Source organism: Oryctolagus cuniculus, chromosome 10, assembly GCF_964237555.1.
Source record: "Oryctolagus cuniculus chromosome 10, mOryCun1.1, whole genome shotgun sequence".
NCBI classification, from domain to species: Eukaryota; Metazoa; Chordata; class Mammalia; order Lagomorpha; family Leporidae; genus Oryctolagus; species Oryctolagus cuniculus.
Genome location: NC_091441.1, coordinates 104731995 through 104865466, shown reverse-complemented (window position 1 = coordinate 104865466; position 133472 = coordinate 104731995). Strand labels below are relative to the sequence as shown.

The following is a 133472-nucleotide window of genomic DNA, read 5'->3' as shown; positions in this document are numbered from 1 at the left end:
ACACTTGGCTTGGGGTGTGAGTCCTTTTTCTCTCCTGTTATTTGCATCCTGTGGTGTCTGGAAGTTGAAAACACCTGTAAGTTGGGAGAAGGAGCAATAAGCTATCTATCCCCTTCCAAAGGACAAGCAAAGCAGAACAGTCACTGTTACTGGACTATGAGCTGTGTTATGCCAGTGCACTGACAGCGTAGCAAGGAGTAGAGGAAGGTGTCTTTTTGTGTTGTCTCTGAATTGTTTGAAGCTCATTATAGAAATTGAACTATTTGATAAATAAAGCACAGGAACAAAGTATATCATTGAGTTCTTAGCAAACACAAAGGAAATTTTCACCTTTGGACTTTCCCACCTCCTCGGTCAGGGTCACCTACCCCACCCCAGCCAAGCATCAACGGCCTCCTTCCAGCAACAGCTTCTCCCCATGTTACCTGTCTCCCCCTCACCTCCCCCTTCCCTCCTCTGTCTCTCTGCAGTCCTCTGCAAGGAAGCCTTGGCTAGCTTGCTATGCCTAGGAGATACTGCTCTTATCTTCCCTAAACTTGCCCACACCTTGTTTCATTCCATCAGTTGAGGGGCCTGCCTCGACTAGCCGTTGTGTTTGATTTATTCATGACGAAGTATTAATGCTTGGGCTATGCCTGAATTTTTTGCACATGTTTCCTCTTGAAACATGTTTTAAGAGTTAAATGCATGACCCATCATTCAGTCTAAGAATTCCATTTCTTGGACTACCTCAAAAAGTTCATAGAAAATGGAATTAAAATGTAAGTTTATTTTGGTGCCAATTTTCTTTTGAAATCTAAGCATACAAGGGATCTTCAAAAACTTCATAGAAAATGTGCATTATAAAAAAGTATTCATGGATTTCTAATTATTTTTACACCTCAATAAACTTGTTTTTTAATTCCATTTTCCTACAAATGCTTTAAAGTACCCTCATATGTTCTAAAGAAATCAAGGGTGGACATTTGATGCGGTAGTTAAGACTCTGCTTGGAACACTCACATCCTATACTGGAATGCCTAATTTTGCATCCTGGTCCTGCTTCCGGTTCCAGTTTTTCCAGCTAATGTGCACCTTTGGAGGTGGCAGTGATGGTTCACATACTTGGGTCTTTGCCACCCACATGGGAGACGGAAGACCCAGACTGAAACTGCAGCTCCTGCCTTCGGTGTGGACCAGCCCCAGCTATGGCAGGCATCTGGGGAGTGAACCAGCAGATGGAGATCAATCTCTGCCTTTGTTCCTCTCTGGCTTTGAAATACAGCCCCAGTGACCTTGCTGGAGAAGCCCTGGGCCCTCCTCCAGTGCCCAGGGCAGCCCACAAACCAGGCTGACTGATCCTTAGCCTCCAGCTGGGATCCACTCTGGTGCAGTCAACTCTGGTGCAGTTTATGTCCAGAGTCCCCCATGGGGATGGGCTGAAGCCAGGCCCAGCAACACCCCATCTTTGCTCCTTTCCCCACCCCATCCCACTTCCCATCACAGCTCGGGCTCTACTTCAAGGGAGCCTGATCTAAGACACAAGGCAAAGTTACACTCATGAAAAGGCTCATTTCTGAGTCACAGAAATTATCAGAGAAAAGGTATGTAGATATTGATAAGAGAGATGGCCTTGAGGGGCCAGACCGGGAATAGCAAACTGTTACTTTTCACCCTCAGCTATTTTTTCCCTCAATCCATTACCATGTGCTTGCATAACAGGATTCAGTTACTATAAATTTTAAAATAAAAAACAAACAGCTGCCTCCACCTCAAGATGAAGTGATAACCCTGCGTTTTAATTGTCAGCTGGATTTCATTTGTGGTCCGTCAGTCCAGAAAATGCAAACGTTGTGTCAAGTCTTGAGCGAAAGCTCTATTCCACATGGCTTTATCTCTTTCTGTAGGGAGATGAAAGGTTTCATGTCACTTTCTGTTGGAAATTTCTGAAAGTAAGCAATTCCCAAATCTGTATAGGGTGAAAAAAGGGGGTGGGGGGTGGGGCTCCAACCCTTGGTTACTAAACAAGAGGACTTCAAGATTGCTTTAGACCATGCGAAGTGGGGAGTGCCTGATGTAGTTTTGAATGAAATGATACAGGACAAGATGAGGAGTCCGAGGGGCAGAGCAGAAACTTGAAGGGCGCTCGCTGGAAAGAACCTGGTTCTGCTCTGAATGGGAGGTCAAGTTCGGTTTGGAACAAAGGCAAGGTCCTCCCTGTGCAGGGATGGGGAAGCCGAGGAAGTCGGAGGCCAGCCTTTGCCATGTGCACTGTCGACCTCACTTTTATGTGAGCAAGAGATGCCAGCTGGCGGAAGCTGGAGAAAGGGTTGGGGCCAGCAGTGACCACTTCATTCGACATCCCTACAGCAGCTGCTGCTGGCTCCTCTGTGCCAGGCACTGTGGGGGTGTTGGGGACACACTGGGGAGCATTGGGGTGACATAAAATATGTAAGTCAAGGACTTTTGATTTCAAGCACCAGAAACAGATTTTGACTAACAGCAACAAGACTGAGTTTATGGGAAGACCGACGAGCCGCAGATTGACAAGGAAGTTGCAGAAAGAGTTTAGACTCAGGAAAGAAGGCAGAGCTGGATGGAGGCGATGAAGACTGGAATTACAGGAACAGTAACAGCTGAAGAGAGCAGTCAGTGCTCGTGGGATGAAAGAGCTTCAGCCATTTCTTTCACCATTGCAATGGACAAGCGTCGCCTGCACACCTGCCCTTGGCCTCGTAGGGGTGTTCACAGCCGGGCTCAGGCTCTCTCTTTGTTTGGCCACAGGGCTCTGTTGGAATTACTGTCTCAACAGTTCCACATATTAGGGTGGACTCCACAAGGAAACTGAGGTTCTCCCAAGAGTGTGAGCAGAAAGGCTTCCTGGAAGAGGTGAGATCCAAGCAGCGATATGAGGTGTCAGTATGAACCAGCCCAGCAGGAGGCAATGAACAGGTGAGGAAGGCCCTGGAGAGCACACTGCCAATGGTCGGAGGCTGTAGAGCCTGGAGCTGTTTTGGAAATGATAAGAACCTTCCTTCCCCACTTGACATAGTACCTTATTTTTAAAGGAGTAATTTGGTGGTTGATGCAATCTCAGGAAATGATGCAACCTCAGGTAATGAAGCCTTGGAATGGGGGAATTGGCATCTCCTTGGGCTGGATACAGAGCTGGAGCTGGAAGTGCCAGGGGGAGGAGCTGCAGAGGCCAGCAGGGCCGCTCTTGAAGGATGCTCTGTGTTAAACAGCTCCAGGGAAGACTGAAAGGAGCCTTCCTGTCCTGAACAGGAAGGCTGCAGACCCAGTGGCAGCACAAGAGTCAGCAGTTGCTGCTGTAATGTGGAAGAGACAAAATGAGGCAGAGTGGACAGTGAGAGAGAGAGACAGAGAGAAAGGGCCTCCTTTGCCGTTGGTTCACCCTCCAATGGCCGCCGCGGCCAGCGCACTGTGGCCGGCGCACCACGCTGATCTGATGGCAGGAGCCAGGTACCTATCCTGGTCTCCCATGGGGTGCAGGGCCCAAGCACCTGGGCCATCCTCCACTGCACTCCTTGGCCACAGCAGAGAGCTGGCCTGGAAGAGGGGCAACCGGGACAGAATCCGGCGCCCCAACAGGGACTAGAACCCGGTGTGTGGGCACCGCAAGGTGGAGGATTAGCCTACTGAGCCGCGGTGCCGGCCAGAATGAGTCTTAAGTATCAAGGCCTAAGGTTCAGGTTCACCTCTGCTGCTTTCTTACTGGCTAGCCCTGGAGTCATCACTTCACTTCCAGAGTCTCACTGGGAACAGTGTCCCCACGTACCTGCTGGACATCAGTGGTTTGACTACTCAGTGTCAAACCCGCACACCTGCCCTTGGCCTCATTGGGGTGTTCACAGCAGGGCTCAGGCTCTTTTAACCCCACCTTGTCCAGTAAGACCCCTGGGTTTTGTTTGATGAACTGCCCTGTCTTCATTTTTCAGGAAGCGAGTTCACTCCAGGACAATAGTGATTGGTTTCCAGGCACACAGTCTAAGGCAGTCCAGTCAGAATGGATCTTGGGAATTTCTCTGCAGGCCCTGAGATTTCCACTTTTTCCCATCGAGTTCAGCCATCCAGCCTTCAACAGGGAGAGAGAGAGACATAACATGGATTTCAAGAATGGAGCCACAGAGCAGGGCTAAGAGACTGAGAGAAAACAAGTCTAATGACTCTGATGGCACTCTTTAGCTCTTGGATCAAGGCAGACCTAAAGCCAGAAAGATAGCCCTGGATTTTTTTCCCTATGCAAGTTGTTGGGACCACCCAACAGAATAACAGAAACAGACAAGCTCTCCGGAAGCCAAGCTCCCAAATCATTGCCTTGACCTCAGGGTCAGCGTTTGGTTGGTGATATCTTCCCGATGAACTTGATTCTTGGTAGCAATGACCCCTCGGTAGGCAGTGCATTCACTGGTAAAGGGGTCCTCAGACACATGCGTGCTGGCCCACTGGGACAGGAGGTGAGGACACGAGGCTGACCCAGCCTGCTGCAGCGAGAGGTGCCAGGGAGAATGCACGAGTGGGCGGTGCTTGGCCCGGTGCTGGGAAAGCCCTCAGGTGTGCGTTGTCATCTCTGTGCCAGCACCGTTCACCCTACAACTACCTCTCAAAGAGGTGTTTCTGCATGGGAGATGTGATGGAAGCTTGCGATACAGCCATAAGGACGTGGGAAAGAGTCCCATCGTGGCCACATCAGGCTACGGAGGCAGCAAGATCTCCTTGTTTGGAGTAATAATAAAGGGCCCAGATCTTGGTGTGTGTGCCGGATGCTTGTGCCAGCCTCTCCCCCAAAGGAGCACTCGTTCCGTTCCCAGGATCACTATCAACTCAGTGATCACAGCACTAAGGACAGAAGCAGCTGGTGCTGAACTGGCAGCAGAGGGTTCACAGAGTCTTGTCCATGCGTGTTGTGTGTGTGTCAGTAGCATGCAGTGTGCAGGCACTGGAGCCAGAGGACTAGGATTGAGCCCGATAGCTATGTACGCAGGGGCAAGTGGCTTAACCACCATGCCTCAGTTTCCCCTATGTGAAGTACAGAAAACAGTAGTGCTGGCTTCCTGAGCTGCTGTGAGGATTAAATGAGGAGCTCTGAGGGTTTAGGACAGGACCTGGCTTGCAGTGAGGGCTGTGGGCTGTTGGAGTGTTACCAACAAGCCTGTTTTTAGCTGACTGGTGAGGCTCTGCCTCGAACCAGGTCTTCTGATTCCCGGATCAGCGACTGACTCAGCCAGGAACGCAGAGGTGATGTTCACACACTCCAGTGTGGTTCATGTGGGCACATCCACACCCTCAGAACACAGAGGCCTGAAGTGGAATCTCTGTGGGGCGCTCCCTCTGAGTCAACAGCGCACCGGGCACAGTGTCACTCATTGTGCTCAGAGCAAGGCCGTGGAGACTTTCCCACACCCCGTGTCTGCAACTGCACCCAGCTAGGGGCACTGAGCCGGTGGATGTGCACTGCATGTTTGTCAGTGCTCAGGTGTTAGTCCCACTTTCTTTGCCCCCTAACTTCTGCCCACTTCAGAGTTCAAGGACAGTAGGCAGCAGGAGATTCCAGGGAACATCTGACTCAATTTTCATGGCAGCAAAACTTGCGTCAGCATCCACTTGGTGTGAGTGTGACGGGTCTTGGGCACGTGACTCCTAGAGGTTGGGGGTCCTTGTGAATACACTTTGGGGTTATATCACAGCCTCAGGACCTGCTGGAGAGGACCTGAGACCCATTCTCTCCGGTTGGAGGCTAATTTATGATCTTTTGGAAAACTGTCTCTCCCAAATTGGCATTACAGGGCAGGAGGACTGAGGTGAAACGTGGTCCCCCTGAAGAGTTCTCCAGTCTGCTTAGCATTAGGGCAGGCTCTAGGCCAAGCTTGGCTGTGGCAGAAGCCTCTTGGCTATGTCCTTCCATTAGCCTTCTAACCAGTCTCTTGCCTTCTGCTATGCCCATTTCTGATCCAGCCCCAGGTGGTCTCAGGGGAGTACTCTGTGAGCTACAATACAGATATGGGTATGTCAATCCCTTGCTTAAAATTCTCCTGTAGTCCCGCACAGTCTAGACCAGCACTGTTCAATTGAATTTCTGGCGATGATGGAAATGTTCTATCTTTGTAGTGTAGGAAGACGGTAGACCTTAGCCACATGAGGCTATTGAATTGAATTTTTCATTGAATTTTAAATTTAAATTTAAATTGCCACATATGGCTACTGGGTACCATATTGGACAGCTCAGGTCTTAGAGAATGAAATCGAAAGGCCAGGCATGACCTCGCTCTCATTATCTGAGTAGCCTTAAGGTTGTATTTTTTTTAAATTTTTGCCAGAATTCATTCATTCTGGGAATTCCAGCCATAACAAATGACTTACAACTCCCTAAACAGGGCGCCCACTTCACACTTCCATGCACTTGCATCTGCTGCTCTCTCTGCCTGGAATGTTCTCATATCTTGCCTAAACTCGCCCACGGGCTGCCGACTAGCCAAACAATCCTCCTTCAAGATGTAACTCCAGTTATCTCTACTATCAAGCTTCACCAACCACCCCTAGCCTACCCTTGCAGAATTAACCACTCCTTCCTTTGGGCATACGAATGCAGTCTGCTTTGAGGCTCCTCCAACCCTTTCAGCGCTGATGAGTTTCCCATCTATCCCCTGCAGGGGTAAAAGCAGACTCCTGAATAGAACTTTCTGTGTCTTCTTCTCTTTTTAGGGCCTCCAGTGCCTGGGATGGGGTTTGGATAATGACTAGAGACAGAAACACATGTCATAGGTTGGGCTGTCTTGCATTCAACATCCTCTCATATTCTACCCCCTTCACCCCTTGAGACATCTCTTTCTGTGTGGCCTTGGGAGTTAGGGAAAACCAAGAATGCAGATCCCCCTCTCACTGCCATCAGCCAGTCATTCCAAAGACTGATGAGCCTTGGAGGAGGCAGTAAGGCCAGAGCAGACAAGAGGTCACCTTGACCACAGCAGCAGCACGCAGACCATGCTGTTCATCACCCAACATGCCAGCACCGCTGATACTGGTTCTTTAGGTTATTGCCAAACATGTGAGGCACTGTTGGTCTTTCAAAAATTCTTTGAGCAAGCCAACTGTCTCCAAGTTCCCTCAGCAGCAGCCATGTAGATAAAACCTGCAGGTGGACAGGGCTCTGCAGCACGGAAGGGTGAATCCCTCTGCAAGGAGACTGCATGGTAGGGGAGGGGAGAGTGGGCAGCACGGAGCTGTCACAGGCACAAAGCTGAGATTGAAGCTGGAGCAGGGGAGCTGCTGGGAAGGACCCACCTGGACTAAAGGGAGGGGTCAGTGGCAGTGCCAGGAGGGCAGAGCACCAGCCCTGCCAGCTGCAGGGACTGGGAGAGCTGGACTGTCCTGTGGGCTGAGGGAGAGGTCATAGGTTACTGGGTGGGGGTTTGGGTAGGGGTTGGGAGGCTGAGAGCCATGGTGGGGCTCTGGGGGTTCTTTGGGGGAGTAGCATTATGGAAGGAAAGAAAGGAAGAAGGGAGGGAGGAAGGGATTCCCTCTTGACCCTCTGTGGGACCACTGTATGATACTAGTCCACACTCGTGTTCATAACAAGTGACCTCTGCAGGCCAAGCACTTGGGGCCTCTGCACCCTTGCTGAGCAGGGGACCCCTGCTGCAGCTTCCTGAACCAAACACTTGATCCTCTGTAGGGGGAACTCCCTGGACTCCTTTATGTGGACAACTCAAATTAAATTCCCCATCCTCCCGTACTACAGACTCAAGGGTTGCAGATTCCTGGTACTTTATTCCACCGCTCAAAAACATAAAATGATAAAATAAAAAAACAACTAATATAAGTATAGTATTTTTTAAAATTATTGTCATTATTTTATCATTGAGAGAGAAATTTCCCAACCAGTGGTTCACTCCCCAAACATCTGCCAAGGCCAGGGCTTACCCAGATCAAAGCTGCAAGCCAGGAACAAAATCCAGGTATTTCACATAGGGTGGCAGGAACTCTACCACTAAGGCCGTCACCTGCTGCCTCCTGGGGTCCGCACTGGCAGGAAGCTGGAGTCAGAACTGCACAGGGTTTTTTGTTGTTGTTGTTTGTTTTGTTTTGTTTTGTTTCTTTTGTTTTTTTTTTTTGTTTGTTTGTTTTGTTTTTGACAGGCAGAGTTAGACAGTGAAAGAGAGAGACTTCCTTCCGTTGGTTCACCCCCCAGATGGCCGCCACAGCCAGCACGCTGCGCCGATCTGAAGCCAGGAGCCAGGTACTTCCTCCTGGTCTCCCATGCTGGTCTCCCATGCATGGCCCAAGCACTTGGGCCATCCTCCACTGCCTTCCTGGACCACAGCAGAGAGCTGGACTGGAACAGGAGCAACTGGGGACAGAACCGGCGCCCCAACTGGGACTAGAACCCAGGGTGCCGGCGCTGCAGATGGAGGATTAGCCTAGTGAGCCATGGCATCGGCCACAGGGTTTCAAACCCAAGCACTCTGCGAGGGAACGTGGGCGTTGTCATTGCTGCCCAGTATTTTCTCACCAGTACGTTGTGTATTATGCCTGAGAATAGACACTTAGAAAAACGGAGCACTAAGTCCATCCAGTGTACAGCCGGGATGGAATTCTAAATCAGAAACAGGACTTTAGTTGAAAAACCAGCCAAATCTGGATAGATTTTGTGATTCAGCTAATGGTATGGTATCAGTGTTAATGTCCTCATTTGACAAATGTTCCATAGTTATGTAAGTTGTAACAATGGGGAAGTCGGGCGAAGGTTATACAGGAACTCTCTGTTATCTTTGCAACTTTTGTGTAAATCTAAAAGTATTCCAAAATAAAAGTTTATGTAATAAAACAGTTTATCCAGTTTCTTCTTTAACATACCGCACAATATACATATAAGGCTGGAGAAATGGTGGTGACTTTCACAGTCTTCATTGCACTCTCTATTTTCTGTAATAACTCATATGCCTTTTCAAATTAGGAAGGAAGTGTTTTTATTAAAAATGATTAAACAAGTCGGTTTTAAAAACATTCAAATGTATATGATAAGTTGTGTTTTTAATTGAAGAGACAACGGCACCATGAAGATCAAATTGTAAAAGATGTAATTATCATAACTCATCGTCTTGTTACTGCGACAGAACCAGATTCTCAGTTTCGCATGCAACTGTTCACATGCAAATGTGATTCCACTCAACTGCAGTCGGAGTGGAGCAGGGCTGTCAAGTTTTAATGCAGGTGCCTGCTTGCATTTCCTTCAGATGCAATTAAAACAGATTGTACCATAATCTCCAAATGACAAGGGCTCAAGATGTGCTGCCAAACTAGAACAAGCAGACAGAGGTTTGCAAGAGGTAGAACCATGCGCTGCTATGAGAGAGGAGGGTATGGCCAGACAGGGGTCTTGGGAGGGTCAAGCTCCCCTTGCTGGTGTGTCCCACCCAGAGTGCATGTATTTGACACCCCAAATGAGGTTCATGTTGAACCTCAGCTGCTTCCTGGGCAGAGTAGTAGCAGCTGCCTGGGAGCTCTCTGGAGCTGCAAACGCAAAGTAGGTGTCTGTGTTCCAGAAGTCCTCCTGGACATGAGTATGGGTGTCTGTGGGAGTCTGGTTTTCAGAAGTCATCCTGGACATGAGTATGGGTGTCTGTGGGAGTCTGAGTTCCAGAAGTCATACTGGACATGAGTTTGGGAAGAAAGTGGGTGGCTCCATACCACTGTGAAGTGAAGCAGAGAATCAAACTAACCTTTCAGAATCGAATAACATGCTTGAGAGGTGAGCATGATCCAGCAATGTTTGGGTTTTTGCAATGCTCTGTCCCTTCCTTTCCCCCACCCTGTAGTCTTATCTTGACCTTAATCATCAGCCTTCTCTGGAGAACTTCTCAACAGTTGTTTCAGCAAACTCAAATTCAGTCCAGTGAAAGCTTTCCCCTTCTACCAACTTGGAAAATGTACCATTTCACACAAAGGAAAGTGATACTGGCTCTGTCAGTCTGAAGGCACTTGCCTGGTCACATCCATGTGGGATGCTTTGTCTGCTTATGCAGAACATAAGAGACCCTGGAGCCGCCCTTTAATTAGAGATTACACCCTTGTCCCAGGGAGAGGGACCAGAACAATCCCTGCAGAGAGTGGGAGGGCATGGCTTACCAGGCAGCCTTGACTCTGGATTCAGGCCTAATCCTGGATCACTGGATGCTCCTTGAACACCTGTGCCTGGGGCCATGGCCTTGCCTTCCCCCCCAGCTTCCACCCCATGTTCTTCTTTTCCTCCCCTTGTGACTGGAACTCTAAACCTCCACGGAAAGCCATGATCAGTCGATGATGGACCCCAAGCCTGACATTAAGGTACCCACAAGCTCTCCTGATGCCCACTTCTATCAGGCCAGTCCCCTGGATGTTTGTTGTGGTTTGGAAAATAATTTTGTTGTCCTCCAAAAGCCTGTGTTAAAGTCTTGGTCCTTAGAGTCTTCTGGTAACGGATTAAGGATGGAACTTAATTGAATTACGGTGACTACAAGTGGGGCTTTGGAAAGTGATTAGATTGGAGTAAGTTATTGGGGTGGGTCCCTGTGATTGAATTGTGATTCCCCCCACCCCACTTCTTGGTTTGCCATGAAATTGTCCCTCTACCATCCTCCAGCCTTACAAGATGTCTGAACCAACGAGATTCCTTGACATTTGGACTGGAAACCTCCAAAACTGTAAGATGAAATCACCCTTTTTCCTTCCTGAGTAGCCTCTCTCAGGTATTTTATTTAAAGTCACAAAAAGCTCACTATCACAGCGTCCCTCAGCATAGCTCCCTCACTTCTGCCTCACACACCTGCTCTTTCTCTTCCACAGACCTTCCCACACCCACAAGTCTCTGCTCATTTCAAAGGTGGGTCTCAAGCCAAGCTTCATAGTAGCTGTGGATCGGCAACATCAGCTGGTTAGAGATGCATGGTCCTAGGCCCACCCCTTACCTGCCGCAGCTGAAGGGCACATGTATGTCCCGACAGAGGCAGAAGAAATGAGATGTTCTTAACATGTAGATCCTGGGCCAGCAGCAGTAGAATCTCCTGGCCAAAAATGCAGGTTCCTGGGTTGTAACCAAAACATACAGGAATTAAAATATCTGGAGGTGAGATCCAGGAATCTGCGTGATTAACAGATAGCCCAAAGTAGAACTTTTTTATTTCATATGCAGATTATGAATTGCATAACTAAACATCATAATTTAATAAATTAATGGAGTATTTCATTAATAAATTTTGCTAGGTTGACTCTAAATTGTTATACATTGCTATATAAATATATGCTATTAGGTGTTATAAATGATCAGTTTTATTTTATGTGTGAAATACGTTGTAAAAAAGCAAGTCATTTCCAAGACGACTGACTTCTCATTTGGCCATGCTACTCTGTAGTTGCCTGATACCAGAGTATCTTTGATTTACACACACACACACACACACACACACACACATCCAGAGAAATCATGATGATTTTGTGTTTGGAGTTTTACATAAATGCTACTTTTTGTCTTTCTGCAATTTGCTTTTTTCACTCAACAATATGTTTTGAAAAACTTTCTGTGATAGAAAGCAGAGGGTCACCTTGGCATTTTTAACTGTAGATGTTTCATGATGGAAATAGATTGTTGAAGCCATTCGTGGACCTGTAGGTTACTTACAGTGTTTTGCTTGCTTGGGTGATGCCGTAGGGAACATGCTTCCATATGCCTCCTTGTGCCAAGCTGTGTGGGTTTCTTTAGGGTAGAGACAGTGAGAAGCTGGAAAGCAGAATTGCCAGTTATGTTGGGATGAGTGCTTTGCATGTTAACAGCTACTACTAAAAAAGCTGCAGCCCCACCACCATTTTACCTTCAAGCTTCATCCCTTTGTTTTGGAGTTGATTGCCGCCAAGTGTGGAACTGAACCTTGTGTTTGGCATCAACACCTCCTAGGACTAGCGCACGTGAGAGTTACCTTTCTAGGCATTCCTTGTGACTTCACTCATTTAGTTCTCATTTCAACAACCCTTGACTACAGATGCCAGACTGAGTCCTGGACCAAGACTGGACAGCAGTGAAATAGGGACCCAAGATTCCAAGTCAGCATCTGCTGCACTCTGCGTGCGCTTCAGAGTTCTCAGAACCAAAGGACCTCATCAGCCTGAGGCTTTGTTTTTTTCTTTTTTTCTTTATTTTATTTTTTGACAGGCAGAGTGGACAGTGAGAGAGAGAGACAGAGAGAAAGGTCTTCCCTTTTGCCGTTGGTTCACCCTCCAATGGCCGCCGTGGCCGGCGTGCTGCGGCCGGCGCAGCGCACTGATGCGATGGCAGGAGCCAGGTGCTTCTCCTGGTCTCCCATGGGGTGCAGGGCCAAAGTACTTGGGCCATCCTCCACTGCACTCCCTGGCCACAGCAGAGAGCTGGCCTGGAAGAGGGGCAACCGGGACAGAATCCGGCGCCCCGACAGGGACTAGAACCTGGTGTGCCGGCGCCGCAAGGCAGAGGATTAGCCTAGTGAGTCGCGGCGCTAGCCTGAGGCTTTCTTAAAGGCAGTTTTGAGCCTCCGTGTACGTAATAAACTCATCTCAGGAAATGACGGGCATAGATAAACCCACAGGATTTGCACTGTGCCCGTCCTATCACATGGTTAAAACGTATATCCGAAGCTTTATCCAGGGGCTAGTGAAAGGTTAGCAGAGGTGGTTGTGGCAGAGGCAGAAATTTCTGGAAAGTCATCATCAGCACTATTGAAGAGAAACACAAGCAAGCTTTCCTTTGTGTTCCGTGGGTGAGGACACGCGGAGGTACATGCATTTCAGACTCCTTTGATGTGGAACAAAAGGATAGGGACCTCGCAGACCTACCCCGAGTGGAGCTTTCTCGTGATTCTTTCGAGTTACCACAATAGAGACTGAATTTCAAAACAGTCCCAGTCCCCAGAGCATCCCAAGTGCAAATGCACTTGCCACCCTTCCTGTTAAAGAAATCTTTCCTTGACACTTTTTACAGAGAGAAAATGTGTGACTTTTCTTGATGAGCCAACAGCCAAAGGTGTCTGGGAGAGGTCTGCCATTTTTCTGGTGGCAAAACACCTCGGACTAAATTCATTAGCAGCTCTTCTGTTTGGGATTCTAAAATATTCTGTGACCTACATAAATTCCTTGTTATGTCCTCTACTGACATAAGAACACCAGTGGTCACACACTGGCACAGAGCAAGGAAGTGGCAATGAATAGCAGAAAGGAGCTTGGAGATGGTCATTTCACCATGGAAGACACCGGATCCACACCGTGCCACTTGCTTCTACTTCTCCTGTGAAATGTTCTTTAGGCCTATAATTTTGTGAACGGTGGATACCACTTTTTAGACATTGAGTCAAATTAGTTCTTCAAGTATATGTCATTTAGTCATGTGTTTCCATATCTTCCTGTTTTCTAGAAAATATTAGAGCAACACCAAGATAGAGTCTGGCTGTGTTTTATGAGTAACTAGCTGTCATAATTAGACTTACATACCCAAAGCTGTGCTGGAGACCCCTGTCTCAAGGGCATCTAGGCTTCTCAGCTTTCTTTCCCAAAAAATACGCAATGCGCAAATTTGTGCTACTCATCCGTGTCAGTGTGCATGGCATCAGTTCATGCATGCAACAAATTTCCATGGAGTTCTTACTCTGCACAAGTGCTAGAGCTACAGTGGTGAACAAAATACATGAGGTTCCTGCTGTCATAGAATTTAAATTCTGGTGGATATGAAAGCATTGTGGGGGCAAAAGGCTCTTTACCAGTCAAGAGTGGTGCACATATCTGCTATGGGGATGTTCTGTTTTCCTTCATCTCCCAAACCAAAGCTCTCCCTTGTGTGTACTCTGCATTGGCTCTTGTTCTGTGGCACCTAGCAGCAAGTGAACTATCACCTTCTTGAGGGCAAGACATAGGTTAGAGTTCATGTCCCCAGGGCTTAGGCCTAAGGGGCCTTTTCTACTGACTTCTCAGAAGGACAGGTATGATGGAGGTTGAATAGAATGATGACGATGTAATGGAACTGATATTTTCCTACCAGAACAGACAAACTAGTGCCTCTGTTGAAGCTACATGAAAAATCGTAATGATTTAAACTGTTTAGGCCTGAGTTTACAGACATTGGTGAAAACACACTTTCATGTTTGAACTTCAGTTGTGTTAGTCTAGCGATTTTCCTTCCTAATTTATAACCAAGTTTAGCAACCCTGAAAGCTAGGTTAGGACAATTGGTTGATTTACTTGGTTTTGTTACTTTTTTGGCTCTTCTATCAGTCCAAGCTCCCATTACCTTGAATAACTGAGTGTTTACTGTCTAGGAAGTATGGGACTTATAAATAGCCCACACCTATTCTCCTTTCTGTAGATTGAGATCTTCTAATTAGCATCAGGGGCAGGCAAGGGGCCCTTGTTGGGAGGGGCCTCAGACTCCTATAGGGATCTGATATTGGTCCTCCTCCGTGAGTGAGGTTCCCCAGTAATACAGAGGAGGAAGGGTCAGAAGAGGAAGGCTTGGCTTTTCAGGCAGTCCTTGTTCCTTTAAATGCGGCCCACCGCCCCAGCTGTCCACTAAAAGAGGCAGAAGGGGCTGGGGGAGGAGGACAAGCCAGGCCTCAGGCCCCAGCAGGTAGCTCCTTAGAAAGAAATCTAAGTGTGAGAGAACAATGGGTGCCTGTGGAACTCATCCTGCTTTTACCAAATCTTTCCATCACTTTTGTGTGGGGAGCAATCCGGACTAGACTGAGTTACTGGAATTAAGACTTATTCTATGCATCTGCTCTCCCACAATATGGCGCTGGGAGAGAAGTAAACAGCTTCCTCACAGCTGCCTCCAGTTCAACCAATAAACTGTAGGACTTGCTCCTGATTGGAGGAGAGCAGCGTACTCGGCGTGTGGGTAGCAGAGTTGGGATTGGCGGAGGAGGACTATAAAGGAGGAGAGAGACGGCATGCACGGGAAACATCTAAGGGGAACATCTAGCTGAAGGAACGCCTGTGCAGCCCCCAAAGAGAGCCGGCCGGCGGTGTGCTGCTCCCCTGCGGAAGTGGGGAATGTGGCCAGGGGGAACTGCCCTTCCACGGAGGTGGAAGGGATAGTAGCCAACCCGGGAAGAACCAGCAGCAAACCCGGGGAGGGCCGAGCAGACGAAAGAACAGCGCAGGGTCCTGTGTCGTTCCTCCACGAAGAGGGGGAGCGACATAATGGTGCCGTGACTCGGATATGAAGCCTAGGCAGGGCTTAGTGTCGTTCCTCCACGAAGAGGGGGAGCGACACTTTTGGGAGACTGTTACATTTCCTCCCCTTTCAACATTGTTTGTTTCTTTGTTTTTAAAGGTTTATTTATTTATTTGAAAGCCAGGGTTGGCAGAGGCAGAGAGAGAAAGGTCTTCCATCTGCTGTTTCACTTCCCATTTGGCTGCAACGGCTGGAGCTGCACCCATTGGAAGCCAGGAGCCAGGAGTTTCTTCCAGGTCTCCCACTCGGGTGCAGGGGGCCAGGAACTTGGGCCATCTTCTACTCCTTTCTCAGGCCAAAGCAGAGAGCTGGATTGGAAGTGGAGCAGCCAGAACTTGAACCGATGCCCATATGGGACACTGGCAGTCCAGGCGATGGCTTTACCATTATGCCACAGCGCCAGCCCCTCAACATTGTTCTTGACAGTTAAACCTTAAGGACAATAGTATTTCTTTAACACCTTCACCAAGTGGGATAGTCAAAATTTAGGGCCTGAATATTGGACTTTTGAGTCTTGAAAGTTACTTCTTCAGCTATTTGGTAAATTCACTGAATACAGTGTTTATCGGATAATTACATTGGATAAGGTACTGGGGTTACACTGGTGAGAGATTAGATTCTCTGCCTTGGAGTGGAGCTCATGAACTGGAAAGAAGTAAGGAGACAATGGTAATGGTGCATAGAAGATGACTTAGATGTGTTACGGGAACAGAAGCTGTGAAGATGACTGGCCAATGGCGAAGAGACATCAGTGGGTGTGGCGTCAAAGGGGCACAGGAGAAGTAAGCCACGAGGGTGGAAAATGGATGTCTGGGTTGGCTTTCCATTGCTGTGTTTTGTCACTTTAGCGAGTATCAGAAAAAAGTCTTTCCTGGTGGGCTGGGTGCAGTAGCTGAGAATGCACTCTGGCCAAGAGCTGGCCCCGAGTGACGAGCAAGGCTCAAAGCAAGTGAAGGTTGCTCGCATCATCACGCATTCCACAGTATATGCCAGCTACTTTGGGGCCAAAAGTCAAGAACAAGTAACGCAGGCCAATACCTGGCTTGGCTTGGTTTGGCTTGGCTTGGCTTGGCTTTTCTTTTCTTTTCTTTTTTGGCTCAGCAAGTCAGAAGTTGAAACAGAAATAAAGCATGGTTAGTAGTTCTGAAAGAGTGAGTGCTAAGATTTCATGTGTTATGGTTGAAAACATCAAGACGCTTGTGTTACCAAATTGCTTGTAATCTCCCCTACCTAAAGCGATTTGAGCGATGTCTTCTACGAGAAAGATCCACAGGAATCACGGCCGAGAAAGCTGCGTTTGTTGTGAGAATTAGGGCTGAGGTGGGGAGCACTGAACGCGGCATGTCTGGCGCAGGTAGAGAAACGATCTTCCCAGAAAGAGGAAGATGTCTGGGATTAGAATGAGATTAGGACCCGGAAGTTACACGTTCTGAGGAATGATTCCGATCCTGACAAGTCACTATCTTAGCTCAGAAACGTTACCCTTTGGGATTTCAAGTGCTACAGGTGTGAAAAAAAATACTGAATTGAGTGGACCAGAGCTGTGGCATAGTGGACTAAGCCTCTGCCTGTGGTGCCAGCATTTCACACGAATGCCAGTTCATGTCCTGGCTGCTCCTCTTCCAATCCAGCTCTCTGCTGATAGCCTAGGAAAGGAGTGGAAAATGGCCCCAAGTGCTTGGGCCCCTACACCCATGTAGGAGACCAGAAGAAGCTCCTGGCTCCTGGCTTTGGATTAACCCAGCTCCACTCATTGCGACCATTTGGGGAGTGAACTGGTGAATGGAAGATTTCTCTCTCTTTCTGCCTCTCTCTCTCTGTAATTCTACCTCTTAAATAAATAGAATCTTCTTTTTTAAAGTAGCAAATTAGGATCTATGTATACATTCCTCAAATATTTATTAAGTACCTACTAGGCAACCAATAATAGAAGGAAGAGAATAATAGGGCTTTTTCTTGGTCTTTGATTTGGATAGAGAGGAGGACTTGCAGTCTGGGAGAAGATGGACAAGTCATTAGAAGTGAATAGGGGCCGGCGCCGCGGCTCACTAGGCTAATCCTCTGCCTGTGGCACTGGCACACCGGGTTCTAGTCCCAGTCGAGGCGCCGGATTCTGTCCTGGTTGCCCCTCTTCCAGGCCAGCTCTCTGCTGTGGCCAGGGAGTGCAGTGGAGGATGGCCCAAGTGCTTGGGCCCTGCACCCCATGGGAGACCAGGAGAAGCACCTGGCTCCTGCCTTCGGATAGGCGCGGTGTGCCGGCCGCAGCGCGCCGGCCGCAGTGGCCATTGGAGGGTGAACCAACGGCAAAGGAGGACCTTTCTCTCTGTCTCTCTCTCTCACTGTCCACTCTGCCTGTCAAAAAAATAAAAAATAAAAAAAAGAAGAAGAAGAAGAAGAAGAAGAAGTGAATAGGAAGAGCCTAATGCCCCACAGGCGATAACCGTCTCGGAGAGTCCCACAGATGGACATGAACATGGGCCGTGTGGGGCAGAAGCACTAGTGCTTCTAAAGTAGCCCTACAACCCTGTGCTCTAACGTGCTGGGACGAGAGTCTGCTTTATATCCTAGTCTGTCATGGTAGTGTTTGTTCTAGCTTTTATGAAAATCACACTACGAAAGGAGGAAGTAGAAGGTAGGGACTTTGACAGGCTTTTAAAAGAATTCTTTCTCCTTTTGTTAGCTACTGGCCTCTAGATCACAGGAAGATAAAATGATCACCTCAAAAAGTCTTTTGAAACAAATATGTCTATCCATGGGTAAAACTGGGAGAAAAAATTATAATGAACCCCTTTACATGTCACCTTATTTTGTTTCCGTCATACTTTGCCACACACAGTTTTTTGTTTGTTTGCTGGAATATAATAAAGCAAACTACAGGCACCATTTTATTTTGCGCATAAATATTTGTGTAGATATCTCTCAGGAAATAATTTTTAAAGGCTAAAACTATAATGCCATGATTGCATAATATAGTATTTAGGACATGTTAAATTTGTCCTTATTAGCTCAAATATTTTATGGATTGTTGTTATTGTTCAAACCAAGATCCAAAAGGAATCTACTCACGGTCATTGAAAGGACCCTGAAGTCTCTTTCACTCTACAAAAACTCCTCCTCCTTCCCCCTTTTCACGCCATCCACATGAGAAAGAGGAGAAACAAGTCCCGTATCCTGTAGACTGTCTCACATTGGCCATTTCCTCCTGGTGTCGTTAACTTGTTCTTCCACTTCCTGAGAACTGGATTCTATTGCTGTTAAGGATGTTGTTTTGGCTGGAAAACCTCCCAGGAGATGCTGGGTGCCTTCTGCAGTGGCGCATCAAGAGGGACATACCTTATTGTACCACTTTGAGCGATGCACTCATTGAGCAGTGGGTTCAGATGCTGTCAATCTGACCCATGTCATCTCTGTCATAAAGCTCCCTGTCATGCTTTTGTTACCGGAGAGTGACAATAACAAACAAGACTGGCTATTTCCTCTCTTCTTTAGCTTTCTGTCTCTTGATGTGACCTCTTCCCTTGTCATATGCTCCTGCCACTGTGGGACCATTTGCCCTACACGGCCTTCATTAGAACTCAGCTGATGCTAATGCTGTGCCCCTGAACCTTCAGAACTGTTAGCTAAATTGGCCTCTTTTCTTTATAAAGTCACCCAGCCTCAGGTATTTCATTACAGTAACAGAAAATGAACTAATACCAATTCCTTACCATCTCTTTGGTTACTCTGAAACACAGTTCATACAGGAAAGTCAGGATAAACATTCAATTCTTTCCCTTCATCCATTTTCAAATAATATTAGTCCTTTGTAGCTGTTGTTTGTGGATGCTCAAATATCCCCTCTTGGCCAACAGAAACTCTTTCAAGTCGGCTTCTGTGCCATTTTGACCCGACCCCAGTGGCCTTTGATGGTTTCCCCTGTGTTTGGGAACAAGAAGTAGCCACACCTTCTTTCTGATGTGTTAGGTAGATTTGCAAAATCACCATTGTGCCCCTACTTCTTGCCTATCCATGCCAAGTAATGGTTCCTATTGGTTGTTATCAGTTAGAAATGCGTTCAGTAATAAGTAAGCATAATGAACAGTTTTCCATTGATTCATAGAATGGAAAGTCGAACAGACAGTGGTTAGCATTTGTTCAGCTTGTGAAGCCCAGAGCCAGCATCGCTGTGATTTCTCCTGGCCTCTCCATGGCTTCAGGACAGCAGCTTCTATTCCAGGCATCCTGCCCACAGTGAGGACAGGGGAGGAGACTGCCAGAGCCAACTGCAGCTGTCCCTTTGCAGGAGAAAAACAAAGCTTTCCCCAAGCTGTCTCCCAGGAACCACAGCTGAATTCCTCCTGGATCTACTGGCCAGGATCAGATCATACAGCCTTGCCCACTTACACAGGAGGATGGTTTTACTGGCCTCTGTGGTCCAGGCAGGCAAGAGAGGGACTGAGAGTGAATATGGAGCTACTGTTTCTGGGAGAGCGATCTGGAGACCTAAATCCACTTTCCTTATCCCGTTTTTAGTATCATTTGTTATTTTCATCTGCCTAACACTCCCTGATTTTGAAGCAGAGTTGGGAAATTAAAGAGGATTTTTTAAAAGATTTATTTATTTATTTATTTGAAAGAATTACAGAGAGAGAGAGAGAGAGAGAAACAGAGATCTTCAATCTGCTGGTTCACTCCCCAAATGACCACAATGGCCAGGGCTGGGCCAGGTTGAAGCCAGGAGCCAGGAACTTCATCTGGATATCCCACATGGGTACAGGGGTCTAAGCACTTGAGCCATCTTCCACTGCTCTCCCAGGTGCATTAGCAGGGAGCTGGATCAGAAGTGGGGCAGCCAGGACTCGAATGGCACCCATATAGGATGCTGGCGCTTCAGGTGATGGCTTAACCGCTATGCCACAGCACCAGCCCCGAAGTTAAAGAGCTGGAAATAAGCAGGGCTTGATTTGCAAGACTTCCTTAAGGAAGTCAGATTTAGCTGTTGTGACATCCAGGCCCTGATGGCTCAGCTCAGCTCTGTTCAGTTATCAGATGCCACCTCCATCCACAGGGTGTGTACTACCAAGCATCTGGTCTCTTCCTAGTTACTAGGGGGCAGGCCAGGCTCACCCCCATCAACATGGACTCCTCATGTGAGCTGTAGTGACATCAAACAATGGCAGAATACTTAGTGGCTGCAATTCCACCCCATTTTTTTTTTTTTTTGACAGGCAGAGTGGATAGTGAGAGAGAGAGAGACAGAGAGAAAGGTCTTCCTTTGCCGTTGGTTCACCCTCCAATGGCCGGTGTGGCCAGCACATTGCAGCTGGCGCACCACGCTGATCCGAAGGCAGGAGCCAGGTGCTTTTCCTGGTCTCCCATGGGGTGCGGGGCCCAAGGACTTGGGCCATCCTCCACTGCACTCCCTGGCCACAGCAGAGAGCTGGACTGGAAGAGGAGCAACCGGGACAGAATCTGGCGCCTCGACCGGGACTAGAACCCGGTGTGCTGGCGCCGCTAGGCGGAGGATTAGCCTATTGAGCTGGGACGCCGGCCCCCACCCAAACTTTTATGCTCTGAGGACAAGGAGCAGTGCTGACATTGAGATACACTCAACTGACGTGAGACCTGAGTGCTTTGGCACTGACTGATGAACAGCTGCTGCCTGGATCCCTCAAGTCCTGCTGTCTTGGTTACCTGAGAAACCCCACCAAGGACATCCTGCAATCCAACCACCGAGTGCTCAGGCCTGGCTAGCTGGTGCTCCAGGACTCTAGGTCAGCCAGCACTAGAGACCCCACCACTCTGTGTCCATCCATTTAGTGGTCATGTGGCTCCAGGTTAAAAACGCTTTTGAATATCTCCCCTGGGAAAGAACGTTCCTCACTGTTCTTACCGGTCATGTCTCTTGACTGGAGGGCAAATGGGTTAATGATAATTAACTCAAGGAACGAATATCATTACTGGTAGTCTTGGTTTTCTTTCTTTCTCTCTCTCTCTCTCTCTCTCTCTCTCTTAAGGATTCATTTATTTTACTTGAAAGGCAGAGTTACAGAGAGGGAGATGCAGAGGCAGAGAGAGAGAGATCTTCACTCTACTAGTTCATTCCCCAAATGGCCGCAGCAGCTGGAGCTGGGCCAGCCTGAAGCCAGGAGCCAGGAGCTTCTTCCAGGTCACCCATGGAAGTGCAGGGGCCCAAGGGCTTGAGCCATCTTTCACCGCTTTCCCAGCCACATTAACAGGGAGCTGGATCAGAAGTGGAGCAGCCAGGACAGGAACCAGCACCTATATGAGATGTTGGTACTGCAGGCGGCTGCTTAACCCGCTACTCCACAGCGCCAGCCCCAGTCTTGGTTTGCTTACGGCTAATTAATAAATTTCTTGTTAGAAAATTTGGATGAGGGTTGGCGTTGTGGCACAGTGGGTTAAACCCCCACCTGTGACACCTGTGTCCTATGAGTGCCAGTTCAGGTTCTGGCTGCTCCACTTCTGATTCAGCTCCCTGGGAAAGCAGTGGAAGATGGCCCAAGTGCTTATACACCTGTGCCCACGTGGGAGACCCAGGGAGAGTTCCAGGCTCCTGGCTTTGGCCTGATCCAGGCCTGGCCACTGTGGTCATTTAGGGACTAAGTCGAGTACGGACGAGTCTTTTCTCTCTGTAACACGGTCTTTCAATTAAATACATAAATCTTTAAATAAGAGAGAGAAAAAAATTTGGGCCATTTTCATGCTGTGTTTTTTCCTTTAATATTCATGCTGCAGGTGAAAGAAGCCACAAAGAGAACACACTCTGAGGGCTGGCACTGTGGCATATTGGGTTAAGCTACCACCTGCAGTGCCAGCATTCCATAAGGGCACCAGTTCGAGTCCCAGCTGCTCCACTTGTGATCCAGCTGCCTGCTAACGGTCTGGAAAAAGGAGCAGGAAATGGCTCAAGTGCTTGGGCCCTGCCACCCATGCGGGAGACCCAGAGAAAGCTCCTGACTGCTGGCTTTGACATGACCCAGCGCCAGCCAATGCAGCCATTTGGGGAGTGAACCAGTAGATGGACGAAGTGTCTCTCTGTCTCCTCTTATCTTTTTTTTTTTCAGGCAGAGTGGACAGTGAGAGAGAGAGAGAGAGAGAGAGAGGTCTTCCTTTTTGCCGTTGGTTCACCCTCCAATGGCCGCCGCGGCCGGTGCGCTGCGGCTGACGCACCCCGCCTATCCGAAGGCAGGAGCCAGGAGCCAGGTGCTTTTCCTGGTCTCCCATGGGGTGCAGGGCCCAAGGACTTGGGCCATCCTCCACTGCACTCCCTGGCCACAGCAGAGAGCTGGCCTGGAAGAGGGGCAACCGGGACAGAATCCGGCGCCCCGACCAGGACTAGAACCCGGTGTGCTGGCGCTGCTAGGTGGAGGATTAGCCTAGTGAGCTGCGGCGCCGGCTCTGTCTCCTCTTATCTTTATCTCTGTAACTCTGACTTTCAAATAAATAAAATAAACCTTAAAAAAAAAAGAGATCACACTCCATAATTCCCTTTTTGTTAAGGTAAAGAACCAGCACTAATTCTATATGAAGTCACATAGCGGTTTCCCTTGGGTGGGGCTGGGAAAGGGTTGTGGTAGAATGATAGAGAGCTTCTTGGGCACTCTCTTGGTTATTTATTTGTCTATTGATCTATTTTCATAATGTGCACACTCAGAGTACTAGTTGCTTAACCCAGTATCCATTCCCTTCTTTTCTAACAGAATTCTTCTTTACCTTGTTGGGGCTGGGGGTGACAAGTGATCAGCTGAAAACCATTTTACAGCCTCCTTTGGAGCTAGAGCTGATCAGACGATGCACCTTTTGCCAGTGAGATGTGAGGAAGAGTTCTTGATGAGACTCTTAGGAAATGTCCATCAAGTGGACTTGCTTTGTGGGTTCTGCCCTTCACCCCCCACCCCCAACACTGGAGGCTACATTGCCATCTGCTTGGCCATCTGAAATGTCTATTCACATGCGTATGTGTAAAAATCTCCCATGCGGCCTGTTCACTCCTTTCCCAAATACTGAACATGTACTAGCAAGTGGGCATGTGCTAATCAGGTATACCGAGTCAGATGTCCCATTGCCAGGCCTATAATTAAAAATGCAGGTTTGAGATGAAGGACAAAGTGAGGTGAACTGTGGGACTTAAACACTGGCTAGTAAGGAGTCTGGGGGCTACTGCTCAGCTCCAGAAAGTGTTCTCAATTCAAATCTCGACTCGCAAGATCTTCCAATTTTTTAAAAGAAGCCAGAAATCTTGCCTTTTTTTGTTTTGTTTTGTTTTTTTGACAGGCAGAGTGGACAGTGAGAGAGAGAGAGAGACAGAAAGAAAGGTCTTCCTTTGCCATTGGTTCACCCTCCAATGGCCGCTGCGGCTGGCGCGCTGCAGCCAGCGCACCGCGCTGATCCGAAGGCAGGAGCCAGGTGCCCCTCCTGGTCTCCCATGGGGTGCAGGGCCCAAGCACTTGGGCCATCCTCCACTGCACTCCCTGGCCACAGCAGAGAGCTGGCCTGGAAGAGGGGCAACCGGGACAGAATCCATCACCCCGACCGGGACTAGAACCTGGTGTGCCGGCGCCACAGGCGGAGGATTAGCCTAGTGAGCCGCAGCACCGGCCAGAAATCTTGCTTTTATTTTCTAAAATGAACTGCCAGGAGGCAAGACTTCTAGTTACAGCAGAGTGAGATCAGAGACAGTGGTATTCATTTCTTACTGCTGCATAACAAACGCCCACAAACTTAGCAGATTAAACAACACACGAATACCAACTCGCAGTGTTTGTGGCTGAAAGTCCCGGGGGTCACAGCTAGGTTCTCTGCTTAGGGTCTCCTAAGATCTAATCACAGTGTCAATCAGAACGGCCCTTATATGGAGGCTGTGAGAAAGCACCTGTTTCCAAGCTCTTTCCAGATGTTGGAAGAATTCGATTCCTTTCAGCTATAGAACCAATATCCTGTTTCCTGGTTGCGGGCTGGGGGGGCCACACAGCTTCTAGGGGCTTCAGTCTGGTCCTTCCTATGTGGCAACTCCAGCATCCAAGGTAGCACCTGCACACTGAATTCTTCTCATGCTTTGAGTCTCTGCTTTTTAAAGGGTTCTGTGATTAGGTTAGATACACTAGAGAATTTCCCTTTTGCTAGAAAAGGAGTAGCATCTCATCACACATAAAGAGGTTTTACCCTCACTCAAAGGGAAAGGGATTATACAAAGGAAAGAGTTATCAGAGATCATTCTTAGAATTCTGCCTGTTCAAGTTGTGAAAAACAATGATTTCAGAGCACTAGAAATAGACCAAATTCAAATGAACAACAACCAGAGAGACAGAGAGAGAAACATTGATCAAAAACTTTTTTTTTTTTTTTTTGGACAGGCAGAGTTAGACAGTGAGAGAGAGAAAGGTCTTCCTTCCGTTGGTTCACCCCCCAAATGGCTGCCACGGCCGGCGCTGTGCCAATCTGAAACCAGGAGCCAGGTGCTTCTTCATGGTCTCCCATGTGGGTACAGGGCCCAAGCACCTGGGCCATCCTCCACTGCCTTCCCAGGCCACAACAGAGAGCTGGACTGGAAGAGGAGCAACCGGGACAGAACCGGCGCCCTGACCGGGACTAGAACCCGGGGTGCCGGCTGCTCAGGCGGAGGATTAACCTAGTGAGCCATGGTGCCGGCCTCAAAAACTTCTAAAACTTCAGGTCACAGCAGTGGAATTATGCAGGACATTCCCTACTGTGATGATGGCTTAGTTGGAAAAGTAGTGTTTACAGGATATAACTGGCCATGAAAACCAGTAGTGTTGCTTTGAAAGTGAGCTAACGCGATTTGGAGCGGAGGGTAAAAAGTCCATGGCCCGTGGCATTGTCAGTAGAAGTAGTAACCGAAGCAGGAAGCAAAGGGAGAACTAGAAAGCTCGGCTCATCTGAAGCTGTAGTATTTGTTGAGGCATGAAATAGATGAGCCACCGCTTTCAACGTTAGATCCCATTTTGAGTGCCCATACCAAAACCATCTACTCAACTTCTGATCCAGCTCCCTGCTAACGCATCTGGGAAAAGCAGCGAATGATGACCCAAGTTCCTGGGTGCCTGCCACCCCGGCTCCTGGCTTTGCCTTGGCCCAGCCCCAGCCACTGGGAGCCATCTGGGGATGAAAGATCTCTCTTGCTATCTCTCCCTGCCTGTCACTGTGCCTTTCAAGTCAATAAATAATAAATCTTTGAAAAGAAATAGACCAGTAGAAATGTAAAGGGAAGAGCGTAGAGACAGAAGAGAGTCATAGAGGAAACTGATGAGCTTTGTATGCATTCCTGACTGGCTGGGCAGGTAGACACACATGCTGAAGGCTTGCTGGAAAGTGAAAGCTGATATGTAGACTGCAGAAGTACATTGCTTTTCAGTTCATGCACAGATCTGTCGGCAGAGAATGAAAACCTTACAGATTTGAACACAATGTCTGCCCAACCATTGGCTTTGAAAATCTACAGGTACAGGAGCAAACATGAGGAAGCCAGGCTCAAAATTAAAATTAAGGACAAAACAACCGAGCAGAGACAGCTGCTGCATATCCTGGGGAGGCAGATTCTGCAGACTCAATTCTGGCAAGTTGCTAACAAAAGCCAAGGGAAATCCTTCAAAGGGAGAAAAAACCCAGAATCCTGTGTTGCTGTATTATTTTTAAATGTCCAGTTTCCAACAAAAATGTACAAAATGTAGAAAGAAGTAGAAAAGTGTGACTCAAGATTGAGGGAAAAAGAAGTTACTAGAAAGTGACTCTGAGTGTGCTCAGATGTTGGATTCAGCAGAAAGAACTTCGAAGCAGCTGTTATAAATATGTTCAAAGAATTAAAGGAAGGGCTGGCGCTGTGGCGTAGCGGGTAAAGCTGCCGCCTGCAGTGCCGGCATCCCATATGGGTGCTGATTCGAGTCCCAACTGCTACACTTCCGATCCAGCTCTCTGCTATGGCCTGGGAAAGCAGTAGAAGATGGCCCAAGTCCTTGGGCCCCTGCACCTGCATGGGAGACCCAGAAGAAGCTCCTGGCTTCAGATCAGCCCGGCTCCAGCCATTGCGACCATCTGGGGAATGAACTAGTGGATGGAAGACACCTCTCTCTCTCTCTCTCTCTCTCTCTCTCTCTCTCTCTCTGCCTCTCCTTCTCCCTGTGTAACTCTGACTTTCAAACAAAATGAATAAATCTTTAAAAAAAAAAAAAAAAAGAATTGGGCCGGCGCCGTGGCTCACTAGGCTAATCCTCCGCCTGCAGTGCCAGCACCCCAGGTTCTAGTCCCGGTCGGGGCGCTGGATTCTGTTCCGGTTGCTCCTCTTCCAGTCCAGCTCTCTGCTGTGGCCAGGGAGTGCAGTGGAGGATGGCCCAAGTGCTTGGGCCCTGCACCCGCATGGGAGACCAGGAGAAGCACCTGGCTCCTGCCATCGGATCAGCGCGGTGCACTGGCCGTAGCGGCCGCTTGAGGGGTGAACCACTCCCCAAATGCCCTCAACAGCCCCTGGGGCTGAAGCTGGGAACCAGAAACTTAATACATACAGGTCTCCCGTGGGAGTGGCAGGGACCCAACCAGTTGAGCCATCAACATCGCCTCCTAGGGTCTGCATTAGCTGGAAGTTGAAGGCGCTGGAGCTAGGGACCAAAGCCAGATACTCTGCTATGGGACATGGGCTTCTTAGCTGGTGTCTTAGCTGCTAGGCTAAACACTCATCCTAAATGGAAACATTTTCAAAGATCAAAATAGAAATTATAGAATTAGAAATGAATTAAAATTTGCAGTTTGCAATAACCAAAATGAAAAGTGTATTCTTTGGTGTTGAGAGAAGATTTGAAATAGCAGAAGAAATAATCAGTGAATATGATAACGAATAAAAATGATCGAATTTTATAAAAAAGAAAAATAGAGTTTCAGAGACTTGTGAGTCAACATAGAGAGTACCACCATGTTCAAATGTTGAAAGACCAAACCCTCAGTCTTCAAAGCTATCACAAGCAATGGTGAAATAAAAATATTCCAAGATAAAGACAGACTGTTGCTAGCACATATGCCTTAAAGAAATATTTAAGGAAGTCTTTCTGGCTTAAAGGCAATAACATCAGATAAAAACTTGAATCTGTAGAGATAAAGAAAACAACAGAAATATTAATATGTGGGTAAATATAAACAATTATATAAATACAGATTTTTATTATTTTTTAAAAAGTGTATAAAAATTTTATTATTTACAAAATTGTCTTTATTTGCAGGTGATATGATCCTATATCTGCAAAAGCCTGATGAATCTAAAAAAAAAAAACTAGAACCGGGACTGGTGTTGTGGCCCAGTGGGTTAAGCCAACACTCATGAAGCTGGCATCCCATATGAGCACTGGTTCATGTCTCAATTGCTCCACTTCTAATCCAGCTCTGTGCTGATGCACCTGGGAAAGCAGTGGAGATGGCCTAAGTACTTAGGATCCCTTCCACCCTCTCTCTCTCTCTCTCTGTCACTCTGCCTTTCAAACAAATAAAATAAATATTAGACACACACACACACACACACAAACTAGAACTAAGAAATGAGTTAAGCAATGTCACATGATACAAAAATCAACATGTAAAAACTCATTTGTATTTCTATATACTTACAATACACTTACAATGAGTATTCCAAAATGAAATGAAGAAAACAATGTGATTTTCAATAGCAATATAGGCCGGCGCCGCGGCTCACTAGGCTAATCCTCCGCCTAGCGGCGCCGGCACACCGGGTTCTAGTCCCAGTCGGGGCGCCGGATTCTGTCCCGGTTGCCCCTCTTCCAGGCCAGCTCTCTGCTGTGGCCAGGGAGTGCAGTGGAGGATGGCCCAGGTGCTTGGGCCCTGCACCCCATGGGAGACCAGGAAAAGCACCTGGCTCCTGGCTCCTGCCATCGGATCAGCGCGGTGCGCTGGCCGCAGCGCGCCGGCTGCGGCGGCCATTGGAGGGTGAACCAACGGCAAAGGAAGACCTTTATCTCTGTCTCTCTCTTTCACTGTCCACTCTGCCTGTCAAAAAATAAATAAATAAATAAATAAATAAAATAGCAATACAAAGATATTTAGGAAGCAATGTAAGAAAAGATGTATAAAATTTGAAAACAATAAAACATTGCTGATAGCAGTTTTGAAAGATCTAAATAAATGGGAAGATATGCCACATTCATGAATTAAAAGACCCATTGTTCACTTTGCAATTCTCCCCAAATCAGTGTATATGTGCAATACAACTTTGATAAAACTGATCCTAAAGTTTCCTTTGGAAATTAAATGTACCTAGAGTAGTTAAACTATTTTGAAAAAGAACGTGTTTGGATGACTTACTCTACTCATTTTTAAAAAATCACTGGACATTACAATACATGTGTATTTACATATATGTGTATACATATTTATGCTTTGCATGGAAGCCCATAAATATCTAGAGTTTTTGATGTGTCAATTGAAAGGAAAGTAAAACTTAGTATAAAACAATTGTGCCAAGACTATATAATAATGGTGCGTGGATATTCATATAGATCAATGGCAATGAACAGAAAGTCCAGAAAATCCTTACAACATAGTAAATTGATCTTCCTTCCTTCTTTCCTTCCTTCCTTCCCTCCCTCCTTCCTCCCTCCCTCCCTCCCTCCTTCCCCCTCCCTCCCTCCCTCCTTCTCCCGCCCTCCCTCCCTCCCTCCCTTTCTTTCTTTCTTTTCTTTCTTTCAGATACAGACAGAGGGAGAGACAGAGAGAAGGGTCTTCCATCCACTGGTTCACCCCCAAATGGCCCCAATGGCCAGAGCTGAGCCGAACAAAGGAGCCAGGAGCCTCCTCCGATGGGATGCAGGGACCCAAAGACTTGTGCCATCCTCTACTGCTTTCCCAGACTATAGCAGAGAGCAGGATCAGAAGAAGAACAGCTGGGACTAGAACCGGCACCCATATGGGATGCCAGCACTGCAGGCAATTAACCCACTGTGCTGGCCCCTAAATTGATTTTCAACATAGTGCCAAGACAATTCTGTTGGGAAAATGATTTTGGAATAAGTAGATATCCAAATACAAAAATTAAACTAAAAAATAAACAAATCATAAACTCTTATATCATGTATGAAAATGAATTAAATTGGATCCTAAATATATAAGAAATTCTTGTAACTAAGTCAGACAAACAACCCGAGTAAAAATGGGCAAAATGAACAGACATTATGTGCATTGGTTAAGATGCTGTTTGGGAAACAGGCATCCCATGTCAGTGTGTCTGGGTTCAAGTGCCACCTCCACTTTAAATTCCAGTTTCCCCTAATGCTCATGGCGCGAGGCAGAAGTGATGTCTCAAGTATTTGTGTCCCTGCCACCCAGTGGGAAACCAGATTGAGTTCCAGGCTCCCAGCTTTGACTCGGTCCAGCCCTGATTGCTACAGACATTTAGGGAGTAAACCAGCAGATGGAAGATCTCTGTCTATGTCTCTTTCTCTGTTTCCCTGTCTTTCAAAGAAATAAAAATAAATAGAAATAAGTTTTGTAAAGCCTCAATTCTGCCCCCAACTTGTTTAGAAAATAATAGAAATTGGTAAAAGGTTTGAACAGAGATTTAATCATGAATGACATGCAAAGATTATCAACATCCTTATACATTTGGAAATGCAAATTAAAATACCGAGATATCACTACACATTTAATGGAATGGTGAAAAGCTAAATGCCAAGTGTTGGCACGGATGTGGAGAAACTAAAATCCTCATACATTGCTCATGGAAATGCAGATTGGTTTAGTCACTTCAGAAACAACTTGTCAGTTCCTCAAAATGTGACAGTTAAATTATTTAATTCCTCAGCAATTTTACCCAGAAATTTACCCAAGAGAAATGAAACTGTGTCCCCACTAAGAGTTTTTGTAAATATTTATAACTGCATTATTCAAACAGTAAAAATTGGGAAATAAGTGAAATACTTATCACTTGGTGAATGGATAAAGGAAATCTAATACACCTTTTATCGATGTGATGAAATAGTATCCAGCAATAAAAAGGCCTGCCACTGGTGCCACTGATACATGCCACAGCGCGTCACATGGTAAGGGGGAGGAGCCAGACACAGAAGACGACATGTTGCAGAATTCCATTTTCGTGACATTTTTGGAGAAGGAACATCTGTAGAGGTGAAAAGCAGATCAGAGTAGCTGCACGCTCGAGGCTGTAGTGCACATGAGAGAGCTTTTGGGTGCTGATGGCAAAATTGCAGAAGTAGCTTGGCAGGTAGTTGCACAACTACACATTTAATAGAAATAGTTGAATTGTTCACGCATTATTTATGAGTAAATTTGTGGTATGAAAATCATGTGTCAGTAAAAAACGTTAAACAAAAACATTACATTTAATATATTCTTAAATATATTCTCTAGTAATTCAAACTCATAAAACAAACAGACCTTTATGGGGCAGGCATCATGGTTAGCAGGTCAGCCTGCTGCTAGGCAAGTGCTTTTGGGCACCTGCAAGCCTCTGCCACTTTGTCCGCTGTGTCTGGAAGCGCCACGTCACCTGTGACACATCTGTGTCCCATGCTGGAGTGGAGTGCCTGAGATGCAGTCCTTCCTCCGCTTCCCATCCAGCTTCCTGCTAATGCACCAGAGAGGCAGTAGGTGATGGCCCGAGTATGTGGGTTCCTGCCATCCACTCCAGGAACCCAGATGGAGTTCCTGGACCCTGGTTTGGCCTGGCCCCAGCCCTGGCCATTGTGGGCGCTTGGGGAGTGAGCCAGAGGGTGGAAGATTCTCTCTCTGCCCACTCCACCCCTTCTCTATCTCTCTCCCTCTCCTGTCACTCTGTCTTTCAAATAAATACATAAATAATTTTTTTAAACTTCAAAAAGTAAGGAATGTATATGGTAAAAAAAAAAAAAGTCTGAGTGAAAGCTCTTGGACTGGCTGTTTGTGATCTCAGTGCTACATGGCATGAAAAGAAATTTGAAGAAAATAAAATCCTTCTTCCAGGATTTTAAGAACCATAGGGAGGAAAATGAAACAAGAAGCAGTTAAAACCTGTAAGCTGTAAGTGGGATACACAGGGAGGAATGGGGTTCTGGCTGTGATGGGAGCCGGTCTGTGAGGAGCTGAGAAGTTGCATTGCAGGGCTGGCTCACTAGGCTAATCCTCCGCCTAGCGGCGCCGGCGCACCAGGTTCTATTCCCGGTCGGGGCGCCAGATTCTGTCCCGTTTGCCCCTCTTTCAGTCCAGCTCTCTGCTGTGGCCCGTGAGTGCAGTGGAGGATGGCCCAAGTGCTTGGGCCCTGCACCCGCATGGGAGACCAGGAGAAGCCCCTGGCTCTGAAGAGTTAAAATTGTATATGTACAGGTGTCAAAAGTTAAGCTTAAGCTTACAGGTTTAAACCTTCCTAGTGCAGCTGTAAAAATAAAACAGTGAAGTAGCACCTTGACAGTAGGGACTCCATTTTGGAGCACTTGAGACTGCATTCTGGGAAAGCAACCCCCCCACCGTGAGACTCTGGTCCGAAACTATGATCTCAAATAGCCGGACAATAGCAGTGCACTACATCACCCTTGGCAACACACAAAAACCCCCTAGCATGATTGCTCAAGCTTAAAAGTAGAAAGGTTGCACCTGGGTTACCTGGGCTAACAATGAAGATGTGATTTGTCTATGTCTTAAGATCATAATTGCTGATTGTAAGACTTTAGCAACCGCTTAACAACCGTGTATTCTCTTCCCCTTCCCGGTTTTGCGGTTTTTGCCTTTATAAACCCTAACCTTTGGTTATTCGGGGCTGCTCTGCTCATGATGATCAGACAGCCCCAGCATGCTGGATAATCAATAAAGCTTCCCCTTGCTGTTTGCATAAGAGATGTCTCTTGGTGACGTTTTTCGGGCGGTCAACTCTAACAGCTCCTGGCTTCGGATCAGCGCGGTGTGCCAGCCGCAGTGGCCATTGGGGGCTGAACCAACGGAAAAGGAAGATCTTTCTCTCTGTCTCTCTCTCTCTCACTGTCCACTCTTTAAAAAAAAGTATATCTGGGGTGGAGGGTGAGGGAGAGAACAAGGTCCCATCCACTGATTCATTCCCCAGATGTCTGCAATGGCTAGGAGAAGCCAGAAGACTGGAGTTCAGTCTTGTCTTCCATGTTGGGTGTAGGGACTCCAGCTACTTCAGTGGGATGCACATGTAGCAAGAAGGTGGGATCAGGAGTGTAGCAGGGCATTGAACCCAGACATTCCGATATGGGATGTGGGTATCTAAATAGGCATCTTAACTGCAGGCCAAACGCCTGCCCCAGTAGTGGCATTTCCAGTTGTTCTTTGCAACTATCAGGATTAAATACACACACACACACACACACACACACACGGCCTTAGCTGACAGCTGAGGTAGAAGAGTTGGAGATGTTAGCTGATGCCGAGGTGGTGGTGAGGGAGTGTTTATGAGGAACCCTTTAGGTCATTCCAGTGAATGAAGTCAGGATTTGGAAACACTCAAGTATCAATGCACCAAATGACTAATTACATATGTAAAAGAAAATACCATTAAATGTCACAACTCACAATTGAACTGTACATGAACACTCGGTAAGCATCTTGAATGTTTTCAAAATTATGAAAACTAGCAATATCTAGAGAACAAAAACCTGATACCCTTGCTGCTCTGGAGGTCGGGGTCTCTAGATGATAATGGCAATCCTTCCCAGAATCTATGTGGTAGTCACATCTTGACTATCACATCATTCATAGCACCTGCCCTGGCTTCCTTCCAATAAACAACTTCTTTCTTCAATTGGTGACACGATGTTATTTCTGAGAGCTGAGTCCCAGAGACCGTAAGGCAAGCCTGTATGTTACATCTTGTCATTTTGTACAGTGCTGTATATCTAATTAAAGCTTCTTACAGGTCCATAAAAAGACTTAATGTGGAAAAAAAAAAAAAAAAGCAGAGTGTGTCGGAAAAAGTGCCGGGGCAGACTGGAGAAGGGGTCCTTCATTAAAATAAACACATTTGCTTAAATTCAAAGTTAAGTCACAGTTCATTAAATTATACTTGATGATTTTTAAATATTGCCCAAGCATAATCAGATCACCTTATGTATTTATGGTGCACAATCGAAAATGGGTCACATTCTTCCCAGCCATACTCCTGCGTCCCAAGAAATAATTGCAGATGAGTAAATGATTTACCACATGGCTAGGACTGCATCCCCCTTTTCGGAAGAGAATTAGAGTTGAGCTTATTTTTAAATCAGTTTCTTATTTTCCCCCTCCCCTTTCACTTACTATTTTGCTTTTTCTGATGTCTCCGTTTCCCTTTGAGAGTTTATTCAAAACTTGAGTTGCATGGCAGCAATACAAATACTGTTTTTCAAAGGCTTGTAGATTATGGTTACTGCTCTGTGGTTCCTGTTATGTCTGGGGGCTACAGACCAGGTGGTGGTGTCTTCAACCCCTGGGATTCCCTGGGGAACCATTAGAGTGGGATTTTCCCCCTTTGGTTGGCTGCTCCTATCCTGAATAGGGATACCTCCCTCAAGCAAAAATGCATCGTCTTCCTGCTTTCCAACAACTCAGAAATGAGTCCCACAAACCCAAGGTAGGCACTGTTTTCCTGGGGGACTTTTATGGATGGTAGAATTTCCTATGGTCTTTCTGAGTCACAGTGGTGCCAGAGGTGGGACTTGGAGGAGGCTGTCCCTGGTGCCTCTCCCATCACCCCACAGTGCTATGGCATTAGGATAACTGGGAGTCCGCCTTGCAAAGAAAACCTCGTGTCCATTCTAAGAGTCACATGGATACGCGTTGGCTCCCCAATCATTGTGAGATGGATAAGATACCCTAAGAGTCTGCAGGATAGGGCTGGTGCTGTGGCACAGCAGTTTAAAACCCTGACCTGCAGCGCCAGCCTCTCACATGGACGCGGGTTTGAGTCCCAGCTGCTCCACTTCTGATCCAGCTCTCCGATAATACACCTGGAAAAGCGACTGAGGATGGCCCAAGTGCTTGGGCTCTTGCACTGATGTGGGAGACCTTGAAGAAGCTCCTAGCTTCAGATCTCCCGTTGCGGCTATTTGGAGAGTGAACCAGTGGATGGGAGACCTCTACGTCTCTGTGTAATTCTTTGAAACACATAAAATAAATCTCAAAAAAAAAAAAAAAAAAAAAAAAAAAAAAAAGGAGTCTGAAGGAAGAGGTTTTCTGCGTTTGCAGGTCAACAGAGGGAGCCATCTGGGGTTCTGCTCTCCATGCCCTCAGTTCAAGCAAATTCACTCCTTCTTTGCTCTGTCCTTTCTTGGGGCAAGGTGGGCAGGAGGGGGGAACAGAAAGGGAAAAAGGGGGTTGGAGACAGCTTCCCGGTATCTGGTTTATTGGCCTGCTGCAGATCCAGGAGAGCTGGTCTGGCTGCACATCAAGCCTCCAAGGTGACAGCCAGGAGTTCTCCCCTAACCCTTCCCAACCCTCACTAACCCACCCCCACTCGCATCCTGGAGCATCCGGGGTCCGGCTAACACCTGGTGCGCTTTGAATCTCTGACTTCAGGGGCTTTGACGCTTCCCACGCTGTTTCCAGCGCTGGCTGGCCAGTGTCTCCCGCTTCTCTTTAATTAGCAACAGCAAATTGGGCCCAGAAAAAGACACTAGAGAGAGAGAAGTATTGTGTGTATGTGGCCTCACACGCGGATGTACCTGCTTCCCTTGCTTAAACCTGGCGGGGGACAGTGACGGTGGTGAGCTTTAAAAGGTCCAGCACCTGCGATTCCTCACCGCACCCCCTCCCGCCCCGCCCCGTCCCTAAGGCCGCCGGATCTGCAGAGACAACTATCGCTGCCCTTCCCGGCCATTGTCCCGCGGCCCCGGGGCTTCCTCCTCCACCGTCCCCCATCCTCCTCGGGCGCCTCGCCCGCTTCCTTCCGCCAGCCACAACGCACACTCGGTGGGGTCAGGACGCCGCCAGGACGCCCTCCAGCCGCCCGCAGGTGCGCCCCGCCCCGCCCCTCGCGGCCCCGCCCCCCAAAGCCCCGCCCCGGCGTCGCGTCACGGTTGACGCGCGGCCCCGCGCAGGCGCAGCTCAGGCCCACCCTCCTACCCGAGGCCGGCCGCCCGCTCGGTATTATGATTAACGCTGGGTGCGGGGTTTCGGCGGCCGGGAGGGAGTTGTCGGCGCCGCGGCCGCTGCGGACGGACGCCCGCCTGCCTGCTGAGGTAGGGGCGAGCGCAGAGCGCGGCAGGGCGCGCGGCCGTGGGTGGGGGTGCGGGCCGGCCTCCGGCGCCTCTGGAGCCTCCGCCGTTGCCCGGGCCGGGGCGCCCGCCGCGGGCGGAAAGTAAGTTGCGCGCTCCGCAGCGCGCGGCCGGCGAGGACGCGGGGCCCGAGTGCGGCGCCGCGGCCTGGCGGGCGATGGCACCCGGGCGGTGGCACCCAGGCGGGAGCCGTCACTGCGGCGGCGGCGGGGCGCGGGCGCCCGGAGGCCCTGCCCTTGCGGCCGCGGCGGGATTGCGGCACCTCGGGAGGCGCCCGCATCCCCGCGCCCCGCCCCGGAGCGGGCCGAGTGCGGCGCCCGCGGGGCCCCGCGCCCGGGCCGGGCTCCCGGGGGCTCAGGTCTCGGGAGTGGGACGTCTGTGCTGGGCTGCGTTTGTTTGCGCTTTGCGGGCGAATCCAGGGGAAATGTGACCGCAGCAGGGGGTTGTACAATGGAGCGGGGGCTGCTGTTGTCCGCGGAGAAGGGGCAGCGGGAGGAGCGGTGCCATCTCGAGGGAGAGCTGGGAAGCCTGCCTTCTTTGCCGTGGCCATCGCCTGTTGAGTTCTCTCTGCACCGGTCGGCAGAGCCCTGCCTGCCTTTTGCTTGGACTTGGGGTCCGGGGAAGTGGCATCCGTTTTATCCTGGGCTGTCCCTCCCAGGAGAGTCAGGTACGGTCCAGAGGCTTCCTGGGCAGTGGGGACCAGGTCCAGGCTTTACGGGGTGGGGGGGAATCTGGCGGTGGACTTCCCGAATCGGTAGACGGGTGGAGGATTTGGGGACCTTGGAGCCTGTCAGGGTGCTTTGCCCTCTCCCCTTTAATGAGCGCGTTCTCCAAGTCTTAGGAGCCGACCTGCTTGTGTTGGAAATTTCATCAGGGTTAAGGTGAAGCCGGCCTGCCAGTGGCCTTGGACCTGCAAGCGTCGGGCACCCTGTTGAATCTCCTCCACATTCCTCTGGGGCTGAAAAGCCGCGTTTGGGATCCACACAGCGGTTGGGTCGCCTTGTCCCACATCAGGCTCTGACTTATCAGAATGTGTATCAGTGTACTTTCCAGCCTGGCTTGTCAAGGCTTATGTAATCAACTTGTTAATTTATAATCTTGTTACATTGCTTTCCAGATTTATAAAATCATTCCCTTAAGGAAATCTGTCTTCAACGTCTGCTTAAATATTTCTCTTGGAATTGGATTCCTGAACTGGAATGTACTGTACAAGTGGTGATTAAAGCACACTAATTAGACACGTTTCTTTCTTTTTTTTTTTTTAAAGAGCACCAAATAACATTTTGATCCGACTTTCTGTGTAATTGTCCCCGTGAGGAAAACAGGTGACATTCCCATGTTACAGAGAAATTCCATGACATTCCCAAGGTCACTTATTGAGGGGTGTAGAAATCAAGTGCGTGCAGCTAACTTTTCTTGATACTCGCATCTTCATGACTTTCCAGGCAGGAAACTTTGAATGCTACCTTTCAGTTTTTAAAATCTGCATAATTAGTTTTTGTTGCCTCATATTTGTGCGCAAAATTACTGTAGCTCTACTCTTTGGTGATTCTGAGTAAAAAATTTTTTTTCTGTTATTGCAGTAAAATCCATAGTTTAAAGCATAGGAGAACTCAGACGTTGTAGTAATTTCTGTTTTCCTAGATCAGAAATGCAGATTGGGCTTTTGTGGTTCAGATTTAATCACACATCCTAAACGGAAGGCTTTTAGTGGCCTTTATTAGAATGGAAGCACATCGGTGTTGTTTGTCCTGGTCCCAGGAAGCACTAAACCGGCCTGCGGGCCTCCTAAGGATCTTGAAATCATTTGGTCTGCCCCGCCAAGGCAGCCCCAGGCAGGACTTGAGATTCGATAACTGTATAGCAGGCTCATTTTTAAGTTGATAATTTTGTATGGCTGGCAAATGGTGTTGTAAATACCCAGATGGCCCTTGGCAGAAACATGTTCCCCACCCCTGCTCTCAGCCTTCACTGTGGGCGCTTCCTCCCTATAGAAAGTGAAACTAAATAGAAAAAAGTTGCTGGGTTTTGGAGATACTGAGCAGCCACAGTTCTAAGCATGAGCATAAATAAGGCCTGCTTCTTCTTGGTGGCAGCTTGTCTGAGCCTAAGAGCTTGTTGTACTGCCCAGGGAGTAAAGGGTACAGACGAGCCTTCCACGTGGCCAGAACTTCAGGAATTAAAAACACAGATGAGGAACTCTTACAAAGTCTTAATTTAACTCTATCCCAACTGGTTCCTGGGAGTTACTGTGTACTCAAAGATTTCATCTGAGATACTTTTGTAAGAAAACTGTTGGCCAGCGCCGCGGCTCACTAGGCTAATCCTCCGCCTGCGGCGCCGGCACTCCAGGTTCTAGTCCCAGTTGCTCCTCTTCCAGTCTAGCTCTCTGTTGTGACTTGGGAAGGCAGTGGAGGATGGCCCAAGTGCTTGGGCCCTGCACCTGCTTGGGAGACCAGGAGGAAGTGCCTGGCTTCTGGCTTTGGATCGGCGCTGTGCGCCGGCCATGGCAGCCATTTGGGGGGTGAACCAACAGAAGGAAGACCTTTCTCTCTGTGTCCCTCTGTCTAACTGCCTGTCAAAAAAACAAACAAACAAAAAAAACAACAAAACAAAAACCGAAAACTGTTACTCAGGGTACAGACACTTGCCAGTGTCTGTGTATGAGCAGGTAAATTAACATGGAAAAGTTGAGTTGATTCTAGCAGCTTGGAAGATAAAGTTAGCCTTTCATGAAACCTTTGTATTTCTGTTTTTGGGCCCTAGGGTAGAGGGTAGCAGTAGACAAGTGAATACGAAGCAGGTGCCGTATTTTGGAGCTAAAAGGCTGTTGGGAAACAGCAAGGTAAACCAGAATAATTGGAGCCGATGGCTGCCGTGGTGAGGCTCAGAGAAAGCCCTGCAGAAGCCCGAGAAGGGCCGGTGGACAGTCTGACTTGGGAGTGATGAGTGAAGTGGTCTTGAAGGACAGGGAGAGAGGGAGGACAGAGGACAAGATCAAGTGTCTGGAGAAGAACCTGGACCCAGGTGGGTGGGCGGGAGCTGAGGAGGGAGACAGGATACAGCTGCAGCTGTTCTTTCTTTAAAGTATTTGAAAAGGTGGGGAGGGGTGGGGCAGGACGGAGGGAGGGTCGGTGATGGAAGAGGAAGGTGTTGGGTATTTTGTTGTGATCTGGGCAGAGCTGGTGTAAAAACCCCCTCAGGCTTAATGGCCCCTGAGCCAGCACTGGCAGTGTGTGTACCTCTTCCGGATGGTGTGGAGCGGTGTTACACTGGTGAGGGTTGTTCCCTCCTCTGCTTTGCTGCACCTGTGCTCTGGGTTGAGCCCTTCTATCCCATGGGACGCACATTTCTTGCCAGGAAGATTCCTGCTGTGCTCTCCCTGGACGTTTTTTTATTTCTCTGCTGTCACTTCCAGAGACCCCCGAGAGCCTGCCTTGGCACTCCCAGCATTCGGCCTCTACTGAGGCAGGCTCTTCCATGACAGATCAGATCTTTTCCCCTTTCTTTGCTTGGACTGGGTCCCCCCATCTTCTGGTGTGTGGCTACTCAGCAGTTATTTAAAAATCAGAGGCGTAAGGTGTCCATGGGCCGTGATCTTTGAAGTTCAGGAGTGTCTCCAGACTCAAAGCAAGATTGGGTCTGAAAGTGCATCTCAGTGCACACGCCCCCCCCCCCCCCCCATCATATTTGCCTGGACTGTTTAATGTAGGTTGTGAAATCAGTGCACGAGAAACTCTGATTACCCAATGTAACTGTTCAGATCACAGCCACAGGGTCCCGAGATTCTCCGTTGTTGACATGAGGTTACCGTTCTCCAACCCAGAGGACTCAGCTCCTTGAAGGCAGAAAATGCTGCTCTGATCTGTACATCCCCAGACCGGAGTGATGCCTGATACACAGTCTGTACCCAAGAAGATCCTTACAGACGCCTAATAGTCGTTGTTGATTTTTGTCAGCCTCTTAGTAGGACCATACCTGCTTTCATGTCGCTAGGTTGGACTGAAATTGTTCAGTCATACAGTTTTAGGCCAAGAAGCGAATCTTCCACACTGTGCTAGCGCATCATAGATGCTCAGGAGACGCTGGTTCCTGTGCTGTCCTGCAGTCTAAGGACACTGCCAGCTTCCGCTGTCCACCATAGTGGTTCTAGATGTCCCTCTGAGCTTCGCCAGCTGTGCATTGAGTTCTCGGATTCTCCTGAGTCGTGTCTCCATGGCTCCTCGCGGTGGCTGCCCTGGTTTGTAGGTCTTTAATCATTTACCTGGAGACATTATCAGCAGTCTGCTTACCTGTCTCCCAGCTCTGGTCTTGCCTTTGCCGTCTGGTCTGATCTCTGCTGCCAGAGTGATGTGTTAAACTGTCATCTCTGATTGCTGCTCTCCTGCCCAGTGTTCTTTTTGGGCTTCTTACACTGGCCTGCATTTGTTCATTTAATAAGATAGGTATGCTTTGAGTAGGTACTGTGCTGTGCAAGCCCTGGGATACAGCGCTAAAGTAAGCAGTTAGTGGCCTTCAGTGAACTGAACTAATCATTTAGTCTGTTGGGGCACACACTGTTTGCCACATGATCACGCAGGTAATTATGACTCTATGGTTGTGAAGAGCCGTGGTGGCCAAGGACGTGGTGCTGTGAGTGGGAGCTGGTTTGTGTGGGGAGTTGAGGAGGGAAAGTGGGGATTCTGGAGGGTGACTTTAAGCAGGGCTCTGAAGCATGGGTAAGGGCCGACCTCACTGGAGAAATACAGACTGATTATTTGCGTGGGCAACACAACCCTTTGGGTATGTGGCCCTTCCTGCCCGTCTGACCTTGTCTCCTGTGCTCTATGCATTGTATTGTCCTAGTCACACTAGACTGTCTCAGGTCTCTTTCCTGGAAAGCCTCTTCCCACTATTGCCAATTTCAGCTCTTAGCTCAAACACAGAGTAGTTTCTCTGGGATGCCTTCTATGAACTCCCCAAGGCAGATTTGGGAGAAAGAACACCTCTTTTTGCATGTCTGTTCCTGTAACAGATTGTAAACCGCTGGAGTCAGGAGCCTCCTGGTATATCCCAGTGGTGTTTAGGAGCCAGTTTGTTGGGCGGGTTAGGCTGCTGATAACAAAATAAGATTAGGAACTGTATACATGACCCCTTCAAATACTGGGCTCTCAGGGGAGGGAGGCCAGTTCTGAAAAGTTAAGGGGAAAGAATTCTTGCGTGATTTTGATCCCACTCACAGCTTGTTAACCTATATTACCCCATTTAGCTTTCACAATAACTGTCCAGAGTGGTAATTATCCTTGTTTTACAGATAAAGGCATGCCTGTTCATAGAAGTTGAGTAACTTGTGGGGCTCTACATCGTGGCACTCTTTCCACTGAACTGCCATGTTGCTTTGCATATTTGCTGGATAAAGGAATTTTGATCTTTCCTAAAGTGTACCCCCGTGCTGAAGATAAGGAGAAAAGTTGACCATGTGGTACTTGGACATGTGGAGACTCAGGGCTACTGTCCTAGCTTCTCTGATGTTCCTTCTCCCCAGTATGTACACACATACTTCTTGGGTCATTATTTTTCTTTTATTCTGTGTTACATAACTAGGGGAAATATCTGAATAATATTTTGAACTTGCTTTAATATTCAACTCTGGGTTATAAGAAACATTTATTTTTAAAGATTTATTTATTTATTTGAAAGTCAGAGTTATGCAGCGAGAGAAGGAGAGGCAGAGAGAGAGAGAGGCTTCCATCCATTGGTTCACTCCCTGGATGGCTACTATGAACCGAGCTGTGCCAATCCAAAGTCAGGAGCCAGGAGCTTCCTCGGGGTCTCCCACGCAGGTGCAGGGGCCCAGGGACTTCTGCTTTCCCAGGCCATAGCAGAGAGCTGGATGGAAAGTGGAGCAGCCAGGACTTGAACTGGCACCCATATGGGATGCCAGCGCTGCAGGCAGCGGCTTTACCTGCTAAGCCAAAGTGCTGGCCCCAAGAAACATTTTAGGTATTTAATGGAAGTTTTACAGTGTCTAAACAAAATTCTTAGTAACAAATACTCATGGATGTATTATGAAGCTAGAGTATACTATATTCATGGATCTCTTTAAAATAGTCATACTCATGTACAGCCTTTTTATTTACCAGTGGACAAAAGTACTTTTTAAGGTACAGTTCAGTTTCTGTTTTACCTCATATTGTGCAAGTTTCTCTTCATTGTTGTACAGCATTATGAATGGTGCAAAAGAACTGTGGAATGAGAATATTCAGTCTACAGTTTCACGGCTCAATTTTGTCCTTTGCTCTCCTGTCTTACAAGTATTAACTAATCCTCTTATAAAGGAAAATGCTTTTGCAGAAACAAATGGAAAGAATATAAATTGTAAAGTATATTTCAGTTTGGGAAAAATCAAAGTTTTTTAAGCAGAAAATAAAACCTACGCATATTTTACCTGAATTTCTTCCTTGGTTTTGGCTGGGAAGGAATCTTGCCACTTGAAGCTGTGTGCCAGCAATTGTGCCAAGTTATTTTCAAGGTGCTCTTCTGTGTTTAGAGGACCAGTAATTACCTCAGTCTGTCTGAATGGTTATTTGCCTGTAACTTCCTTTCTCAACTTACAAAGCAGTTTCTAAACATTTCACCAAATATTAAAATTATTTGTCATTGTTTATTAGATAAGTGTTTGGTGCCAGGAAATTTGATTGCTGGCAGGTAACTTGTGGGGCATGTCAGAACTGGAGAAGGATCCCAACACCTAGATGTGTCTCAGTGCTTCTGCTTCTCTGGGAATTAGGAAGGCACAGGTCAAAGGGAGGCATTGTGTTGCTGCAGGGGAAAAAAATGTAAGGCTCAGACCGTGAGCCTAGGACCAGCGTGGAGTGAGTTTGCAGTCTCTGGCTGTGCTTTCTCATTTGAAAAGTGGGTATGATACTTGCATTTTGTCACTGGTTGTGAGGAACTGAGTGGTTTAACAAATAAAAAGCCCAGCAGCTATATAGATTTCCAGTCATGAAATTCTGTTTCCTCTTTTTGAGATCTGCATTCAGACAAAGCTGGAATTCTAATGGGGAATTGAGATAATAAAAGATTTTTTTTTTTAATTTAAAATGCGAAGTGAAAGAAAAGTAAGCTGTAGTTTTGCTGTAAAACTAATTTCTATATATACCTATGTAGGTTAGTAGTAGGTCTTTGGGAAGGTAGTATGTGTAATGAGAGGGCGCTAATGAGTCAAAACAAAAATCAGTGTTTTGTCAAACTTTGAAATGAGTGTTGAACTTTTAAGATTCTCTAGTGAACCTTATTTTTATGTTGCTTTCATGTAACACGCAAAGAATTTTTCTTATATCAGCTCTTTGAGAAGAAGCTTTCTCTGTGTGTTCTTAACTCTTTAATGACATTTTAAACTTTAGTATAATTCAGAGATAGATAACGTGGCGAGTTATTAATGCGGCGAACTTTCCATTGGTTGTGAAAGGGCGAATGTTCGGCACAGCTGGTCAAATGGAGAGCCATCAAGAAGTCTTCAGAAATTAGCCTTCTCGATGACCTTTCTAAACCTGCTTGTCTTCTACTCAGAATCATAGCTTCACCCAGATGGGCGCTCTCCTCTCCTAAGTCTGCCAGCTGGGTGCTGTCTCTGCTGCCGCTGTTTCCCCTGCTTTGGGAATGGGGTGCGCCTCTGCTCCCCGTGGAAGTAAGCCCTGGGTCGTGGGCCGCCCCCGACCTTGATGAGCCTGTTCTTCCCGAGGCTGACTTGTGTAATCATCTTGTTATTTGTACATCCCATTTTCTAAGGTTCTAAAGGACAGGGATGGTGGTGTATCCTGAACAGTTAGGGCTCAGCTTATTTGCTAATGCAGGTGCCTTGGTGCTCCCCTTTGCAGCCTGAAGGAACTGCACCCCTGTCCCTCAGAGGAGCTCAGTCTCTCTCACAACAAGTCTTGTTTATTGCAATTATGTAAGCAAGCATTCGATAGTATATTTTCAGGGAAACTGACTTTCTGTTTCATAGACCTTCTAGTAAAAAGTAGATTGAGTAATTATTTCCAGAAAGTAAAAATAGTTAATAACCCTCACCTTTCCTGGATTAAAAAAAAACAATATTCACTGTTAAACATTTAATAGAAGAGAAACATTAAAAGAAGAAAATTCTGTAATTTTACTAACTTAACATTCTGAGTTTTTGAAATATAGAGAATCCACACACATTACATGCTTTTTAAAAAATTGGGATGATGGGGCCGATGCTGTGATGTGCAACGCCTGCGCCTGCGATGCCGGCATCCCATATGAACACTGGTTTGTGTCCAGGCTACTCCTCTTTGATCTAGATCTCTGCTAATGGTCTGGGAAAGCAGAGGAAGATGACACAAGTACTTGAGCCCCTGCACTTGTGTGGGAAACCTGGAAGAAACTCCTGGCTCCTAGCTTTGGCCTGGTTGTTGTGGCCACTTGCAGAGTGAACCAGTGGGTCGAAGACCAACCTCTCTGTCTCTCCCTCTCTGTGTCTGTAACTCTGCCTTTAAAATAAATAAATAAAATCTTAAAAAGTCCTCACAGTTAGTGTTGGGCTTATGAAAAAAAAATTGGGATCATATGCTTTGAAATTTGGAATATGATTTATTTTTTTTTACTTAACATTATGTTGTCAGAATTTCCCACACAGCTTCAAAATACAGCAGCATAGTGTTCATGTTGGATATTTTATGATATATTTAAACATTTTCATATTATATAGGCCTTTAGGTTATTTCTGAGTTTTTGGGCATAAGTAAGTGTGGGATATAAATGGCGACATCTTTATTAAGACATAAATCTAATACAGGTTGTATATTCTTTATCTGAAATACTTGGGACTAGAAATGGTTTGGATTTTTTTTTTTTTTTGAGTTTGGAATATTTGCATGTACATATGAGATATCTTGGGGAAAAAAAACCCAAGACTAAACACAGAATTCATTTATGTTTCAAATAAAGTTTATACACATAGCCTGAAGATATTTTATATAGAATATTTTTAATTTATGCATAAAGCAGAGTGTAATATTCTACTTATGCTATCATGGCACTCAAAAAGTATTGGCTTTGGAGCATTTCAGATTTTCAGATTAGGGATGCTCAACCTGTAGTAAGAGATTTAAGTCAAGGATATTAATTATTTGAGCACAGTTGATACACCTACCGCCAAATTGCTTTTCAAAAAGTTAACTTGCTGTCCCATCAGTGTCAGAATCACTAAATGCTTCTCTTTTGTTAGTTGCTTCTGCCTTGGTTTACTGATTTTTTTTTTCCTGGTCTTGTGTGAGTGTGTGTTTTTTAATCATTTTTTAAAATTGCCATTTTTATCATAATATAAGGAAAAAAAGATGAGAGCAAATTAATTGTGTTTTGATAGTGGAAATAAAAGCTTTGGAGGAGTTGAGATTTAGATTTAAGTTTTCCATAGCTTTTGTTTTCCTGGCAACAGTGAGTAATAGTGGGTTGGCTTTATTTTGGAGTGATTTCTGCACACCAGTTTTGTTTAAATCATTATTTATTGTGTGAACACTTTTTGCCAGGACCACCATACTGATTTTTAAGTCTCACCCACAGGTAGAAATGATGATTTGCCTAGCGTTTTTCATCACTTTAACAAGAGGCAAATTCTGTTTAGGAATTTGAACTTAGCGCTTGCATTGCTAGTCCAAGTTTTGTGACTTGCACTGCTAACCCCTTTCTGTCTATTAATACTCAGTAGTGCTCTATGTTGGTTAATGGTTTGCCTGACTCCTGAATATATCCAAATTCCTTGATATAACCTGGACTTCAGCTTGTTCTATTGAGATGAATTAAAGATGACTTAAGCCGCCCCTTGCAGGATTGATCTGCATTGGCAACCTGGTCATTGCCCTGAGACTGGAGCAGGCTCCTCAGCATGACCCTCCTAGTCTATTAAAATTAAAATGACTTGGAAGAAAACTCGGAACATACTTTAGCAGGCAGTTGCCTTCCCCTGGGAAAATGCTTTCCCAAAGACTTGGAGGCACAGTTTGGTCAGTGATCTACTAACAAATAATGTGCTTAACTTTTTACTTTGTAGTTCCCATCTTGGTTCCATCCAGTGACTGCACCCTGGCTACATGGTCGTCACAACTGATCCAGTGAGAAATTCTATAACTTAGGACCTGTTGGCTTATTGGTGGTTCTTCATCTTGAAGTTGTAGCGTGTATTGGTAACTCTCACGAGGAGTAGACTGTTGTTTATTTTAGATCAAGAGAACAGCAGTGGTGACTGCATGGTAGGGTTGTGTTGATTTTGCTTGACCTGGGGGATATTGGTAATCCTGGAGGATTTAGCTTCTTGTCTTCCTTTCGGCCTGTGCCCTTTTTGTTATATATTTCTTTAAATTTTAGCGGTGAGATCAGGTTGGTAATACCCACTGAGAGAGCGTTAGTTTCCTTACTTAAGTTGGTTTTTCAATAGATAATCTGTACAATTCAGTCCGATATTTCCCATGACTAAGGCTTGCAGTTTTCATTTTTTGGTATTTGTAAAAGATACTGGAGAATTTCCATGTAAGAAGCTTAAATGCAGTGTGAAAGTAGCTTTGCAAAATTAAACTCTTAATTGTAGTAGAGAGTGTCGGCATAGGTGTTTTTACAGTGTTTAACATGTTTCTGAGGTTCTTGTGTCTTGAAATATTGGTGGACTGATTTTGGGGGAAGTTTATAATATTCCAAGCAAATTGTAAAGAGGCTATAGAATTAGCCTAGATTGTGCCTGGCCCCCTTTTTTCCAGCTCTGCTTTTTTCATGCCCTATGTTGGTCCCTGGCATCCAGGCAGAGCCACCTGTGCTCACCACCCTGTTGTGTCCTTTTGTCCGGATCTCTCCTGGGGAAAGCATAAGGGTAGGAGACATTTGTACCGTGCGGCAGTGGTGATGAAGTGAACACCAAGCTGAGAAAGAGTGTTAGCAGAGTGACGGGGTGAGTTCCAAATCCACAGTAGGTTGAATAGAGGCTGGCTCTACGACTGTTGTCAGCAGCTTGCAGACCTGTGTGGGGCCACCCACACTTCCTTCCTCTTCTCCAGCCACACCCACATGCTTCAGTTGCTTCTCTCTCTTTAGCTGGGAGAACATCAGTATATTCTTGCAACACACTCCAGGGCTTGTTTCTCAAACATAAATTTCCATTTTGTAAACATCCTTGGCCAGCTGGTCTGTTTCGCGTAGGTCCAGCCTGGGTCTGTGCACAGGCGACTGGGCTGAGTAAGAAGGCTGCCTTAGGGTGGCCGGGTTTAGTGGTGTTTGCCGTGTAAAGTGTCATTTTCACCATGTGGTCATTAAAAATATGGATTTAAAAGAACTAATTTCATGGGAAATGTTCATCATATAAAGTACAGGAAAATAGTTACCAGACTTCACATTCACCAGCTTAGCTTTGTAAGGAAGCCAAAGTACAAAGAGTTTTACTCAGATCTCGTCAGCCAGCCTAGGTGAGGTAACAGGTGATTTTACTTTGTTGTGCTTTTCAGCATTTTCTAAATTTTCTAGAATGAACTTGAATTTGTCCAACTTGTTTTTTGGAGAGCAACATTTTGAAAATAGTAATAAACCTCTCTCCCTGCTGATGTCTGCACTCCCACCCTTGCCCTGTGTATGGTCCCATTTTATTAAAAATATTGTGTCTTGGGGCCGGCACTGTGGCGCAGCTGGGTAATGCCTTGGCCTGAAGCGCTGGCATCCCATGTGGGTGCCGGTTCGAGACCTGGCTGCCCCACTTCCGATCCAGCTCTCTGCTATGGCCTGGGGAAACAGTAGAAGATGACCCAAGTCCTTGGGCCCCTTCACCCTCATGGAAGACCCAGAAGAAGCTCCTGGCTTCGGATTGGCGCAGCTCCAGCCATTTTGGCCAATTGGGGAGTGAACCATTGGATGGAAGGCTTTCTCTCTCTCTGCCTCTATCTCTGTGTAACTCTGACTTTCAAATACAATAAATAAATCTTTTAAAAAAGTAAAAAAATAAAAATATTGTGTCTGGACATATATTATACATAGAAAGGAATTTGAGGGGCTGTTTTCCAAAATTGTTAGCAGACAGTTGGTTAGAGTCAGGCAGTAGATGCATTTTTAAAAATCTTCCTCTTTTTTGGCCATTTTTGCAAGTTTGTATGATTGACTTGTTTTGTTTTATTTATTTATTTATTTATTTATTTATGTATTTATTTATTTTGACAGGCAGAGTGGACAGTGAGAGAGAAAGAGACAGAGAGAAAGGTCTTCCTGCAATGGCCGCTGCGGCCGGCGCATTGCACTGATCCGATGGCAGGAGCCAGGTACTTATCCTGGTCTCCCATGGGGTGCAGGGCCCAAGCACTTGGGCCATCCTCCACTGCACTCCCTGGCCACAGCAGAGAGCTGGCCTGGAAGAGGGGCAACCGGGACAGAATCCGGCGCCCCAACCAGGACTAGAACCCGGTGTGCCGGCGCCGCAAGGCGGAGGATTAGCCTAGTGAGCCGCGGCGCCGGCCATTGTATGATTGACTTGTAATTTCTTTTTCCCCTAAACAGATACTCCTTTCATAGTTTTAAAACATGTTTATTTACTATTTTGAAAGGCAGTGTAAGAGAGAAAGGGAGAGAAAGAGAAACTCTCTACTCGGTAGTTCACTCTCCAAATGCCCGCAGAAGTCAGCTTGAGCCAGGCTGAAAACGGGATCCCAGAACTGTATCTGGGTCCCAGCACTTGAGCCAGCATCACTTGCTGCCTCCCAGGATGCACTAGCAGGAAGCTGGATAGGAAGCAGAATATCCAGGACTTGAACCCGCCCTCTGATATGGGATGGGAGAGTTTAGGTGGTGCCTAACCTGTTGTACCACAATGCCCACCCCTCCTTTCATAATTGAAACACAGATGCAAAAACAAGGGACAGTGATACGTCACGTGAAAAAAGGAGGATGCAGGGTTGAAATTCATGCATTGAAAGAGCCTACTTCTGTGCAACAAGTAGGGAAGAAGCTGTATATGGTTCGTTAGTTGACTACCAGAATGTTAATAGTGCTGACTTTCAATGCTAGGATTACGGGTGTGAGGCAGAGAGATCTGTCCATTGGTTCACTCCCTGGATGGCCACGACAGCCTGGGCTGGACCAGCTGAAACCAGGAACCCAGAACTCCATCCAGGTCTCCCACATGGGTGTCAGGAGCTTAGGTACTTGGCCATCGTCTGCTGCTTTCTCAGGCGCATTAGCAGAGTGCTAGATCCGAAGTCAAGCAGCTGGGTCTCAAACCGGTACTACGTGGAATGCCGACGTAAGTGGCAGCTTAACCGGCTGCACCATGACACTGGCCAGCGGGTACCTTTTTAATTCTATTCCCCTATTTTGTGCTTTCCAAATTTTCTCTGAGAATATATTACTTTAATGGGGAAAAGAAGGTAAGGGAACATTTAGTCCTTTTTGAAATGGTACATTTGATAGAAAATTATCTTAATATTTTTAAAGCAGATACTTAGATTTTGAGATACTTGAGACTTTGCTGTACCACTAGGGACATTATTTCTTTCATCTCGCAATCTTAACGGCACTCAATTTCAATTTAATAAGTTTTAGTTTTTTTATGAAAACAAAATTTTTTTGAAAAAAAAATTAACGAAAGCAAACAAACCTTCCTTTGCTTGAAATAGTGAGCAGCTAAGAGTTTCTACTTGGGCGGTGGGTGTGCAGCCGTGGTGGTGGCAGCTACTGTTACTGAGTGCTTACTCTGTGCCAGGCCCTGTTTTAAACTCTGCCTATCTTATTAACTCATTTAATTCTTGCACAGCCTGTGAAGTTGTGTCTTATTTAATAACATCTTCCAAAGAGGAAACTGACCACGCGGAGAGGTGAGGTCATTTGCTGAGGTCCTGTGGCTAGTGCTAGGTGAGCTGGGACTCAGCTCCAGCCCCTGGCTTTCCCAAGCAGTGCTGCACCACTGCCTTGCCGCGGAGACTGTGGTTGCGGTAGGGGCTGTTGGAAAGAGAGAGGCAGGGAGGATGATGGGAGGAACTGTCCTGTCGCACTTGGAGCGCTGGAGGGTCAGGCAGTAGACATCCTGGGGCTTGCCTGTCCCTGTCTGGACCTGAGCCGTGGCTTGGCTGGCTGCTTAGTGCTGCAGTCCTGCCTGTCGTTACCCCCACGTTCCCAGCAGTGTGTGTATCTAGGGGTCACCCTCCTTTCCTCCTCCTTGCAGCTCCTGTGTGCTCTGTGCTCCTTCTCACGTGAGTGCCTGTGAGCTTGGGGGCTTCGTGATCACTGGGACGCTGCTCGCCTTTAGTGTGTAACGGAAGTCGTCCTGGCCCCAGTGGGTGTTCGGACTTTCCATGGTTGCGGTTTCTCATTGTCGTGGAAGGGCTCGGAAGGCTATCTCAGCAGTGCTCTGCTCACATTTTGTTCTTAGTGATAGCTTCTTCACTCTCAAATGGCAAGCCCGCAGTGTGAAGGTACTTTGTGTGTTCTGTGTGCGGGCATCATCAGTGGTGCTTCCTAGAGGCGAGCGTCTTGCAGAGGCTGCCGTCTGTCGTGGTGTTAGTAGGTGTTTCATGAGCCAGTGGGGACTCTGAAGCCAGCCTGGTCTGGGTTAGAGCCAGAGACTGCCGCTTAGCAGCCGGGCCAGGCCTGGTGGGCCTCACTTGCAGCCTGCCTGTGAGGATTCAGTGAAACGTGGTGAGCCTCTCACTCAGGAGGCAGTTAGGAAATGGCACACGTACTCGTATAAGTTTTTCCTTTAGTGGAATTACCTTTCTGACCCAACTACCTGGAAGAATATCTGTACCCATTCACTCTGAAAGTCTGTTCACTAAAGGTTGCTTAAAGGAGTTGGAATTCACAGAGGGCCGGGAGACTTGGTCACTAAAGGCGGGCTTTGCCGTTTTTATACTTTGGTCTAGAACCTGGCCTTAGGGCTTATATTTTGACTTGAAGAAAAGTTAAATAGAACAAAACTGAGATCTTTCTCTATTTTCTTTTAGGAGTAAGAAGCAATTAACAAAGCACAGTGATAACAATGTTCAGTATGCAGTTTGCAGGGTATGTCTGGGGCATGTGGTGCAGATTCCCCTTTATTTCCCGTAAGCCACGTCTTGACATTCGGCATCAATGTTCAGAATGACTTTCAGCCACAAACAGCTCCTCAGAGATCAAAACACGATTTAATAATTTTGTACTAAAATTGCCCTTTGGTAGAATTAGATAGTAGGCTGTTACTTAAAAGCGAAGGTGTTTTTCTTCCCAACCTTTAGTTAATGGTAATGTCCTTTTCTTTATGTATATGAGTGGTAGTTACATGGGCTCTGAGGAAGGGATGCCTGCACCAAAAAGTCTTTGACAGTGAGAGTGATTGTCTCACTAGAAGGTACACTGTCATTGTGAAGGCACTGTTAGGTTCTTTCCATGAGCTCACCAGCGAATTAAAAGTTATTTCATTTTGCCCTTTTTCTGGTGTAGATCTGAGAAAAGAAGCATCAAGGTGTTAAGTGATTGTCTCTGGGTGTCTGAGACCCTGAAAAAAGGCTTTTAAAACATTTATTTGAAATAAAATGGTTTTAATGAAAACCTCAGATTGATTTTTCAAATTTTGTTTGTATACCACTTTCTAGGAACACAAGTAAACTAGAGTGATAGGTGTAGATGAATAAAAATTTTCTAAGTTAGGGTAGCCTGAAGGAATCTGTTTTGGAAGCTTGTGCAGTAGAAAAATAGACACCTTTAGGTAGGATTTTAGGAGTAATTACAGCCCTTAGAATTAATTGCAGTTAGAGATTTAAAGATCTTCCTGTCCCCTGGAGTTAGCCTAAGTTTTTGTTTTCAAAAATTTATGTTTTTTGGGGGGAGCTGCTATCCAAACAAAGGGAGTTCTTTCTATTTGGATTTCCCTGTTAATTAAAATCATTAAATTATTATCATTAAAATTACTAGCCTAGATGACGGGGAAAAAGCACAGTATGGAAGAAATTGGCTTTTTTCCCCTCCAACACCTTTATGGCCTACAGGTTTAATCTTGATAGGAACAGGATTAATTTAGTTTTGAAATGAGTTTGCAGAATCAGCATAGTGTAGGGTTGAGAAGCACAGCCTTGGTGTCAGACTGCCTGGGTTTGACTCCCAGGTCTTTTACATATTGGACCTGTATCATAGGCCATGGTACGGAGGCTTTCTGTGCCTCAAAGTAGGGCTTATCATTGCGGTCTCTGAGGACAGTTGTGAGGTGACATGAGGATGAGGCAAAGCATTCGGTGTGTGACTGGCGTGTGATGTTCACCAGGGAACAGCAGTGCTATTATCAATCATGGCTAACATATAAAAAGCATGTCTGTAAACTTGCTGACATTGACTTGTTGAGTCTGTAATACATCCAGTTTTTGATAGACTGCTAGTTAATGTGATTCAGGTAATTTCTGAGGTGAGAATGACTTCTTGCTTCTTTTTACTCTAAAGATATTGCTGTCATCCTAAATATAGCATTGATTGGAGTGGTCGAATGTTTTATAAACAGTGTGGGCTTCAAAACCTGAATTAGGTTTGGATCTTCAGCTTTTGCACATGATGTAAGTCACGTGTACCTGAGAACAGAATCTGTTTCCTTGGCTATGAAAATGAGACTCAGGCTGCCTTTTCAGGATTGTTGATTCGATGATGCAATCCAGTTTGGTTCGTTTTGTGCAAGTACCTGTTAAAGCTTAGTTTCTCCCTGTTCTGAAGATGAAATATAAAGGAATGCAGTGTTTATGCTTTCTGAAGAAAAAAACTACCTTGTTGTATTTAAAATTTAGTTCCTTGGTGTATTTTCACCAATAGAGGTTAAATACTGTTAGTCCTGGTCTTAGTAATGTGTAGCTGAGACTATGCACCTGCTGCCGGCAGCTCCAGGAGAGGGTTTCCTGGAGCAGGTGGATGTGCACTGCTAGGGTCGCCTTGGGGCTGCCATGGTCCTCATTGGCTTTCTTGGTCCAGTTCTATCAAATTCTAGTTGGAAAAAATGAAAGTGGCAGTTAAGCCTCTGAGATTTATATCTTAATTTGTATCATTTGATGCATTTATTTGTTTCTCTGAGTCAGGATCCACCTACATTAACCTGTGTCTGTTTGTAATTTACATTATGTAAAGGCTGAGAGTTCTGGATACCATATGAATTTTGATCTTTAAAATCAAATGTTCTTTAAGATTTAAGTGGTCCATAAGAATGCCTGCTCGCTGTGGCTCACTAGGCTAATCCTCCGCCTTGCGGCACTGGCACACCAGGTTCTAGTCCCGGTCAGGGCGCCAGATTCTGTCCCGGTTGCCCCTCTTCCAGGCCAGCTCTCTGCTGTGGCCAGGGAGTGCAGTGGAGGATGGCCCAAGTGCTTGGGCCCTGCACCCCATGGGAGACCAGGAGAAGCACCTGGCTCCTGCCATCGGATCAGCGTGGTGTGCCGGCCGCAGTGTGCCGGCCGCGGCGGCCATTGGAGGGTGAACCAACGGCAAAGGAAGACCTTTCTCTCTGTCTCTCTCTCTCACTGTCCACTCTGCCTGTCAAAAAATAAAGAAATAAATAAAAAAGAATGCCTGCTTATTTATCCTTGACATGTAAGCAGGTTGTGGTGGGTTATATAGAGTTGGAAAATGATAATAAAGTACGAAGAGTGAGTTATAGTCAGTATATATTTATTAAGCACCGGCTAGGTGCCAGGCATGTTCCTGGCACTAGTGATACCAAATGAAACAGTTGTCTCATAAACCTTTTAGATGAAAGTTGGCATTCCAAAATGTAAGGAAACAGTTTTGAAGACCTGCTTGCTAGTTGTAAACCCTGTTGTAGTTGCTGGGAGAAGAACAAAATAGAATGGTGGAGTAGAATGCTGTCAGGAACCTGCCATCCTGGAAACAGGTGGTGTGCTTAGATCTCTGAGACTACACGGTGTGCAGGTGTCACCAGGCACTTTGGAGATACAGAGAAGGTAGTTCTAGCTGGGAGGGTTAGAGAAGTCTTGCTAAAGGGTAGTTTTCTTTTCTTTTACTCCACTTGAAATATTGCAAATCTGGCGACAGCAGGTAAAAAATTATTGAGTTTTGTCCAGATGTTCACTCTTTGTGTTTTCTCTTTCTCGTCTACTGTTGCCTTTTTTTTCAAGACATTACTTGAAATTACTTTTGGAAAATACTTGTCTTTAAACATAGCTCATCAAATGCCAGTTTTTTTACTACTGACATCACCAAGGAGTTGCTTCCATAAAATTATTAATTTTTTCAGTTTGTAAAATTTAGTATGGTAGTTAAATTCTCAGTGTAAAATGTAAACTGTAAATATAGCAATTCATTCTTGCAAATTACCTTGACTCATTTTATGGCTCAGTTTATTTACCTCAAGCTTTTATTGAAATGTGAAAAGACAAAGTATGTTATAGAAGGAAAAGTTACAGAAATTGACTTTTCTTTCTTCTCTTATTTTGTAGATGTCCTTGATGAGATTGAAAATGAATTCCATATTTTCATCTGGTATTCTTATATGAGAAGATCTGTTTCAGACACCCTAAATATTTTGCCTTCTGTTGACCAGCATGGCAGGATTCAAGCGAGGATATGATGGAAAGATTGCTGGATTATATGATCTGGATAAAACCTTGGGTCGAGGTCATTTTGCAGTGGTTAAACTTGCCAGGCATGTGTTTACAGGTGAAAAGGTGGCAGTAAAAGTTATTGACAAGACAAAGCTGGACACACTAGCCACTGGCCATCTTTTCCAGGAAGTGAGATGCATGAAATTGGTGCAACATCCTAACATCGTACGCCTTTATGAAGTTATTGACACTCAGACCAAACTGTATCTTATTCTAGAACTTGGGGATGGAGGAGATATGTTTGATTACATAATGAAACACGAGGAAGGTCTTAATGAAGACTTGGCCAAGAAGTACTTTGCTCAGATAGTTCATGCTATATCTTATTGTCATAAACTCCATGTGGTTCATAGAGACTTAAAACCAGAGAATGTAGTCTTCTTTGAAAAACAAGGTCTTGTAAAGTTGACAGACTTTGGTTTCAGCAACAAATTTCAACCAGGGAAGAAGCTCACGACAAGCTGTGGATCTCTTGCATATTCTGCTCCAGAAATTCTGCTTGGGGATGAGTATGATGCACCTGCAGTAGGTAGGTAATCTTCTCTCCACTATTTGCCCACTTGAATTCTACCAGCTATTGTTTTTGTTGGTTAAATTGACTGTTGACCTAAAAAATGACTTCTAAGACAATTTTGATTATGTATATCTTAACGCGTGGAATTTCATGAATGCCCTGTATACCTAAAGCTAAGAGTTGGTTTATTTCAAACTTTAAATGGCAAATTTCTAAAGTAGATTTGTCAGCACAAAGGAAAATGAGTGATGCTGTTTAAGGTCCCCTGTCATCTGCTCCTTGTCATTTTTTTCTGAAGATCTGAGGACTTTTCATGTTTTGGGTATTTCTGGGAACCTAGAACTATCATCTCCTTCCTGTGAATATCCTTTAGCAGTCATTGGAAACCTGTATTAGAGAAGTACTATGAATATTACAGTGCAGCACAAGGATTTGGGTATTGGAATCATTTATTAACTGTGAATTTGAATAGATACTTGACTTCTCTTTGTTCCAGTTCTGCATTCCTAAAATGTAATGAAATCTGATACAGATACAGCATTCTCATATTATCTTGTTTACTTTTCACAGTGACCTGTGTGGAGGTGGTTGTCCATTTCATTGTTTAGAATGGACCTGGCATACATAGTACCTGCAACATGTTGTGTTCTGGAGTAGTTGTAGCCCTTGGTGTTCCCAGATGCCCTGCCCTGTCACTCCCAGAGCTGTGTTCCCTCTCATTTGTCAAGAGTAATCTACTTGTGGGAGAAGTGTTTACTGCTTTCCCCCTTGGGATTAGATATTTCTGGAAGATGGTGAAGGAATTTACTTTAAGGTTTTAAGGATTTATTGATCTGAAGGTACAGTCAACTTCATTTGTAAGTTTCATCTTGGAAAAATACATCCCGGTACTACATGCACATGATGTCAGACTTCATAGATAAAAGTTTTTTTATTTGCATTCTGATCATTTGAATACAAGTTAGAGAAGATTAGTGACAGAGGCTCCGTCAGCTTTGAAGAATGGTGGTGTGTGATGCTCAGTGCTCTGTGCTAAGGCACTGAGTTTAGACTGTTGTTTCTGGAAAAGAAAGGTTGCTGAATGGTTTCTTTGTACTTAGATAACTAGGCTTCACCAAAGACTTTGATTAGGATATTTGAGCCAGAGATTTTTGACTGGTGGGGTCACTCTAATCAGAAAATGAAACCAGGAATTTGCAAAAAACACTAATGTCTCCGCCTCATTAGTACAGGGAAAGGCAAGGTAAAATCACTCTAAGAGACTGTTTCATATTTTCACATTGGGAAAAACTGAAGTCAGGCAAAACGACCACAGAGCCTCAGGAGCTTATAACACCATGTAGAAGAAAATATGACCATCTGCTAAAGAAAGATGCACACTTCTTAGGACCAAGCTGTTCTTTTACTCCTGTTCAAGGGATTTTTAAAGAATGTTTTTAACAACATTGTTGAATGTACATCAATAGGGCATGTTCTATACATTGATGAAAAATGAAACATGCTTGTCAGCATGACTAGGTTTAGCAAGGACAATGTTTAAAGGGAAAAAAAGTAAATTGGGGAAGAATAACTGTACTATTATAGCATTGCTAGAAAAAAAATTAGAAATAGATGAAGGGATGCACGCACATGTAGGAAACGAGGAGAGCAAGATAGATTGCTTCGGAGGGACGGGCATGTCCGCAGGCTTTCAGCTGAACTGGTGGTGGTCTTCACTTTCTAGGTTGGGTGGTGGGGACACAAATGTTCGTTGTAATCGTTTTTTCTCCTTCTGAAGTATTGCATAATAAAACTTAAAAAATTACAATAAAGCAGAAGAAAATTGGGAGGATGTTCACCAATCTGATAAATGGTTACTTTATGTTGGAAATAAGATTGGGTGGAATTCATGGATAAACTTTTCAATTTTGATATTTATATTTATCTTGATTCATTTTGTATAATTATGTGCTTGAAATATAGAATTGCTTGTAAGAAATGGACACGTTTCTGTTGATATACAATGAGTTTATCATACAGAAATAATTAGTGATTTTTTTCCATAGTTTTTTTTTTTAAGAAAATGATGAATACTAAAATTAAAAATCTGTCATTGCATTAATTGCCAGATGCTGCTAAATAAAAAAATGTAGGTTCAGTTTTATAAGCAAATGTTAATACGGATTCTCAGCATTGGGAGTTTAGGAATTATTCTACTACTCTTCAGAGAGTCAGAGTTTGATTTTGCTTATCAACTGCTATGTTGGTTTTTTTTTTACATTTATATTTTTCTAGGATCTTTGAGGTTATTTATTTTTATTCTTTCTCAGTGTCTAGAATCAAACTCTTTTTTTTAAAGATTTATTTATTTATTTTATTGAGAGGCAGAGTCAGAGACAGAGAGAGAGAGAGAGACAGACAGAGAGAGATCTTCATCCATTGGTCACTCCTTAAATAACCACAATGGCTGGAGCTGTCCCGATCTGAAACCAGGAGCCAGGAGCTTCTTCTGAGTCTTCCATGTGGGTAGAGGGGCCCAAGCACTTGGGCCATCTTCTACTTCTATCTCAAGCTATCAGCAGGGAGCTAGATTAGAAGTGGAGCAGCTGGACTTGAACCGGCGCAGGCTTAACCTGCCACAGCACCAGTCCCCAAAATCAAAATCTTATTTCTTTACTGTCTGGATTTCTAACAAATGCATTTGCTGGCTCCCACCATCTCTGATGGTATCCTGAGGACTTCATTTATTGCTGAAGTTTATCTTTATTGTTTGATTCCTTATGTAACCCAAAATTACTTAGGAAGTTTTTTGTTAAATTCAAAATGGATAGATTTACTTATCCTTTAACTGGTTTTTAATTTCTAATTTTAATACATAGAAGTTAATAAATACATTCAATCAATTTCTGCATTGGGAAGTATTTGTAGATTTCCTTTGTAGTCTAACACATAATTTTTACTATGTTGATTATTCCCTGTGTAAATAAGATATTTTTATTCTTGCATACAGAGATTTATGCATAATCAAAATTGTTCATTGTACAGTTTATTCCCCTGTATATTTGTTTTTAACCTAATCTGTCATTTTCTTAGAGAATTATACTAGTCTGTAATTTGTGAATTTTGTAGTTCACTTAATTTTTTGCCTCATATATGTTACAAGTATTTTAACACTATGTTAGGTATATTAAATTTTATAATTTACTTTATATGATAAGCTATAGCTTTCATCAATATAAATTCTTATTGTGTTCTGTTTTGTCATTATTTAAAGTTTATCTCTCTTAAAATATAATATTTATCTTTATACCAATTATAGTGGCTATTTGTTTGTGTAACATTTATTTATTTTGAAAGAGAGAGGGAGAGGGAGATCTTCTATCTGATTTACTCCCCAGATGGCTGCAATGGCCCGTGCTAGGCCAGGCTGAAGTCAGGAGTTTTATCTAGGTCTCCCACATGGGTACAGTTGCCCAAGCACTTGGGCCATTTCTGCTGCTTTTCCCATGCCATTAGCAGGGAGCTGGATCAGAAGTGGAGCAGTGGGGACATGAACTGGCGCTCATATGGGATATCGGTGTCACGGGCAGCAGCTTTACTTGCTAAACCACAAGAGTGGTGCCAGGTTTATCTCTTTTAAACAGAATGTATTCTGGATCTATTCTGAGTCAATCTTTTTTTTTTTTTTTAAGGTTTATTTATTTATTGGAAAGGCAGATGTACAGAGAGGCAGAAGCAGAGAGCGAGAGAGGGGTCATCCATCTGTGGGTTCACTCTCCAGGTGGCCACAACAGCCAGGAGCTTCCCCCAGGTGTCCCACATGGGTACAGGGACCCAAGCGCTTGGACCATCTTCTGCTGTTGTCCTAGACCTTAGCAGAGAGCTGGATCAGAAGTAGAGCAGCTGGGACTCAAACCAGCGCCCAAATGGGATGCCGGCACTGCAGACGACGCCTTTACCTGGTCTGTGCTGTCCTCTGTGTTACCTTATTTTGGTTTTCAATTGCCTTATTATGTATTACCTTTTCCCATATTTCTTAAATTATTTAAGGGTTCTTTACCCTTCCTACCACAGTGGTTACAAGAGGTAGTTTTTTTCTCTTTGTATTGGTATCCACTCTTAATGTCCAGAGTTAATCAGTATCCATATTGTTTCTCCCACCCTACTAATAACCACAGTTTACTTTCACTTCCCTTTAATATTAAAAATGTGCTGTCCTCTTGTTTGCAGTAAATTTTTACTTCATTTTACAATGTTGTCAACCCCCCCTAACCTTCACTTGGGTTATTTTTACTTTGTTTTCTTTGTAATCTTTCAGAGAGGATTTGTGAAAAATTCCCTGGTCTGTCTAAAAGTGTCCTCATATTTGAATGACAATTTGGTAATAGAAATATGTAGTAAAATTCATTTTCCTGTCAACTTTGTGTATACATTTTTTACATATTTTTTGTCATCTTTTTCCTTCCAGCATTGCCAGTGAAAAGTCTTAGACTCTGTGTTTTGGTGGGATTCTGTTTGCTTGATGCTTTGTGGCATGTTTTTTCATTTTTTAACACTTCTGGAGGCAGCTTATGTAATGGGTTTCTTGGGGGTTCATTCTTCTTTCTCTGGTACTCGTTTTTCTAGGCTTTGGCGATGTTACTTGTTTGTTCATCTCTGTTTCTCATATTCCTAGATAGCCTGTCTGTGAACACGGTGTTTGAGAGTTGTAGTCTGTGTCCAGTGGAAATGGGAGAGGACAGGGCGTGGCCGCGTAGGAAAGCCTGGCCTCTGTTCTTGCTTTTGAACAGACCCCTGGGCTCCATCCTGTCTCTGTTCCTAGTGATTCCTCCTGCCTGGACCTGTGTCTTTCGGGCATGTTGGTGCTGTGGTAGAGCTCTGGGCCAGGAGAAGTTCCAGCTTGGTTACCCTCTGACAGTTGTCTTGATGCTGTTCCTTCCTGTTCGCATTCTGGCCTCTAGAAATACCACAGAAGCAGCTGCCCGCTAGGTTTTAGGGCTCTCGTGTCCTCTTTCCATGTGATCAACGTGGTCTACCTTTTCTGTCATGTCTAGGGATGCAGGGAGAAAGAGGGTGTCAGGATCATGGGCAGTGATGGGCTTCTGAGATAGTGTATGAAGTTGACCTGAGTTAGAAAGGAAAGAGGAAAAATGATTTGCATGAAAAACCCTGGAATTTATCCTTGCAGGCTTGGCATTTCTGTGGTAGAGACTGTAGTTCAGCAGTGTACGCGGGAGAGCTCGTTACTGCTGCTTGCTGTAGCGGTTTACCCCGCGAGGTATTGGGCAGGGGAATGAACCTGTGCTGCTGAGCTGATGCCCGCTCCATGCCTTTGCTGAAGCTGATGGGTGCCTTGCTGCTTGCCCTGTGGGTGGCCTGATCGTGTGAGGCTCTGAATCAGTTTCTGGGGAAGTAGGATTCTTTTCAAAGCAGTGTTAGGAAAGACCTTACTCTTTAAAAACTAAACTAGGGGCCGGCACTGTGGCGTAGCAGGTAAAGCCACCGCCTGCAGTGCCAGCATCCCATATGGGCACAGTTTGAGTCCTGGCTGCCTCACTTCCAATCCAGCTCTCTGCTATGGCCTTGGAAAGCAGTAGAGGATGGCCCAGGCGCTTGGGCCCCTGCACCTGCATGAGAGACCCGGAAGAAGCTCCTGGCTCTTGCTTTGGATCGACGCAGCTCCAGCTGTTGCAGCCAGTTGGGGAGTAGACCAACGGATGGAAGACTTCTCTCTCTGCCTCTCCTTCTCTCTCTGTGTTACTCTGACTTTCAAATAAAAAAAAAATAAACTGTGCTTTAAACTTTTCTTTATTATGGAAACTCTAAATTGGGGAAACTGTATATTATAGATCTAAAACTTTTAATAGTTGTAAAACTTTGATATTGTTTATGGCTTTTTTCTACTTCCTATTATAAGTTTATTTTTAAGTTAAAATGAATTAGATTTTGTATTGAGAACTTTGCCATTTCACTTGAGATTGGGCGTCTTCTCAGGATATTACAGTTCCGGACTTGAAAACCCCTGTATTAGATATTTCTTAGTTATTGGGAAAACTCTTTCAGAGATAAATGAAAGGGTCTCTGCTTAAATTTATTATTACTGATTATTTAGTAGATGTCATTGAAAGCCAAAGTACTTAAAACATGACTCCATGTTAATACAGTGAACTTAAATGAAATGTATGTAGCTTTTGGAAAAATCAGCAAAAAAAAATCTTTGCACACTCTTCTACTGTATTTCTCATATTTGTAGTTCAGCATTTAATGGAGGCTATCCAGAGCTGTTGTATGTATTCTCACATGTATTAGCATGCAGAAACCAAGGGTTCTTCATGAGTCTGTATTTGCCCAACATTCACATACTACCCTTTACCTATTTATAGTAAAGCAGGAATAGGAAGGAACAATTTCGATTTAATAAAGAGCATGTGCAAAAACTTGGTTAACCTTGATGAAAGACTGGATGCTCTCCTGAGTGCAGAACAAGGCAAGGATTTACAAGTACTGCTGTCACTTCACATGATACTCAAAGGCATACAGGTTTGGAAAGGAAGAAATACAAATGTTTTAACTTGGAGATGATGTAATTTTCTGCATAGAAAACCTAAAGGAATCTTGAGAAAAATGGCTATCACTAATACTTGAATCACAGTTACAAGATCAACACAGAAAAATCAATTGTATTTCTATAACAATAATCACAAATGTGTGAAGACCAAGATTTAAAAGGATGCTATTGAAAGTCATGGCAAAGAAGATGAAATACTTGAGTATCGATCTCAACACATCTAACAGAAACATTTACTGTGAAAATGACAAAATGCTAATGAAAGATATCAAAGAAGACCAAAATAAATGGGGAGACATACATGTTCCTGAATTGGAAGATAACAAAATGTAGATGTCATTCTGATCTATAGGTTTAATATAGTTCTATCAAAAGGCTGCAAGATTTTTGTAGACAACATTGTTCTTTTTTTTGTTTTGTTTTTCCAAAAATTCATCTAACCGTTTGAAGGCAGAGTTACAGAGAGGCAGAGAGAGAGAGGTCTTCCATCCACTGGTTCACTCCCCAGGTGGCTGCAACTGCCAAAGTTGCGCCAATCCGAAGTCAGCAGCCATGAGCTTCTTCTGGGTCTTCCATGCATGTGCAGGGCCCCAAGAACTTGGGCCATCTTCCACTGCTTTCCCAGGCCATAGCAGAGAGCTGGATCGGTAGTGGAGCAGCCAGGACTCAAACCGGTGCCCATATGGGATGCTGGCACTGCAGGCAGCGGCTTTACCCGCTATGTCACGGCATTGGCCCCAATGATGTTACTCTAAAGTTTGTATGGAAGGGCAAAGAACTTAGAATAGCTAATATAATTTTGACAAAAAAGGAGAGAAATCACTGATAAAACCACTTAAGATAGCTGTTTGTCATTGTCTTATAAAACTAAGTAGTATACTGACCATACAAGTCTCTGGTTGCACTCCTTAGTGTTTATCCCACGTAAATAAATACCTGTGTTCACATAAAACCCTGTACATGGGTGCTTATAGCAATGTTACTTATAAGGAGTATAAACTGAACAACCCAGATGTCCTTCAAAGGGTGAATGGTTAGACTGCAGTATTACCTTACTGTGGACTACTATGTAACAATAAAAATGAACAAACTACTGATAAGACAACTTGGATAGATCTGAAGGAAATTGTGCTGTATGGGGGAAAAAAAAGCCCATCTCAGATTATATGCCATGTAATTTTTTTTTCTTTTAAAGATTATTTATTTGAAAGTCAGAGTTGCACAGAGAGAGAAGGAGAGGCAGAGAGAGGTCCTCCATCCAGTGGTTCACTCCCCAATTGACCGCAATGGTTGGAGCTGTGCCGATCCGAAGTCAGGAGCCAGGAGCTGTTTCCAGGTCTCCTACAGGGGTGCAGAGGCCCAAAGACTTGTGCCAACTTATACTGCTTTCTCAGGACATAGCAGAGAGCTGGATTGGAAGTGGAGCAGCTGGGTCTCGAACCGGCGCCCATATGGGATGCCAGCGCTTCAGGCCAGGGCTTTAACCCGCTGGGCCACAGCGCCAGCCCCCAGTGCATTATATAATTTCATCTATACAGTTACCTTGACATGCCAGAATTTATAAAGATGGAGAACAGAGCGTGGTTGCCAGGGGTTAGAGATCGTGGTGGGTAGCACGGCTACAGAAGGGTAGCATGAAGGAGCCTTGTGATGATGGAACACTTCTGAATCTGGCGGCAGTTACAGGTGTACACGTGATGAAATCACAAACTCTGAACATACAGAGAAGAGCATCTGAAAATGAAAGCTGAGCAAACCCTGTGACATTACCAGTGTCAGTTTTCTGGCTTTGCTATTGTACTCTAGTTAAGGTGTTAGCATCTTAAAGTGAGTGAAGAACTTGTAGGACTTCCTTATCTAAATGTGGGGTTTTTCAGGGGGTGGGAGAGGCATGTTCATCCATGATTATTTCAAAATTTAAAATTTGAAAATACATATATATGTATTCATTGTCCGTGAGGCAGGTGGTGTCAGACTGGATGCTCCTTAGATTGTGTGTAGTGATTTTTCCTTTACTTTTAGTACTAATACCGGATATGGTCTGCGAGGAAGGCCATTGTGGTAGGGATGCACTGTTCAGATGCGTGCTAACAAATGTCCTTCCTGGACTGCATTCTGAGAAAAACAGTTTTAAAACCAGGTAGTCGGCCGGCGCTGCGGCTCACTTGGCTAATCCTCCGCCTGCAGCGCTGGCACCCCGGGTTCTAGTCCTGGTCGGGGCACTGGATTCTGTCCGGGTTGCTCCTCTTCCAGTCCAGCTCTCTGCTGTGGCCTGGGAGGGCAGTGGAGGATGGCCCAAGTGGTTGGGCCCTGCACCCGCATGGGAGACCAGGAGGAAGCACCTGGCTCCTGGCTTCCGATTGGCGCAGCGCGCTGGCCGTGGTGGCCATTTTGGGGGTGAACCAACGGAAAGAAGACCTTTCTCTCTGTCTCTGTCTCTCTCACTGTCTAACTCTGCCTGTCAAAAACAAAAACAAACGGATAGTCACCAAACATACAGTGTCCTCCCAGAGCTGACAGCATTTAGCCTGCACCGTGTTAACATAGCTGGTATTTGTATTTATTTTAGAGTATGACTCTTTTTATTTTTATTTTTTGGAGAGAGACAGAGATAGATACTTCTTCCACTGACTGGACCAGGCCAGAACTGGGAGCTGGGGACTCAATCCAGGTATCTCATTTGGGTGGCAGAACCCAATAACTTAAAAAAAATTATTTATTTGAAAGGCAGAGTTAGAAGGAGTGGGAAGAGACAAAGAGAGATCTTCTATCTGCTGGTTCATTCCCCAAATGGCTGCAATGCTGGAGCTGGGCCAGTCCAAAACCAGGAGCCCAGAACTCCATCCCGGTCTTCCATGTGGCTGGCAAGAGCTCAGGTACTTAAGCCATCATCTGTTCTAGCAAGGAGCTGGATCAGACATGGAGCAGCCAGGAGTGGAACCAGTGCTCATATGGGATGCCAGCATTGCAAGTGGCTGCTTAACCTGCTATGCCACACTGCTGGCCCCAGAACCCAGTAACTCGATCAATCACTGCTGTTCCCCAGGATTCACATTAGCAGGAAGCTGGAGTTGGGAGCTGGGGGTGGACATTGAACCCTGGTACTCCAGGTGGGACATGGGTGTCCCAGTTGATGTCTTAACTGCTAGACCAAACACCTGCCCCATAGTAGTGGTTCTTATTCTCATTCATGAAGCCTTAGGATCTCATAAAGACTATAGAAACTTCTTAGAATTGTGTCCTTAAACAGCTTGATTCTTTAGTTACTGCATATGTGTATCCAAAAATGGCTTTCTGGTTGTCCAAAATGAATTGCATTGCCTTTTGATAAGGTAGATTAGTGAAACATAAATTGGGGTATTCTTGGCTGTTTATATGCTTCTCATTTTTTAAAAAAAGATTTTATTTATTTATTTGAGAGGTAGAGTTACAGATAGTGAGAGGGAGAGACAGAAAGGTCTTTCGTCCGTTGATTCACTCTCCAAATAGCTGCAATGGTCAGAGCTGCGCCGATCTGAAGCCAGGAGCCAGGTGCTGCTTCTGGGTCTCCCAAAACATGGGTGCAGGGGCCCAAGGACTTGAGCCATCTTCTACTGCTTTCCCAGGCCACAGCAGGGAGCTAGACTGGAAGAGGAGTAGCTGGAACTAGAGCTGGAGCCCATATGGGATGCTGGTGCTGTAGGTGGAGGATTAACCTACTGCGCCACAGCACTGCCCCCCCCCCCCATATGCTACTCATAATTTATATAATATATCAGTTTAGAAATCTTGCCATTCCAGGCAAGAGTTGTAGCAGTCCTTTTTTGCCCTCTACTTTCTGTGAGAAAGTATCTCCTCAGTAGGTTCGTTAGTTTCATGTCTTCTAGAGAATTTGGAAAAAGGATGTAGCTGCCAAAAGAAATCGGATTGTCATGTTGTGTATACAGTTGTTAAAATGTTTTCTCAGGGGAAACTTTCGGAAGGGTCTTGGCAGGTAGTGCTCTAAGCTGCTGTGCCTTTGTGATGCAACTTTGAACTATTTCAGAAGGACCTAAGTGAATGAGAAACTTCTCTTTGGTTGATACACATCTGTATTTGGAGTTTATATCATGAATTGGTAACTCCTAGCTGTTTCTTCAGATTTATTTCAGAGAAGCTGTCAGTGTGCTTGCCTTCACAGCCTTTCCCGAGCCACCCCAAATCTGAATGTGCAGTTTCATTTCGCATCTCAAAATCTTGCTAGAGGCAGGTGTTGAGTGATGTTTCAGCGTTTGCAGACTTGGACCTTCTCTTGCCAGAGTCAGAATCTGGTTGACTTGTGTGTTGCTTAACTCGTGTACTACTTGCTGCTTGGATGTATGGGACCTGATGGATCCTGGGTTAGAAGACGTCAGGTTTCTGTCACATACTTGGGGAGTATCCATGTAAAGGAATGCTTTGTACCTCTTCTATGGATAGGGAAAGTTTGGTGCCTTAAAGTAGTACATCCGTAAGTCTTACTAAAAATAAATGTTCCCAGCCATCGTTGCTGGTATAATACTAAATTGTCAAGAAATAAGCAACAGATCCTTGGCAATGAAGTACACACCTTTCACATCCAAGCTGCCAAGTGAACAATTACACACACTCTGAAAGATACCTTAGACAACTGTATCATTGCCACTTGACATAGAAAACCAAAAGGAACAAAATGAAAATCTTTCCTTGAGCTTCCTGAAGTTTCTCCTGTCGGTGAGAAACAACAGGTATTTCTGAAACTTCAGTTGAAGATAAGTTCTGGCATGAACCCATCTACAAATAAAAAGCACGTTCATTTAGAATCAGTTTTTATTCATGGTGTAGAAGCTTTATAATGTCAGTGTTGCATAATTAAGGATTACAACAGCAGGTGGCAGAGATTCTGTGCATCAGGTAAAATCTTTTGAGTTTTACAGATAAACAGTTATTGAATGTAATACTTGTGATAAAGCTTCTTGAACATAAAACATGCTTGGTTGGTGTAATCAGTAGGTACCATAGTAGCTTTTTCATGTTAACTCAGCTGTTGATTTTAAAATGTTTTGAAGGGCCTGAAAAATATAGAAATCGTTTGTGGTTTTTTTTAAATTTTTTGTTACCTTGCATTTTTTGTTACCTTGTTTGTTGTTTGCACTGTGTTACTAGGCTCAGATCAAATGAAGTGTGTTGATTCTATTTTGAAAAATGTTGTTTACTCTAATAGTGGTGTGGTAAGATTTAAATTGGTGGTTCTTGGTGGTCGCCATCCATCATTTTTACCTGGAGGAGATCAAGGAAGGTTAATTAAGGGCATGGACCCTACTCTTAGAAATTGTGATTCCAAAGGTCTCATAAGTGATGTCTTTATCCGGAAGCTGTTTTGGGATTCTGATGTGTATCCAGCTTTGCCTACTGCTGATTCTAATCTAAAGAATCAGATGTTTTTATATATTGTTGGAAAAATGCATAGATCCCCAGTATTTTAATTGTAATACTTTTCAAGGAATAAGTATTTGGAAAAAAATTAATTTGTTTAGTTTCTGGAAGTGAATGATGTTTCTTTCTTTATGACGTCAGTAATTGAAGCTTATTATTTTTTTGCCTTTCCTTGAGTCCCACTGTTGGTCTGTGCTCATTTAGGAATAAGTGGAAGCCTTCTGAATGCTCCCTGGGATCTGTGTCCCCAGAACCAGTGTGCGGAACTTCCAGCCGGATGCCCCTGGGGATCCCTGCTGTGTTGACTGCCTGACCTTTTCTGTATGGGGGGCCCAAGGCCATCCTGCACCCCTGCCTTCCGCTGCAGCTTCTGGCGAGGGTGTCCCCTGGTGTCCTGCAAGGCAGAAAGAAGGTTGGCAGCTCGCCAGCTCAGTCCAGATCACTTTCGTCATTTGGGGGCCATCGTGGCGTGTTCGCAGTTCTCTGGGACTCTGTTTTTCAGAAAGGTGTTTTGTTGGTTTGTTTTGCAGTGGGTCCCTGCTGTATGTCTGAAATCCTGTGTGGAATGACAGAGGTGTGTACAGTTGGCCATTATATTCCTGCTAATATGAATACATGTCAGAAGTTAATATTCATCAGCATATCAAAGCAGAGCCCAGGCTTTGAGCCTGAGTGTGTGACAGGCTGAGTGGCATGAGCAGGTGTATGCTAGAGAGAAGATGCAGGAAAGGAGGTTTGTGGGTTCAGGTTTTCTCTGTTCCAGGCTGCCACAATTCTCAGGGATGGAAAACCCAGCTGAGAAGAGGCCTGGGGCTTTGAGTGAGGGCGAGCAGGAATTTTGATAAGAGCAGCAAGGAGAGGGGAGCTCCTTGAGTGGGTGGTGGGGAACCTGCAGGTAACCACCACACCATTCACTGTTCCTTATAAAGTTGACGTCTGACCTTGTCACTCCTTGCACCTCCTCAAACACTTCCCACCTCATAGAAGCAAACCAGAGTCGCCAAGGTGGCCACAGCAGCCCGCAGGATTGGGCTGCTCGTTTCTCCCCTCACCGCGCCTCCCTCCGCTCGTGCAGCGCTGGCTTCTTGCTCTTAGTCACAGCCCAGGCCCGGCTCTGCCTAGGGACCTCTGGCCCACTTGCACCCCCGTGAGGCCTCTGCTTCTCCAGAGCTGTGGGCCCAGCCCTGCCTGTCTCCCCTGCCCACCTCGCTGGCTCTCTGCTCTTGCCTCCGTTTGTGAATTGAAGCAGTCCTTCCTGACTTTGGATTGTTGAGATTACATGAATGAATACATGTGAAGTTCTTCACGGAACAGCAGACACATCGTCAGCCTTGCGTGCATCAGAGGTCACGCTCAGCGCTTCCCCTTCACAGAGATCCCAGAATGCCTTAGGGTTTCATGCTGCTGCGGCCGCTGTCCTAGAGGGACACTGGACCTTAGAGTGTGGCCTCGTTTCCTTCCCGCCTCTCGCTGGCTCTGTGGGAGATGGGGGGAGAGCATCCAAGGTGCTGGCCCCGGGGGAATTTCTGCAGCGTTGTCATTGTCCGTGGTGGGAAAATGGCAGGGAAGGGCCGGCCCAGGGTCTGTGCTCTGTCTTCTTCACATGTGTTCGGCTGCTTGTATTGAGGGACTAGGTTGACTTCTAAATAGGGAGATTTTCTCTCTGTTTTTTAAATGTTAGATAAAAAACAAATGTCAGTGCTTGAATATATTTGATAACTGTTAGTTTCTTGGAACTGGAGAGAAGTGTTTCAGATCACACAGAAGAGAGCTGGCTTAATACAGAAGCACATTGTATGCCGAATGTGCTCATCTTCACTTGAATAGCCTTAGCCTAGGAGACCTCTGGAGCGTCGACATACTAAATCTGCTTTTGTGTTTCTCAGCTTTTTTTCCTTGAGGCAGGAAGTGTAATCCTTTTGAGGGAGAAAGCTAGTTTTCCAAACTGATAATCAGTAGTAAGAGCCAACCTAACACTGTGAATCCAGCGTCTTGTTATTTACAGTAAATGCTGCTGGATAGAAACTCCAGATGATCAGATGAGAGTAAGTTAGTGCTATTAAAAAGTATGGGCGAATAGGTTTGTCTGGTATGACGCAGACTGCTGTGCCAAGTTACTCTCCTGTGCGTTCTCTGAGGGGATCCTGGCAGGATCCGTTACCTGCAGGTCTCCCTTTCAGGGGAAATCCTGTCCTGTTGCGTCAGGAAGTTACATGTGTGGTCGTTAGGCTGTTGTGACTCCCACAGTGGCTGCTTGAGAAACACGCACAATCACATGTGTACACAGAATGGCGCAGTTCTATCAAGGGCTGTGGCTTCTGTCCAATCCTCACACGTTCTGTTGACTTAGAGAATGGGCAGGGGCTGCCCTATGGGGCTAGTGCTTAGTAAAAGCCATGATTCCAGACATTGGCTTTCCCTGCCTTCATTTCTTATTCCCACCCTTCTATGTAATCCATTTTTGTTGTTGGAAAACATTGATTTACCTAGATTTTAAGGTTTTATTAGGGATATGTTAAAAAAAATGACATATAGTATAGCAAAAAACACCACCTAATTTTTTTTATTTTAAAATTACTTTAAGCCCTGAATTGTAGCATTTGTGGCACAGCATTTGATGAATAGGAACACAGATGGTGTAGACCCTCTTTGTAGATCCAGCTAAATCCTGGCATGTGCTGTAGCCACGCACAGAATAGTCACACTAGTGTGTTGGATGAAAATAAAGGAGGGGCTGTGGATGGCTTTTAAAAAAAGCATGATGAGATTGGGAGGACTCATTCCCTGACTGCCCTTCCTCTTTGGAATTGGATGGGATGGTGCCGGGACTGCTTCCAGATGGCTCACTCAGCTCCCTTGCTCAGTAGTAAGGTCCTTCCGTGAGTGGGCTGTGTCTGTGTTGATGTCTTAACTGGGTCCTTTGCCTGGTAAACATTTCTTGCTCTTAATGTTTGTTTAAATGAGTAAATATTACAGAGCTGAACTAAGGAAATTAAAATTTACGTTCTTCTAAAAACTTCTTTGCGAAGTCTAATTGTGTTCATCCTCTCTAGCTCTTCCTGGTCTAAAGAGACCAAAGGCTCATGTCATAACTCCTTTTCCTTGCCTCCTGTACACTCTTAGAGAAGTGCACACACATGTATATTCTGATTTAGTTTCAGAGGTGTTTACTGACCGCTGTGAAGAACTTCTTTGCTTCTTGGTTTGGGGCAAGTAAAATGTGAGCTTACCACTCTTGGACAGAAAGAATGAGTGCAAGCAATGGTGGAATAAGCATTGGAGTATAAAAGTAAAGGTGTAGAACACTGTCCTTATTTTTGTGCTTTAGGGTACTCCTCTGTAATTCATTGTTGTTGTGTTACCTGTTGGACCTCTGAATTTCATTATGTGTTTTATATTTATTTCCTGGCTGTGACTTGGGAAGGCAATTGTGGAAATTGGAGGCAAGGTTGTAGATGAGGCTGTTTCCAAAAGAGACATCAGGTCATTAGAGTGTACACTATTGTTTTCATTTTTTAAAGTCAAATAGGCTTAAGTTGTAGTCTTTGGTGTTTGATGCATTTTTGTTTATAGATCTGTTTTGTATTATCAACAGAGCTAGTGTGTATCAACTCTTACCTGACATTTGGAGGTCCCTGCTGTAGTTTGAGACTTCGCATGGGGAAGAAGCCCTCAGATGGTACACTCCATCACGTTGTTCCATGGTGTAACTCCTGGCTTTGTACTCGGTGGTACCTAGTTTCTAGAGGACTAAAACTGGCTTAACAAATTTTATTTATTTATTTTGGAGGCAGAGTTGCAGACAGAGGGGGAGACAGAGAAAGGTCTTCCATCTACTATTCACTCCTCAGATGGCTGCAATGGCTGGAGCTGGGCTGACTGGAAGCCAGAGCCAGGGGCTTCTTCCAGGTCTCCCATGCCAGTGCAGGGGCCCAAGCACTTCCACTGCTTTCCCAGGCCACCACCAGGGAGCTGGATTGGAAGTGGAGCAGCCAGGACTGTAACCAGCACCCATATGGGATGCTGGCACTGCAGGCAAGAGGTTTAACCTACTACGCCACAGTGCTGGCCCCTTAACAAGTTCTTAAGGGGCTGATGTACGTGATGAGATGTACCAGTCAACTACAAGCTTATATTCTTGCGTCAGAGTAGCTGTTTTTTCCCCAAAATTTTACCTGTTTTTGGGGGATCGGGGAAGTGGATTTTAATTTGGAAGGACAGCCGTATTATCAGGTTCTTAAAATATAATTTGATAGAAATGTCTTGGATTTACCATCTAGCTTCAGCATCAAAATGAGTTTATTAGTGTGGATGTTCTAGTAGTTAAGGTGCCGATGAGGACGCCTGCATCCCACAGTGGAAGCCTCAGTTCAGCCTCTGGCTCCAGCTCCTGTTTCCAGTTTCCTGCCAGTGCAGACTCTGGGAGGCAGCAGATGGTGGCTGAAGTAGCTGGATGCCCGCTGCCCTGGGAGACATGCATTGAGTTTCTGGCTCCTCGCTCTGGCCTCTTGCTGTTGTGGACATTTAGGAAGTGAACCAGTGGTTGGGAGATCTCTCTGTCTCTCTGTGCTTCTCAAATAAAATATATAAATGAATTTACTAATTCGTGAGGCAAGAGTAGGTTGAGAATTTGAGTGTCCTTGGACTTTCCAAACCTGAATATTAGCTGTTGTCGGGGAAATGGGGGAGCAGGTTTCCATATGATAAGGAAGCTTTTCACAGTTTTTTTTGTTACTTTATCGAAGTTAAATTATCTTCAAAATTCTTAGCTGGTGATCCTTAAAGCAGTTAATTGGTCACCTTCTTTAAAAGGTCAGTTCTTGTGTTGTCCTGAACACAGCATCAGGAAGCAAGGCATAGAGAGACTCCTGGGTATCTGAGATGGTCTGTCCTAAGTCCATGCACAAAGTTCAGAGCTGTCTTTCAGGATCTCTTCCAGACCCTTAGTTAATTTTACATAAAATTCAGAAGGTTTCCAGTGGTCTGCTGACAGGTAGCAAGGTTATTCTAAAGGCAGGCACCCTTATAGCAGGAGATGAAAGAGAATCATGAAATCCTAATGGAAAGCATTAAAACATAGTGTGTGCCTTTCTCTGCCACCTGGAGTCCAGGTTTTTAGCAGTGCTTCTCTTCTGGGCACTTCTTGAGGTAAGGTGAGACGCCTGCTTGCCGTAGACTCAACTCTAAAAGGATGGTTTTCACTGGAGGATGAGGTAAAGCCACCTGCTACAAGTCAGGTGGTGGTTACTTTCTGTGAGTTGAGATGAACTGTGGCCAGGCCCAGGGCACAGAGGGAAGTGGTGCTGTCTCTCCTTGAAATTCTCCCTTCTTTGACACCCTCCGAGGGCTCATTAGGATTGTGTCTGAGATCTTAGCACAGTTCGCACAGTGCCTGGCTCATCGTGGCACCACATGGTTATTGATATTGAAGACACCTGTCAGTGTTTGCCTTGTGGTCCTGTGGTATCGGGACTGATACCCCCGTGGGCAACTCCGTATCCTAGCCTGATTCTTCAGCTGGTCTTTCTGAATGGTGCAGAACAAAGGATAGAACTAATAATTTAAAATTCCTCTATTATCAAAAGGTATCAGAGGAAGAATTATTTAATGGATTGTTTGGAACAATTAAATATTTAGGGAAGAGGCTTAATTTCAAGTGAATTAAGAATTTATAAGTGAAGGATTAAATTAAAAACTGGCTAATCAAATGATCTTGGTCTTTCTAAGCAGGAGTTGTAAGGAAAAAGGTGATAGACTTGATTTTGGTTTATGGCTGATGCATATATATTTGAATCAAAATTGTAATATAGACAAATGGAAAAATAAATATAGGAGATGATACAGAAAAGAATATAGTGTTCTTGGGACCGGCACTGTGTGTCGTAGGGTGAGTCTCAGCCTGTGGCACCAGCATCCCATATGGGCGCTGGTTTGAGTCCCAGCTGCTCTGCTTCCAGTCTAGATTCCTGCTAGTGGCCTGGGAAAGCAGTGAAGATGGCCCAAGTGCTTGGGCCCCTGCCCCCACATAGCAGACCTGGACCAAGCTCCTGGCTTCAGATTGGCCCAGCTCCAACCATTGTGGCCATTTGGGGAGTGAACCAGTGGATGGAAGATTTCCCTCTATGTCTCCTTCTCTATGTCTGTAACTGTACCTCTCAAATAAATCTTTTAAGAAAATAAAATAAAAAATAAAAAGAATATAGTATTCTTAATATAGAAAGAATTCTTGCAAATCAGTGACACATTCTCCTGTAGGCCAAATGAAAGTTCATTTAATATTATAATATACAGTCAATCAAGAAGAAAAAGATTAAAAGTAATTAGAGTATTCAGATCTCAGTATAAGGCACAGTAATCAAAACTGTGTGGTATTGGCAAAAGGGTAGCTGGATAGATCAATGGAGTAGAATGGGAAATTCATAAATAAACCTACATACACTCATATGTGGTCAGTCGATTTTAAAAAAAACATGCTAAAGCATCTCGAGAAAGGACAGTTTATTTTTAGTGTTGTGGAAACAGTTGGACATCTATATGCAAAAAAAAAAAATGAACCTTAATTGGTTTGTCACATCGTTTAAAAAATTTAACATGTGTTGTGCATCTAAATGGAAAATGATAAATTCTAAAAGTTCTGGAAGAAACCATAGGAGGTCCTTGCTACCTTAGCTTAGGCAAAGATATATTAGTTATAATATTAAAAGCCTGATCCATAAAAGAAAAATCAGATAAATTCAGTTTTATCAAAATTAACTCTTGCTCCTTCAAAGATACTGTTAAGCAACAGACTGGGAGAAAATACTTGCAAATCATGTATCTGATTTTTGAAAAATACACAGGATAGTTGCAGGTGTTCAGCATAGCAGCTAAGACGCTGCCTGGGATCCCCACATCCTGCGTTGGAGTGCGTTGGTCCCAGTCCCTATGTTGTCCAGATCCGGCTGCACACCATGTGTGCTCTGGGAGGCAGCCGGTGGTAGCTCGTGCATCTGAGAGATCCAGATGGGATCCCAGGCTCCAGGCTTTGGTCTGGCCCCGCCTGAGCTATTCAGACATTTGAGGAGTGAAACAGCATATGGAAGGTCTCTCTCTCTCTCTCTCTCTCTCTTTCTGACTCTTGTCTCTGTGTTGCTCTGGCTTTCACATTAAAAAAAAAAAAGGCAAAATATTATAAATAATTCACCAGAGAAGGCCTGATTTCGAAATTAAGCACATGTAGATGCTCTACATTATCAAGAGTTAGAGAGATGCAAATTGAAACCATACCCATTAGAATGGCCAACATTTTTTATATTGACAGTTCCAGGAGCTATCAAGGACATGAATGGAGAAATTAATGCATTTCTAGTGGGAATGTAAAAATGTTGCTCCACCTTGGAAGAGGGTGTGGCAGTATTTTACAAAGATAAACCTATACCTACCCAACAAGACCCAGGAAACCCACTCCTAGATATTTACCCAAGACACATGAAAACTTAATGTTTGTACAAAAGCCTATATGCAAACACTTTGAGTTCCATTTGTTTGTAATTCCCCACACTGAAATGGGCTCTGGGACTCCTGGTAATGGAATAGTACTACTCAGCAGTCTAAAGCAGTGCAGAGCTGAGCGTGCCAGTGGTGTGAGGAACCTCAGATGCACCAGTGGGAGAAGCCAGACTGCGCAGAGTGCATACCAGCGGCCTTTGTTTCTGCGTTGGTCTCAGGTCTGGGCTGCAGGGAGGGTTGTCTATAGGGAGGCAAAGGAACTTGCTGGAGGGAAACAGCTGCTCCAAGTCATCATTGTGGTTGTGGTTACATGGCTGCTCTTGTCAGGAGTTGGAGAAACGTACACGAAAATTGGTGAATTTTAGTGTTACATGAATTATACCTTAAAGAAGTTGGTGAAAATAGGGTAGTGTACATTAAGACAACTCGTAATCACTTTTTCTATATGATAGGCTAATACTGTTAACTATGCTGTTGGTCAGTGCAGGGCCTTCCCATAGGCTGCCAGTAGATTCTTACTGACATTAAATAAACAGGCACTACTTTCATAATCTGAAAATAAATGTTAAGTGGTTATATTTAAGACAGCTTTCTAGCAGAAGTTATAAAATGAAGGAATAATATGGAAGTTTTAATCCTATGGGGAACTAACCATGAAGTCTGCTTACTGTTAATTCCTAGAAAAGCATAACCTTTTTTTTTTTTTCAAGTATAGGAAAATAAGTTGTGTACTTTTTTTAATAAGTATCTTTTTTTTAAAGATTTATTTATTTATTTGAAAGAGTTACACAGAGAGAAGAGAAGCAGAGAGAGAGAAAGGTTTTTCATCCGATGGTTCACTTTCCAATTGGCTGCAACGGCTGGAGCTGCGCCAATCCGAAGCCAGGAGCTTCTTCCAGGTCTCCCACATGGGTGCAGGGACCTAAGGACTTGAGCCATCTTCCGCTGCTTTCCCAGGCCATAGCAGAGAGCTGGATTGGAAGTGGAGCAGCTAGGTCTGTAACCAGCATCCGTATGGGATGCCAGAGTTGCAGGCGGCGGTTCAGCCTGCTGTGCCATGACATTGTGCCCTATGTGAACACTCCTGATTTTGTGGCTGATATTAATGTAAAAGTGAGATTTTTTTCCCCCTGATTTGTAAAAGGAGGTGCTGAGGTTCCATGGGGGATTCTTGAAAGGATCTAATTTTGGAAAAGTATGAATTTGTAAGGGGTTCTTTGGTGAGGTGTTTTGAGGCTTTGCTCTGGCTGGGTAGAAGTTTTGAGGCAGCCAGAGCATCCGTACTGACTGGGAAATGTACCTGTGGTGGGTGACGGCGTGGTGACTTTGGCTTGGGCGTCACCTTCAGCTCCACAATGCTCAGATCTGGCCTGAGGGGGGAAATGGAACTGGAGGGTGGTGTGACTGACAGCGCTGTCCTGATCCCCACTCTGGTTTTGTGAGACTAAGACCCATTCCCTGGGCACAGTAGCAGTGTTCGATAGCACCAGTCACCCTGTGCACTCTGTAACCTCCCTCATTGTTCCTTTTATCACAGCCTCTAAGATTATTATAGATTTTAGGGAAACATCAGCAAGTTTAATATTTGATTTTTTCTTCACTCTTGAAGCAGTTCTGTGTGCTAAAAGTTAAAAACATTTCTTCCTGTAACTTTTCATGTTACTCAGGGGTTGGTCTGGGAAGCCCTAAGGGAACCTCGCAGGACCTCCTGTTCCCTGGTCCCACGTTCTAAGCTGCTGTCTCAGCCCCTAGAGAAATGTGTCTGGGCTGTTCCAGTCCAAGCATCCGCCACTGTCTATGTCACACTGTGAAGTGCAGCTCATTCATTTCTTTTTTATTTATAGAGAAAGTGAATGTTCCTGTGTGATAATTCAAAGAACTCAGACATGTACTGAGCAGAAAGTAAGATTCCCTTTGCTTTTCCACCTGTGCTGCTCCCATACCACAGAGGCAGCCGCTCCTGGCAGCCACTGTGGGCTCAGTAGTGATACGTGGAGAGCGCTGTTCTGGCGCCCTCAGAAATGACCAGGGGAGTGGGTGGTCCACATCGTGTGCCAGAGAGAACTCAGACACACACAGGAGAAGCTGGGCGACGGCTGAGCCTGCAGAGCCAAGTGGCCCTTGGAAGTCCTGAACCCTGGTCTCCCAGGTGTGCTCTTTTTCAGTAGGCCACGCAGAGAGAAACCATCCTGCGGTGACGGGCTGGCCTGACTTTGCTTTCCCTCTGCGTTTGTGAGGGTCACTGTGCTCCCACAGTCAGGTCTGTAAGTGGTTTGTGGCAGAGCTCTGAGTGGAAGGGTAGCCGCTGCTTGTCTGTTGGGATTTCTGTGAGCCCGTGCAGTCTCATGGTGTGTGATTGATAACCCGTGGACTTCGTGCACTTTTTCCTGTTTACTTTGCCTTGGAACAAACAAGTTTGTACAAAGCCTTGAACAGCTGAATGAAACAAACTGCTGCTTGTCTTTGCTGAGCTCCCCTCAGTTGACCCCAGGAACTCACTGCCTGGTGGTCCTCAGGTCCCGGGGTCTGTCCCCATCAGACCTCTTCTCCCCATCTTTCTGGCTCGTGGGTTTTTTTTTTTTTTTATATGAAACCCAGTGCTTTCACATGCACTTTGTGTTGGAATTGGAGGTCTTGCGTTTCCACTTTGAAGGACACACTTCCAAAGTTTTGTCTGCTCACCTAGCACATGCACAGATACTCACAGAACACACAGGATGTGGTTAGGAGACAGTTAAATAGGAATTACATGGCTTTGTAACAGTCATCTAATTGGAAAGGTTTTCAAAAAGTTTTGAAGCAGGTTTTTTGTTTTGCTTCATTACATTTCCAATTTTATTTCATTGATATAAATAGTATATGGAATTGTAATTTTGGGGGAATGCTTTGGCAATTTTCTTGAGATTGATGATGATTTCTTGATTGATTATTGATATTTGTGTGTGAAAATACGAATTCTCTGGTTTTTGGTAAAATTTTATCCTACTATGCTTGTCATAACTTGAAAAAAAAAAGTGGAGGTGGACTTGAACCTAGGCACCCCTGTATGGTGGGATATAGCCTTCCCAAGTAGCAGCCTAACTCACTGCATGTAAACCTGCCCCTCCCCCCTTTTCAAGGAAGAAATATTCCCTATTAAGTAAAAAAGCCTTACTTCTAACTAAAGTATTGATGAAGCCAGGATAATAGAGATATTGTAAAGCATGTCTGAAAATCTTGTCCAGATTCTTCACTTTTTTCTGTTACTTTAAATAACCTGACAGTTTCCTGCTTTCAAAATGCTCTGTAGTCATATCCCTTAAAGCTAGCCACTGATCTCATTCAGAGCAAGAGAGATTCCGTGGTCACCAGAGTGCCAGCTGGTTCTCACAGTGTCAGGAGGAGCTGGGACTGGTGACCCTGGACAGTCAGGAGTCTGGGTCTCACACGAGGAGCAGGCGTCTTGGTTTTGACCGTAAAGTGGAGCTTGGGAGTAGGTCTACTGTTGCAGGAAGGCGTCACCTTTCCCCGTGGCAGCCGTGGGTCTTGTCAGTTGCTGGTGACCATGGTTGGACTGAAAAGTTGTTGCCTACATCTGGCAGGTGTGTACGTTGGTGTTACAGGTGCTGTCTGTAGTGACTGTTCACATTCTGGTTCCATTGCTGCTTTCATGACTCATGCTCTGCTGTTAAAGAAAGGAAAACATGGAGGCTTCTGTCTGAAACTTTTCTCCTGGTGTCTCTGGTTTTTTTGTTTGTTTTTTACTTTCTACTTGGCCATTCTTTTTGCTGTGTAGATAAGTTCTTTTAGAAATGTGGTGTGTTTTGGGGTTTTTTTGTTGGAAAATTTCTCGGTAGTCATGACATCCTCCTCCTTGGCAGTGCCTTCGTCTCGGATCAGTGATGAGCATGTTGTCTTGTTCCGTTTGCATCTTCCGTTAGCCTGCCCAAAGTGCACCCCCAGAAGAAGCACCATTCAGTTACGCTCTGGGACTCCCTGGGGTGTAGTAGAGGAGACCTCGGCGCTCGATTGAGGTCTGGATCCAGCGGACAGCGCCTTGGGAGAGGGACCAGGAACTCCAGGACCTACTTCGTCAGCTCACACTCTGTCCACAAAGTTGGATGAGTTGGAAGTTTTTGTTGTTTTATCAAACCAGTTACATTTAGTAAGTAATATTGTTTTTTCATTTTTATTAACCAAGGGCCTATGGCTATATCTGAAATAAAAATACATGCACAAATAAATGCTTTAGATAGTGGTATCAGTGTTAAATTTGATTATTCAAATGGATGGTTGACATTTGGTAACCTGTGTATCAACAATCCCAGTAAATATATATATATATATATATATATATATATATATATATATATATATATATATATTTAATGGAAACATAAAGCGTCTCTACTCCACGCTCCACTCCCTATTCACAGTTTTGGGATTTTGGGATCTGAAGCTGAGGCTACACCTTGGGAGTTCATAGCAGACTTCTCTTTTTTATTGGGAAAAAAATTAAATATTCACTGAAGTGAATTCTCATTAAAACAAGCACGGTCTCCCTGCCTTCTGCGGGGAAGCATGATAGGTAGTCCTTCCTGATGGTTCCTCAGTCCTGTCACAGCAGCTGTCTCGTCCTGGCGACACGGCATCAGCACCCTTGTTCCTGCATTGCCGAGAAGCCTCCCTGCCTCTCCCTCCTGGCTGCGTTCGCCGCTTCTCCAGCTCTGCTTTGTGCCCCTTGATCTTGCCTGCCATCTGATTCCCGTTGTGAACCGGGAGCTTTGCCAGGGCGAGGGCACCTCTGGTTCCTCTGTCCACTGTGCCTCTAACAGTGCCTGCCACGGGCCATGAGGGCCGGGCAGAGGCAGCCCCATGTGTTCCTCTCTGCTGAGTGCTTAGCAGGGATTCTGCTGTAATCCTTGTAATGGCCACAGCAGTGTTTGTAGGAAGTAGATTACTGTTAGCATCCCCATTTTGAAGATCAAGGGCACATTTTTAAATAGCTTGGTTAGTCATAGAACTGTGTTTAGTGATCTGTTTTTAACCTCTCCTTTGGCCCTTGGGTTGAAAATAAAATGATTAAACACAATAAGAAGAGAGAGAGAAAGTGTTACGGAAAATAAATATGGCCATCTCCTGGTCTCTGCAGGGGATTGGTTCCCCGAGCTCTTGCTGATGCCCAAATCCGGGGATGCTCAGGTGCCATCTGTAAAGTGACCTATTTGCTTATAACCCACACGCATCTTTCCATATCCTTTAAGTCATCTCTGAGTTGCCTAGAGTACCTTACACTATATGAATGCTATGTAAATAATTGCTAGATGTTGTTACTTTGGAATAAGAGCGGGAAAAATCTCTGTTAAGGTTGAGTATAGATGTAACCATATATATATATATGTAGAGAGAGAGAGAGAGAGAGAGAGGTCTACCCTTGATTGAATCTGAGGATTCAGAACTTGTGGCTGTGGAGGGGCTGTCTGCATGTGGAATATGCAGTGGTCCCTGAACAAATGGTGATCTCACTTGCCCACTCTAACACTTTGCTGCCTTAGTTACACTGTTGCTTGTTTCTACCTTATTTAAGATGCATTTATTTGTTTGAAAGGCAGAGTTAAAAGGGTAGGGAGATTGGGGAAGGGGGGGAGGATCTTTAATTCGCTAGCTCACTGTACAAATGCTGCAAGGGCTGGGCTGGGCGTATCCATAGCCAGGAGGTTTTTCCATGTCTGCCATGTGGTTGCAGGAGCCCAAGCACTTGGACCATCTTCACTGCCTTTCCAGGTCCATTAGCAGGGAGGCGGATTGGAAGTGGAGCAATCAGGACCTGAACCAAGGCCCACACAGGAGGGAGATTCCACAGTGCTGGTCCTACTCATTTCTAGTTTAAGTGCGACACTTGATGTCCCCAAGTTTAGTAAATTGTGTCTAAGCCTCTCAGCTTTTAAGCATTTCCATATTTAGAAATTATTTGTGTCGTAACTGGAAACTAAAGAAACAATATACGTTGCTTTATGTTTTTCTTTGCTCTTCTAATCTTGGGTCACTTCATAACCAGCACTGTGTTAGAATCAGCTGAAGCAAGTGATCTTGAAGGGAATAATTTCCAAGTGATTGGACTTCTTAATACTTAACAGGAAAAGAAAGTTTTTGTTAACCAGATAAGGGATTTGGCATGACTTTCAGTTGATATTTATTTTATTGTATTTTTAAAACATCAGCTTTGCATAATTGCAGTCAGTTGTCATTTGCAGTTTAGCAGAAAGAAAAGTTAATTTAAAAAAAAACCAAACTGATTTATCCAGCTATAGTATGAGATGGTAGAGGAAATAATGTAGGTAAGCTCATTTTATAAAAGTTATTTTGTAGGATTTATATAGAAAGATACTAATTTGTTATATTTCAAATCCAGAGGATTAGTGATTAAGTAGGATTGTAGTAGAAACATTAAACATTATTGATTGATCAACAGTAAAGAACAGAAGAGTTTTTATTTTAACTGTCCAGATTTTTAATGTCTGTGTACTTGTATTGTAAGCCATTGAGAATCCCCCCTTTCTTTGGTAGGGGGAAGATAGTAAAGTTCCTTTTATAAAGAAAAAATTCTCCTCATGGTGTAATGACTATCAGTGGAAAGGTGGAATTTACTTAATTTCTAGAACATAAGTATTTGTAAAATGAGGGACACATGCAGTAAAGGGAGAATAATTGTGGTTGCCACTGCTCCACAGTGTTGGCTTGGGAGTTGGGCAGGTGACCAAAAAGGTTCAAGTTGTGCAAAGAAAGTTTAAGTTAAATACCAACTATATAAAATTGCTTTAAAAATAAGGTTCTCCTAGATTTGTGATATCACTGGCTGTTTAGATTAGATGCAGCTGGCCGCTGTTGCTCAGATGAATTTTGAGTGGTGGTGGCCCTCTGGGTTCCAGGGTCAAGGCCAGTGAGTAGAGTGCACTTGTGAACCACTCTCCTGGGCAGTAATTTCGTGCACTGAAAAAAGCATTGCTTGGGGGCTGGCGCTGTGCTGTAGCGGGTAAAGCCGCCGCCTGCAGTGTCGGCATCCCACCACATGGGCATCAGTTTGAGTCCTGGCTGCTCCACTTCCAAGCCAGCTCTCTGCTATGGCCTGGGAAAGCAGTAGGAGATGGCCCAAGTCCTTGGGCCCCCGCACCCTCATGGAAGACCCAGAAGAAGCTCCTGACTTTGGATCTGCCCAGCTCCAGCTGTTGCAGCCATTTGGGGAGTGAACCAGTGGATGGAAGTCAGTCTGTCTGTCTCTCTCTCTCTTGCTCCCTCCCTCGTTCTCTCCTTCCCTCCTTCCATCCTTCTCTCTCTATAACTCTGCCTTTCAAATAAATTAAAAAAAAAAAAAAAAAAAAAAGGAATTCCAGCTGGACCTCTTAGGGCACTGCAGAATGAAGGGTTTGGACTGAATGATTCCTAGGTCCTTTTCCTCTTCATTGACATGAATGTTTTACTATTAGTAAATATTTCCAGCCGGGCGCGGTGGCGTGCGCCTGTAGTCCCAGCTGCTCGGGAGGTTGAGGGCTGGAGGACTGCTTGAGTCCAGAAGTTCTGGGCTGTCGTGGCTGTGCCTGTTGGGCGTCCACACTAAATTCAACATCAGTATGGTGACTTCCCGGGAGCGGGGGACCACCAGGTTGCCTAAGGAGGGGTGAACTGGCCCAGGTCGGAAACAGAGCAGGTCAAACTCCCGTGCTGATCAGTAGACATTTCCATCTGTTTCACTAATTTTTATTGATACATCCTTAGTCAAATTTGTTGTATATATAGAAAAATTAACATTGTGTGTGACTTCTGGGTTTCTGTTTTTGTTGCCCTCTTTGTTTTAACTGAAGCCAAGGAAAATATATTTCATTAACAAATTTTAACTCTTTTGGAAAATTAACTTGGAACTAATAGTTCTGGCTGTTTTGAAACATCAACTAAGTGTTAAAAGGTGTGATGACAAGCTCCCTGTGTTCTTTAGTCTAGAAACCATCATGATTTGGTTTCCTTTTTTTTTTTTTCAAGACTTCTTTTTTTTTTAAGTCCCCTAAGTCTTCTGTAGTCTTGAAACCATCGTGATTTGGTTTCTTTTTTTTTTTTTAAAGACTTACCTTTTTTTTTTTTTTTTTTTTTTTTTTTAAGACTTACTGATTTTAAAGGCAGAGTTACAGAGAGGGCAGAGTTATAGAGGGGCAGAGAGAGAGAGAGGCAGAGAGAGAGAGAGAGGTCTTCCAAGCACTGGTCACTCCTCAAATGGCCACAACGGCAGGAGCTGAGCCTATCCAAAGACAGGAGCCAGGAACTTCTTCCGGTCTCCCACGCAGGTGCAGGGGCCCAAGCATGCGGGCACTGCAGGCAGCAGCTTATCCGCTGTGCCATAGTTGCCAGCTCCTGGTTTCTTTTTATGTGAGTGTTTATGTTATCATGTCTGTACTTTAGTTTCTGGAATGAATGATTTGTAATATCCTTTCGAAATCCTTTTCATCTAAAGAAAAACTTTTTGGAAAAAAGCTTTTTGAAAAAAGTTTTCCAACTGATTGATGGATTCGTGTTTTATGTAGTGACAGAGACAGGAACTTGTTTATTATTGTGCGAGTTGCTAGAGTTGGAATGGTGCTCAGACACCAACAGGTCCAACCCTACAACTGGTGCAAGGAATGCCGTATGCAGAGTACTTAGGTGTTGTTTGATGGGATACTTGTAGTGGTGGGAGACGTAACGATAGTTCCACTGAGCAGCTCCCACTGTTGTAAACTGAACGCTGCTTCCTGGTCACTTATGTAGGGTCAGCATTCCTGATCAGAAAACTTGAAATCCAAAATGCTCCAAAATCTGAAACTTTTTGAGTACCAACACGATACCACAAATGGAAGATTCTGCCTTTGATCACATATGCCATGTTACAGTCAAAACACATGTGTACTAAAAATTAAAAATATTATATAAAATTACCACCAGGCCATGTATGGGGAGAGGTATATGAAATACAGATGAGTTATGTTTAGACTTGGGTCCCATCCCCAAGGTATCTCATTTATATGTATACACACACACACACACACTCAAAAATCTGAAAATATCCAGAATTTGAAGCCCTCGTGGTCCCAGGCGTTGGGGTAGGGTCACTGGGCCTGCGCCTTAGGTCCTGTCCCCATCCTCTGCAGTGCTGTGTAACTGGTTTTTCTCCTCATCAACAGTCTTGCTTTCTCTCTGACCTCTGATTTTCTTTTCTACAAAATGACCGTGCCTTGGATGAGCTGATTACCTTGCCAAGAGAGGTAATGAACAACTGAAGGTGAAATCCCTCAGATTTCAGAGTATTAACATTGTAGCTTTATTTCTGGTCTGTGTTGTAATGGGAAAAACAGTAGCATGTGTGCTGTCTTTGGAACCTCTATAGGTGCTTTCCAGTTGATGTTCTTGACATTAACAAAGGAATTAATTTATCTCTTCATTGAATATTTACTGGTCATTCATTTTGTACTGGCAATACATTGCTTGGATCATGAATGAATATAAAAATTGAACAAGACAGCTATACCCTCCCTGTCCGGTTGGGGCTGAAGTTTTCTTTCTGGGATGTTTTTACTGAAAGATATAAATGCTTTTGACTGCTCAAAATAAAGTAATATTGTTAGGCTGCTCGTATTCTTCTTAAAGCCTTGGTTTTCTGACTAGGCCAATATTAAAAAGTATGTCTTTGATTACAGATATATGGAGTCTCGGAGTGATCCTGTTCATGCTGGTGTGTGGGCAACCGCCCTTTCAAGAGGCCAATGACAGTGAAACATTGACAATGATCATGGATTGCAAATACACAGTACCATCCCATGTGTCTAAAGAGTGTAAAGAGTAAGTAAACACTGAGCAATCCTCAGAACGCATAGGAAAGCCAGAAATCTTCAGTAATTCCATTAGCACATCCAGAGAGTCTGAGGTGATGTCAGCATCCAAGCATCTGAGTTCACTTTTTTTTTTTTTTTTTTGTATATAGCATTTCCACTGTTCATACTATCTGGGGTGGGAGGAATTAGCCCAGAATGTGATTTGAAATTGAGTATTAGAGGAGAGTGCACAGTTTCTCCAGGAGAGGCGGTTCCTGCCCTGCAAGTGAAGATAGTGCTGTGGGAGCCGCCTTTGTCTGCCTCTGCAGAAGGGAGGACCTGGAAGGACTTTAAGTTCTAGACAAGGGCTCAGGCATTGTCTTTGCTGGGTAGATCATCAGTCTGTCATTTAGGATTTACAAGCGTGTCTCAGAGTTGTATTCCCATGTTCCTCCCCGCAGTGGCTCTAGAGTTCCGTTTGCTTTATCTGATTGTGGGAAATAGCTATGAAAAGTACACTCAAGTACGCTGATGAGTGAATGGAGACATACGGTGATGGATTAAGTCTATTGGAAGCTTGGTGTTTCTTTGATAGTGTGAGTGGTAGCTTTAAATGAGCTCAGCTAAGAGTAGAACCACTGCTATCGTAACAAAGGTTGGAGTTTCTCCTCTCAGCTGCTAGGAAGGAAATCTGATAACCAGAGGAATTTTTCTCTGAATGGAGCCCCATTTTTGGTGTATGATTAATAACTTAAACTCTGCATTCACATATTGGCTTCTCCACTTACGAATGATGTGAAAGGGATAGAATCGATTTTACAGGCTTACTGTGAAAATTAAAGAAATTAATATTTGTTTAAAGCTCTTATTTCAGTCCTTAGCATAAAGGACAGAGTCTGTGATCTTGATGATGGTGGTGGTTTTTAAAGTTCTTACTGTTGTCTTCTTCCCTCAAACAGAGCACTGTCTGTGGGTGTACTTCGTGTGTATGTTATATGTTTGTAATTCAAGTGAGGTCTCCACAGCCATACCTAAAAAACTAAAGCAGATTTAACTTATTTTTATATTGACCTATATCATTCAAAAAGTTTACACATAATAAAACAAACACCTTTCTACCCGTTACCCAGCTTAGGAAACGAAACAGTTATCTTCTTAGAGGACGTCTCTTTGAGTCCCTGGCGGAGGGATTAAGTATAGGATCATTAAGTTTTGTTTTTTTCTGTGTCAGTCTTGCTAAGCTGTGTTTTCTGAGAAACCGGTTCATTTGATCTCTAATTCTTCAGATTTGTTGGCCTTAAGTATTTATATTCTCCTTCAGTCTGTTAGATCTGTGAGGACATTGCCCTTCTCCATTCCGGAACTGGTAATTTAATCAGTCTTGAATGGGTTTTTGGGAGGTTTGTTGATTTTATTAATCACTTTCAAAGAGCTAGCTTTTGCTTCTGTTACAGTTTCTTGTGTTTGTCACTGGTTTTGTTTGTAGTGCTCAGGATTCCTTCTGTCTGCTTACATGGGTTTTGTGTTGGGTACTCAGCTCCCAAGACTATCTTTTCTGTTGTAATATTTAAGGCTGTGTAGTACCATATTAGCTGTATCCCTATTAGCAGTTTTAATGTATATCCCTTTTGTTATTTTTCAGTTCTAAGTATTTTCTAGTTTCCACTGATTTATTTGATGTATGAGTTGTTTACAGGTGTTTTAAATTTCCATAGGTATGGTGTTTTTCTGTTTAGATTTTTTGTAACAACTTAATTGTAGTGTAGTCCAAGAAGATAGTCTGCCTGGTACCAGGTTGGTTTGTTTCACATTGTTGAGGCTCATGGCCAAGGGTGAGGTTTTTATAGTATTTTTATCTTGGACAGGAATGTATATTTTTCTAGTTGTTGGGGTTAGAATTCTTTACAGATCCTTAAGATAAAGTTTACTCATTTTGCTGTCCAAAATTATTCACATTCTTTTTGTTTTTTCATTTCATTTGTGTGCTATATAGTTTTCCCTTCTTAATCTTCTATTTATGTACATTTAATTATTAATTAATATTAACTGTTTTGGTTTATTTATTTATTTATTTATTGACAGGCAGAGTGGACAGTGAGAAAGAGAGACAGAGAGAAAGGTCTTCCTTTTCTATTGGTTCACCCCCCAGTGGCCGCTGCGGCCGGCACACTGCGCTGATCCGAAGCCAGGAGCCAGGTGCTTCTCCTGGTCTCGCATGCAGGTGCAGGGCCCAAGCACTTGGGCCATCCTCCACTGCACTCCCGGGTCACAGCAGAGAACTGGACTGGAAGAGGAACAACCGGGACAGAATCCGGTGCCCCGACTGGTACTAGAACCCGGGGTGCTGGTGCTGCAGGTGGAGGATTAGCCTAGTGAGCCGCGGCGCCGGCCAATTTTTTTTTTTTTTGATTTTTAATTACTTGAAAGTTTCATGTTTTTATTTAGCTTTCTGACTCTGTGCTTGTGCCTTCAACACTTTCACAACAATTTTCTGCTCCTCGATAAGGAAAGCATGCTTGATCCTGTCATGGACACATTTAGCACACATGGAACCACCATAAGCCCTGCTGACGTGTTTTTTGGTTTTAGACAATCTCATCAGGACTTTAGGTCTCACAGCACGAACCCCACGAAGTCTGCCTGGGCACACACCACATGCAGATTTTGGTGCCTTCCCAGCCTTCTTAGTATAAAGGTAAACAATTCTGTTACCAGGAGTTCGGGACAGTCTGGTTTTGTCGGAGGCTGTATTGTAGGAGAGCCTCCGGCGGTACGTCAAACGCTGGACCATTGTGGCTGCCTCTAAGCACCGTCCCGGAAGAGCCGGCCAATATTAACTATTTGTAATCACCCAGGTGTTTGACGAGCACTTTGTTCACCTTTCCAATTGGGAACACAAAATTGTATCCCTTAAAATTTCTTTTGATGAGCATCTGTTGGTGATAAACTTTCTCAGTTTGTATTCGACAATGTTTTAGGCTGTGCACACTGTTGAAAGGGCGCTTTATTGAGGGTAGACTCCCCGGTGAGCAGTATTCTCCCCAGGGCGGTGCTGGTCTCCTGTGTTCTGCCGTGTCATTGCGCAGTGTCACGCTAGCCCTACGTAGGTGTTCTGTCTTCCCTCTCGGCTGCTTTGAGGTCTTTTGTTCGTTGCACTTAGGATGTATTAGAGCTTCCTGCTTCAGAGTTCTGTTCTTTGACAAATTTGGGAAATTCTTAGCCATTTATTTTCACATGTTTTTCTCATTTCCTGCTGCGAGCTGATGAGGTGTGTGTTTGATGTTTTCACCCTGTCTTCCTTGTCTTGACTTCTCTCATATTTTCTCACGCCATAGTGTGTGTTACTTTTTCTTCAGATTCGTTAATTCTCTGTATGTCTGACTTTTGAAATTTGCCCTTTGGTTTTCCAGTTATGGTGGTTATTTTTCACTTTAGAAGCACCGTTTACGTCGTGTTGTGATAGTGTGTAGGTCTGTTGTGCCGTGATCATGTGCTGAAGCCGCTTTTCCACGTCTGAAGCACATTTATCACGGTGATACCTGTTTCTGAAGGTCCAGTGTTGGGAGGATGTGCGCGCTGATTTTGCTGTGTTTCTTAGGTCTTGTTCATAGTGTCTTTTTGCCTGCCTTACTCGTGGTAATATTATTGAGGAATCCTTTGAGGCCTGGATTTACACTGCATTCCTTCAAGAAGGATTTGTACGTTTACTTTGTCTGTCTGTCATTATATCTTATTTGCCGAAGCACATTTCCAGATGAAACTGGTTTCGCTCTGTACCACACAGGTGTTGTTCACTTGGACTGTGGATTGGTGTGAGGGCCAGCTGTAGTTCCTTGTTTTCAGATGGAATTCTCCCTCCCCATGGAGGCAGGCGCATTTTGCTGAGCAGATTTTTCCTGCTTTCACTGAGGCTGCCCGGTGGGGCAGTCCGTGGACTCTGTGAGTCACGTGGAGTTGCACGCGCACCCAGGGCATCAGCCCCGGCCAGTGTCGCTGTCTGCCTCCTCACAGCCCAGCTCTCACTCCACTTTGAGTTCTGTATTTTCTGTCAACACAGTGCCCTCTGCACATCCATTTCTCCGTCTGTTACAGGACACGACAGCTGTCTCTCGAGAGGGTCCTCCTCTTTGAAGCAGGAGCTGGTTAGTGCACCCTCTTCGGTGTCACCGATGACTGTTGCACCTGGCTCTTGCACACCCCTAGACCAGCAGTTAGTCAAGAGCACATGTTCGTATGTTGAGTTAGCGCTGGATGATGGGGAGTTGTGCTGGGGTTTGGCCTAGCAGTGCATCTGAAGGTTGTACACTAAACTGCCATTATTTCCAAATACCCCTCCACTCCCTCCCCGCCATACTAGGGAACCTAGGTAAAATAATGCACCATTACTCATCTTAGCCAGCAGTTTGCTTCAACAGTGGACTTCCTTTCCTTCCTTGGCAGCCTGATCACGCGGATGCTGCAGAGAGACCCCAAGAGAAGGGCCTCTTTAGAAGAGATTGAAAACCATCCTTGGCTTCAAGGAGTGGACCCTTCACCAGCCACAAAGTACAACATCCCCCTCGTGTCGTACAAAAACCTCTCGGAAGAGGAGCACAACAGCATCATCCAGCGCATGGTGCTCGGGGACATCGCAGACCGCGACGCCATCGTGGAGTAAGTCCGTGCTTCCCGGGGCCGGGCCTGTGTGCGGCGTGTGTGCGGCTCGGGTGCCCAGTGGCAGGAGCTAGGCCACTGAATTCCAGCATTCTTGACCCAGTGCCTGGCGCATAGCTTTTTTGTTTTTGTTTTTGATTTATTTTATTTATTTGAGTTACAGAGAGAGGTAGAGATAGAGAGAGAGACAGGTCTTCCATTCTCTGGCTTACTCCCCAGATGGCCGCAACGGCCAGAGCTGTGCTGATCCGAAGCCAGGAGCCAGGATCTTCTTCCGGGTCTCCCATGTGGGTGCAAGGTCCAAGGATTTGGGCCATTCTCCACTGCTATCCCAGGCCATAGCAGAGAGCTGGATAGGAAGAGGAGCAGCCGGGACTAGAACGGGTGCCCATATGGGATGCCAACGCTTCAGGCCTCAGCGCCGGCCCCAGTACATAGAGTTTTAAGTGGTGTCCATGAGCGCTGTGGCCTTCCTCTCTTCCTGGAGGAGTGGGTTGTATCCCAGCGCACTCCTCATCTGTGGCAGCACCCTCCTCATTTCTGTGTCTGCTGTGGTCCCCACAAGAGTGCGTAGGGAGAAGACGGCGGCACGGCAGGCTCAGTGAGCCCAGGTACACGGTTCTGTTGGTAAAGGTCTATATTGCCAGTGGCAGCAGAGTGACCACATACCCTACAGAGCCTAGAAATTTATTCTCTGCTGCCTCTGGGTCCTTGCTGCAGAAACCTGTTAATTAAATCCTTTAAAAACCAAAGCCAGTTTTTACTAATCTCTAATGAATTTAGAATAAAGGATAATACGAAGATGCAGTGACTTCCTTCTAATGACAGTGACTCATGCACAGGTTCCGACTATAAGAAGTTAACTGTTTCATTCAGCACAGCAAACAGCTTTTGAGTACAGCGGCATAATGGAAAGTGGGTATATTCTGGAAGGTCAACAGAAGTAGATCCCGTTGGTGGAGCTGCTCTGGCCTGGCTGTGGGATCTGACCCAGATCCCCGGCGTGAAGTACGTGCTGGCTGCAGGCTGAGCCCACAGCCCCTCATCTGCAGCCAGTGGGAGGCTGTGTTCTCTGGGGAGGGTGGTGGATGTGTGTGTAAAAGGGGTCTGTGGGCCGGCACCGCCATAGCTCAATAGGTTAATCCTCCGCCTGCGGCGCTGGCACACTGGGTTCTAGTCCCAATTGGGTTGCCGGATTCTGTCCCGGTTGCTCCTCTTCCAGGATAGCTCTCTGCTATGGCCCTGGAGTGCAGTGGAGGATGGCCCAAGTCCTTGGGTCCTGCACCCCATGGGAGACCAGGAGAAGCACCTGGTTCCTGGCTTCGGATCAGTGTGGTGCGCTGGCCGCAGCGGCCATTGGGGGGTAAACCAACGGAAAAAGGAAGACCTTTCTCTCTGTCTCTCTCTCTCTCACTGTCCACTCTGCCTGTCAAAAAATAAAAAAAAAAAGGAGGGGGGGTCTGTGTGTATGGAAAGGAGAGATGTACGCAGGTGAGCCCAGGTCGTCACGTTGCTTCCAGTTTCCAGGTGCTCATGAGTCGCCACAGGTGGACCCACCCCTACTGTTTCTGCCGCACTTCCTTTAGCAATGTGTAGGAAATGGTTTTCCATTTTTGAGTGGGTACAGTGCAATTTGTATCTCGCTAAATGGGCTTGATTTTCTTAGCTTAAATGCAGGTAATGGTGTCTTATAGAGCTGTTTCATGTAAACCGAATTCTAATTCCAAGGGGAGTACAGTTTGAGAGCTGCTTTCCGAGTGTAGTGGGCACTGGAGAAGCAAATGTGCGGCTGCCTCAGCTGGTGTCTCTTCCTGCTTGCCGCGCAGATGGTGACTCCTGAAAGTGAACACACGTCCTGGTCTCCGAGCATGCCCCCTGCACAAAGGGAGCAGCTTCGGGCTAGGCTGAGGGAGGCTCGCTCAGGCCTTGACCTGCCCTTGCTGATCCCCGTTAGCTGTGGCCCCACTGTGCATTTTCTAAGGTGGGATTTCTGCTGTCGATTCTTTCCTGATGACTACAGAGGCTTTCTGAGGCCAGTAGTTACGCATCCTCGGCCGTGTGGAAGCTCCTAAAGCCCTCTGCTGCTGTGTCCTGTGACACGGGGCTTGCTGGCTTTATGTCCCCACCCTCTGGCCCGTGCAGTGCCCTGGCAACACTAGGTGTTCCAAGGATGTTGTTCTTTAATTTTTCTTTAGTAAAGACTTATTTGAAAGTCTGAGTTTACAGAGAGAGAAAGAGACAGATCTTCCATCTGCTGGTTCATTCCCTAGATGGTGGCAGTGGGCCAGAGCTGGGCTGGTCTGAACCCAGGAGCTTTTTCCGGGTCTCCCACGTGGAGCACTTGGGCCATCTTCTGCTGCTTTCTCAGGAACACTAGCAAGGAGCTGGATCAGAAGTGGAGCAGCCAGGACTCGAACTTGCATCCATATGGGATGTTGCTGTATCAGGCAGCCACTTTACCCGCTATGCCACAATACCAGCCAGTACTTTTTATTTTTAAAAAATGTTTGATTGGGGCCTGTGCTGTGGCTTACTTGGTTCATCCTCCCCTGTGGTGCCGGCATCCCATGAGGGCACTGGGTTCTAGTCCCAGTTGCTCCTCTTCCAGTCCAGCTCTCTGCTGTGGCCAGGGAAGGCAGTGGAGGATGGCCCAAGTGCTTAGGCCCCTGCACCCGCATGGGAGACCAGGGGAAGCACCTGACTCCTGGCTTCAGATCGGCGCAACGCCAGCCCTAGTGGCCATTTGGGGAGTGAACCAACAGAAGGAAGACCTTTCTCTTTGTCTCTGTCTCTCACTGTTTAACTCTGTCAAATAAATTAAAAAAAAAAGTTTGATATAAAAAGAGAGCTCCCATCCACCGGTTCATTCCCAGAATGCCTACAGTGGCCAAGGTCCCCGTTTCCTGTGTGGAAACGAGCCATCACCTGCTTGCTCCCAAGGTCTGCATTAGCAGGAAGCTGGAGTTAAGAGCCAGAGCTGGGAATTGAACCCAGGTATTCCAGTATGGGACAAAGATATCTTAATTGGCCTTTTAACCATTAGGCTAAGTGCCCCCCTCCATTACTTTTTAGATGCATGAATGAATATATTGACTTTATCCAGAGAAGAGTTTAATGGTGATGTACTCGGCCACACGAGTACTCCCCTCATCCCGGCAGCGGAGGTGGGGATACAGAACCCCTCAGTTCCCTGGTCTGGTGTTCCGGGTCAGTTCGTGTACCGCAGGCCTCATCTGGGCTGTGTGCTCCTTCTGAAGCACACGGAGCAGTCAGTTCACACTCAGTCTAGGATGACGTGTGCGCCCTTGGGAGCTTTGTTCCCTTTGCCTAAGCATCCGCCCTGACATCCAGCTCAGATACTGTCAGCATCTTGGACTTTCTCACTAAAGTGAACATGTTGATGCAGTCCTGTGTTTTTTTGAATCTCCAGAGCGACCCAGATAACTGCTAGTTGGGTTGTTTTGTTTTGTTTTTCTGGGTTGTGTGTTGGCCTGCTTTTAAAGATTCCCAGGCATGGGTCTTCCGTGCCACGCTTCATGTGAAAAGCAAACCTACCCGTGTGGCTTAGGCGCGGTCTCCTCTTGTGTGCTTCAGAGCCCTGGAAACCAACAGGTACAACCACATCACAGCCACTTACTTCCTGCTTGCCGAAAGGATCCTGCGAGAAAAGCAAGAGAAAGAAATACAGACGCGGTCGGCCAGCCCTAGCAACATCAAGGCACAGTTCAGGTGAGTAAAAGTCCTCGCTGGTCTAGTGAATGTTTCTGAAAAGCTCTGCTGGCCTCGCTGGGGAGGCTGTGCTGGCTCGTTTCGGCTCAGACGGCAGGGCTGCGTCTGTGGGCCTGGCCAGAAGCGACGTCAGGCCGGTCATCTGCGCCGCACCCTTCCAGTGTGGTCCTAGGCAGCTTTCTTTAGTATTCACTGCGGGAGCAAGGCCATCTTTTCCCTGCGTCATGCGTCATGGCGTTCAGCGATGGGGCAGTCAGGTGAGCGGGGCTGATGGAGTGGCTGTGGTGCAGCTGCTTCCTCTGTGCCTCACGGGGCAGGGCGGGAGGATAGGCGACGGTGAAGTGCCTGCACGGGGGCTGTCCCCGGGAGGAACACTGCACCACCACGGTCATGGTCAGTGTGTGCAGACGGAGCCCCGTCCTGAGAGGCGGGCAGTCCTGTACCCGGCCTGCGGCCAGTAGTCTGGCAGGCTACGTAGCCTCTTTCCAGATGAAGAAATCTAGACACAAAGAGAACTAAACACAAGCACCTGCTTCCTGGGCTCACGCTTCGTCGTGACGGCTGGCCGCTGCTGGGCCCTGTGACGTGCACTTGCAGTTGTCAGCAGTGCTGCTCGTCTTCACCAGGCTGTGTGGTGGCCGTGAGGGTGAGCAGAGGGGTGCTCAGTGAGTCTGAGCTGCCTGCCTGGCTGACGGCGTGACCACGACCCTCGGCGCTCGCCAGCCTCGTCTCAGGAGTGGATTCTTGGGCTGGAGAGGAGAAGACCTGGAGCTCCCTTGCCTACATTGCTGTGAGGGGCCACCGGGCTGCCGGTGCCTGCTCGCCTCCTGCTGAGGGGCTGAGTAGCTGCTCACGTTGAGGACAGTACTGCTGCGTGTTGCCCTCCAGGGCCGTGAGCTCGCTGTTGTGGGCGGAGGACACACGACTTCTGATGCAAAACCACCTTTCATACGCGGGCGGGCAGGCTCGCTCCACCCCGAGAGGTGGGAGAAGGCTCCCGGTTGGAGAAGACGTCTGGTGTCTATTCCTGGAAGCTTTTTAAAGCTATAGATTCAGTTTGGATAACAGTTGGTGGGAAATGAGAACGCCACCGTGGGGAAGGGGCCGTTGTTCGTGTCCTGGCATCAGAGGAGCCGCTGGCCGGTGCTGTCCCCTGGGGTGGTGCGCTCAGAGCAGGCTGCAGGATTCTGGACGGGCCGCTGGAAAGTGTACTTCTGTACATTTAACTTAGTAGTTGAGTTTTCTCATTAGAGAAGCAGAGACGTGTAGATGCCGGTTATACGTTGCCTTTTCTCTCCAGTATTCTCATATTTAAATTCTTTAAGCTGTTCCCCTGTATCTTTATGAACACTGAGCTTTTACACCATCAGGTAAATGAGGCGCACTGGAGATGTCAGGTGAGTGTTGTCAGCCAGTGTCCCTTCGGAGGCTGTGACCTGAGACTCCCAGGAGCAAACCCGTGCTGCCCAGCTTCTGCTTGTGCTTCCATGGCGCTGACCTCGTGCTCAGTTTTCGCCTTGAAGAGCGCGCCCCCTCCCCTCTCTTCCGACACTGACGCAGGGGTCGTCTGGCCGTGTCTCAGGAGCCCGTCGCTCCTCTGGGCTCCTTGCTGACGTGTACAGGTCGGGCAGCGGGTGCGCAAGGCTGCTGCTTCCTGTCCTTGTGAAGTCTGTGGGGGTCGTCTCCGTGGCCCTTGCTGACACCTGCGTGTGACCGGTGGCTGTTTCTTTCTCCCATCTGTTACACAGGCAGTCGTGGCCCACCAAAATCGACGTGCCCCAGGACCTCGAGGACGACCTCACAGCCACTCCCTTGTCCCACGCGACTGTCCCTCAGTCTCCCGCCCGGGCTGCCGACAGCGTCCTCAATGGCCACAGGAGCAAAGGGGGCCTGTGTGACTCGGCTAAGAAAGACGACCTCCCCGAGCTGGCCGGCCCGACACTGTCTGCCGTGCCACCTGCCAGCCTGAAACCCACGGCCGGGGGGCGCAAGTGTCTGTTCCGAGTGGAGGAAGATGAAGAGGAAGACGAGGAGGACAAGAAGCCCATGTCCCTCTCCACGCAGGTGGTTTTGCGCCGGAAGCCGTCCGTCACCAACCGCCTGACGTCTCGGAAGAGCGCTCCTGTGCTCAACCAGATCTTTGAGGAGGGGGAGTCGGACGACGAGTTCGACATGGATGAGAACCTGCCCCCCAAGCTGAGCAGGTTGAAGATGAACATCGCGTCCCCCGGGACGGTTCACAAACGCTATCACCGGCGGAAAAGCCAGGGCCGCGGCTCCAGCTGCAGCAGTTCCGAGACCAGCGACGACGACTCCGAAAGCCGGCGGCGGCTCGATAAAGATAGCGGCTTCACCTACTCCTGGCACCGCCGCGACAGCAGCGAGGGGCCCCCGGGCAGCGAGGGTGACGGCGGGGGCCAGAGCAAGCCGAGCAACGGCAGCGGGGGCGCGGACAAGGCCAGCCCCAGCGAGAACAATGCCGGTGGGGGCAGCCCCGCCGGCGGCTCGGGCGGCAACCCTACCAACAGCTCGGGCACCACGCGCCGCTGCGCCGGCCCGGGCAACTCCATGCAGCTGGCCTCGCGCAGCGCGGGGGAGCTGGTGGAGAGCCTCAAACTCATGAGCCTGTGCCTGGGCTCGCAGCTGCACGGGAGCGCCAGGTACCTCATCGACCCGCAGCACGGCCTGTCCTTCTCCAGCGTGAAGGTGCAGGAGAAGTCCTCGTGGAAGATGTGCATCAGCTCCACGGGCCACGCGGGGCCGGCCCCGGCCGTGGGCGGCATCAAGTTTTTCTCCGACCACATGGCAGACACCACCACCGAGTTGGAACGGATAAAGAGCAAGAACCTGAAAAACAACGTGCTCCAGCTACCTCTGTGCGAAAAGACCATCTCTGTGAACATCCAGCGGAACCCTAAGGAGGGGCTGCTGTGTGCCTCCAGCCAGGCCAGCTGCTGCCACGTCATCTGAGCGCCCTGGGGCCCGGCCCCGGCTCCCTGCACCCGTCTCCACTTCCCGGCGGTACTGCTCGGAGTGGGCGTCAGGAGCATTATTTATTACCTTTCCCTCGGCCCGCCCGCCGACGCCGACGCGACAATGCATGGTCTTTGTGCATGCTGCCAGACACTGCCTTTCTTTTGCAGCCAACACGTCTGTTGTGTAATTTTTACATTCATAATTTTAATGTGGACGATCGGGATTAAATTAAAATGTATATTTGGAACGTAGTATCCATGGAGCACTTAGAAATTTGATGTTCTGCACTTAACCTAGAGAGCAAAAAAAAATGCTTTTGTTTCCTTGTGAAAAATCTAAATGCCTGTCCCGACCTTCTGTGAGACAGAAACCTGTGCTCTGAGGCGCACTCCCAAAGCAATAACGCCGTGGGGCGCGGGCCGGGCCGGGCCGGAGCAGCACAGGCCGCGAGCGCCTGCACGGAGAATGTCCCACGCCTGTTTGTCTTAAGCTACAGTGTGAACAACAGTCGCATCTCTTCAGATGGCACTGAAGAGGACTGTCTCTTTGTAAAAGGTGAGATACAAATCGAGAAGGCAGCTGCCCCTGTCATGCTACAGGACAAGCAGACAATCTGTGTGATGTGTGAAGTGAACTCTGCTCAGTGTGTGTGTGTGTGTGTGTGTGTCTGTCTGTCTGTCTGTCTGTCTAACAGGACGAAGCACTGCCGTATGTCAGTGCCTTCCTGGGCGGCAGACGACAGGGCCCGGGACGGAAGCAGAGGTGCCCGCACAGGCTGGCAACGTCACGACTCCGTGGAGTAGAATGGAACAGACGAAGCTCGGGAGGACTTGCCCTTGAGGAGTCTGGTAATTAGACCGTCTCTCGCTTTTCCATTCTAGTGCATCCTCTGGCTCAGCTAGCTGTGAAAATTGACTCCTCAGAAAACACACAGAAAAGGGTAAAATTCACACATACAGCACACACAAATGCACAAAGCCTGTTTTGTAACCCCTTTTTTTCCCCCCTAGAAGTCTTTTTCCCTTTGCCTTCCTGCCAAAACAGTAATCAAAGAACGCCTGCTTTAACCTGTTCTGTACAAAGACTACTTCTGACCAGGTCGTCAGCTCCTGTGGCATTTTACCTTGTAGGACCCGGTATCTCCGGACTGCTAGCCTTGACAGGCTGCGTGCTCCTCTTCCGTGCTGTGTGCTGGGGGTCTTCAAAGCAGTGCTTCAGGGCACAGGGACAGGACGTGGCCGGGTCCCAGCCCCTTCGCCCCACGCGCAGCTCTGGGTCACGTAATTGGCTGTGGGCAGAGCACCAAAGCCCTGCGTGAGGCGGCTCACGGCTTCTCCAGTACGTGTGCCTGTGCTGCTTTAGGATTGTTACATTTTACTCAGAACTCGCAGTTTCACGGTGTACTTACTGAATAAGTAAAACCATAGATACTTCACTATTTTCGTTTCTAGTCCTAGGCTAGACAATGTTTTAAGCTACAGCTCTAGTTCATTGTGACATTTATAATCGAATGCCATGAGAATGGATGTGTGGGTGAAGCCATAGAACATACTTGCTTGAAATTCTTGAGCAGGGATCTTAAAAAGGGCCAGAATCAGACGTGGGTCCACACGGAGGGTGAGCGTGCCACCTGTATTACACGTAAACCACGGGGAGAGGTGGACAGAGGGCCTTGGCAATAAACTCTTGGTTGCAGCTGTTTTCCAAGCAATGTAAATAGTTTTTCCTGTGATTACGGACAGCCTCGGGATGGCACCTTTTAACTAACCCGTATGTGTTTGGTTCTCAATGGTTTTTTTATACTCCAATGTATATATGGTGCTCACTTTAGGATCAGCAGTGTTGACCATTTATGCTGCATAGCTGTATCATAGCCTTATTAGTTGTGTGTGGTTGACCCTCTGGGTGTACAGATGTCAGTCTGAGTGGTGTCTTAACCATGTGTTCCCAGGTGAATGACTGTGCATGTGTTGTGTGTCATAGTGTGTGTCACGTAAAAGGGAGGGAGCGAGAAACCATGACATTCAGATAATATTGGACCAAACTGCTCACTTGCTCTAAACATTACTTGTACCCCTTGACCTGTCTTCAGGAGTTGCATATAGTTGCAGTAGTGTATAAATTAAATATTGTGGAAAAACAGTCTTGTATTTTTCTGTATGTGTGTATATATATATATGTATATATATATAAAAATTATGTACTTCTGGCAGTTCTATCTGTATTTAAAGATGTGACAATCTCGACACCGATTTTAAGAATAGCCGTGAGACTGAAATGAATTAAAGATATCCCCACTGAGTAAGAATTGATGTGTTAAGAGGGTACAGAATTAGCAACTGATTTGGTCAGTTGCTCCCAATGTTGGTTGATTTTCCTCATTGTGTAAACATCAACAGGTATGTGTCAAATGGGAAAAAATGTCCAAATAATAAAGTGGCATATTGGTGTTCAGCAATATAAGCCGCGTCCCAGGTGCTGTTTGTTCTCCGGGAGTCCCCTGTGTGTGTGACCAGCCACCGGCTGTGGGGAACACCTGAGCTGCTGCTCACTGACGGCCCCCCCCCCCCCCCGCACTCTGTGTTTCCATTTCATCTCCTTCCCTCGCCTGGCTGCTCACTGTGCCCCCCAGGTCGTGGATCTGAGCTGCTGCAAGCTCCAGGCTTCCTTCTGCACAGGTACTCACGTGCTCTGCCCTTCGTAGGTCTGATTCCAGGCTCGCCCCCTCCACTCCACTGCGACTCTAGGGGCCGTCGCCCCTGGCGGCTTTGGGGACCTCGCTGCAGGCACCCTCTGCTTTCTCTCGTGTCATCAAACACTGCCTCTCTACTGGATCACACCTGACAGGGAACAAAAACATTTTATTTCTCTGCCTCTATCTGGCGATCCGTGTGTCTATGCCTGCCACCACCTCTGCCCTACCTTGCACGTGCCAAATCCCCTGGTTCAGTTTCCACAAAACAGCTTTCAGGAGGTGTCATTCCCGAGCCGCCCGTCACCAGGTGGGATTGAGGTTCTAGAATATTCTCAAGAGTGCCCATTAGCGCCCTGTCCTCTCGCCTCCCCTCCCCGCCAGCCTTGGACAGCCGCGGTTCCCATGGTCAGCTTTCAGGGCCAGGTCATCCCTCTTCCTTGCGCACGCCCCGCCCTGCATTGCTGTCACTGATACCTGCTCTTCAGTCCACTCATCCCCCCGTCTTCTCCCAACCCCTAAACGGAATTCTCCGAGGTTCAATTCCCCGTGCCTTCTTTGCATGCAAATGTCCCAGTGAGCTTGTTCAGGCTACTGGTCATCTGCGGGAACAACTCCAAAATACACTTAGCCCACGTCTGCCACGAGGAACCAACACAGTTTCAACGACCTGAGCGTGGCTGCCGCAAGTCCGTAACTCGGTCCTCCCGTCCAGTCCTTAGAGTGCTCCCCATCTGGGCAAAGGGCAGCACGGGAGCTTCGTTAGCCTCGTGCAGGCCGGAATCGTGGCGTCCTCCCCCCCGGCCAGGCTCTGCGTCCGTGTCCTCCCCCTCGGCCAGGCTCTGCGTCCGTGTCCTCCCCCCCGGCCAGGCTCTGCGTCCGTGTCCTCCCCCCCGGCCAGGCTCTGCGTCCGTGTCCTCCCCCCCGGCCAGGCTCTGCGTCCGTGTCCTCCCCCCCTGCCAGGCTCTGCGTCCGTGTCCTCCCCCCCGGCCAGGCTCTGCGTCCGTGTCCTCCCCCCCGGCCAGGCTCTGCGTCCGTGTCCTCCCCCCCGGGCAGGCTCTGCGTCCGTGTCCTCCCCCCCGGCCAGGCTCTGCGTCCGTGTCCTCCCCCCCGGCCAGGCTCTGCGTCCGTGTCCTCCCCCCCGGCCAGGCTCTGCGTCCGTGTCCTCCCCCTCTTTGTGCTAGCACACTTTTCACCTATGTACGAGTTTTTGCTTTAAATCGATTTCTTGAGAGATGACAGGTTGAGTGTTTGTCACGGATTAGTTCCTGCAGTCTCCATCTCTTGGTGTAGGTCCACATTTTTCTGCCAGCGGGACACTTGTCTCTGCTTGTCTGAAAGGGTACTTCCGCCTATGAAGAACACCTTCACTGGGTATGAAATTCCAGGCTGACTTCATTGTCGCGGACACTGCACGTTGTCCGGAGCTGGATTCTGTTGTATTCTTCAATGTGTTCGATTTCCCTTTGCCAGCCGGTTACTCGGGATCCCTGAGATCCCCCTGGGCTCGCTTTGCTAGGCGGGGTGTCCAGAGCGGTCTCCTGTCGCTGGCCAGCACTTGCCGGGGCCCAGGAAAGCTCCGATAATCGCTCAGCCTTCTGCCTTCCGGTGGGCCCTTCTCCAGTCCCGGGTCGCTTTCCTGCACAGAAGTGCTGATCGTTACTTACCCAGAGACCGCAGGTGTTTGGAGCTCGCTCACTGGGTAGCTCTGTTTTGGGCTACTCTGTCCTGAGAACTTTGTCCGCATTGGTCCCCCTGAACCCACCCGCTGTGGGCTTCCCCTCCGGCCCGCGAGCCGGCATTCGCAGGACTCACCCGACGTGGTTCCTGTGCGCTCTGCTGCCCGTGTCTGGAAGTTGCTGCTCCACGTGTTGTCTGCTTTTCTAACTGATGAAAGCAAATGGGCCGATCACGTTCCTCTTCCTCCATCTGAACCAGCACTTAGCTCCACTGGAGCTCCCCCGGCCATGGCTTCCCATCTCAGACCGCAAAGCCTGGTCCTGCAGCAGCGGCCCACGGGGCCCCAGTCTGCCTCCTGTCCCCATTACTCCCGTGCCCGCATCTCCTTCTCAAACCACTGCCCTGGCCACAGTGGCTGGGTCAGCCCTTCAGCAACACTTAGCCTGGGGCCCGGGGCCTACAGGACCAGGGAAAGCATCCTCTGCCTGAAGAGGCTGTGGCCCCCCTTGTGGCCCCCTGGCAGAGGGGCCAAGCCCTTCCATTAGGGCCCTGGAGGTTCGGAGGCTGCAGCTCCGTCAAGTCCCCTTGGCTTCATGCCATCGTGGAGCCTGAAGCCCCCGGCACGGAGCTGCTGACAGGGGCACCACACCAGGCCCTGTTCTTATCGGGCCCTGCGGTTCTTCAGATTGGCGAAGGACCGGTCTGGACTCTGCAGCCCTCGTCCTGCAGCCTTGGCCTTCCTTCTCGCCCAAGGTTCCGGCGGGAAGAGCAGGAGGCAGTGCGGGGCTGCAGCGTGGGGCTCAGGTGCAGGTGCTGTGAGAATGAAAGCCAGTGTTGGGGACACTTTGCTCACCTGGCCAGTGTGGAGTCCTAAGGAGGACCCCGGGCTCTGGCCTCCCCAGCTCTGCTGCAGGGCTGGGCAGCGCGAACCACTGGCTGCTGTTGCTTCCTGAATGCCGCGACAATGTTTATTCTTGGTTCTCAGCTTTTGAGCTCCTGGTGGTGACAGTGACAAAGTCCCTGCCTGCCTGCAGTCCCGGGAGACACTGGGGGTCTCCCGTGCGGGGTGTGACAGCGCCCAGCCCTGGAGGTTCCAGGGTCCGCGGCACAGAACCCGCCGTGCAGTGGCTCCGAGGAGAGAGCCGGGCTGTGAAGCGCATCTCGGTGACAACCTAAATCCCATGGTCTGAGGCAGGCGAGTTAGGGGCACGTGTGACACTGGCCCCCTTCCGCCTGAGGCAGAGTTTGAGGCGTGGCCGCTGCAGGGGCCTGGGGACAGGGCCTGTCGGGGCACACGGCCCAGAGCCCAGGTGGAGCCTGGGACCTCCCGGCCCTCAGGAGCCTCGGGCGTGCAGAGCGTGCGGCGCCCGGGCGAAGGGGCCGTTCCCCCGAGGTCTCCTGCTGGCCAGCTCTGGTCCGCTCCTGCCCTGCTGGCTGCTGCGTGAGAACCGGGCCCAGCATGCAGCTCCCCTGGCCAGGGTTCTTTCCCCATGACCTGTCCCTGCCCCCTGTCGCGGGCTCAGTGGCGGCGCCCAGGGCTTGCAGGCCCCACCCCACCGTGAGCCGCGCGGTTCCTCGTCTGGAAAGGGCAGGGCAGGGCAGGGACTCCGGCACCCACGCCCTCAGCAGCTGTCCCTGCCCGGTCTGCAGGCAGGTGTTACAGGCCAGGGCTGGGATCTCTGGGGTCCGAGTCTGTGAGTGGCGGGCAGGGGCCTCCCAGCCCTCGATGACAGCGGAGCGGGTGGGCTATGGACAACCTGCAGCCTTCAGGGTGTTGGGGAGAACCGGGTGGGCAGGGCGGGGAGTGATCTCGTAGTGACCATGGGGAGTGGAAGGCGGCACAGCCAGGGTCCCCAGAGCGACTAGCTGGTGGCCGGAAGTACAGGGAGCGGAGGGCGGGGGCAGTGCTTGAGGCTCAGGGAAGGGGCTGTGCTGGCCTTTGTGTGGGCGCAGGGTGGGCCGCCTGGGCCTGGCTGTCTTCCTCCATGTGGTTACAAAGATGACAGCCGTGCAGCTGAGACAGCCTGGTTCCACCACCTCCACCCTGTGAATCCTGCCACGAGTCCCGGGCACTGGCCACAGGTTGAGCGCCAGCCACTGGCCCCCTCGGTGCACTGGGCCGCCCTCGGGGAGTGCAGCAGCGGGGCCAGGCCATGCCCCTGCCCGCCAGCCTCCCTCGTCCCCAGCCGGGGGTCCTGGCTGGGCTCTTGCTGCAGAGGAGGGGCGGCGGGAGGCCTGGGCAATGCCCCAGTCACCAGGGCAGGGAGGCCGGGCCTGGCTGGTGCAGCCGCTGCAGGTGGGCCCCAGGCCTGCTGCTTCACAAGGGACCAGACGCACGTGACTGCCCCTCACCCCCAAAGAAAACCAGTGCCGGGTGGGGCAAGGCGACCCAGAGCTAGGGTCAAGGCCGGCACTTGCACTCCGTGCTTCCCCAGCAAGCACGGGAGCCCAGGCTGCGAGGGGGGCTGGGGGCTGGGGGCTGGGGGCTGGGGGCTGGGGGCCGGGGGCCTGGCCTGTTTGGAGGCTGCCGCTCGCCTCCACTCGCCGATGCTCTGGAACGCGAGCCTGTTCTGGAACGTGCCGGCTCGGAGCCGCTGCCGCCCGAGGAAGGCAGGGGCAACGCTGACTCCCCCAGGGCCGTCCGGGGCGCAATGGCATCCAAGAGGCGGCAGGCGGGGAGCCGCGGCTTCCAGGAGCAGGGATGAGGGGAGGGTGGCCTCCAGGCGCCCGAGGAATAGCAGGGGCCCTCACAGCTGCCCCCAGCCGGCCAGCCGGGTGCTCTGCAGCCTGGCCTCTGTGCTCTGGGTCGGGGTGGCCTCTGGGGTCTGCTAAGCCCATGAATAAGGGGCAGCCCCCCCAGAGAGCTCAGAGGGGCCCCCTCCTGTGCAGGCTCCAGTCCTCACCAGGGTGTTGCAGCAGCTGGTCCTTGGCCTGGTGCCGTGGGCTCAGTCCTCGTGTGACCCCAGCCCAGTGCCCCATGGGCTCCCTTGGCAGGCACCAGCTGCAGCTCCCGGACAGCCCGGGTTTCAGCTGCCAGCCTCAGGCTGCGCCCCGCCTCTGCGCTACCCCCCCCCCCCCCAACCTTTAACTACCAGATCCAGGGCTCCACGCGGGAAGGGAGGCAGTGATCAGAGAGGCACAGGCTTTAATGGCTCAGCCACCAGCGTTTGTGCTGGTGAGGAGTCTGTTACATCGCAGGACAGACGCGCCGAGGCCGAGCTGCAGGGGACACCTCGGTCACTCGGCGCAGGGTCGGCAGGTCCTCCGCCCCCATGGCTCCTGTGATGGGCATGGCACACAGGCACCACCTTGCCACAATCCCTGGGCTGTGGTGGGGTCGGGAGCAGCCATCGCCTTCTGTGAGGACAACGTGGAGAGCTGGTGACCCTGACCCAGCAGTGGCTTTGGACAAAGTGACGCGGCAGGAGAGGGGTGTGCAGGGTGGGGGTGTGGGGGAGGGGGGAATGACTGCCCTCTTCTACCCGCCCTGAGCCAGGACGGGGCAGAGTGCGGAGGGCGCCAGCCATGTGGCGGCCACACCTGGCCTCCACGCTGTCCTGGGGACCACCCCTGCCCTCACAGGCACCGGCTGACCCCAGGCAGAGGCCTGGGGCGGACGGGGCGGCCTGCGCTCAGCTCGGCTTCTCCTTCCCAGATTCCCGGGGTTCCTCCTTCAGGTTCTCGGCCACGAGCTTCATTTGCTGTTGAGAGAACACAGGACCGCAGGTGAGCCAGACTGATGCCTCTGCCCCTCGGGCCGGCGCTGCCCATGGCCTCCTGCACAGCCCGGGGTCTCATGTCGGGGGACAGCCCGGTGGGGGGTGGGGCGCAGCAGACATTTCCTTTTTATAAGACTTATTTATTTGAAGGAGCGTGACAGCGAGTGAGTGACAGAGGCAGATCTCGTAGAGCTGAGTCAGGCCTAGCACTCCATCCCCCTCGGGCCATCTTCCACTGCCTTCCCAGGCGCATTAGCAGGAAGCTGGATCAGGAGTGGAGCACCAGGGCTCGAACCAGTTCAGTGGTGGCTGAACCTGTAGCGCCACAACGCTGGCGCACACAGCAGAGACCGAAGACACTGACATGACACGTGGCTGGCACCTCCGCTGCCCTGGACCTCCAGGAAGAGGGGAGTGGGAGACAGGCCTGGGAGAGGACAGGGTACGGGCTTGGGGCCGGGCCCTGACTCTGCCCAAGTGGAATGACCTTGGCAGTGAGACCTGGCCAAATTTCTGCTTCCGCTGTACAGGGAGAGCAGCCTAACCCGGCCTGGTCAGTCAGGCCAGGTCCACCCTCACCGCTCCCTCCGGGGCTCCCACCAGCCCTGCTGGAGTTCGGTGGTCCCCACGTGGGGCCAGCCTGGTGGCCTCTGCGGTGTCGTGACGGGCCCACGTGCAGAACTCTCAGGAGCAGGCCGAGAGGCCAGGGCTGCAGGGGACCTGGAGCTCAGCTTGGGCTCCCGGGCCTGCCGGTGTCCACACTGCGTTGCTGGGAGACACCTGCAGCTGCGGCCCAAATACAAGCCAAGCAGAGCGGAGCAACGAGCTGCCAGCCCGGCGCGAGGTTAGAGTTCAAGGGGTGCAGGCCAGGGAGGGGGAGGGGCGCCCGCAGCTCTCCTGCATGAGCCTAGGCCTCGTCTGCAAGGCCGAGAGGGAAGCACAGGCTTTCTTGGTGCGGGTCTGGCCTTCAGACGCTGTCTCTTGGGTAAACCAACTGCTTTCCACTGCCCGTGGGTCTCTCTCCTCTCTGGAAGGGACCATGCATCCTGCAAGAGGAGCAGCCTGTGCATGCCCAGCAGAGCGGCTGCGACACGAACCTGCCCTCCTGGTGCAGAGGGGCAGAGCCAGCAGCTGTCCCTCCCTGGGGCCTCCACTGCCCACCCCCTAAACCCCCGCAACGGACAGAATTAACCTCAGCGTCACAGAATCTCTGATGGGGAGGAACCTCGAGGCTCACTCAGTCCTATGGCCACTTACGGGTCCTGGGACCTGGTCAAACAGACCCCCGCCCTCCGTGAGAGGCTGACTCCCTGGCCTGCAGGCACGCCCACGACCTTCAGTTTGGCCACTGACCATCCGCCCTTTCAGACAAGCAAGCTGGGAGCCCACGGGTCCCTCCCAGGCTGCCTCCTGTGGCTCACCTCATGGTCTCTCCTCCTTGGCAGCCCTGGCTGAGGGGTGAGTGGGGTGGGAGCCAGCAACGTGACTCCCTCTTTAAAAACCTGGCTACTTTGGGGCTCCTTAATTAAAACCTTCCTAAGAATAGGAGCAGGTTGACAACACAGCTTTTCCAACTACAGAAAGCTGTCAAGAGGAGGAGAGCAGAGTCTCCCCCAGCTCCCGGTCCACTGCGACAGCCACGCTCCCAGTTGTTCTCCACACAGCGCAGACTGAGGTCGTGCGTCATCGGCAGTGAGTGCAGCAGGCGCGTGACCAGCAGGTGTGTGGCCACACCTGGGGAAGGCCGCGTGTCCAATCCCTCTTCCCCGAGGATGACAAAAAACTTTCCTTCTTTAAAGACTGATTGATTTATTTTATTTGAAAGGCAGAGTGACAAGGAGACAGGGAAAGGGGGAGAGAGAGAATGAGAGATCTTCCACCTACTGGTTCACTCCCTAAATGGCCACAGCAGTCGAAGTCTGGGCCAGGCTGCAGCCAAGAGCCAGGAGCCCAGTCCAGGTCTCCCACATGCGTGACAGGGACCCAGGTACTGCGGCCATCATCAGCTGCCTTCCCAGCATTATTGGGAAGCTGGACTGGAAGTGGAGCAACCAGAACTTGAACTCGCACTGCAATATGGGATGCAAGTATCAGTGAGCAGTGGCCTAGCCTGCTGCACCACAACGTGGGTCCCAAGCTTTTCTTTCTTTTTTTTTTTTTCTTTTTTTTGACAGGCAGAGTTAAAGAGAGGGAGGGAGGGAGGGGAGCGGAGGAGAGGGGAGGAGAGGGCAGGGGAGGGGAGGGGAGGGGAGGGAAGGAGAGGGAGGTCTTCCTTCTGTTGGTTCACCCCCCAAATGGCTGCCACGGCCAGCGTGCAGCACTGATCTGAAGCCAGGAGCCAGGTGCTTCTCCTGGTCTCCCATGCGGGTGCAGGGCCCAAGCACTTGGGCCATCCTCCACTGCACTCCTGGGCCACAGCAGAGAGCTGAACTGGAAGAGGAGCAACCGGGACAGAATCCGGCGCCCCGACCAGGACTAGAACACGGGGTGCTGGCGCCGCAGGCAGAGGATTAACCTAGTGAGCCGCAGCGCCGGCCCCAAGCTTTTCTTTTTAAATGATTTTTACTTATTTATTATCCTTTTATTTGAAAGGGGGAGGCAGGGAGGGAGGGGAGGTTGGGGGAGAGAGACACAGAGAGAGAGAGAGAGAGAAATCTTTATCTTTCATCTGCTGGTCTACACCCCAAATGCCCACAACAGCTGGAGCTGGGTCAGGCTGAAGCCAAGAGCCTAGAACTCAATCCATTCTCCTTAGTGGGTGCAGGGACCCAAGTACCTGGGCCATCACCAGCTGCCTCCCAGGGTCTTCGTTAAACAGAGAGCTCGAATCAGAAGCACAACCAAGACTTGAAACCAGGCACTAAAATATGGCCCGTGGGCATCCCCAGCGCCGTCGTAACCACTCTGTCAAACCCCTGCCTCCAGAAAAGCCGTTTTCTGAGACTTGCAATGTTTTTCCCAAGACCTAGGTTGGCCATGCTGGGCTCCACAGCCTGTCCCAGGCTGAGCCCCGAATCAACCGTAGGATCCTTCCACTCACAACACTCAGAAAATCACTGACTGGTTACAGCCACTGTCCAGCCTGGCATCTACTCGCCTTTCTCCATTACCCCTGCCTCCCCCAAACCACCGCCCTCAGAAGCCATCAGTGGCAGCTCTTGGCTGCAGGAGGGGAAGAGCCCTGCGCTCCTCACTTCTCTCGTTCCGTGCTGGCCTCACAGGCCCCCGGACCCCAGGTGCCGAGCAAGGGGCCAGGCGTCCCGGAGCAGCAGCTGGTCCAGGAGCGGGGTCTCCGCCCAGGAAGGTCCAGCCACAGCAGCTCCCAGCCTCGGCGATGCAGCGATGCAGGCCCCAGAGCACTGCGCTCACTGCTCCCTGCGCCCCCACACCCTGTGCTGATTTCATTGGCCTGGGTGTGGCCTGGGCACTGAGACTTCTGTGAGCTCCTCAGGGGACCTGCACACAGAGCAGCTGAGGCCAGAACCACACCTGAGAGGAAGTGGCTGCGGCAGGCCTCCCGGGAGTGTGGCCGGGTGGGCAGCGAAGCACAAAGCACCCGCAGTACATGCCCCTCGGCCACCCCGAGACCCCGGGAAGGGCTGCTCCACGCAGGGCTGTGGGGACCTGGCACGGCTAAGCGGACTGTCCAGCCAGGCTCGGGGCAGACTGTTCTTGTCCCACAGCAGAGGTGGCTTCATTGGAATATCTGACAACATAGGAAAGCGTAGTAAGACTTGCTGGCAACCAGCGTGCCGGGTTCCCCAGCCCAGGCAGCCCCGCGCCCCAGCGTCCCGTCCCAGACAGGGCACCACCTCCAGCCACAGCTCAGTCTCCACGAGGCCCGCTCCTCCTGCTGAGCACACGCACCCCTCCGACCAACAGTGAGGCCACTCCTGGGCAAGGGCGTTTCACCCCGAGGACTACAACCCGCTGCTGCAGGGGTTCCCCCCTCCCCGCTCAGGACTGAAGTTCAAGCCCCCAATTTCCCCTGGACCCGTCCCCGGCGGCCCCCACTCCAGCAGGGGGTCACCCCAAGGCAGACTCCCTCCACCTCTGCTTCTCACTAGCTCTGCTGAGCTTTGCCCGCAAGCTCCTCTGCCCATGGATCCCTTGCCCGTCTCCTCCCCAGAGCCACCTGTCACTGGCACACCCTTGTTTCGATGCCTGCCCGCCGCTTACACCCCCTGGCTTCTCATTCTGGGTTCACTTCCTTCTGTTTTCATTGCTCCATCCCACTGACTATGGGGTCTCTGGGGAGCAGGGCTGCGGAACCTGTGTGTGTTGGGGGGGGACCAGCACAGCTTCCGGCCTGCAGGAGCCGGCAGACGGGCAGCTCAGCCAGGACTCCCGGCACAGTGAAGTCCAACGGGGGCGGGCCCCTTCTCATGGGAGCCTGAATGGCACGTACTCGGTCTCTGGACCCCAGGTTTGTCAGCCATGGGTACGGGTGACAGGACTGGACGTCGGAAGTGCCAGGACTTCAGTCCCTGCCCGTCACCTGCCCGGGGGGACGCTGCGAATCTGGGGCTCAGTCCCTGCGATCCAGACTCAGCGGGAGCAGGGATCTAGGCCCACAGAGCCGCCGTGGGGCTGCGCTCAGGGCAGAGTGGCCCACAGTCACAGCTCAGGCAGGAGCGAGGTGGCCAGATGCTCAGCCTGGTCCCAGCTGGAAACAGACTCCTCCGGGAACGCCAAGTTCTGCTTCGAGAAGCACCCTGCCCAGCGGTGGTGAGGACCGGACTTCCGGGCCCCGCGTCACTGCGAGGGAGCCGGCCCGCGGGAGGGCACAAAAAAGCTCTGTTTGGGGGACGTGTCTGTTTCTCAGTCTTCTGAGCTCTGCCTTCTCTGCGCACCGGGGTTCAGAGATCCGCTACAGCAGACGTCCCGGGTGCGTCACGAGACCTCACTGCAACTCTGGCTTCAAATCCCTTCCCGAGGCTCGCTCTCAGCCGCCGCTCGGGCCGCCCTTGTTCTCACGGCCCTGGAACAGGAACCGGTTGGGTCTGGTCTGCCGCAGCCTGGCCCGATGCTACTGGCCATGACGTTCTGGGGGTGGGGGGGGGAGGTAAAAGGAGTTAGATGATACTGCAAACCAACAAGCCAGCACCACAGCAGGGACCCACGTCTGCTGTGGGTCTGCGAGACAGGAAGAGGGGCGACAAGAACCCCCAGACCCCAGCAGCAGGCGATGGCATTCTCTCCAAGTGAGGGGTACCCGAAATTTGATCTTGTCCGCTTAACCAAAACACACATGAAACCAGCGAGCCATCCATCAACGGGCCCTTCCCCGGGAACCCAGGGCTCTCTCTGGGGTGGCTGCCCCACCTCCAGATGGTTCCTGCAGGCTGCGAGGCTTAGGACCAGGGGTGGACCCCAGCCCCAGGCTGGGCAGGAGCCCACTGTGCTCCCAGCTTCATGCCAATAGCGGCTCCTTAGCACACCATGGCCTGCGTCTCTATTTGTACATAAAACCCCCTTTTACCTGGCTGCTCTGTGGATGGGGCATTTACTGTCTGCTACATTTTCCGCCGTGCACTGCTGGAATGTACAGTGGCCAGTACCTCCACCACAACCAGGCTGGCCACTGCTCTCAGCACTGGACCCGCACGAATCCCCCACTCCTCACAACCTCCCCAGGAGAGACAGACTGACGGCATCATTTCACAGGGAGACGGAGGTGCAGGGAGGTGGGGAAACTGCCCCGGGTCACAGGGCGCACAGGAGGGTTGCCCGCAGGCCGGCTGCCCCGCAGCCAGGGCTCCTGACCTGCCATGGCCCTGCCCTGCCCTGCGCTACTCTGTCGCCGCCCAGCTGTCCACTGGGGCCACCCGCGCCTCAGCTTCAGACTCAGCTGCGCACGCATCCAACGGGAGAGTTGGGGGCGTCTTCTTGGATCCTGGGAGAGGCTTACGTCTTGTCCTGTCACACACACCTGGCTGGGATGTTCTGCTAAATCCCTGAGCCAAGGCAGCGTCAGCAACCCTCAGCCGTAAGCAAGCATCTGAGCAAAGCATTATAAGGGGCTGAAAACACTGGACAGGGAGTTTAAGAATCAGTTTTTTTTTTTTTTTAAATCCAGAAGACTTTGCCGCAACAAGCACAAGCCACTGCGAATGGTAGTGGGAAGTTAGCTGGCGACACGGCAAACACGTGAGCCGCAGACTCCTGCTGAGGGCTGGTGACGGAGAGCTGGCGGGATGGCACCTCACGAGGAACAGGAGACCGGAGACCTACACAGGCTGCAGAGATGGCAGTGAACGATGCAGGAGCGAGGTGGGGTGGCGGAGGCCTGCTTCAGGCAGCGAGGATGCTGGTAGTCGCTGTTCAAGAGGCTGCAGAACCGGGTGCTCGAGCTTTGCAGACACCTGAGTGAGGAGCATCATGGGCTCCGGCGTGCGCTGGGGACGTCCACGAAAGCCATGCTGCGCAGAGGCCCAAGGCCTGGCCTGGGCACAGTACTTCCCCCCATCTGCTCAGGGGCCCCGCAGTGCAGGCTGGGGTCTGAACACAATCGGGATCAGGACAGTAGCGGTGCAGTGGGAAATAAAAGGCAGCCAAGTCCCCACCCAAGATCCAAGCAAGCTGTGCCTCACCATAAGGAGATAGAACAATCCCAATCAGAGTGCAGAGAGCGACTCCTGGCTGGCCTGTGGCCATGGGACCTGTGACAGCTGGGACGGAGGGGACACGGCCAGGGCCACGGAGGCATGAGAGTGACACCCTCACATGGGAGCAGAGAAAAGACGGCTGCAGGTGACGCCACTTCTGTGTGAAAGAGATGAAGAGGTTCATATTTTGGCCATAATAACGTAAAAATAGTGTGGTGGGGCCAGCGCTAAGGCCTAGCAGACTAAGCCTCCACCTGTGAGGCGGGCATCCGTTCAAGGGCCAGCTGCTCCACTTCTGACCCAGCTCCCTGCTAACCTGGGAAAGCAGAAGATGGGCCAAGTGCTCAGACCCTGCATGCACTCGGGAGACCCGGATGACATTCCTGTCCTGCCTCTGGCCTGGTCCAGCCCTAGCCATTGCAGCCTCTTTTGGTGAGTGAACCAGCAAATGGAAGAACTTGTTCTACTTCTCCCTCTCTAACTCTGCCTTTCAAATTAACAAAGTAAATCTTAAAAAAAATTAAGGCAGTGACTAGTTTGCCCCACATTAGCAGTGAAAGGACCAGGTTCCAGTGACTTTCTGTGGCACCCACCACAGACGTGCCTGGATTCTCCAGGTGTGATGTCATTTTGCAAACTGAAATGCAGAAGGGATACTTGCTGTCTGGCCGCACTACGGCCCTGGGCCGAGCCAGGCCTGCCGTCGAGGTGATGTTCCCAGGACAGGAGCCTCAGTGCTCAGCCCCTGCAGGTGGCCAGTGGTACCGGGCTGGAGGGACGCTGCGTGGACCAGTACAGCATCGTGTACTAGGGAAGCAGCTCCTGCCCCTCGCACAGGTGGCCAGCTGTCCCTCGTCCCGGGCCACTAGGCAGGCTGTGCTGGCCCTCTGGACAGAACTCCCTCCCTCTCTGGGAGCCCTGGGAGCTGAAGAGGAGGCTGCAGAGCCCAGTGAGGCCCCAGCGCAGCCCCGTGGTGGTGGTGGTGGTGGTGGGGGGGTCACGAGTGTCCCTTGGGAGTCAAGACCAAGGCTGGGATGACCACCTGCTCCAGCCTCATCTTTGACACATGCGTGTTCCAAGATGGCAGATGGGGACAGCCCGGGGCTCAGGGTTCAGCCCGCAGGGCAGGCCGGGATAGGCCTGGGGATGACAAGGAAACCCCGCACATCCCTCCAGCTCAAGCCACACTGGATGATGGAGCCGAAGTTCCAGCAATGTGGTCAGGGCAAGGGGTGACACGAGGGCTTCCAAGGCCCAGGGAACAGAAAGACACAACTGCCAAACCACAGAACTGCAGAGGTCTCCAAATGCAGCCGAGAGGGGTGACGGCGTCGTGACGCCGGGGGTGGGGTGGGGTGGTGGTGCCTGACGTGGTATCTGGCCTCCCATGGCCCACTTCACTTCTCTTAGGTCTGAAGGGGACTCTCCTGGGAAGACGCTGCCAGGGCCGCCGGGACAGGGAAGGCGGGAGGAGCGAGACGCACCGTCTCAGGGGACCTTACTCCGCCCCCTCTCAGCTCCAAGGGTGATGGGGACACTGCACTGTGACACACACGGCACACAGCAAAGGCCCCAGGTCACCACAGAGAGGCTGGCTGCCCCCTTCGGAAACACCACGGCCGACAGTGCAGCGGGTGCAGAGCCCTCCAGAGCGCAGGCCCAGGGGCACGGGCACGGGCACAGCCAGCGCCTTCTGTGTGCTCGCTCAATGCCCTCCGGCATTTCAGAGTCAGGATGATGGCGAGGACAAACGGACAGCAGTAACGCGGCTTGCCAAGCTCTGCATCACCCTCACTTCTCCAGAGAACACCTCCTACCTTCTCCCTCCAGGGCCAGGCCCTGCCCCCTGGCCAGGCGAAAGTGGCCGCCTGGGTGCTAATGGCTGCCAGTCACCCAAATGGCTGGTGCTGGGCGCCCCTTTTGAAGAGCCTGGGCAAAGCCAGGGCCAGAAATGGTCATACCTGGTTCTGCTCGATTTTTCTCCCTAGAAACACCCAGTGCTGGGCATGGCCTTGGCCTTGGCTCACCTCCGAACCCTCCTGTCCCTTCCGAGCAGCCCATTCTCACTCAACCCCAGGGACGTGCCCCAGTAGGCGAGACGGATCACTGCTTCTCCCCTGTACCTTTCCAGTACCTGTGTCCCCTTCTGGAGTGAGTGCCAGCCTTGGTGACAAACACTGGTGGCTCCATATGGGCTGATAAAAATGTCAGTGATCACTCACAGGGTCCTGAGTGCACACGGCTACCAGCTTGGGTTTCCTGGAATCCAGAACTGACGGGACACAGTGCTGTCCCACTGGGTGGCAACAGGCCACGGAAACCCACCTGTAGCACATGAGCCACCGAGGGCCTCTCCGTCCATGCTCGTTCCTGTAGGCCACAGCTATGGATGGCCACAGTCAGTGACAAGCAAGGTGGACTTCCAAGCACGTGCCTGGCTTTTACTGATTAAAAACAATACCCAGGCGACAAAGTCCTCCCTCAAGGAGTTTCGACCTCACCTTGGCGACGCCTTCTCCCCCAGGCCCCAGCTTGCTGTGGACAAGGCAGGAGCACCCCTCTCCTGCTGCTGCCCTGACTCAGGGGCCCCAAGGGGTCCCTGCTGCCTGGGAGAGCCGGCGTTTCAAGGATCCACCTGCTCCTCTGAGCCGGGAGAGCAGGAGCCCCGCGCTTCTGGCTGATGCTCAGCTTTCTTCCCGAGAGCCATCTCAGATAAACTACTGTACAAGGAAAGCAGGAGCGGGGGAGGGGGGGGAGGGGAGGAGTACGCACGGAGGGTAGAAAGGAAGCAAGCAAGGACGTACAAGAGAAGGCAGGAAGCAAGGAAGGGAAGCAGACGCCTTGCCAAGCTGGGGCGTCTCCTGGGCTCCAGCCAGGGTGCCCGGCACCTGCTCTAACAAGCAAACGTATGTGAAGACTCTTCCAGGTTCTGATCAAGTGTAGTGACAGCTAAGTTACTATCCCACGTGTAATACTTTCAGCACAGGTTTCCACTCTGTCCACATCTTAAAAAAAAAAAAAAAAAAAAAAAGCTCTGATTCTTCTCAAATGCATGCAGGTACTCTTGGTTCTTACGGTGAAGCCAGTTGTACCGAATTTGAGTGTGTTGCTTTGGAAAAAAATATACACTGTGAATTGAGAAAGAGAATAAAAGCCAGGACTAAAATGGCAGGGCTGTGTCTACACAGCACGGTCAGAAGCAGCCAGGGTTTGGACAGGGTTCGAGGGCCCCCAAGGTGTCATGTGTTAAAGTTTAATCCCCTTTGTGGGGGTGTGAGAGTACGGAAAATTAATCCAACTGCAGTATTTACAGGAGGGGCTGCTGGCGGTGACCAGGATTAAGTAAGGCCAGTGGGATGCAGCCTCCATGACTGATCCCGGGGGATTTACTTTCTAAGATGAGACGAGAAGACAACGGACACACATGCTGCCTGTCACCAGATGATGCCCCGCGCCTTGCAGCTCTGCTAGCAAGACCATCATCCAACGTAGGCCCTCGGCCCTGAGCCTCTAGAAGAGGTCAAACCTCTTTGCAGAGCAGCAAGCCCTGGGTATCTCGTTCTAGTAACAACAACAACAAAAACAGGGGCCGGCGCTGCGGCGGCGCAGTTAAGGCAACTGCCTGCAGTGCCACCATCCCATATGGGTGCCGGTTCTAGTCCCAGCTGCTCCACTTCTGATCCAGCTCCCTGCTGTGGCCTGGGAAAGCAATAGAGGATGACCCAAGTCCTTAGGCCCCTGCACCCATGTGGGAGACCAGGAAGAAGCTCCTGGCTCCTGGCTCCTGGCTCTGGATTGGCTCAGCTCCAGCCGATGAGGTCATTTGGGAGGTGAAGCAATGGATAGAGGACTGCTCTCTCTCTCTCTGTCTCTCCCTCTCCCTGCATCTGCATCTCTGTAACCCTGCCTTTCAAATAAATAAATAAATTTTTTTTAAAGAAAAAAAAAAAACTGGACCAAGACAGAAGCATACGCTAAACAGGAAGAGAAGTGGTGAAATGCACTCCACGGGGCTTCTGGAGTTCTAGGGAGAGAAGCCAGGCCCAGACCCGGCTTTCGGTGCCACTCCACCTGTTCCTGCTCACTTCCCCTCGGGCCACAGACGTGCTGTGCCGTGTGGCTTCCGTCTCTGTCCCCATCACACACAGACTTTCCAGAAACGGGCGAGAAAGATGGGGTCTCGCAAACGTGATCAGCACTCTCCCTAGTGCGACCTCTGGAGCAGAGCGCGCAGTCACCGCTGAGGTTACGCTGCCGGCCACTGCAATCCTGCCCACGCGCTGAGACCTGCAGACAACACGTCACTACCCGAAGTCACAACACCTGGGCGTCAGAACGCTACCTGCTCGCTTTGCTTTTTAGAGACCTGAGCTGATCCACATAGTAGCTGCTGTGTTAAGTACGGCTTTAGCTCTTCAGTCCGTCCTCTAACGCTACTGCTGCTTTCTCGTGTGGAGCCACGACAGCACAGAGACACGCTGTTTGCCAGTGGGATCCCCAGAAGCAGTCACCCTGAATGACCTGCTGGCCGGTGTGTCAGGACACGGGAGGAATGTTTGAGGAGCACGTGGCCGGGTTTGGGTGGCGTGATTCTGCGTCACCTAGCAGAGCTCGGAGCTGATTCGGTGTTACCTATGTACCTCCAGGAGGGGGAAGCCAACCGGTACTTCCGTAAGTCATTTTGGACAAGTCAATCAACCAACTCTGCCCCAAATTAATAAGCATGCAACTGTCCCGGGCTTTGGGTATCTGTCCTACTGCCCTTTGATGCACCCCAGTAAAAGTTCTTCCCCACAGGGGCTGGAAGCCATTGTGAGTGAGAGCTGAACATCCATCATGAGTGATCAGCCGGGCTCGGGGGTCAGCTCTACCACACCCACATTCACGGAGGCAGCGCCGTCAGGTGTGGGACGTCCTCAGGGTCCTCAGAGGTGCAGTGCTGTCAGTCAGTCCCCGCATGTGCACAGCCCAGTGGCCAGATGGCCTGGGCTTGGAGGAGGTGACCGCTGGCCACTGAGGAGAACACACACGAGACGGAAATGGAACAAAACGGAACAGCGGCGGGGTGCGGCAGGTGTGGGGAGGCCTCCATGCAACACGAGGACAGCCACCTCCCAAAAAAACCCTCGGTAGGGACAAGTGCTCACCCGGCACTGACACGCTGGGGAAAGGAATTCTGCCAGCCAGTCCTCTGCAGAAGGCTTCTCCATCAGGCAGCAGAGCCCCGGGCCCCCAGCACTGGGCTGCGATGCCGCCTCCTGGGGTCCCCAGGCTGACACATGGTGTGGAACCTGAGCACCCTCTGGGGTCTCCTCTCCCAGTCCTTCCCCAGGGCAGGGCCCTGTGCAGGGCACTCAGGGGCAACCACAGCCCCCACTCCCAGCCTGGGGCACTGAAGTAGCAGCAGGGCTCTCATTTTGGGTGGGTGGGTGGGGTCTCCCTTTTCTGAGTCTCATGGCTTCGCAGAAACCCATCAAGGCAGAGGGGCCTGTGCTGTGGTGCCCTGTGCTGTGGTGCAGCAGGTTAGTCACAGCCCTGGCCTGGGCCGATCTGAAGTCAGCATCCCATATGGCTGCTCCACTTCCAATCCAGCCCCCTGCTAATGCACCCGGGAAGGCAGCAGAACATGAGGCAAGTCGTCTTGGGCCTGGTCCAACCCAGTCATGGTGGCCATTTGGGGAGTGATCCAGTGGATGGAAGATCTCTGTCTCTAACTTCCAAATAAATAAATAAATCGTTTTGAAAAATAAAAGGCACAATGCAAGGGTGACATCTCCCATGACCCTCCTCAGCCTGCGGGCCTCACATTGTGCTCCCACTGGGCTGTGCCCTCTACACACAGGCCTGGTGAAGGGGCTGACGTGGGCCTTGTCCACGGGTCTTGCTGTCTCGGAGACCTGGCGGAGCCCTGGACTGAGCGGAAAGGAGTTGAGGGAGGAGGACGCAGGCACAGCTCCACTGAAGCTGCTGCCTCTACCTTTTAACTCTCACACATACACACGCTGCCGGGAGGGCTCCTTTCCCCCCTCAGCTGCCCCGTGGGGCTCCTGGCTGCGATAAAGACCCCAGGCCCTCAGAGAGGCCAGCTGCGCGGCCGGAGAAGAGCCCGGCACTGTATCGGGGGATAACCTCTGCTACCCAGAGAAGTTCAGCTGGCAATGGCTGGCGCTCCGTGCAGACACAGCTGGGAGAGCGGAATGAGGCAGAGAGGTCTTCAAAGAGCTCATGGCAGATGCACACAACCTTTGCATTCCACTTCCCCCGGAAGCTTGAATGCCCCACCCGCGTGCTCACGTGGTGCTGAGTGGCATTCAGAATGCACCAGAGGTGCTTTCATAAAACCAGTCTCCCAGGCCCCACCCGCAAGCCCCCCTTAGTACAAGTCTAGGAATTTTTTCTCAACATTTTAGCTTTGATGCAAGCATGGTGCGTAGGAGTCGCGGATACCAAGTCAGGTTTACCAGCGGCTCCCATGTCTCCCCAACGGCTTCATCCTTCTCCACAAATCACATTTTCAGGACCATCTGAGAGCAAGCTGCAGGCATCACGTTCTTTAGCCTCAGACATGAAAGTACTTCACAAACTTCAGGGTAGGGACCGGCGCTGCAGTGTAGCGGGTCAAGCTGCCATCGGCAGTGCTGGCATCCCACAGGGGCACTGGTTTGAGTCCTGGCTGCTCCACTTCTGATCCAGCTCTCTGCTATGGCCTGAAAAAGCAGGCCCAAAAAGAAGATGGCCCAAGTCCTTGGGCCCCTGCACCCACGTGGGAGACCCAGAGGAAGCTCCTGGCTTTGGATCAGCACAGCTCCAGCCATTGAGGCCATCTGGGGAATGAATCAGCAGATGGAAGACCTCTCTCTCTCTCTCTCTCTCTGCCTCTGCCTCTGCCTTTCTTTAACTCTGCCTTTCAAATAAATAAGCACATCTTTAAAAACAAACAAAACAACCAAAGAACAACTTCAGGGTAAATGCATCTGTTGAAAACTGTGTGCATCTCAAAACAATTTTTTGCACCAAAATAAACATCTTCTAATTCCATTTTCCATAAGCTTTTCAAAGTACGCCAATGTCTGTCTCCTAAAAGCAAGGCCTTTCTCTCCTGTAACTGTGGGACAGACTCCCTTAAATGATTCTGAAGGGTGAAGAGACATCAGTGTCCCATTTACCAAACTTCCCAAATGTGATCAAGTTGATAAAACTTTAAAGTACCAGAAACAGATGGGAGAATACAAAAGCAGCAATTCATTTGCTTTTTCTGGGGGAAAAAAAAAAACATCAAAAGATGAATGCATGAATTCCTTTTTGTTCATGAAACAAAAATTCTTTCAATGAACTGGAATAGCACACAGCCGCAGAAAGGAGGGCCCGGCTCAGCTGGGTTCTGGCCTGTGGGGCGGGTGGCCCCGGCCTCCCGACCCCGCGGCACGGGCTGCATCCGGTGCCTCCCGCTAACCCACAGCATGCAGCAGGAGGCATGGGCTGTCACTTCTGAGATCAGGTGCTGAGGCTCCCCTGCTGGCTCTGACGGGAGCGCTGTTGTGAGCCACCCTATGGGGAGGCCCCGCCACCTCGAGCCCACAGCAGACTGAGTGGGGCCTGGAAGTGGCCGTGAGAGACCCTAAGTCACAGGCACCCAGCGAAGCCACGTGCAGATCTACAGGAACAGTGAGACAGCAAATGTCCACTGCTTCACACTGCTGGGGCTGGGGGTCATTTGTTACTCAGCAAGGGCTACAGTGGGGACTGGCGCTGTGGCACAGCGGGCTAAGTCCCTGCCTGTGGCACCAGCATCCCATATAGGCACCGGTTCTAGTCCTGGCTGCTCCTTTTCTGATCCAGCTCTCTGCTATAGCTCGGGAAAGCAGTGGAATATGGTCCAAGTGCTTGGGCTCCTGCACCCGCATGGGAGACCTGGAAGAAGCTCCTGGCTCCTGGCTCCGGATCAGCTCAGCTCTGGCCGTTGTGGCCATCTGGGGACTAAACCAGCAGATGGAAGACCTCTCTCTCTCTCTCTGTAACTCTGCCTCTCAAATAAACAAATATATAAATCTAAAAAAAAAGAGCTATGATTGGAGTCACAAGGACTAACCATCAGGAAAAACAGGCCTGGCTGCAGGCAGCTTTCGGCCACTGCGGTAACAAGGGGCCAAGGGGTCTTTGCGAGACAGGCAGGAGGTGGGTCCTTCTCGCCCCTTTTCCTGACTAATCTCTCTCTCCACAGAATCCAGCCCATTCACTTTAGAAAAAAAAAATACTCTCAAAACAAAGCAGTACACGTGCATGGCTTAAAAACCAAGCAGTACCAAACTGCCGCGGAAGAAAACGACTCGGCCCACTCTGCCCTCTACCTCTCCACGCTGGAGTGACTTCCGTAACCACTGGGTCACCGCTTTGCGGTTCTTTTTTTTTTTGGGGGGGGGGGAAGCAATGGGTCACCTCTAGAACATCCCCCCTCCTGCTTTCAACATGAAGACTGGTGCACCCTGCTGTGTACCTTGTAAAACCACCTGATAAATTGTGGAGATGGCCCTGGGTTCTAGAACGGGTTTTCAGCTGGGTGGCTGTAAGAATTCTACTGCATGAGCAGGGTCATCCATTTCGCCAGTCCCCTGAACCTGGCCATCTAGGCTGTTTGTAACCTGGGCCATTTGTGTGTGTGTGTGCGCACACACACACAGACTCCTTAAATACATGTGAGTGTATCTGGAATAAACTCCCACAGTCCTCCATGGCTTTGAAACATGCCCACTCCTCTCCAGGAACAAAGCCTCCTCCACGCCCCTTGCTTTCCTGTCCCCGTCCCGTGGACATGCCTGTTTCTCTCCTCTCTTTCCCAAACGTTGTTCATAGAGTCGTCCATTCTGTTTTCTGACCCCTCGCTCTGCAAGCCACTCCCACCTGGCTCCTGACCCAGCCGATGCCTTGAAGCAGGTCCCTCTGAGGTCGCCCACCCTCGGCTGCCATGTTGGGATGTTTCCTGGCCCTGGTCTAACGATGTCACAGAGGCTCCTTCTTGACCACTCTGCCACGGGGCCCCCGCCCCACGACCACTCTCTGCCTGCTGGCACTGGCACCACTCACCATGGAGGTGATGGCAGTCCCCTTGTCATGGAGGCATCCTGGGATCCATGCCTGGCAAAGCACTGGCATTTCGTTACAACCACAGAAAGTGTGCCTGGGACCACTGCCCACAAGGGGCGCTGGGTGTGGGGAGCGGTTCCGAGGCGGCACGTACCTCTCACTCAGAGGGGCCAAGTCGCATCATTCTCGGCTCTGCTGACTTTTCCGGGTAGCAGTACCACAGCACCCCGACCGCTCCTGGGTTCTTCCACGCCCAGGGAGGTCCCTGCCACACCTGGGGAGGTCAAAGGTCACCTCAGGGCCTGGCACCAGGCAGAGTCTGGAACTCATGAGAACGTGTGTCGAGCATGAGCAGCGGGGACCCTGGGACACAGTCATGTCAGAAACACCACTCTCCACGTGCCCAGTCCACCACAGTGCAGCTGGGACATCCCCTGGCTAACCCTTTAAGTGAAGAGACATCCACTAAACCCCTGCCACTCATACCAAGCAGCCAGCAGCGTCCGAGCCCCCCCCCGGCCGCCGCCCCCAGTGCAGAGGCGAGGAGGCCCGAGGGCCTGGGGCAGCCGTGCAGGCCACCTGGGGCTGCGTATGGGGAGGAAGGCCCCCAGCCAAGGGGAAATGGAGGGGTTTTCTGAGCAGTGATGGGGGCGGGGCAGAGAACTTTGGACAAGGAGAGGGGCTGGGGTCTGCCCCTTTGTTCTGGACAGCGCCCTGTGACTGCAGCCCGAGTTACGTAAGCCACCCAGGCAGCCTCGCTTCTGGCCCATTTGAACTTGCAGCCAAGGGGCCAGGCCTGCTCTTCTCACATGAACTTGGCTTCCTCGCTCTTTTGCCTGTACTTTTGTGACTGATTTTTTTTTTTTTTTAATAAAATGCAAGCCCTTCCTCCGACGCAGACTTCATTTGCACTTTCCGTTTCTGACCTTCATAGTGTAGCCTGCCCAGATCTTGCTGAACCGCTCCATCCTGGGCACCCTGCTGCCTCTGTCTCACTTCCACGCGTTTCCTGCCGCCCAGCATGGCTGGCAGCTTCTTCTATCAGAAAATGGAAGAGAAGATGTGCAAACCATGCAACTGATACAGGATCACTAACCAGAATTTATAACAGGCTAAAGGAACTCCACAACAAAACAAACAGTCCAGTTCAGAAATGGGCAAAGGACTTGAACAGGCAGTTTTCCCAAGAGGAAATCCAAATGGCCAACAGACACCTGAAAAAATGCTCAGGATCACTAGCTGTCTGGGAAATGCAAATCAAAGCCACAATGAGGTTTCACGTCACCCCTGTTAGAATGACTTTCATACAGAAATCAACAAACCACAAATGCTGGCGAGGATGTAGGGAGAAAGGTTCCCTAATCCACTGTTGCTGGGAATTGGTATAGCCACTGTGGAAGATAATATGGAGATACCTCAGAAATTTGAATACAGACCTACCATAATACCCAGCCATCTACCTCCTGGAAATTTACCCAAGGGAAATGAAATCAGTATTTGAAAGAGTTATCTGCACCCACATGTTTATTGCAGCTCAATTCACAAGCACTAAGATATGGAGTCAACTCAGATGTGCAGCAACTGAAGACTGGATAAAAAATTATGGTATATGTACACCACGGAATACTACACAGTGGTTAAAAAACAAAACAAAACAAAACAAACCTGTCTTTTGTAACAAAATGGATGCAATTAGAAACCATTCTATTTATTGAAATAGCCAGTTCCTGAAAGACAAATACCCTATGTTTTCCCTGAGCTGTGGTAACTAATAGAGCGTCTAGAATGTAATGTATATGAGTGAAATTGACATTCTGAAGTCCGATGAGTGTTTGCAGCCTTGTCTCTACTGTTGAGGAAGTGGTGTTTTCTTCATACTATTTGTTGAACTCTTTACTAAGTGTAGGGTTAACCTTATGAGCATAAAGTAAACTGAAACTAAATCTTTGTAAAAATTAAGAGCGGGAATGGGAGAGGGAGGAGGAAGAAGGATGGGAGCATGCGTGGGAAGCATCACTGTGTTCCTGAGTCTGTATATATGAAATACACAAAATCTGTACACCTTGAACTAAAAAAAAAAAAACACCCATCATCCACTCCCCTACCCCAAACAGCTCTGTGCAGGACTTCCTTGTCCACACTCGTTTCCACCCTTGTACCAAGAGTGCACACCGCTTAGTATGCTCCTTTTGTTTTCATTAACAACATAGCGAAAGCAGTTCTCCCCTCATGTTTCTAGAGTGCATGAGCGACAGCTACCAACCTGCAGCATGAGGCTGGCATCACTGCACAGTCCAGTGCCCAAGGGCGAAGCCAAAGTGCTTCCTACCCTCCTTGCGGCGCCCACGGCGTTGGCCACGGGAGACCCTCAGCCCGTCTCCGTGGGAAGTCTCGAGTCTGATCAGTCATCACAGTATGGTGACGTCATCACACATGCTGCCTTCGTGGGCCTCTGAGAGCCCCTGCCCCACCCCACTGCTGCCCCTGCTGCCGGGGATGTCACCTCCCTCAGGCTGCCTTCCCCGAGGCCCAGAGCCCCAGCGCCCCCACAGCCCCTCAGACGCCAGCCTGAAAGCAGCAGAGCCCAGGGACAGTGCTGGCCACTGCAGGGCCAGGGACACTTCCAGGGCTGCAGCACCTGCACAGCCAGTGGCCGCAGCAGTGTCTGGGCTTGTGGTGTTGTGCGGCTGTGGCCTGAAGCGCTTGGCTCCTGGTCATTTTCCACACTTGGCGCTGCAGCCATCAGGCACGTCCAAGAGCTCCTCCGTATGCTGTCAATGAACCTCTTTTCTATGTCAAACAACAGCAACAAGGCACATTCCCTCAGTGCTAGTCCTGCACCTTCCCTCCTCACTGGGAGTCCAATTTCGCACAGGAGACCTAAAAAGTGCCAGGTGCATCCTCGGATCTCCCCGTCAGTCAGAGTGTGAACTCAGTCCTAGCCAGCAGTACTTGAGGCTGGCTGCTGGGGACCTCTGGGCAAGATTCTCCTCCCTGATACAAAGCTGCCCCTTCCTCCTTTGCTCTGAGCACACACGTGAGGATATGGTGCTGGAGCCATGGCAGCCACCTTGTGACCATGTGGAAAGCCAACATACCACACATGGCTGGATGGGAAAACAGAAAAATGCCACCAAGATCCTCAATGACATCACCGGGTGGGCTATTCCCCCAGCCCTGGGGCGGGCCCACAGATGGACTTGTTCCCCCTCAAGTTCATTTAACAGCTGTGAATCTTATGGGAACAACCCAGAGGTGTCCCAGGCTATGAAAGTCCCTAAATCTCATCATTCTTAGGCTCCCCTGTGAATTACTGGGCACCTTTTTCAGCTAACTATGTCATGCCTGCTGTTTATAACTCTACCTAGTCTGAAGCCCTCGTCTGGACAAATGTTTTTCTGGCTTAAATTATAATTTAAAGTTCTCTTCCCGACACTGGCCAGTTTCCTGAGACACAGTTTGAGATACTTCCTGTTGGCGGGTACATTCCGGTATTTTCAGCTTTGTTCAGAAACCCAAATCACGTTCCTCGACATTCCATGAGACTATTTATTTCCTTTCCTTGCTGGCAATGAAGTCTGGACCTGTACCGGGAGACGGCACTGCCGCTGCCTCCCGTGGCTGAGCTGTCCTGTGGGCCAGGGGGCAGCTGGCCTCTGGCATTCCGTCCCCTCCCCAAGCACCCCCAGGTACCCACAGACCCTGGTCTCTCCCACCGCCTGTAGATCCCGGCGAGGGCCAGGAAGCTAGCCCGATGCCTCAGCCCCTCCCCCCCGCCCCTGTGCCCTCTGCACCCCTGCCCAGCCCGGGAATGCAGCAGGCAGAGCGCATACTCCGGGGGCAGGGCAGGCTGCAAGCATGCACCGGCTACAGGAACCACTTTGTTCTTCCATACTTCACTTGCCTGGGAGGTCAGGGTCACAGGTGGGCGTGGGTGGGGCTGGCAGAAACCACGGCTCTGCCTGCCTGGTTTCCTCCGGTCCTCACAGGCTCTCGCGGCCGGCACAGGTGTTTTCTGACCTGGCTGTGACCTTTTTTCTTCCACGAAGGCTTCCCCTCTATGGGAACGACCTTCCTGCCATAAACACGCCGCCCGCAGCCTGCATTTCTCCTGTTCCCTTGCGTCAGATTCTTCCCTCACCTCCTGTCTTAGCCTCATCAGGGCATTTGTTTTCCTGGCTCCCTTCTGGGATTTTTTCCATTTTGCGCAGGGATGTGTACTCCCTCTAAACACTTAGAGCCCAGGCCTGCGCTCCTAGCAAGGAGACTGGCTGGGAATGACAGGAGAAACAAAGCCCGATGTCCTGGCACTTGGGCTTCGTTGTCACATTTTATGGAATCCTTCCCCAAGCAGCATCACGTACTTGCAGTGACAGTGACCGGAGGCCACCAGGTTTCTAGGTCTGTGGGGGCCCCTGCACCCTTTAGCTCCAGGGCTGACAACGCCTCCCATTGCACAGATGCAGCAGCTGATACACGAGAAGCTCAGGGCACGGGCCTGAGGCTCTGCTACGGCAAAGTCTGGTCTGAACCCTGCGAGGGCTGCTTCGCTCCCAATCACTGTCCCGCGCACTTCCCACAGTTTACGTCTTTTCTGGCATTCCCGGGAAGCACCTCCTCTGGACTTCTGGAGCCAGCGTGTGGATCCAGGACACCGTGAGTCTGCTGGCTCTGGCTGCCGCCCAGCTTTTGTCCCCACATGGCAGAGAAGGCACGAGGTGGGGCCGGGGCTCTCAGCGCGGAGGGGGCGCCATCAGAGTGGCAGAGGCCCCCAGGGCCGGCTTTCCTCCAGCTCGCTCATTCTGCAGAGGGCGGGGCCTTCAAAGGGCACACGTGTCCACCTGCAATGACGACTCAGCGGCGAGCTGCTCTCTTACGGAGGAGTCACAGCTGAGGAGTTTCTTACCTAACACGGGCTCGCACACATCTGATCTTCCACCCACTTTCCCTGCCGGGAAACACACTGCTTTCGGTTTTACATTTCGGTCTACGATGCATGCTGGGAAGACGTGGGGGGCCCTCTCCAGGGTCTTGCATTTGTTCCGAGACCAGCCTTTCTCTACTGTCCCCGGAGCCTTTGTCACAAGTCAGTGGCACGAGAGATCCGTGAGGGGCTCTCTCTGGACGCTCTAGCCTGCCCCTAGCGTTGTGATCATGGCGGCTTGACAACAAGCTGGGAAGTCAGGAAGCGTTCATCCTCCAATTTTTCTCTTCTCTTTCAAAGTTTTGGCTAGTCTGGGCCCTTTGCATTCCCACACGAATTTCAGGACCACACCCGTCAACTTCCACAGGATAACTGCTCGGATTTTTTTTTTTTTTTTTTTTTTTTGGTGTTATGCTGAACACGTAGAACAGTAGTTGCTAAGACTTTTGTTGAATGGCCGGATGGTCAATATTTTAGGTCTGTGGACCACACAGTCAGTGTCCCAACAGCACAGCTCAAGCCGTGGTGCAAAACACGCCCTCTGAAGACGAGTGGGCATGACGACATCTCTTTCAAATAAATAAATCTTTTTATTGTGCCATGCCAAAACCAGGAGTCAGGAGCTTCTTCTGGGTCTCCCACACGGGTGCAGGGGCCCAAAAACTTGGGCCATCTTCCATTGCTTTCTCAGGCCATAGCAGAGAGCTGGATCGGAAGTGGAGCAGCCGGGACCTGAACCGGCGCCCATATGGCATGCCGGCGCTTCAGGCCAGAGCTTTAACCCGCTGCACCACAGCGCCAGCCCCTAAATAAATCTTTTTTTTAAAAAAGAAAATTAAATGTATACTCATCATTGCCTAATTTTTGAGAAACTTATCTGATCTTGCTAGGTTTTTATCACTTTCGCCTTCTTTGGGCACAGCCCTCCGCTCCAGGCTCAATGTCTGCCCAGAAGCACAGTGTGCAATGGCGTGAAGTGTCAAAGGTCATGACAAGAGCCAAGAGTCACCGTGGTACTCTGATAAGGGATTAGCCCAGGGGAAACCACCTCCAATTCATATTTGAGACCTAACAGGACCAGCTAAGAAGGACACTGAAGGGGCTCCCATGATGCATCACACCACTTGTCGTGCAATGTATGACAGTCTCACAGCAGACAGGAGTATCGGAGGCCTCGCTCAAAGCCAATGTATCCTCAGCAGCCCTCAGGGCCTAGCTGTCCCTTTGCAGAGTTAAAAGCAGATCACAACTCTACCGCAAAGATGACACGCGCACTGAATTCTGTTCACACCAGTCCCAGTGCCTTCCTCATCTTTGGGAGCACAGGTGCCTTATACCCAGGTGCAGTGGCTCATGTGACTGTCACTTGAACCCCGGGGGAGCAGCCCCCCGGTTACCCCACAACCCCACAAGCACAAGCTGAGTCTCCTTGGAAAAGACTGCCCTGGAGCAGGAGAGGTGGGATGGGGGGGGGGCGGTGCCTGCTCCAGTTCCTTAGCTGAGTCACGAAGATGCCAAAACCAAGAGTGGAAAGACTTGCCTGAGCCTGTGTGGCTTTTCCACGCCCAGGGTCAGCTGGAATCTGGGCCTCAGGTTCACAAGCTCCTAGAACCCCTGCTAAGGTCCCAGGATCTGAGGAGAGCGCCAGCTGACTGCAGGTGTTCTAACCCCAACTAGAACGCTTCTCTCTCTCACCTGCACTTCCCTTCTCTGCTGCAGGAAGGGCCTGTCTCTAGCAATCTCTCATCAGGGGAACAGCACGGCCCCAAGCAGCAGGGCATGTTCCACCATTTTGGGGAGCACAGGTGCAAGCCTGGGACCACCAGGTCAAGGGGTAAGATGTCACTGCTTAGTGCAGGCCCACCAGGAGCAGCTATCAAGGGAACACGGCCAGTCACTCCCCGGGATCACAATGCAGCACCAGTGCCCACAACGGAGGGCATCACTGTGGTGCTGATCCATGAAACGAGTCTTTAAAAAGAAGGGGAGAGTAGTTAGGAAGGTAAGAGGAGAAGAGGCAGCTTATAGGATGAGGACATGTGCAGAGGCAAAGAACGTGGAATGTTCTAGGGTGCAGCTCCACGTAGCTGGAGGGGGCCTGGGCAGGGAGGCGAGGCTGGAACACAGCCTGTGGAGGGCAGAGGTTTCTCGCGAAGAATGGAGCACTGAGGATGGATGCTGGGCAGGCCCGCTCCAGGGTGATATTTATATCTGGGAAGCTGGACAGAGGAGACGAGGGATGGAGGCAGGGAGAGCAGCCAGAGGCTGAGAGCCCATTAACAACTCCTAACAGGCAGGCTCCCTTCAAAAAATACCAGCAAAGGCTCGGTACCATGAAAACCCACAAGCCAGACGTCCAGAACCACAGTGTGTGGGGCAGGCACTGGGGCACTGCCTAGGACACCTGCATCCCTCGGCCGAGTGCCTGGGATGGAGTCCCGCCTCTGCTTCCAATCCAGCCTCCTGCTCATGCGCTCTGGGAGGCAGCCCTTGAGGCTCAGCTACTGGAGTCTCCGCCACTCCCAAGGGAGACGCGGATGGAATTCTCAGCTCCTGGCTGTGGCCTGGCCCAGCCCTGGCTGCTGCGTGCATTTGGTGAGTGAACCAGCAGACGGGTGATCTCTTTTTCCCTCTGTCTGCCTTTCAAATAAAAACAACTGGACAAATAAGCAAATTCATTAACTGGGCTTTGAAGAGGCATTCTTTAGAAAACAAAACCACCTCCACTCCAAACCCATCGCTTGTTACTATAATTAGTGGTTGTTGGTCACAGAGACATCCCAAGTGTTATAAAAGAATCTCAGTTCTTCTCAAGCAGATCCACTGAAACAGGATACTAATTAATCTTAAAAGTTTAAGTTACATTATTGTCGTCCTTAGGATGATTTCTGTACTTTTAAAATAACCAAGTGACAGTAGAGCTACAAAGGTGACCCAGCGGTGTATTTTCTAATTTTGCAAATGAGCTTGACTTTCAACTCGATGCTGTTCTTTGGAGGAACTAAAGCCGGGAATCTCAGAGTCTGGCTACTGGAGAACTGTAATTAATACTTGCAATTTCACCCAAAATGCCTCACTTCCCAATCTGCTCCTCCCATGGTTGCCCAGTTTACAACACTCACACGGTACGTAAAGACTACCTGATGAACGAATCGGAGCCACAGTGGGAACGTTCCAAGGACTCAGTGCCCCCCCACCTCCCGAGGGTCCTGGGTGCCTGTGCTGAGCGCAGGACGGATGTCCCCCCCCCCCGCCACCAGCTTGTCCCTTTTGCTGAGGACTCCTCGTAGGAGGCCACAGCACATAGAGCCGCAGCTCTAGCTATTTCCCGACTAGTCACGCTGTCTGTCCAGCACCAATCATTTCTTGCGATCAAGCTGCCTCCTCCATGAACCACCGCAAAGTTCCTAAACTCACATCACCATCACCATCACCATCACCGCCACCACTACCCAAGCAAACAGCCCGTATTCCGGCAATGAGAATGAAAATGGAGAGTGTGAAGCCATGCCAGGGGGTGAGGGGTGCACGAGTCTCATTCTCTTGTAGCCAAGGGTACAGGTCTTCTAGAATCGTGTTTCTCCAGAAACAAAGTGCAGTCCATGCTACTGATAACAATCGCTACCCAGAACTGGAATAAACTCTACCTGCTGATTTTAAGACACAATGAAGAACAATTAGAATCGGTGATGAAATAAAATTATAGCAGAGTCTACAAAGCGTCTGCATATTACATGACCAAAGAGTAAGATAAAACCCTACCAACCCATCTGACTGATAACTTGGGGTTAACATCGTGTTAACAAAACCCTGCATTAAGAAAAGCACTACCGGGGCCGGCACTGTGACAAAGTGGGTTAATGCCCTGGCCTGAAGCACCGTCATCCCATATGGGCACCGGTTCGAGACCCGGCTGCTCCACTTCATGTCCACCTCTCTGCTATGGCCCGGGAAAGCAGTAGAAGATGCCCCAAGTGCTTGGGCCCCTGCACCCACATGGGAGACCCAGAAGCAGCTCCTGGCTCCTGGCTTTGGATCGGCACAGCTCTGGCTGTTGCAGCCATCTAGAGAGTGAACCATCGGATAGCAGATCTCTCTCTCCCTCTCTCTGCCTCTCTTCTCTCTGTGTAACTCTTTCAAATAAATAAATAAATCTTAAAAAAAAAAAAAAAACACTACCAAGGCTAAGAGTAAAGAGCCAGGAAGGGGGTTGACCTTTCCCACTTTTCACATCGCACTGGAACACTGTGCCTTCTTTTCTCAGCGCTACGATTCCTGGAGAGCCGTCCTGTAAGGAGGAGGCTGACAGGAGGCAGAGGGATCTCATCTTCTACCGAAACAGGGCACCCTGCACTAGACAACCAAGCGTTTCACACTGTGTGAGGCTAACCATTCCCTGCCCCACAACGCCCGCCCCAGTTAATGTAACAGGACAGAAAGGCAAAACAAAGGGGGAAAGCACGCTGCATAAATTTCATTTTTCAACTGTATTTTACTACAAAATTGTTGTATGAAGATTCTTCATCAAGGGGTGTAGAGTTGGGGGAAGCTGCCGCCTACCATGTTGCCGTCCCGTATGGGTACCTGTCCAAGACGCAGCTGTTGTGGTACACCAGGTCAAGCTGCCACTTGCAACATCTGCATCCCATATGGAGTGCTGGTTCAAGTCCTGGCTGCTCCACTTCCAATCCAGCTCCCTGCTAATGCACCCAGGAAAGCAGCAGAGGATGGCCAAAGTGCTGGGGCCCCTGCACTCACATGGGAGATGCAGAAGAAGCTCCTGGCTCCTGACTTGCCCTGGCCAAGCCCCAGGCCATTGCAGGCATTCGGGGAGTGAACCAGGAGATGAAGATGCCTGTCTCTGCATCCCTATCACTGCCCTTCAAAAAAAAAAAAATCTTCAAAGAAGAGGAAAATCCATGTACACTTGATTGCATTTAATTGCTTGAGAAAGCACAGCCTGAGCACAACAGGGCTCTGTGGATAAGATGCTTCCAAGTGGCGAGCATGCCTTGCAGAGGTGGGCCGTGTGACATCCACCTGATGACTCCTGTCTGATGGGTGTGGTCCTGGGAGTCTGGCAAGCAGGGGCTAGCTGCCTCCTCCCTGGGTTAGCTCTGCAGAAGTGCCACAGCACGGCAGGAAGCAGCCCTCAGCAACTTGCGGCCACGTGCACGGCATTTTTCTCCCACCGCAAAGCACATCATTTCTGCAACGGTGACGCCTGCAGCCTTAGGTGGGAGCCGATTTCAAAGCGCTGATGCTGTCAGGGCTGGTGAGGGAACACTGGGCATGCGTGAACACACATGACTGAGATGCTCACCTAGAATCCACTGGTGACTGCAGGAAGGACCACAGGGACCCCCAGGCCTGCTCTGATGCCACGCTTCACTTCTCTGCTTGGCCAGGGATCTTCCCATAGTGGAAACTTGCTTCTCCTTTTATTTGGAGCCCTTCAAAAGCAGGCCACGCTGATTTCTGATGATGGTCGAATGCAAATGGGCATCACACGGAGTGAGATTTAACCTGGGGGAAGCCCAGGAGAGCATGGGGGGAGCGGAGCTCTATATTGAGACACTGTATCTTCCTTGGGTGTTTTGTGCAATGATCTTTAAATCCAGAGGAAGGAGCCTGCGGTTCCTCTCTGGGCAGGGCTGGCAGAGCCTGGCTTCATGCTGCTTCTCCGCGTGGTGACACCACCATACGGGTGTTTGCAACAGAGCAACCATGTTCCTGGGCTGCACACAAGGACCTGGTTTCAGGTCTAACAGAGGAGCACTGACCCGCACCCCAGGCCACGTGCACGTTAGGGCTCAGAGGCAAGTGCATTTCCCAGTTCCTGTCTGGCATGTAAACGAGTTTCCCCGGGGATCAGCCATGTGCCAATCAGCCATCTCCTCCTGGGGAGGCCGCGGTGTCAAGCTGCAATTCCCTCACGAGACTTGGTGCTCGTCTTTGTCCAGTTAGGCTAGAGGAAGTGCAAGCTCCCTGAGTCAGCAGCCAGGACAAGGCGAAAGCACCGCAGAGATAAAGGGTTATTTTAATGTGCGTATATACATGTGTACACAAAGTATTATTTTTTTGAGCTAAGCGAGATTTATTTAGGTCACAAATCTGCCCACCAGCCAGGAAAGGGGGCTCCAAGAGAGGAGGACCCACGCAATGCATTTTCTAGCTAAGGGGTCAGTTACAAGTCTCCCTGGACTGTCACAAACTGACACTTGGTGTCTCCAACAGGACTCCTAAAACGCGGGATGGAAAAATACCCGCGTATGCAAGAAGATGTGAATGGCACGCAAACTGGCTCCGCCCCCAGCCACAGTACTAGCTCTGGACGCCCACCCACCCACCCACCTGCCACCAAACGTACGGCACCAGGAGAGCCGAGGGAGGTGAGGGTGCAGGGTGAGAGAAAGCTTTAGAGTGGGCAGCAGGTCACAACCTGCGGTGCGAACGGGAAGGGGGCGCCTGGAGCACACTCTGGATCCCACCGCTCTGCCCACCGCGCAGTGGTCCTCCCCGGCCCACCCCTTGCCCCCTCTCCTCCCGGCCCTAGAGGGCGCACTGCGGCACTTCCCCGTCACAGCCGCAGCGCCCCAAGCGTTCTCATGCCCTGCTACTCTTTCTGGAGCAAAGAAAGAAAGAAATGACAAACAACTGTGTGCAGCCTAGCAGGCCGGTGAGAGGTCTGTGTGCTCCGGCCCGCGGAAGCGCAGGAGAGCCCGAGCACACAGCGGACAGGTTCACGGAGGCAGCCGCAGACTGGCCCCTTGCAGGCGGACCTTCGGGTTATTTTAATAATATTACCATGGTTGCCACACCCACCCCATCCTGCACCTGAGATGTCCAAAGCACGCGGCAAGGAGCGGCACTCAAGCCCCGCCCAGTAGGAGAGGACAGCTCCGCCTCCGGCAGCCCGCACCCCCACCCCCACCCCGCCTAGACCTCGTTTTCTCTCTCACTTCATCCGTGTTACTTGCTTGAATTCTTCCTGGAGTGGAGACAAGTGCCCAGGCCAAGGCTAGTCGGGGGCTCGCACCCGTCCCCGCGGACCGCCTGTTTTTTCTCTCCCTACTTACTTTCCTCGGCCTGTCTCTGGGCGAGGCCTCAGGAGATCATGGGCAGAAGCGCCCTCTCCCCGCCTGCAATCAGTTTTGAGTACTATCTCCATGTAGGCTGCATAGCTACTGCCGGCCACGCAGTGCGGCAACACCGAGAAGTGACCTGGTGCATGGTCAGGGGCGGCCTGAAACCGGCTGTAGGGCAGAACCGAGGAAGCGGGATCTGAATGCAGCCTACACTGGGAGGGCCCCGCACACCCTACCCCACCCCATCCGGAGAGAAGTCACTTTCCACATAGAGAATCCCACGTGGGAAGCAGAAACCAAGAGCTTGGAAGACCAGAAGGCTGGACCATCCGAATAGAAAAGGGATGTGCCAGCACCGGGCTAACAGGAGAGAAAGCAGGATAATCTGTTAGAATGAAACTCCACCGCCCCTCCCCCCAAGACAAACAGTCACACTAGCACAAGAGGAGATTAAAGGAAGGGGTTCGGATAACATCAAATTCAAAGTACAGCCAACTGTTTGTACCCAGCATTTTCACTTTCTTGAAAAACAGAAAGAAATGAAAATGGAGAAGAAAGAAGAAGAAAAGGAATGGTGATAGCTCGACAGAATACTAAATTCTCTATACCAGGTCCAATGCTGCCGTGCTCAGCTGGCATCATTATTCTTATTACAAACTCTGTGATCAAATTCAGTTCCATTCCACTGCTCAGTGCATTCTACCACCATAACAGATGGGCCTTTTCAAGTCTGAGCCCGAGAGGAGCTGTCCAGGGATGCAGTATCAAAATCATCTACCCCTAGGGGCGAGCACTCTGAGGCAGTGGGCTCAGCTGTTGCGTCCCACATCGGAACGCCTGGGATCGAATCCCACCTCCGCTTCTGATCCAGCTTCCTGTTTATGTGCACCCTGGGCGGCAGCAGGTGACGGATCCCTGTCGTCCACATGGGGACCCAGATGGAGTTACAGGCTCTTGACTTAAGCTTGATCCAGTCCCAGCTATTTCTGGTATTTGGGAATGAACCAGCAGATAGATGATCCACTGACTGCTTGCTTCTTCTCAATCTCTCTGTGTCTTAGATACAAAATAACTAGCCGGAGCTTTAGCATAATGGGTTAAGCATCCCATATGGGTGCCAGTTTGAATCCTGGCTGCTCCACTTCCGATACAGCTCCCTGCTAATGTGCCTGGGAAAGCAGCGGAAGATGGCCCAAATATTTTGGCCTCTGAACCCAGGTGGGAGACTTAGAAGCTCCTAACTCCTGGCTTCAGCCTGGCCCAGCCCTGGCTGTTGCAGCCATCTGGGGAGTGAATCAGTGGATGGAAGGTCTTGATCTCTCTCTCTCTCTAACTCTAACTCTGCCTTTCGAATAAACAAATAAATCTTTTTCAAAAAAATTAACTTCAAAAAAGTGTCTCCAAGGATGTAATTAGTTTATTCTCTAACAGTCAAGAAGTCCACGATATGTATACTCATTCACTCTACTCATTCTGCATGTTCTGGTGGGGATGCAGGTAGGAAAGCCACAGACCCGAGTCGCCGACCTGGGCCTGACTCCACTTGCTCACTCTGTGTGGTTGTTCCAATCATCGCGTCCACTTCCAGTGGAAGAAACGGAGGCCCGGTCCGGCTTGGTAGCTTGCCCAGAGATACTGTGTAGTGGTGAAAGCCAGCCTTCCCTGGATATGTGCACTGTACACCAACAGCCATCGAAGCACACAGAGCGCATGCCCTGCCCCTCCTGATTACCTACTCAACCAAAATGCTTCACTGAAGGCCAACGTTTCAGTGCAGACTGTAAATAAACATGACAGTTCCCACTGAGCTGTTCTGATTAGAATGGCAAACTCACACATCATTTTCACGGAGATGATCTGTGGACAGCTATCCTGGACAAAGCTAAATGAAGCCAGACCGATGTTTTTTTGGAAAAGGTTTTCCCCAACACACATCTGAAGAAGTGAGCCGATTAGTCCAAGACATCACACAAAGGCAGCCGGGATTCACTGTCTCCAATCAACGTAATGCACATCACACGGCAAGGCAGAGCTGGCTTCCCAGCAAGCGGCATGTGCTTGCGCTTGAGCCTGTGGCTGAGACCAGACATGCAAATTAAAGAGCTGCCTCGCGTGAATCCCCAGGACCGTTCACGCCGAGCTTCTGCAGACCCACTCACCCAGACCACCCCCTTTTCGACTTTTACTTTCCAAGCAGCAAATGAAAAGAGATTTTTTTTTTTTGTCCCCAATTGGTTGGGGGGGAAGAGATTAAGAAATGAAAGCCGCAGCCCTGATAGCATAGCTCCCTGGTACACGAGGGCAAGCGACTCTAAAAGGATAACCACCCAAAACAAAAACAAATAAAAAGCAAACCTGACAAACGCACAGGGCAGGGCGTGGGGATCCATCTGCTCCAAACCACATTTTCAGAACAGGAAGACATAGACAACAAACATTTTTCAAGGGGAAAAGGAGCTAAAGGCCCTGGGAACTGAATTTCCCAAGCTGGTGGCAGGCCAGGTCCCCTATCTGCTTTGG

At 49.0% G+C, this 133472-nt stretch overlaps 3 protein-coding genes across 17 annotated transcripts in view; 1 reads left to right on the top strand and 2 right to left on the bottom strand.

Moving 5' to 3' along the window:
• Positions 1 to 35251: 35251 nt before the first annotated feature.
• SNRK (SNF related kinase) lies at positions 35252 to 97620 on the top strand. 6 transcript variants are annotated; one of them, XM_070050959.1, is made up of 7 exons: positions 35751 to 36106; positions 36314 to 50463; positions 53865 to 54558; positions 83689 to 83830; positions 88243 to 88455; positions 92050 to 92184; positions 93933 to 97620. In XM_070050959.1, exons 3-7 carry the CDS (start codon positions 53970 to 53972, stop codon positions 95152 to 95154), a joined length of 2301 nt encoding a protein of 766 aa, XP_069907060.1. In that variant the 5' UTR covers positions 35751 to 36106; positions 36314 to 50463; positions 53865 to 53969; the 3' UTR covers positions 95155 to 97620. The 6 variants fall into 6 exon arrangements, with proteins under 6 accessions (XP_008258447.1, XP_051707820.1, XP_069907059.1 ...); XM_008260225.4 differs by lacking the exons at positions 35751 to 36106; positions 36314 to 50463 and adding an exon at positions 35252 to 35403; XM_070050958.1 differs by having other exon boundaries at positions 35741 to 50463.
• LOC138844116 (large ribosomal subunit protein eL34-like) lies at positions 80813 to 86635 on the bottom strand. Its single transcript, XM_070050960.1, has one exon. The coding sequence runs from the start codon at positions 86591 to 86593 to the stop codon at positions 86240 to 86242; it is 354 nt and encodes a 117-aa protein (XP_069907061.1). The 5' UTR covers positions 86594 to 86635; the 3' UTR covers positions 80813 to 86239.
• A 5040-nt stretch (positions 97621 to 102660) lies between the features above and the next one.
• The window catches only part of ANO10 (anoctamin 10), a 198046-nt gene continuing 167234 nt past the window's right edge, over positions 102661 to 133472 (bottom strand). For 5 of the 10 annotated variants that reach the window (XM_051851848.2, XM_070050949.1, XM_070050952.1 and 2 more), the window contains 3 exons: positions 119867 to 119978; positions 119095 to 119214; positions 102661 to 103233 (listed from right to left, as the gene is read on the bottom strand). In XM_051851848.2, the coding sequence (XP_051707808.1) occupies positions 119102 to 119214; positions 119867 to 119978 (225 nt within the window). In that variant the 3' untranslated portion in view covers positions 102661 to 103233; positions 119095 to 119101. The remainder of the gene's footprint in view (positions 103234 to 119094; positions 119215 to 119866; positions 119979 to 133472) is intronic. The other 5 variants (XM_070050954.1, XM_070050953.1, XM_070050955.1 and 2 more) reach the window with 2 other exon arrangements.

Bases quoted from the DNA above. Each gene is read 5' to 3' on its own strand.
- SNRK (XM_008260225.4), top strand. From the start codon at position 53,970: ATGGCAGGATTCAAGCGAGGATATGATGGAAAGATTGCTGGATTATAT. The intron at 54,559-83,688 runs GTAGGTAATCTT...CTTTGATTACAG, and splicing joins GTATGATGCACCTGCAGTAG to ATATATGGAGTCTCGGAGTG. The intron at 92,185-93,932 runs GTGAGTAAAAGT...TCTGTTACACAG, and splicing joins AACATCAAGGCACAGTTCAG to GCAGTCGTGGCCCACCAAAA.
- LOC138844116 (XM_070050960.1), bottom strand. From the start codon at position 86,593: ATGGTCCAGCGTTTGACGTACCGCCGGAGGCTCTCCTACAATACAGCC.